Source organism: Amblyomma maculatum, chromosome 7, assembly GCF_055883805.1.
Source record: "Amblyomma maculatum isolate TAMU_Amacu chromosome 7, ASM5588380v1, whole genome shotgun sequence".
NCBI classification, from domain to species: Eukaryota; Metazoa; Arthropoda; class Arachnida; order Ixodida; family Ixodidae; genus Amblyomma; species Amblyomma maculatum.
In genome coordinates, this window is record NC_139350.1 from 31041049 (window position 1) to 31185227 (window position 144179).

General features: G+C 47.3%; 1 protein-coding gene, 3 long non-coding RNA genes and 1 pseudogene across 6 annotated transcripts; 3 read left to right on the plus strand and 2 right to left on the minus strand.

Annotated features, from left to right (window-relative positions):
* Positions 1–27550: 27550 nt before the first annotated feature.
* LOC146182893 (uncharacterized) lies at positions 27551–49055 on the minus strand. 3 transcript variants are annotated; one of them, XR_014708683.1, is made up of 7 exons: positions 48953–49022; positions 47282–47532; positions 37925–37999; positions 32253–32383; positions 31807–31937; positions 31360–31490; positions 27551–27730 (listed from the first exon to the last, which is right to left on the minus strand). It is a non-coding gene; the product is annotated as an uncharacterized LOC146182893 (long non-coding RNA). The 3 variants fall into 3 exon arrangements; XR_014708682.1 differs by lacking the exon at positions 47282–47532 and having other exon boundaries at positions 48953–49055; XR_014708681.1 differs by lacking the exons at positions 31807–31937; positions 47282–47532 and having other exon boundaries at positions 48953–49055.
* LOC146182894 (uncharacterized) lies at positions 34668–37914 on the minus strand (annotated as a pseudogene).
* A 1812-nt stretch (positions 49056–50867) lies between the features above and the next one.
* Positions 50868–56758, plus strand: LOC146182895 (uncharacterized). The gene is made up of 3 exons (XR_014708443.1): positions 50868–51155; positions 54551–54663; positions 56673–56758. It is a non-coding gene; the product is annotated as an uncharacterized LOC146182895 (long non-coding RNA).
* Position 56759: 1 nt separating this feature from the next.
* Positions 56760–93493, plus strand: LOC146182896 (uncharacterized). The gene is made up of 4 exons (XM_084608664.1): positions 56760–56909; positions 64138–64209; positions 74776–74922; positions 93143–93493. Exons 1-4 carry the CDS (start codon positions 56802–56804, stop codon positions 93470–93472), a joined length of 657 nt encoding a protein of 218 aa, XP_084464790.1. The 5' UTR covers positions 56760–56801; the 3' UTR covers positions 93473–93493.
* A 5912-nt stretch (positions 93494–99405) lies between these two features.
* Positions 99406–142109, plus strand: LOC146182897 (uncharacterized). Its single transcript, XR_014708444.1, has 3 exons — positions 99406–99525; positions 137112–137218; positions 141613–142109. It is a non-coding gene; the product is annotated as an uncharacterized LOC146182897 (long non-coding RNA).
* Positions 142110–144179: the final 2070 nt, after the last annotated feature.

Consider the following 144179-nt stretch of genomic DNA (forward strand, 5'->3'; position numbering starts at 1 on the left):
ACTGTAAATTTGAATTGGCCTTTGCTCGCACGGTTCGTAGCTGCCGCCACATTGTCTGTCTACTTTTCTGACGTTTCTAGTATGCCTTCACTGATTTATTTATATGTTTCTACACCCAGTTTAATTGAGCACTGTCAAATGAACGTGCATTTATGGTTCGATGACCGATGAGCATGATTGCTACTATTGACGACGCAGTTTTGCTTTATTGTTTTGTGGGCGCATGTCAGCCCTATAAAGAGCTATTAGTAGCATGCACGGGTCCCTTTGATGCCAAGGTATATGTGTGCAGTGAGGATAAAAGACGAGAATCTGCAATGGCAACATTCACCAGGCGTTAAAGTCATGAATGCTGAAAGAAACATTCAAAAAGGAATGATATGACGGTTCGGGCATGTATACAATATGAAAAAAGGCTAAAAAAAATCTAGTGGAGCCTGAATTAGTGTAACCCGGGAAAGATAACAATTATGGAAGAGATCTACTAATGATTAGCCTCAAATAAATGCAGGCTCTCTTTTGCCTTCCACCACATTCCCCTAAAGAAAAATTAAAATGAAATATGGGACAGATGTGTGAAAAGAAAATGGAGACTCAAGGCGTTGCCTGAAGAGAAAAACAGCTCACTCACAACCGATTGATTTCTTGGATGCAGTTCAGCGCTGTAATATGCAGCACTTTGAGGCCCATGGTTTGATTTGGTTTGTGGGGTTTGACGTCCCAAAACAATTTGGGCTATGAGAGATGCCGTAGAGGAGGACTCCGGAAATTGAGACCACCTGGGGTTCTGTAACGTGCACTGATATCGCACAGCACACGGCTGCCTTTCTTTTCGCCTCCATCCAAAAGCGGCTGCCAAGGCCAGGATTCAATCCCGCATCCTTGGGAACAGCAGTCGAGCGCCGTAACCACTGCGCCACCCCAGCGGGGACTTTGAGGCCAATGTATATGAGATGGCTAAGTATAATGTGTATTACAAGTACACATACACACTGCTTCCTGTACTTTCTCCTGTCGCGACTTTGAGTAAATTCTAAAAGGCTTGACCCCAGTGCACTGTGGGGATAGTTTGTGGGAAAAGAAAAGAGGAAACTGCATGAAAAAACAAGGAGAACAAGAATTGCTACATAGTACAATTGCATTTATCCTTTCCTACTGTTCTTGTCCTTTAGCAGTGTTTTTGCCAGCTCCACAAGACCTATTTTAATGTGTTGTGTAGAAGTTTTAAGAGCAAGTTAAGCCGACATATTTTCCGCTGAACAAATTTTTGTTCCATGAAACACAGTGTTGTAAATATCTTGCACACTTTCCAAAGAGAAATGTCCTTCTTGAGTCCCACAGTTTAAAAACACAGCCTGGCTGTTTGTGTCATTACTGTAACTAAAAAGAAATCAGTTCACATATACAGCTACACCTCATTAAAATGTATTTTTGTGACCCATGCATTTTTCATTAATAAGCACAGCAATGCTTGCAAACAAAACTGCCGCTGTGGTACCGAGGTTTATATTATAGTGTGTGAGGGCTTTTAAGGCTCTTTGTATTTGCGTAGGAAAGTAAAACAGACTGAATTAAATGGCTGTTACTCTGTGAAACTGCCATCATACTGTTCATTGCACTGTGTACAATATTTTTGTGAATTCATGAATTGTGAAGCACACTGAGACCTTCAGCTCACACACTCCACTTCCCAAATCACTTTTTCTTATGTTAAAATAGTTAGCAGTAAAGTCACCACTGCAAGGCTTGGCAGCTCATTTGCTAGTCATTGCACAAAATGAATTAGGCTGCCCGCTTAGATTGTAACCATTCTGTTATAACCTTATCCTGCAAAGCTAAGGTAACACTCTGCATAGATGCAAAGCAGAGTAGTGAATCTGTGAATACAAACAGCATATCCAATCCAAGCAGAACAGGAATGAATTCAGATTAAGTTACATGTGACCTCAGTGTCAACAAGTCAGGTGTTACATCCATGCCTCAGAGCTTTCGTAGTGGATCAACATCAGCATTATAGAACCAATACCCATGTGATAATGCTTAATACACGATGAAAAGATAAGGTAATTAATCTTTGCAAATGTGGTATGAGACCATGCACAGTGGTGGCCATACAGCAAATGTAAACTGATATGTGAGAAAACCCAGTTGATCAATTTGCAAGGTGCAAAAAAGTTTAGGCGAGCGGCAAATGTAACAAGGACTAAAAAAATCTGTAATGCATCCTACATTGTTGTAAGGTTCACACACGCACATAATTGATATCACTCAGTAGGAAAGTAATCATGGGCTTCACAGCAAAATGAAAGCAGCAAATAGGCACAGACATGAGCATCGACGACACCTGATTTTGATGTCATCGGAAATATCTCAATTGGTACCCCTTAGCAAAGAAATGCAGCTGAATAGATACTTAATACCAATGAAACTGAGTTGGCATGCAGTCTGGCGAGAGTAGAGCTGTCAAAGCAACAAGTATGGGATGTAATGTGTGCAACTCCATAACAGCATCATGTCAGTATAAAGCCTATATACATCATTTGTCTAAGCAGTTGTCCAATGAACTTAACTCACCCAAGTTATGCAGGAAGAAAGCAGAATGTAATCACAATAATTTCTTCAATTGTTTTCTTTCTTTTTAACCAAATATGTTTTCATGCTCAACATGCTTTAGGTACACCAAAGTGTCCATATCATGAGGCACAGTTGCATATGGTGTGCTTTTTTTTCATAAGCATAACCTCCCGCCATACTGTACTTTATCTTTTTTTGGCATCGCGTTTAAATGTTTCTTTAAGACCTGATTTGGTGATAAAGTGTTTAGCCCATTACATACAGAAGTGTTCAGTCGAACGATTCATCGCACAGATACTTATTGCAGACATAGGTGCACATAGCTAGCAGGAAATAAAAATAAACAGGAAGGTACTCTCAAAGTGACAGCTGCCGTGAAAGTACACGATATTTTCACAGTTTGCACAGTGCCGTCGAGCACCCATATCAGCACAAAGCGCAAACCGCGGAATAGTGGCATATTAGTAGCCCGAAAGACGTCGTCGAAGGGCTCGGCGCTCGCACGGGAAGGGCTCGGCAAGCACAGCACATACACGGACCGCGATCAACACAGGCGATCGACACATCGCGGAAACGTCGTGTGCTCGTTTCTGTTGCGGTCACTGCGACCAGCGGAACGGATGCCAAACTAGCTGTCACCAAGTTAATTTCAGCATTAGGAAAACACAGTGTGTGACGAACTTTGCAAACATGGACAGTCCTCTTCCTTGCTAGGTGGCAGTCGCTCAAGTAGTAAACACTTTCGCAACACATGCACGGGCACTTTTCGATGCGCTGAGGAGCCGATTCGTGCGCATGAAAATCACCGTGAACTACTGTTGCTGGCTGTCGGCCGTGAAGATCCTCGCGGCTAGCAAATCACAAACACATCGTGACACCGGTGCGACCTAGTACACTTCGCCGGTTGGAAGATCACTGCCTTCAGCTCAGCGCAGATAACAGTGGCGCACATGATCCGACTTGAGGGGAAATCACAGTAGATAGGAACACTAGTATTAGCAATGCGCGCTGAGTATATTGGTTTTTGCGGCAGAGCAACAACTACCATCTACGCTTCACACCGCTGGCGGCCATGTTGCCTGGCAAGATCGAGGAGGAGGAGCCAGAGACGTCGCCTACAGCGCAACCAATAGCTGCAATCCGGTCGCCTTGCTGATCAGCACGTGCGGGCAAAAAGTTGAGATTGAGTCAACTTTTCTGCGGACGAAGGATGCGGGTGTGCGCTATTGTATGCCCCTCCGAACCGGTCGTCTCGGTGCGGCCGCATGCGTGCGGAGCGGGTCTAAAAAGCAACCGTACAGCGGCCTTGAAGGAGGTGGAGGAGATGCGATCGGACCACCTGCGATTGAGTCATCCCGTCGTGTCCAAACGTGTTTGGCTCTCCATTTCCTGTGAGGGCTTTCCCTTTCCCTGTGAACTGGCAAGCCTATAAAAACCAGCGGCAGACTCCGCTGCGGCAGAGACTACTTTGACGCGCTGTTGACACGACGCTAGACACCAGCTGTGTGAGAGTGTCGATCTGTATTCTCTCCGGGTCAGCTTCTCTGCCCGTTTCTTCGTGATGTAGTAAAGGTTGTTTCGTTAGAAGACGCCTCGTCTTTGCTGGGACCTTTGATGCCGTCCACGGAGCCCCCAGGCCAACGCTACCGAGGGGCCGCGAGCCGCATGTAATAACTGCTGGCAGTGGTGCGATACCAAGGCGCGCGGCCCAGAACGTAATATTGGCCAATGGAGTTTACCGCACTTTCGAAGATGACGAAAAGCATTCACTGTAAGTTTGAACAATGGCCCTTTTCTGGTCTTGCTTGTTTCGGGGTAGTTTTGGGTTAATATCGAACCTGGGATAGTGGCCTTGGTCAGTTTGGGCATTTGCGTGCTCGTCGGGAAGGTCGAATACATCGCAAATGTCTGCTAATTCGTTCAAAAAGGCGACCGTTGCTCCCTTGTTAAGATGCCGATATTCTTCGGTGAAGTTGATGACCAGCACCTGGGCTTGTCCATTCCGCAAATGGGCAATGCATCTTGCGATGCCAAGTCCTCTATCCAGTAACAATTGGATGTTTCCTTTGACAACCCCTTCAGCGATTTTAACTTCTTTTGTACTCACAGGGACCGTGACGTTTCATCGGGACGGTATAATCAATTTTCCGTCGAGGACGTTGATAGTGACGTGAGGCGTTAAGTTGAAGCAAGCATGGCCTAGTCTGCCGATAGCTTGATGAGTTTTGAGCGAAGGTCGATGATCGTCCGATGTTCATTCAGAAGATCAATACCCAAAATCACATCGCGCAAACATTGCTGTAGGACAACGAAGCTGGTAGGGTAAGCAGGTTCATTTACCGTAACCATTGCGGTGCATCGCCCCGACGGCGTAACAAGGTTACCACCAGCGGTACGGGTTTGCGGGCCATTTCAAGTGGCCATTATTTTCTTGAGCTTGGCGGCGAACGCTCCACTGATGACAGAATAGGCGGCTCCGGTGTCCACTAAGGCGATAACCGTGCGACCGTCGACAGCAACTTCGAGGTCACTTGTTCCTGTCTTCGTATTGCATGTTGGTTTTGGTGTCCGATCTCTGCTTCGTTGTGTGCTGGGGGCTGCGGCCAGGGCACACCGTCATCACTTCGCCGGGTGGCGGTGTCAGTTTTGAGTCAGGTCGTGTCGTCGTGGATAACGGCCGTGTCACTTTCAAGTATGGCGCATCTAGGGCACCTTCATAAGCGTCGGCGTAATAGCGGTGTCGTCATAACGCCAAAGGTTGCTACCTTCCCCTACGGGGGACTTGGGAACCTTCCCCGCGTGATGTAAGCTGCATCCTAGAGATGCAAAGTGTGCCCTCTACGGCGATGGAGGGCGGTACCGAAGACTTCGCGACTCTGCCCTGCGCAAGTAATGTTCGATTTCTTCTGGTCATTCGCCAGGACGGGGTCATGGAGCGTCTGGCGAAACCGCGCAGGCCGATGCGTTTGTACGGGCAGTGGCGTAAAATGTGCTCGGCCTCACTGCAGCGGAAGCATTATGGCCGGTTGTTCGCAGTCGTCCAGGCGTCGCACTGCCTGGGGATTTGAAGTCGTTAGTAGGCATGGCGGGAAGGGGCCAAGGGGTGGCTTTCAGGAACAGGAAGATAGCGTCGAGTGCTTGGAAAGTCCTGTCGAGTCGCAGGATGACGTAACACAGTCGTTGGAAGCTTGAGGGCTACTGGGGGTGAACGAAGACAACCGGTGCAGTAACGTGGGCATTGTCGACGTTGGGACCTTCTTCCAGGGTCGAACGGGGTCCAGCAGCAGACCGTGTTCGGGTTGGATCCCTTGAAGTCGGCGGCTGGCTCGGATACCTATAGGCTGGTCCCCCAAGGTGACAGGAACGATGCCGAGGTCTTCGCTTGAAGATGTAGGCCGGATCACGAAGCGCAGCACCTCCATCAGATGTCATGTGGTGGCGAAAATGCCATAGGCCACAAATGAATAGACAGGTAGGTGAAGCACTGTAATGAGGCAGCAACACGGAACCACGGAGCTTGCTCGACGATCTGCCGAGGACTGATCGGGCGACCGTCGCCCGATGCGTTTCGTCGGCGTCGCTGGTCTGGGAACTTGTCACACTACGACGACAGGCGGTCGTTGGTCGTGCTGGCGTCGTTGTCGGCCTAGTGGGACCGACTGCTGCATCAACAAGATCGGCCGACCGACCCGCCGACCACCGGCATCGGCATCGGCCTAGTGTAAATGGGCCTATAGTCACCTAAGACCGACGTTTGCTTTTATCACGGGACGCCGGTACAGAACGCGGTAAGCGCCGGCGTAACCCGGTCTGCCGAGCAACCCACACAACCAGCAATATCCATAGGATCTTCACAAAAGGTCTCAATATCAAACATCATTTTTGTACACCCATGCGATGTCCATGCGTCCATTATTAAAAGATCATTGGTCGTGAAGATATCACACAGTGTACATAACTTCGATGTTATAATGTTCTTATTTCTGCTTTAAATTTTGATTCGGACTAAATGGAAAGGCAGACAGTGTCTTCAAGTAAAGCCCCTCAATTTCATCTTCAAGACCCTGTTATCCCTTAATTCTCTGCCCCCCCCCACCACCCCCCCCCCCCCGCGAGCGATAAGACGCGGTCCGCAGATGACTCGTGCCGTAGTGCATGATAAAAACGTGGGCAGCTCGTGTGCCGGGGAGGTTGAGGTGAACGTTGGAGAGACTCGCTGCCTACATTCGCGATCAAGAAATAGTGCATTCTTTGTGGCGAGCGAAAAATATTCAATGCTTTGCCTGCAGGCTTGTTGTATGAAACATTTGTTATGAACATGAATAATGCGTTTATTGGGCGACGCGCTGTCACTTTCATGATATCTTCGGCAACTCTACCACAAAATTAGCGCGGAGTCGCACGCCTTTTTTTCTTTGATGGCGTTCGCGGCGTTCGCCTCGTTCCCTTCCCTGCCTCCGCTGCGCAGCCACCACAACACAATAACACAATGCACGTGTTGTCCCTGCGAGCGAGAAGACGCGGTCAATTGACGTGTGTCCACAGATGACTCATGCCGTAGTACATGCCTATTTCAATACACTCAGCGGTCGAGTGGCGTCGTCGTATTTTGGGAACGTCTGCTAATCTTGGCGCTTCCGAGTATTGCAGCTTGCGCTTGGTGTAATAGTTCTGCACCCTACCAGTACATTCCTGTACAACCAGAAGTGATCCCCGGAAGCCGGAAGTGTCATTGTGCCTGGCATGCATATGATGCATAGCTGACACAAGCTCACGTCGCCTCAACCGCTCTCCGAGTTGCTGGCAGCCGCATATCGTCGCACGCGCGTCACATGGCCACATCTTCGCTGACGAAGTTGACAGCAGCAGTCATTTCAAGTTGTTAATCGCCCTGTGCATTGCCTTGTTCTTGGAGTACGTTTCTTCAAAGGTACGTACGTTTCAGCATAACCTAAGAGCACGACTTTTTCTGCTATGCCTAAAGCAAGAGCGAAGACATGGGCAGCACGCGCAGCTGCGAGGAATACTCGTGCCACGTTTTCTTCTTGGTGAACCCGACGAGTGTGCAGAAGTGCATAAACCAGAAATGGTAGTTGGAGAGCTAACCCGCAATGACAGCCCGGAGCCCACCTCTGTCATGTTTGACCCAGAGTTTATTCCCGCCGCGCAAGGATCACCTGCGTCATCAGAACCTCTAGCTTTTTCTTTAAGCGGCGAGCCATTTTGCGCGCGTCGCCTAGCAAATGTGCGAGCGACATTGCTGATATTGACATAAAGTGCATTTTGCGGGAGTGGATATAGAAGAGAACATTATGCAGAAGGCCGCGACCTCCCTGCTATATAATTTTTTTAACATCACTTTTTGCATGCCTTCATCGCGGAATGGGTTGCTGCTTTGCCATTTTTTGTGAAAAGCTAGGCTGGCTCTTATTAGATCACTTCAGAGAATAAGATTGTTGTCTTGCCATGCGTGCGGTGCCAGCTTGTTCACACTGTATATTTTTCTGGATATTATGAAGAGTGTATGAAACTCTTTTCCATTCTTGCTGTCATTACGCTCTACTTGTCCTTGTTTTCCTCTCCCTGTTCCTTTAATTCCGCTGGCTGCAGCTCAGTACTCAGGTGCTTAAGTTATTAAATAGCAACTGCAGCGGCTGGCAACAATTTTTCCTTCTTTTTGGTATTTTAATAATGAACCACAGCTACTATTCTGCTGTATTTGTTTCAGTGGCTGCAAGGTCAAACATGCGGTTTATTGCAACAGTGGATGATGGGCAAGCAGTTATAAAGAAATGGCTCCAACATGCTCCATGCAGTCTTAAACAGCAACAGGAAAGGCTTGCAAAACAAGGTATGAAAATTTAGCCACTATTTTGTACAAAACTGTGTGTGTACATACCAGTTAAATGCTTGTTTGAGCATGGCTTGAAAATTTAAATGAGCGAAAGCTCAAGCGTGATTTTGCATGGTTTACCAAGGCTGTACACGGTTTGAATTAGGGGGGTGCTCAAGCTGCTCATTAAAAGTAGATGCGAGAGTGCCTTAATACCACCTTTTCATTCCGCTATTTTTTTATTTTTTTAAGTTGGTTTTTGGGGAAAGGAAGGTACAGTATGTCCCACTTTTTAGTGGTTAATTAATGCTTAATTAGGTTGAAGTCATTCAGTCCCAGCGAGGTGAAATCTGAAGTTGCAGCCTGAATAGTGCAGCTTACACTCTAAAACAACTTCCAACCTTAACTGAAAAAGAAGTGAACACAAATTATTAACTATCCTTGTTACAGAGACAACAGGTTGCGAAATTTTTACATTCCTTTAACTAATGGCAGAGTGGAACTACGGGCATGTTAATAGGCTTATTTTCTTCGCACGTAAAGGTTTTACATCCATTTTTTTTTCAGTTATATAGCTGTAAGTACTGTTGCCAGCTTTCAGACAAGTTTGTTTTGTGCATGCGGCCTTTTTTTGTGACTATTTTCTGTTACCTGTCAATTTCTGAATGCCCCACTTTATTGTTCACTTCATCTTTCATATTTTCAAGAGGGACAAGCACGGACGCAAACTGAAACCCATGAAGAGGGGAAGGTGTTTCAAAGCTTGCAGTCTTTTTGTGAATAAAACTATAATTCACGCTATGTGTTTTGCTCAACAGCTATCCCTAGCTCTGCTAAAAGTGCATTCTTGTACATCTTGGCAATGTTCATGCAATGTCCAGAGACTGATTTGGCAACATCCTCTAGACATCATAATGAATGTCCATGTGAACGTCCAATGTGAGGCAATAGGGACATCTCTGGAATATCCACTGGACCAATTGTGGGTATTTATGGAGATCCTCTGAATATTAAATATTTTGAGGGTACATTTCATGGACATCTCCTGGATCTGATATGGTTGTCTGGGAATGTTGAGGGCGGCTGGTAGTAGTCGGCGGTACTCTTGGGACACAAATAACACCGTTTTAATTCATGCAAATGGTTACCGAGCATACTTCCGGTTATAAGGAATCAGAATCGGGCTTTGACGGTATTGAAGAAAGCAAATACAATTAGCAGGAAGCGCCGCTCTCGTGCGATGTCAACAACCAAATCCCACATTTCACATGTGGTATATCGCCTGATCGGCATTTCTTGCGGAGTTATCGCATTGTGTAAATGCATAATGTGCAGCCGTAGCGTGAGAAGAGAAAATTTCCGAGTAAAGTAGAGCCCGGCAGGCGGTTGTATTGCCATGAAAACGAGCAGCGTGTGTGTATGTACACAGGTGTAAACTGCAGCAGCGATGGCATGCACTCGTCGTCATCGGCGCATTCCCGATAAAATTTCTCACTCACACGGGAAATGGCAAAGCATTTACATTAACATGAAGTATTCATTTAGCGAATGTGTGCGCTATTTGCTGAACAAGTGGTAAAAAGCGAGAAGCAGGTATCGAAATCAGTAGCCCGGGGGTCCGCAGCAGACGAGAGACGCGGCTGTGGGCGGGGCGAGTTGAAGGCAGCGAATGCTATTTGTCGGCGCGGGCAGTGAGGCATCGCGTCGTCGTAGTGTGACTAGGAAATCGGCCGACGGCAGCCCGGTCGCTTCGCTCTGAGCGTCGGCCGACCAACATCCCCGTTGGTCGGCCATCGGCGCGCTGTCGGCGTGGGCGCCGTGTGACAAGCACGACGACCACGCACAAAACATGTCTGGCAATGGTCCGCTGACGTAGATCGGCCTAGTGTAAACGGGCCTTTATATGCTTTGTAGAACATGAGCGCAGGATGTCTTCAACAACTAGACAAAAAGTAGCGACCGCGGTCGGTGAATAATTGACGAGGACCGCCGTGATGGAGAATGACGCTGTGTAGAAGAAAGTCAGCGGCTAAAGCTCGTGTGATGGCATACCGTGTTGCATAATCGGTTGCCACTGCGATCCATTTGTGACCCGACCATGACATCGGGAAGGGGCCGAGAAGGTCAAGCCCAACACGATAAAATGGTTCCAGGGGCACGTCAGTAGGTTGGAGAAAGCCAGCTGGGGGCTGCGATGGTTTTTTCCTATGCTGACACGTGTCGCAGGCTGCGATGTAGTGCTGGATGCTGCGGTATAGTCTCGGCCCAAAAAAAAAAAAACAATGCCGTACCCGGTCGTAAGTGCGAGACACACCGAGATGGCCAGCTGTGGGCAGGTTGTGGAGTTCAATAACAGAGCAGCAGAGCTTTTTGGGAATCGCCCACAGGAGGGGAGAACCGTCATGAAAGTTACGGCGGTAGAGGACACCACCTGTACAACAAAAAGTTGCAGATAAGAATTTGTTTTTCCAGATGTCCAGCCTTCAATGATGGATCTTAAATATGGGTCGTTACGCTGCTCAGCTACAATGTTGGCGAGACTCGAGGGCGAAGACACAGGGAATTGCCTGTGTCACTGAGATCAGGGGGCTCTACAGGATAGCGAGACAAACATCATCATCATCAGCCTGACTATACCCACTGCAGGGCGAAGGCCTCTTCCATATTTCTCCACTTAACCCGGTTCTGTGCTAGCTGCATCCACTTGACCCCTGCGAACTTAATCTCATCCGCCCACCTAACTTTCTGCCGCCCCCTGCTACGCTTTCCTTCCCTTGGAATCCAGTTTGTTACCCTAAGCGACCATCGGTTATCCTCTCTTCGCACTACATGTCCTGCCCATGTCCATTTCTTCTTCTTAATGTCCACTAGAATGTCGGTAACTTCAGTTATTTCTCTGACCCACTCTGCACGCTTCCTATCTCTTAATGTTACCCCTACCATTTTTCGTTCCATAGCCCTCTGGGTTGTCCTCAACTTAAGTAGAACTCTCTTGGTTAGCCTCCACGTTTCAGCGCCATAGGTGAGTACAGGTAAGATGCAATTGTTATATACTTTCCTCTTTAGCGAGACAAACAAGCAGTGTCTTAAGTAGGTCGGTGAGAGAATGAGCGATACGGACAAAATCTGATAAAGCGGCAAAAGTAAGAACATAGGCCGACAAAGCTGCGCACATCCTTTGAAGACTGGGGACGCGGGAAGTCTTTGACGACGTGAATATTAGCCGGATCAGGTCGCACTCCGGAGGCATCAACCATGTGTCCAAAAATGGTGAGTTGGCTGCGACCAAACTGACATTTTGATGAATTGAGCTGGAGGCCAGCTGTACGAAATACATTTAGAATACTGGTGAGGCGTTCAAGATGTGCAAGGTCGGCGAGGTAGCACAGGGAGGTCGTTCATTTAAATCCGCTAAGAAGGGAGTCCATTTGTTCAAAGGTCGCCGGTGCATTGCAGACCGAACTGTATGATTTTAAAGTGGTACAATCCGTCTGGTGTGAAAAAGGCTGTTTTTTCACAGTCCTGCTCGTCAACAGTGATCTGCCAGTACCCAGATCGTAAATCGCTTGTTACCTCATAACAATATTGCTACGGGTCGACTCATCGAAGATGAGACTGACGAAGTGTGTATGCGCTAGGCGTGTGCTTGCCCTAGCAAAAAAATCCAATACAAAACTAATAGCCTATCAGATTATTGATATTGGTTTTATAGGCCTGTCAGAGTATTGGTCTTATGGGTATCCTAGCCTATTGGTTTTACAGGTCTGCTGGAGTATTGGTTTTATAGGTCAATTGTTTACTGGTCGTATAGGTTATGGTTTTATCGGTCCTATGGCATCTGATAAAACTGATAGGTCTGTAATGCTTGTACACCCATAGCTGTCAATAATCTGATAGACCTACAAAACCAGTAGGCTTCCTATTGGTTTTGTAGGCCCTATGGAATATTGGTCTCATCGAGTAGCTGCGGGTGTTTACCTCTCCGGACACCTGAAAGGAGAGGGCAGCTATGTTCCATTTTCTAGGGATGAGTTACGCAGCAGGTGCATGTATACTCATTTTAATCCACAATGACAGCGGCAACGCATACTGGCACATAATCCAAACATTGACTGCATCCAGGTAGCCCTCGATTCCAAGATTGCGGATTTCGGCCCGATGATGTAGTCTCTCGAATACTAAGGCACCTGAAAGAAATAAAAAATTGCGTTACAGCGTGAAAAATAGGCGATTTCAAGAGCGCGACACCACCACGACTTCAAAAAATCGGCCCACACATATACCGGCAACCGCGATTGCGCGCGTATTCATGCGGAGGCAGTTAAGAGAGGCGCCGCCATTATTGAACGCCGAGGTAGCTGCTGAACCAACATTCTGCCTTGCGCCTCACCACAGGTTCTGCCACTTGAACACAGTGCGCACGATATTCGAAAACAGATGAACGCTAAAACGTTCCATCAATACTTTCAAGAAATCGTGCCGACAACTTTCAAACTCGACGCTGCGTTATATCACACCGCGCGATTCAAATTCCTTTGTTGGCGCGCAGGCAACGACATTCTGCAACGCAAAGCCATATCATACACTGACAAAGTATAGCCGCCAGCCCGAAGTTGCAAGTGATGCACACGCACCTGATAAAAAGCTGAACGTGCGCTGGAACGTTGATATCCTCGAGAGGCACCCCGAAAAACGGCGAAAACTTGTAAACACAGGGCACCGACCTAACTGCGGCCAGCTCGATCAGCGATCGCGCCAGCGCTAATGCCTCTACGGAGCTGCGCATGCGCGCCCAGAGGAGAGGTGGAAAGGAGGATGAAGAGGCCAGCACAGAAACGCTTGCGCGGGAGTAGGAGTGAGAGAAAGGAAACCTACCTCTCCGTTGCGAAGCACCGCCGGCATCGCGCTACCGCGTCGGCAGCTCGAGCAGTACTCGTCGCGTGCTCGATGTCGACTCCTCTCGCTTCGGCAGCGGTTGCAGTTGCTTGGACGCGCGCCTCTCAAACCATTTCACCGCCCTGCTCTGCACATGTAGGTGATTGTGACTGAGCTGGGCCCCGACAGAACCGTGCTATATCCGCGTGTTTTCCCATCTCCATTCAGTGATCCAGTAGCAACAGCGTCGCGCGTCTTGCGTCTCCAACCGTACGTAGTTTGTTGAGACCGCGCGCAGAATTAGGTGAGAATATTTTGTGCCGCGGCGTTCTCAATTGTTATTGCGGCTAATATTGTACGTTACGGCAACACTCAATAAACGAGATGAATGCGTGAGTTTTGGGGATATGTCCGAGATGGAAAAGGAAACAATGACAAAGACCTAAAATCTCCAACGTGCTCATCCTGCATGCAAGACCATAAACAAAGGCATACTGATGTATCAGACACATGAACCAGTATGTAGTGGTCTATAAGACAAGCATGTATCAGCCTATAAGATGTATGGGCTTCTGCACTGGTCTGATACTTTTCTTATACAACCCACAGATAAACCTATGAAACCAATACTATTCCCTATTGGACAAATATGTACCAGTCTATAAGATGTATGAGTTTCTGAATAAGTCTCATAGAAATGCAGATAAAACACATAGAATACCTACAGAACCAATACCGATTCTTATAGAACCAATAGCGCTCCCTATTGGTCTTTTTTGCTAGGGTGGAGCCCGAACCCCTGGCAGTGGTCTGTGTTTTGACGACCGATATGCCTTGTGCTTCTGTCCAGTTCTGTGTGAGTGCACCAGGGGCCGTATTACAGACGGCTCACACTCACAATCACACTTACAATCTTCCTATTGGCCAGCGGCAAAACGGCGGGAGTGGCTTTTCTACACGTCATCGACGTCTGCTTTTTACGTCATGAACACACTTGAAGTGGTGACGTCGACTACGGGCCAATCGTGAGCGGGGGTTGTGAGCGACGCGAGCCGCTCACAATTCGTTTGTGAGCGCGCTCACAAAGTGAAAATGGACGCCATCCTTTATGCAGCGGCCGGCGTGGTTGTGAGGCGGTCGCGACGGCGTCGACGCGAACGACGACGAAGGAGGGTGTACGAAGACCCCTTTGACTTGGCCGACGAAGTGTTTCGACGAATGTTCCTCCTCGAGAAGGAGAGAGTGCAGTGGCTGTGCAACGAACTCGGTGATGAACTGACAAGTGTGCGGCCGGGTGCGCTGTCAGTGCGGCGGCAGGTACTGTGTGCGCTACGTTTTTTCGCCACGGGAGGCTACCAAGCTGCCGTTGGCAATGAGGCGTATATCGGCCTCGCGCAGCCGACGGTGAGCAAGTGTGTGCGACGGGTGGCGGAGGCTATTTGTAAGGTTGGCGCGCAGAGGAATAAGGTGCGGTTCCCTCTATACAACAAGGAGAAGGCGGCGGCGAAGGAAGCCTTCCTTCGCCACGGCAGCATCCCCGGCGTCGTCGGCTATGTCGACGGCCCGCTCAATGCCATCAGAGTGCCCCGGGGCAATGCTGCACACAAAGCCGCTTTCTGGAGCCGCAAGGGGTACTACGCCCTTAACACAATGATAGTGAGTACTTTTCTTGATGCACTGCTCGGGTAGAGTGCACCCCGATAGTAGAAGCTAACGAGTAGTACGCTTCTGTTGTACTTGTTTTCAGATCTGTGACGCCAACAAGAGGATCACCGCAGTAGACCCCCGCTGCCCCGGATCGTGCCACGACGCCTTCTCGTGGCGCTACTCATCGCTTCATAAAGAGGTCGAGGCAGGCCTGCTGCGTGACGGCGAGTTTCTTTTGGGTAAGCAGTAAAAGAACCTGTCGGTCTTCGGACGATGCATTGGCTAATGTGAAAAGTAACTCACTTCCTGTGAAGCTATAATAAGCAAATACATATTAAATTACGAGCAGCATATCTCACATGCAACGACGTCTTTGGATTGCTTCTATTACAGTTGAAACACAGGACATACTACATTGTAGAAATGCATGTCTAGTTTAAGAGAAAACAGTTGAAAGCGTTTGTGTGGTACTTGTTTTAGTACGAAAGTGCCGCATCACTTACAGCAAATTAAAAGTTGCAAGGTTGGCCTTGATGTGGTGTTTGCTTAAATATGACATTCATTCATTGTCTGCATATCCATGGATGTCATGTTTGGCAATTCCTTAATGTGGGGTACTTCTTGTGAACCTTGCGTTGTATACTGCAGCATGGTGCGAGACTGTTGTGGGCGTAGGGTGTACTTAACTGCATGCCATATTTCAATATGCAGGAGACAGCGGCTACCCGTTGGAGCCATGGTTGCTCACTCCAGTTCCAGGGCATCCCAGTCCGAGCTCTCCCGAGGGGTTATACAACGCGGCACACGGCTCCATGCGGTCGGTGGTGGAGCGTTGCATAGGCGTGCTTAAAAGCCGCTTCCGGTGCCTGCAAAGGTACCGAGCGCTCCACTACCAGCCAGACCGTGCAACATACATCATTGCAGCGTGTGCCGCGCTGCATAAACTCTGCTTGGATTGCCCCGTGCCCTTGGATGAGGAGGAGGCAGCTGGCTCCGACGACAATGGGCCGCCTCTACGTGCCGGCTACTTGGTGGGCTCACGGTCGCGCCATATGTACCTGCAAGGTAAAGCCGTGCGCAGTCGTGTTGTGAGCCTGTTCGCGAGAACACCTCTTCAAAGGCTTGCACACCTGTGCGCGGTACGTCAACAACTGCGGCGCCAAGTGCAGCATAGCAGCCGGCCATGACCACCTCCTGTAGCTGGCCAACTCGTCAACTTTGCCTCAACCTCGTGTGCGTGCAAGGAAGCCTGCCGTGGCGAAGAAGCACACGTCCACACCAGCTGCTTCACTGGCAATGCACGTGGCTGGACTCCTCTCATTTCATCGACGAGTTCGTTGTACAGTCAGTGGACGTGCTCCTTCTCGAGACGTAACATCTGTCGAAACACCTTGTCGGGAAAGTCAAAGGGGTCTTCGTACATCCTGCTTCAGTGTTGGTGCAAACTGTATCGGTGTGAACTGTGCCGGCTACTTGGTGGGCTCACGGTCGCGCCATACATACCTGCAAGGTTAAGTCATGCACAGTTGTGTTGTAAGCCTGTTCACGAGAACACCTCTTCAAAGGCTTGCACACCTGCGCGCGGTACGTCAACAACTGCGGCGCCAAGTGCAGCATAGCAGCCGGCCATGACCGTCTCATGTAGCTGGCCAACTCGTCAACTTTGCCTCAACCTCATGTGCGTGCAAGGAAGCCTGCCGTGGCGAAGAAGCCCACGTCCACACCAGCTGCTTCACTGCCAATTCACGTGGCTGGACTCCTCCCGTTTAATCGACGAGTTCGTTGTACAGTCGGTGGACGTCCTCCTTCTCGAGACGTAACATCCGTCGAAACACCTTGTCGGGCAAGTCAAAGGGGTCTTCGTACATCCTGCTTCGGTGTTGGTGTGGTGTTGGTGCAAACTGTATCGGCGTCAACTGTGTGTGTGATGGAATGAATAATGAATGAGAGGATGAATAAATGAACAAATCGCAAGGAGGCAGCAACTGCTTGTAATGCATGGTTGATAAGCAATCAGTATGCAGCTTTATTTAGCTGCATTTCGTAAATCTGAATATTTTGCAGTAAAACAAACTGTTTACTGTAACATTGGCAGTAAATTCTATAAACCTTAATAAATTGTACACAAAATGTATTGCACGGACACAGATATTAAAAATAGCTGTCATTATTACAACCCGTAGCAGCACTCAATAGTTTGCGCACATTCTAGATTGAGAGGAGCAAATGATGCAAGGATACCGGAAAATGACTACAAGGCCACACTAACGTGTTCGTTACACTTCTAAAGCAGGACAAGAAGCATTACACATGGAAATATGCAACGCAGAGCATAGAGTTCGCAAATTAGATGGTTACTATTACAAAAGCATTCCCTGCGCGTGGCATCACTACACTGTGTGGACAAAGTTATCACAGCACGGCCACATAAGTGACACTTTGCAAAACAAAATTGTGCAAGAAAACATTTCCCACCAACCAAAACCACATAATTCCTTGCCCAAGCCGAGCGCAGCAGGTACTAGTTGTGTGTTGTGGTACTGGCGTTCCAACTGTGTATCACACTATGGTCACCTCCTGTATTTATGTGTAGCTTGAGCATCACATTTCGCTCTACATTCGTGTAGCTCAACGTCGCCATGTAAGAAGGTACACGAAGACACTGAGTTCTCTTGGCTCTATCACATGCCTGTCTGCTCTGCTCATATCACTTACATGCTTTTGACACAATAAAACAGTTTTGCTCCACACTCCTACTGGAAAACACATGGAAAGCGAAAAAATAAAAATGAAAAAAAGACAAAACAAGATCACATAAAAAAATGCTTTCACACTACTGCACTTCGCAACACTTCAGTGGTCACGAGAATATGTGCATTGTAAGCTCGCATAATATACATCACCGGTTATACATACTTGAGAAGGAGCGGCACATATTCCAAGAGAAAAAAAAATGACTAGAGATCACAAGGACAGTTATCACAGCTTGAGCACACTCCAGGACCAGGTAAGCTGAGGTGAATAATGCAATAAGATGACCTGGCACTGTGTACAAATGCTACGCTAATCAGTGGCCACATTTCTGCACACCTGCAAAACCTGTATCATGCACAGAATGCAAGCCTTGCTTGATGCCAAACACTGTAACAAATCGAGGATAAGGCTCCACAAGTGTATACATAGTATGCAATGTGAGGTTTACAGCTCGCAGCGACTAACGAGTTTAAAATTGTCACCGTTGTACAAATCATCATAAATATCACCGATGCAACGAGGTTACATGTGCACAGGCTTTGCCAATCAAAAGAAAAGCAAACACTCAAGAAGATTGGTTGCAAACACGACATGCGCATTGCAATGCACGCAAAGAACACTACACATAAAGGCCCACCGCAATAATTCAGAAATAGGGAGCGCTCGACTACTAAACCCAAAGACGCAACAATTCCAGGCTGTGGTGGCTGCTTTTCGATGTAGGTGAAAGCAAGACGTTCATTCAGTGTGCGATGTCTGTGCACACATCAAGAATCCAGCCGGTGCAAATTTACGGAGCCCTACGCTACAGTGACCTGCACATCCTGAGTTGCTTTGAGATGTTAAACAGCACAAACCAAATCATAAAAGTGTAATCAAGTTTGAGCACCTGGCAAAAAGATGAAAACATACAAAAAAGTTGACATAAATCTTTCTGCACCTGGCAGAGGGTAACTAATGTAAAAGATACTGAACAAAAACAATTCTGCAACTGGCAGGTAATGTACAGGGTCGTCCACTTCTAGCTAGAACATGGTCACTGCTTTTAAAGCAACATTGTATCTGACGCAGGCAGATATCGATGCAAAGCGATGCAAGCACACAGAGACACGGATGTGCTGCTTCACATGGTCAGCCACTTTAGATTACTGCGTGGCCGGGTCGGATGCAATGACACCTTGAAAGCAGTGACCGTGTTATAGCTAGAAGTGGACGAGGCTGTACATAAAAATGTAAATTTAAAACCTTAAAAAAATTACCTGAAAAAAAAATTACGAAGATGTGGAAGGTGGCTGCAGCTGATTTCGAAGAAGCAGGGTGACGGCCCCCAAGAGCTGTACAAGCAGTTCATGGAAGCGGGAAGAGTCTCCCCTGGCTTCGCGAATAGCTGCCGCCACCTCCCGCATGGCAGCCTCAATGCCACGCAGGGCTTAACCTGTTTCATTCCTAGATGCAGCCGCAGCTTGATGTTCCTGCATAGAAAAAGATGCTGAAGTTAAAACCAGACCTGCCAAGTCTTGCACAAGAATTTCTTTGCTTTTATATTCTTAAGGACAGGTGCTGTGTCATCATCGTTAGCCTGAATGTACCCACCACATTACAAAGGCTCCTTACATTTCCCTCCAAATAACACTGACCCTGGTTACGGTCTTGTAACTTCATAGCTATGTTGTCCTTTCTCATAGCTTGCCATGCTGTCCTGAATTTAAGTAGATCGTTGTTTGTTAAGTGTCCATGCTTCTCTCCCTTAGGTTTACGCCGATATCATCCTTGAGCTATACTAGCAACCAACCATTCATGACATCATAGTGCAAGCCAAATGAGGTCCGTTGCAATATATAATTGTATGCAATTCCTTTCCGTGATACAGATTTGTGGTCACTACCTTTTTCAAAAACATTTTTTTTTATCATTTCCACAGCCTCGCAACTCATCCTTAATTTCAGTTCCTTGATGATGCTATTAGCCATTCCTTACTCTTCTGCATAATACAAATTACGAACATTTTGCTTTCCCTGCCTAGGTCAATATTCACCCATTGCAATGAATCCCCCGATATGCTTAGCAAGGCATTGTCATCTCAGAGTAACAGACTACAGAGCTCTTCTCTATTTACTCATAATCCTAACAGTTGAAAGCCTCAGAATAGGACAAGCAGTAAATGGTGCTTCGCAAGTCATGCCTGCTTGCAAACATACTTTCTTATGCGGATGTTTACAAGCGCCTTTAAGGAGGACAATGCTCGCTTTGGGACAGTGAGGTGTACTGGGATCACTTCTCACAAGAGACTGTTGTACAGAGGTGTAGTATGCAAGACAACCAATAGAAGTACATGCACATTTCATATGTAATGCCCTACTATATGAATTATTGGTGTGCACTGTCTGTACGTGCCTGCCTGTTCTCCATGATCACCGTCTGAAGTGCGGCCAGCACCTGCTGTTGAAAGTGAGCCTCCCGCTGGGTCCTGGCCTCTGTGAGGGAAGCCGATCGCTCGGCTTCCCTCAGCAGCTGGTCCAGTATCTCAGCGTCGTCAACAGGGCTCGGGTGCGGAGGGGCCGCAACAGTAGGCTGCTCCTCAGCTAACATAGAGGAAAGTGCACTTATCATACAATGCAATCAGCAAACTGTTTGTGGTAATATCTTTGATAATTAGTGAAGTGCGTAGGGACAGTAGCAACACACAGACACAATTAGTGACGAAAGAATAGTACAATTCTTCTAGAATGTTCATTGTGGCAATTCATTGAACCATTTAGACACAACACTAACCCTACTGCAAGAGAAAAAACTGGAACACGGTGCAAATGCCAGGGATGAATAGGTAGTTTCCTGGCCACTGTAAACTGCTTGTCACTCTACTGTCCCTCTTTGAAATGTTTTTATATTCTTTTTGCACCTTGCAAAAGAGTGAAGCGGAGCATAGGTAATCAAATGCACACTCACAGGTCGCGCCACTGGCACTCTCCTGTAGCTCCTCCTGCTCCTCACTGAAGGGGCTTCCGACAGAGGGGCTCGTCAGGGTGTCCTCTGATGAAATTATTTCACAGGACATGACTACTTAGTTAACTGCAATAAGTATGCATTACAGCAGGATTATACGTGAGAGACAATGTAAAGAGAACCATCACGCTATTACTTGGCAAGAAAAGGGGATGTACACAAGTACAGGCTGCATTGTCAGGGAGCATTCCTTCACCTTCCAAATAAAACCATAAACGAACATAACAAAGTGTACAAGTTTTAAGACACACAAATCGCCTGGTTAAATGGTCTACCTACCCGCTGCCGAGCTCGCCTCCGTTTGAATTCCGCTTGGCCCACGAACTGCTGCTGGTCCAGGCTGCTGTGACGGGCCAGCTTGCTCTAGCGGGCCAGGCTGGGACACAGTGACACAGCGCAGGGCGCTCATTATAGATCTGTTCATTATTTGCATGAAGGAATATTTTCAACTACCTACAACGTGACCACAGTTTATAAATGGCAATGTGTACCCACCTCCTGGCGGGTCCTCGGGAAGAATTCCGTGGGCCCCACGCCAGTCGCGCTGGCTGCCCCAAGCAGAGCCACGACCCTGCCAGACAGCCCGGACAGCTCGCCACCGCCGGTTCCCCTGCGACAGAATAACAAGTAGCATGAATAATTTGCACTATACGGTCACATACTGAAAGACTAACCTCGCCTCGGCTCTGAGGCGCGCCGCCTCAGCTCTTTTTCGGCTACACATCATGTGCCAAGTGTGGCGCCACTTCTCCTCAGTTTTTACAGCCGGGCCCTCTCTGTTGAGAACTGCGGCAAGCTGCTGCCACAGCTCTCGCTTCTTGGCCGCTGTCTGCTGCGGCGTCAGCTCCGTAGAGGCCCGCGCCAAGATGGGATGCTGTTCCATGAACTGGACCAGCATCTCCTCTTGGGCGCGGCACATGCGGGATGCCTTGCCAGACATTGTTTTGACCGAATAACTAAGTTGTCCGTTATTTTCCTCATATTTATAGCAGATTTGAAACTGCATCAGGGAACTACGGGGAATTAGATCTAATAACGGGGATTTATAGGAGTTGATTTCACTAGGTTGGGTTCTGGCTGGTTGGTACTCCTTAGGAGGTGCATAGGCATTCGTTGCATTGAAGGAGATTACAGTTAGGACCGAATAAGAACGATAAACACTGTTGCCAATGTGTATTTCTTTTCTGCTCGTCCTTGTTTCTTCACGCGATCGTTAGTTCCTAACTACCCAGCTGCATAGGAACTCGTACATACAAACAAGAAGTGAGCACGCGTTCACACTTCTTACACACGCTACATGCTTTACGGTCATCTTTTATTTCCTTAAGGCAAGCTAGCAAAGCCACAGCCACGCTCTAATATGAGTTCTTTTCTTTCAATAGTAAGCGGCAATGAAAAACACTCACCTCCACAAGTTGTCTTCGTCCATTTATGTGTCAAGCGCTCCATGAAATTTTATCACTGTAGGCCCTGAACTTCGGCTACTTTCTATTAGATATTTAGCACGCTTATGGCACTCGCGCAGTACTTCGATTTCAGACGACGCTAAAAAAATACAGCACCTTGCTTGGGAATCAGCTGTTTTCTGCAGGCCGCCATGTGCACGCCTCGACGCCGCCGGCGCACCCTCGCGGCAACCAAAGTTATCTAATAACAAGTATTATTGCATAAATAAGAACACTTGTACTTGAGCTCAATGATAATCAATACTAAAAATAGTATCTTGCCAAAATAAATCTTTGTTTGTTTTGTTTATTGCGTATTAGTTGCGTCGTATCAGAAAAATTTTGGAGACGGTCCCTGGGGCCGTATTACGGACTCCGCTCACAAGTCTGTGAGCGTGACGTCAAAATTACGAAGCTGTGACGCAGCCTTGAGATGTCAATCGTGACGAAATACGAAATCGTCCAATTACCAGCGACTTTTAGCGTGGCTCCGCCCTAGTAGTCCCGAATCCCCGGCAAACGTTGATGCCACAGTGTGGCACAAAACTGAGCAGGGACCGTCTCCTAACTTTTTCTAACACGACGCAACTAATACGCAATAAATAAAACAAACAAAGGTTTATTTTGGCAAGATACTATTTGTAGTATTGATTAACATTGAGCTCAAGTTGAAGCGTCCTTAGTTGTGTAGTTATACTTGCTATTAGGTAACTTTTGTTGCCGCGAGGGTGCGCCGGCGGCGTCATGGCGTGCACATGGCGGCCTGCAAGCAAACAGCTGATTCCCCGAGAAGGTGCTGCTTTTTTTAGTGTCGTCGGTAATCGAAGTACCGTGCAAGTGCCGTGAGCATGCTGAAAATCTAATAGAATGCAGTCGAAGTCCAGGGCCTGCAGCGATAAAATTTCATGGAGCGCTTGACACGGAAATGGACAAAGACAACTTGCGAAGGTGTTTTCGGTCGGCGCCTACTAGTATCGATGAGAAAAGTGCTTAAAGTGCAACATGCAGGCTCCGTGGTTCTATTTGTTTCTCTTTAGGAAATGCAAGACGCAGGTGAAGCATGTAGTGTAGGCCAAAATGAAGCTCTGTCCTTGCATTATCATCTGTTTGTATGTAGCTGGATAGTTTAGGAAAGAACATGATCATGGGAATGCTTCCACCCCTGCCGTGACTGAACCCGAAGCCTTTATTCACTGCAGTGCCACCGTGACAGGGCTTTCGATGTAGCTTTCATTTTAGTGTGCTCTGTATTTTTTTTCTTTGTTCTCATGACTGAGTTGCTTTGTTTTTGAGCGATACCTTCTGCCCACACACCATTTGCTTGATGCATATGTGATGTTTTTCTGCGTACGCTACAATCACTGTGAGCACTAAAACTCGCAATATTATGCATTCAATTTGTCAGCTTTACACTGTTTAGCATTAAGCAAATGCTTTCTATGCGTCCTAACAGTATATGCAGGCCTGTAGTCCTGGAAGGTTCACTAATGGAGACTACCTTATGCAAACATTGTACATAGCACTACTTGTGTCATGTTTCTGCGCTGTTAAGAGCCATACTTTGTTTCCTGCTTCTGAAATGTGCCAAACCTATGACAACTACTATGCAAGCCTGTAATCATTAAGCAACTATTCTTTTGTGTCATGCCTCTGAGTCACAGTTTTATGCACAATACTTTCATTTCTTGTTTCTGAAGTGTGTCAGACCTGCGATGAGTACAGTGCCAGCTTACAGGCTCTAAAAAATTATTCATGTATGTCTTCTCTGTGTAGCACAATTGTGCAGCACGTGCAAATAACTGCCTGTGCTATTGCAGGCAGTTGGTTTCGCTGCTGCATATTCAAGCGCGTGAAACGCTGCAGGAAAATAAAGGGGCACAGTTGATACACGTGCTTCTAAAAAACTTCTGTGAGACTTTCCCATTCCGATAGGCATCACAATTGCTGCCTCGTTGTGAAACACTTTAATTATGTACTCAAACACAGGCACACACACAAACACCAACATGCACGGTTGCAAGCAACAGTGAATGGGGGGGGGGGGGGTACGAAGACAAATCTGACTTGACAGATGAGGTTCGAGAAGATTCATCATTATCACAAAGGTTTCTGGCACAGACATGAAACGAGAAGGCGCTGCACTTGGCTGCCTGCGATGAGTTGGTCAGCTACGTGTGGTATATCATAGCCGATTGTTGTGCTGGCATTGACGCCGCAGCTGTTGCCGCACCATGGGCAGCTGTGCCAGCCAGCTCTGGTGGCAGGTTCTGTGGAACAGGCTAACATGATTCTGTATGGCTTTTCCCTAGAGGTATGCATGGCAATAGTGATCCCACTTCCAAGTAGCCGGTACACAGATGTGACCCTTTCTTGTCCAAGCCAGCAGCACCCTCCTCGTCTGCAGGCAGGAAGACATCCAAAGAAGTTATGCAACACGGCACATGTTACACACTCTGGCTGGTAGAGGAGCGTCTAGTATTTTTGCAAGCACTGGAAGCGGCCCTTCAGCACGCCTACGCAGTTATCCACCATTAACCTTGTGGAGGTGTATGCCTTGTTCTATAGCAGTTATGGAGAGTCCGGACCGGGATGCCATGGCACTGGCAGCCATGTCTCCAACAGGTGCCCCTTTCACCAGCATAACCGAAAATGGCACGCTGTTAAGCACATTCTTCGTCGTTGTCGACCTCAACAGCCTCATAAACTTTAACAGCCTTGCTGACACAATGGAAGAGTCGCATCAAGTAGCTCATTGCCAGGTCTTGCTGACGATGACATTCATGGGAGTGCAGACAATGAATGATTGAAAGTTTCAGCAACACTGCTGTAAGGACAGCCTTGCACTTCATATCGGTATAAATGGTGCCCCATTCCTACTCAATACAGGCATCAAACACACGCATTCCCATATTCGTTTCTTACGTAGGCATTTCAAAAATGTACGACGTGTCTTACGTTTCAGCTTTTATAAAAGCCCAAGAACGGCAATACATGTGAGGCATGTGGAGCCTACCGTAACTTATCTTGCAAAGAGCAGCACGGCTCACTGTCGTGAATTCGACGCCTCGCAGAAGGCCTTCCTCGGCCTGTGTCATGCCTGTGTGCAGCCGAGAAGGCCGCCAGAAGAAAGCATCATGCCAAGATACCACGTAGGGAGGTTCATGGCCCAAATCATGTCGGCATCTCATATCTGAAAACAGGGACATCACAAGGCTACTCGTAGACGCTCGATGGGCCGTCGACAAACCCGACGACGCCCGGTATGCTGCCGTGACGAAGGAAGCCTTTCTTTGCCGCCGCCTTGCTGCATGCCGCAAACGCTTTCGAAGTGTCGGCTGCGCGAGGCCGATGTTCGCCTCGTTGCCAGTAGCGGTTTGGAAGCCACTAGGAGCTCGGAAAAAGCGCAGTGCACACATTATCTGCCGCCACACAGACAGCGCACTCGGCCGCACACACCTATCTCAGTTCGTCGCGTCGCACAGTCACTGTCCTATATCCTTCACGAGTAGCAACATGCGTCGAAACATCTCGCCCGGCACGTCAAACAGTCTTCGTACACCGTCCTTCGCCGATGATAGTGTCGGGGCGCCGCCGCTACCGCCTCACGAGAACGCCGGCCGCCGCATAGACCGCCGCCATTTTTCCTTTGTGAGCGCGCTCACAAACGAGTTGTGAGCGGCTCGCGTCGCTCACAGCCTCCGCTCACAATTCGCCGGTAGCCAACGTCATCACTTCAAGTGTGTTCATGGTAAACAGCAGACGTCGATGACTTAAAGAAAGGCCACTCCCGCCGTGTTGCCGCTGGCCAATAGGAAGATTGTGAGTGTGATTGTGAGCCGTCTGTAACACGGCCCCAGGTGACAATGGCTATCGCTGTACGAATGTGTCAGCACCCATAATAGGTGGGACCCCACTGTAATGCCAGCCAACGTAATTTTCTATTTGTCTGGAACAGCGAGACAATGTTATGACACCCACGAAGACGAATTAACAAGTTGGGACATCTTCAAAGAAAAGCTTCATGCCCTCTTCGGACCACCAGATGCTTTGAAGCTCGCTACCAAAACACACCTTAAGTCGCGTGCGCAGTCCTCGAGTGAAAGCTATGTCACCTGCATTCAAGACGTGCTCGTCTTATGTCGCCAGTTTGGCACCGCCATGCCGGAATCTCAAAAGGTGGGCCACATCCTAAAAGGGATTGCGGACGATGCTTTCCATTTGCTTTTCTGCAAAGGCTGTCATACCGTGGATGCTGTCAAGGAGTGCCGTCTCAACGTTTACTTCTGAATATGGCCACATCTTCGTGCGTTATGCAGCAGCCAACATTTAGCTCACCTTCCCCTTCGCTTCTTAATATCACTGACACAGTCACCAGGATCGTTCTCCACAAAATGGAGGCCTGTGCACCTGATCCACCCCCTAAGTAGCAGAATTTTATTGGACCAGGCATGGTATATCATCAATGGCCAATGCTTCCATAATTGGCACAATGCTGGACATCAGTCAATATTTGTGCTTCGATGTGCTGACAAGCGTACCATTGGCCATGCTAAGAAATGCGAAGCATGGACAATAATGGTAAGGTCATACCATGCTAACACCTACCTGTGGACATGTTGAATCCAAGCAGTTTTTTTATTGTATGCCAATCATGTTGGCCAATGTTTATTTTAGCATATTCCTAGCACCTGTTTTCAGCAACAACCAGTTGCTTCCACCCTCCTGTAACCTTATCAAGCAATTTACACCTGTACTGGTTTGGGGATATATCAGATATATGTCGGATATATCAAATATATACCGATACCTTCTATGAGGTCTGAAAATGCACAATATGGCCGCTTGACAAGCTGATGTGAAAATGCAGTAATAAGCAGTTGATAGCGATGATGCAAGCTTCCTGCAAAGAAACATGCTAGGTACAGCCAACCTGATTTTTAACAATATAGCGCGAGCGTCGACCAAACTGCTACTCAGCGCCTTATAACGGCGCTAAGCGTGCAACACGGCGAGAGTTCGCGCACGCGCACGAAGAGAGAGCGTCTTCTGCTACGCTGTTAGGATCACAAAGACACACGCCCTGCCACAATATCTGTTTGCGACGTTCTACATTCTTGCGCATGCACGAACTCTCGCAGTGTTGCACGCTTATCGCCATTATAAGGTGCTGACCAGCAGTTTGGTCGATGCTCTCGCTATATTGTTAAAAATCAGGGCGGCTGTATTCTTGGAACAGGCTTCCAAAGAATTCATGCAAGTTTTCCATATATGTGATGCAAGCTAACTTGCTTGCTGGCTGCTTAATGGAAGGCATAATTAATGGCTTTGTGCAGTTTTACAATTGATAAGGTTGAATATCTGCAAGTCCAACAGGAACATTGTTTGGTATATAGCAGATGAATACTGCAAAATACACGATACTCATGTAGTACACTGATTCTGTGCATTTTTTTATTTCAGCCAACCGGTTCAATCAGCGCTAGTTGCATAGTTCATGCACTTGTTGATGGTGGGGCCCCGTCCTGATTGCGTACAAACAAATCTTTTGGCAGCATCTGCGTCGCATGCTTCGTCATATCAAAAAGCCTGCGTGCTGCACCTACAAAACAGAACACATGCAAAAGTAAAAAAATGAAGCACTATGAACACTGAAACCAATTGATAATGACTGCATCTTTTAGAAGACACTGCAAAACAAATTACTAAAGAAAAAAAGCTAACAAAACGGCCGGCGGCATAGTTGGGCATCACGTGAGCGCAGTGCACATTATTTTTGCAATCACACGAAATTTTTTTAAGGCTTTTTTTTATATTACCATTACCCATGACCTGCTAGTGCCTACCGGCGGTCAATAGTTGCAGTGCCAAATACATGGCGCCATGTGCTATATGCCTCAGTCGAACCACTCGTTTATTCGTGCTGAAATTCAGAGCACAGATAACAACCTTCAATGTCATGTTCATATGATGCACTGTATTAATTTGATCAGAACCTGGCACGCAGCTTGCAATATCGGTGACGCAAAACGTTGTAGCGGACAATGCAGGCGACGCGCAGACATTGACTAAATCTGAACTGAAAATTACAGATATCCCGTCGCACACCATGTATGTCGTCTGTAGGCCAGATTTCAACTCTAAGCTTAAAGTGAGCGGTTCAACCGAATGAGGCCTTTGTGGTGCAAAAGTGTTTATGTTCCCGCCAAAACCACGTTTTTCTTTAGAGCATCAGCAATTTCGAATGTCAATCTGTATACCAGCCAAGTGGCAATTACAAACGCTACCAGCCCAGGAATACACGAAATAAGCAAGGTTTGGCTTCGAAAACTACCCCGAAGTGTAAATGTTAGGCTTACTTTATACATATAGGCAGCTCCAGCAGGCGACACACGTGCACCAACTGACCGATGTCTGTGGTGGGGACAAAGTGACAGACTGTGTGTCGTGCCCAGGCGGATGTAACAAATTCTCAAAGCAAACTTCTTTAGGGTAACTTCACATTCACAAGTTACAATGTGTAGTCTGCATAAAACGTTTTAGTTAAATGCCATTTTAGCTTACATGAAGGTGATTTTAACCTATAACTGAATTTTTTATAAGAGCTATTTTTTTCATCGATGTTGTTCGCCGGCTTCGCTCGCACAAACCCGAGCAAGCATGGCTAGATTGGAGTGATTAGCGCCTGCGCGTCAGAAGAATGTGTGCAAAACGGTCGACTAAATAAAAAAGATTGTAGACTGGTGTACAGGCCCTGGCAGCATATATACAGCATGAGTGTGTGACCTATTCTGTGAATTGTGGCATCATGCATGGTGGCCAAACAGTTGCCATGCTAAGTGACCGGTGATTTTCCTGTATAGCTGGATTCTGCGTGGTATCCAAGCTGTTTCCTATTAAAGGTGCATAGTGTTGGCCAAGTATGATGGCCACCGAGAGGATTCCAAGACATGTCCAATGACAGGCCATCAGCCATTGCTGCCTGGGCCTCAACCGCTGTCCCCGGACACCCCTTTTCCTTATTCAGGCCATCGTGCGAGAGGAACTTGCAAACTTTGGACCTCTCTCCTGCTGTTTGTTCCATCAGAAACCCCCGTGTCCGACAACCAAGCACAAATGTTTTCCGTTGCCAAGCCCCATACTTTTGTCGCTATCGAAATACAGAATGACGGATGCCTGATGATCGCCCCAAATGTTTGAAGTGTTGCTGTGTCGGCTACTTTTCTCGTAATGCTGCAACAGATGGTCTCTGACTGCTCGTCCCGAGTTTGCCTATGACTACCGTCCAGGTATGCCCAGTCGTGTTTCGTCCCGACCACAGTCTGACCAATCATTCACCCAACAATTTCGCAAGCTCCGCACCACGTCTTTCTTCCCGCTCTCCATCTCCACAAGGCCGTCGTTTTCGATACCCGCAGCCTCATACGGCCGATCTGATTTGGAAAACTAGCTGATGCAGTTCCAGGAGGTGATGCTGCACCCACGACCAGGGCTGGAGTCCCCGTGCGTGCGCTTGTAGGCAATGGAGCGCATATCTCTGTCATGAGTGCAAACCTTCGTCGCCGTTTACATAAAGTTCTCACGCCGGCCCAGTCTCAGGTGCGTATCACGAACGGCGGAACGATTAGTGTTGACGGACTCTTCACTGCTCGTGTTAGTGTTGCTGGCCACGACCTTCCGGTGCAGTTCACTGTTTTGAACCCTTGTGCCCGCGACCTCATCCTCGGCCTCGACTTCCTATCAGAACACTGCTTTGATGAACTGCTCGCAAGACGTCCTGCACCTAGATCTCCGAATCAACGATCCTGAACCTTTACATTTTTCTGCCCAACTGTAATCGCCTGGCCAAACTTCTCTGCCCTCCCTAGCCGCCTCATTCATTACCTTGCATCCTACCTCATCTATTCCAGAGGCTGACTACTTAGTTGTGCCTAATTCTCATCTATTGCTGAGGCACAATGTTGCACTGTCCCATACCGTCGGTACAATCAAGGGGAACATGTCACTTCCATTATCAATTTCAGCTATTCGACCCAAGTGCTTCCACCTGGCATATGCGTGGCTGTTTTTACCTCTTGGCTCCTGCCAAGTTGCCCCATTGGACACTGACCATGCTCCAGCTTCTGAAGACCCTGCCTGGCCACGATCCCATTCAGACTGACGCGATCATGGCAATGATGCCCTCTGATTTGATCCCTGCCCAATCTCGTCAGCTGCGTACGCTTCTAGACTCCTATTCAGACATCTTAGACCTTTAAAACAGCACCCGCAGCCAAACTCTGTCAGGCATCGCATTGACACCGGCATGCAGCTCCTTTTGGGGCGGCAAAATTGATGAGGTGGCATGGGCAACCAACCCCGATCAAAGCTGGTTGGGCCTCCCTCAATACAGTCGAGACGCTGTTTTTTTTGCCATCATGACATGGGCATTGTCCGAAGACAATGCCAACAGGTTTTCAAGAGGCAAACTTCGGGACTTCATTTGGTCCAGAATCAGATTTCCAATTTTCTGACCCGTCGCTTCCCCTTGGATTGTACCGAGGTAAAGGAGGCGGCTTTCAACTCTACTGGTCTCTAACAAGTATGTCGCAACGATAGGGTAAAGCTGCGTATCCTTATTGTTACTTCCGTCCACAGCAATCGAAAATACCTGCTTTTTTAGGGCATCCAGCAAAGGAATCTCTGCGTTCGCGGCCATTTCACGAACAATTGCCGTCGTCTTCGTCCGTCCACAGGCGCAGCGTTTGGCTTCCTCGCACTTGGGGAACATTTTCCGGAAAAGTGGTCCAGTGTGATCACTACTGAGCAGTATGTTGTGTTCAACTAAAAATGCTGTGAAATGGCATTCTGCACGAATCACACAGAGGTCGCTGTCACTGCGAACAAAACTTGTCAGGCTCTGCTGGCTGTCCGCGGCTCGTATGTATCCTTGGTGCTTTTTCCTGAAACCCTGAAACCTAAATGTCTTCCGTGTGTGCATGTCACATGCTTCACAAGAGTTTCCTCTCAATAATCGCTAAGAAAATCTCTCCCTCATTGCGGAATTTTTACCTTGGGCTGTGGATTATGCAACACAGACAGCCTCGAATTTCCACAGCACAGATGATAATTACAGCACACCCTGCTAGCACGTGCAATAATACTGTTGTTGACCACACTTCGGCTTCTTGCAGGGAATACTGGTGTGTTTTTGACACAGTGCATGTGAAAAATTATGAAAGGCTCACTTACTGTTTGGCATGCATTTAGAACACGGAGGTTTTGATGCGTGTGATCGCCGTGCGCAAACGTGAGGCAACGTTTGATCTCACTAGCAGTTGACGCTGAACCATGAAATTTGGAGGTCTGGCTTTTAGCAGCATCTGCATGAAAATGCAGAAGTGGTGGTAAGGTGCAACCCTGAAACCTAAATGTCTTCCGTGTGTGCATGTCACATGCTTCACAAAAGTTTCCTGTCAATAATCGGCAAAAAAATCTCTCCCTCATTGCGGAATTCTTGCCTTGGGCTGTGGAATATCCAACAGACAGCCTCGAATTTCCACAGCACAGATGATAATTACAGCACACCCTGCTAGCACGTGCAATAATACTGTTGTTGACCACACTTCGGCTTCTTGCAGGGAATACTGGTGTGTTTTTGACACAGTGCATGTGACAAATTATGAAAGGCTCACTTACTGTTTGGCATGCATTTAGAACACGGATGTTTTGATGCGCGTGATCGCCGTGCGCAAACGTGAGGCAACATTTGATCTCACTAGCAGTTGACGCTGAACCATGCAATTTGGAGGTCTGGCTTTTAGCAGCATCTGCATGAAAATGCAGAAGTGGTGGAAAGGTGCAACCCTGAAACCTAAATGTCTTCCGTGTGTGCATGTCACATGCTTCACAAAAGTTTCCCGTCAATAATCGGCAAAAAAATCTCTCCCTCATTGCGGAATTCTTGCCTTGGGCTGTGGATTATCCAACACAGACAGCCTCGAATTTCCACAGCACAGATGATAATTACAACACACCCTGCTAGCACGTGCAATACAGTTGTTGACCACACTTCGGCTTCTTGCAGGGAATACTGGTGTGTTTTTGACACAGTGCATGTGAAAAATTATGAAAGGCTCACTTACTGTTTGGCATGCATTTAGAACACGGAGGTTTTGATGCGTGTGATCGCCGTGCGCAAACGTGAGGCAACGTTTGATCTCACTAGCAGTTGACGTTGAACCATGAAATTTGGAGGTCTGGCTTTTAGCAGCATCTGCATGAAAATGCAGAAGTGGTGGTAAGGTGCAACCCTGAAACCTAAATGTCTTCCGTGTGTGCATGTCACATGCTTCACAAAAGTTTCCTGTCAATAATCGGCAAAAAAATCTCTCCCTCATTGCGGAATTCTTGCCTTGGGCTGTGGATTATCCAACACAGACAGCCTCGAATTTCCACAGCACAGATGATAATTACAACACACCCTGCTAGCACGTGCAATACAGTTGTTGACCACACTTCAGCTTCTTGCAGGGAATACTGGTGTGTTTTTGACACAGTGCATGTGAAAAATTATGAAAGGCTCACTTACTGTTTGGCATGCATCCAGAACACAGATGTTTTGATGCGTGTGATCGCCGTGCGCAAATGTGAGGCAACGTTTGATCTCACTAGCTGTTGACGCTGAACCATGCTATTTGGAGGTCAGGCTTTTAGCAGCACCCGCATGAAAATGCAGAAGCGTTAGAAAGGTGCAACCCTGAAACCTAAATGTCTTCCGTGTGTGCATGTCACATGCTTCACAAGAGTTTCCTGTCAATAATCGCTAAGAAAATCTCTCCCTCGTTGTGGAATTTTTACCTTGGGCTGTGGATTATCCAACACAGACAGCCCCCAATTTCCAAAGCACAGATGATAATTACAGCGCGCACTGGATTTGCACAAATGTAAGTGTTGAAAAGGGCTTTTCTTTGTCAATGGAATCGAATGAGCCCATTTTCCGTCCAACACTGAATCGTACTTGCACCTTACTCCACCATTTGTGAACTACAGTGCAGTCCACTTATAACAATATTGAGAAAACCTGAAAATGTGATCGTTATAACCGGTTATAGTTATATCTGGACCTGCAAACAAAAAAAAACTGAGGAAGAAAAAGGCACTCCCACAAACGGCATGGCGAGATGCTGAGCTTTCGAACGATACGGTGATTTTGCGCGATTTAAAGCTGCTTTTTCGCCCTGTGCACTGACAAATTACTTTATTTCAGGCACTTTTAGTGCGTTTTCAGCCAAACCATTTTGATATAACATAGATTAGGTGTTGTAGATACCGAAACGCGTCGTTTCCAAAAATAGATTTTTTACGCGATTTTCGCGATCTGATCCCCGCGTCCCCCCTTAACTGCCAAGAGAACTCTAGATGTTGAAAAGAGTCTTAACAGACTCATCCAAGGACATGCTGTTCTACCTGTCGTCATTTGCCTCATCTCTCTTCACGCGAGATGTTCAGGCATGTAATGAAATAAAAACCCTTAAAGCGGACACTCAAGGCAGCATTGAATAAAGTGGAATGCATGAGGCAGCTTTCATGTTAATGCTAACCACAGCATTGAATATAGTGGAATGCATGCGACAGAGTTCATATGTTAATGCTGACCACATATGCATGCAACCGAACCAGTGCAAAAGAGCACAGCACAGAACAGCGCATTAGTGTCATGTAGAAGGCTCAAAACCACTTTCTATGAGAACTAATACCTTGTCATAGTGAAGACAAAGCAGATCACCCAATTTCGATGCCCTACATTGACATAGAAAACATTAAAAATGCTTGAATGCAGCTGTTCCACTTCAACTGTTCCACCATGGTCAGGCCACACAAAAAAACCATGCAACATGCATTGGTCACTGTACGCAATGTGAGTGGGACATAAAGGCTGTGTTGGATGGTACAGCAACCAGACTAAAAATCAGAGTTGGAACAGTGTCCGCATACTGTCACAACAGTGTGCGCAAAGCAATTAGGTGCTCGAATGTAACAAAAATTTGTATCTGGTCATTAATATTAGCCATGTCACTTTTAAAATTTCAGAAACATGGCTTCTCTCAGCGCTGTGTCCTGCCAATTTCATGCACCATATTTCCATTTCAACATTCCAAAAAGTGTGCACAGCAAAGTGATGTCCATCACTCCAAGTCACTCCATGGCATACCTTGCCAAGCCACACAAGACAATGCTTGTTATGCCATGCAGTGACACATTACCTGATATTGCTTTGCAACCCACTAAAAATGCATTTTTCTCACAAGGGTGCACAGCAATAATTGCTCTATTATAGCATCATGGTGTCTACCAAAGTGTTTTTTTTAAATTCCCTGACTTTTCCAGGTTTTCGTTGACTATTTCCATTAAATTCCCTGACCGAAGTCCTGAAAAATAGTTTTGACTAATGCCATTAAAACGAATATATTGCATAGATAGACATTATGCACAATGCAAAATATTTTATTCACGTGTACAAAACAACCGATCTGCTGTCAAAGAACATTTGTCAGCTATTTTAGGGACCTTGTTTTAGAGAATTAATTTCTTCCTCAAGACAAGCAGCCTGCAACTGTGCATCATCGATGACCTTTTGCCTCTTTAGTTTAAGTTCTTTTACAAGAGCAGCCACTCTGTTCATTTCGGCATCCGATGTGTCCAACCTCTCTTGCTTCTTTCTTTGCAGGTCTTCCTTCCATCGGGCATTGGCACTGCGGACCATTTGCATCATTGTGTTTGTGACCTCGACTTTGTCCACACCTCCAATAGCCGAGACTGTGTCATACACTACTCTTTGTGCAATTAGCAACTCCTCTTTCAGGTTTTCAACAAGGCACTCTTTGTTGACTGAGAACCCTCGTTCCACACTGCATTTCCATGGGACAAGCTAAGAATGATCTTGATGAAGGAAAATAGCTCCTTATGGTTGCGTGAACACAATTCAAACCAGAGCATGTCTAGCCCCTGCTCGTTTCTGTCAAAGTTAGTCAATGCCACCTGTGCAGAGCTCAATGAGCATACCTCAACATAGGAACGGTGGGTACGCTCAGCTTCCAAACCAGTCAGCCACTGGTGCTCTGTTAGCACCTCCAGGGCAATGCACAGTTGCTTTGCACCAACCTCTGGAGACAATGCGATAGCTGGATCCAAGCAACTCGCTCCTCTGGTCAACTTGTATTGTAAAGGTTACCTTTCCATCACTTTTTGTGAACACTTCTTTACGAATGCAATACAGTCTTTTTTGAAGCTGAGCACAGCCAGCTGCGATGATGTGGAGATCTTGCGAAGCTCATTTTTTGCAGCAAACCCAATGTTGAATGTAGTAGAAGCAATCATGTTATCAGGTTTCTCCAAGTCAATCCTAAGTAGCTTGGTGGACGTGTTGGCAGCTTGGACTTCCTTCTGGACGATTCTAGCGAGCAATGACCGCAACAGGCGATCCAGTGTAGGGGCTAGAAAGGGCACCTTAGGCTTGTCTGTCTGAAATTCGGCCAAAAATGGTTCCAGGTCTTCAGCAATTGATAGCATAAATGCTAATTTAACAGGCAGCATCTTGTCCCCTACTGCATTTTCAACAATGCTTTAGCTAGCACACGCTGGCGCCTTTTTCGCCTGCTTAGAGCATTCCACGAATTTCACCAAGTTCGGAATAATAGCAAGCACTCTTGAAATCACCTTGCTATTCTCAAGCCACCTTACCGGGCAGAACTTCAATGGAAACAGGGCACTTCCTGTGAAGTGGATATAGTCTGCACGACGTGCTGGCACATACTTGAATAGATTATAGCTCCCACAAAGAAACGCTACCAGATCCGAGTGCGTCGCAGAGTGGCCTGTTTTAAATGCACCATTGACAACATGGAGTCCACAGCTTCCAATGTCAAGAAGTTGGTGGGTTGAGTCCGATTGTCTAAGTTCTTGTTTGAGGGACCTCAGAAACTTCCAAGTTCACATTTGGCCCGTCCATTGAAACTTGTAGTATCTTTGTTTGATTAATACCTTCTGTGGCTTTCCTAAAAGCAACAGCCAAATCTTCTGCGGTGGTGTGCCCCAAGAAACATGAAGTTAGGTAGCGTGTTTTCACAGTGGCATAAGTTTGTTCCCAGTACCTAATCAGTACATCCATCTGTTCTTTCTGAGTGACTTTGTTGAGCGACTCAACAAATGCAACCACTAAATAAGGAAGGCTAGAAAGGTTTGTCAGCAACTTCTCTTGAAAGTATGGACCAATACCATGACAAATTGTGTATCCGACTTTGTCCTTTCCAAGCTGCATTTTAGTGGCGACCTCACATGTAGCGAACATAAACGGAAACAGCGAGGCAGAGGCTGCCGCTGATCAAAAAGATCCATGGGTCATTACAGTGTTCAAGCACCACATGATCTCGGCCTTAGTAACTTCATTCTTCAGTAGAAAGCTACTCACTGATGTCTTCACAGAGGGGCTAAGTGCTTCCGTGGTGGTGGCTGGACGCAGCTCCGGAGCGCTACAAGCACTAGCGCTACCTCCGAACGAAGCCCTAGGGGCTGCGGAAGGCGAGCCGCTATTTGTCATAGCGTCGAAAAATGAGAAGCCCCGTGTCTGGGAAGCGCTTTGCTGAGATTTTATAGCAGCTTGATGTTTCTTACTCTCAGCATGGTTAGTAACTGCCGTTTTCCCCATGTTGCTCAAGAACTTCTTGAAACGCATTGTGCAGCGAGCCCTATTTGGGTCATTTGGCACAGGCCTAATCCAATTTGCATGTGCGGAGATTTCCGGGTTTGTCCAGTCGGGGTTGAAGCAGCATTTCTTTGACAGGGACATCGTCACTTCAACAGATATGTGCACTTCAGGAGCACAACACGAACTTTCAAACTGAAGGTCGAAACGCACGTGGTAGGAAAGATTGTAGCGTGCACGCGGAACCAAGTGTGCTTGGTCGGGAAACGCAAGAGCGGCAACTACTACGAACGAATGGAGTGCTATGCAAGCGCCTCTGAGAGGAGAGATGAAAAACAAGGATTAGGTGATGATGATACTTTGAGTGGCGGCACGCGCCATCTAGTACAGTGTCACGCACCGACGCGACGGGAATCTCGGAGGCCAGTGCGAACACGCCGCCACGCCGTCACAGCCGCACTTCGCTTTTAAAGCGCCAACTTCATTGCGCTCGTAGTGTCTCATGGCTACGCCTGGCAGCACCTGCGGTTACTGGTACGTGCGGGCGAGCGGGCATTGGGAAATTTCCCCGACTCTGCAATCTTTTTAGAAATATCCCTGACAATTCCCTGACTTTTCCCGGCATCTTAAAATTCCCTGACAATTCCCGGTCGGTAGACACCCTGAGCATACAAGATAATCACATTCTTGAAATATTGAATGTGATATGGCTTCTATCAATGAGTGGCAACAAATTTTTTACAACTTCATGCCTAACTGCAAAATGTAAACAAACTATTAGAAATTTGTTGCCTAGCTTACTGTTCAGCACCTTTCTTATGCCTGCTAATATTGGCACTATAGCATCGCAGAAGCAACCAAAAACTTCATTTTGGAAAATTTCACCTTTGCTGAAACCCTGGCATAATGTTAGGCACTTATGACATGCTTAGCGCATCCTTTCCCTGTTTAAGCCTTTTAAGCTTCAGGGTTTATAGAATTTGCAATAACTTTAGCGAAAAAATTTAATCACAATTCAAGACAGAACCCTAGGTGTGTTTGGTAAGGAATGAGGATTTTGGTTCTAAAAACTGGTAATGCTGATAGCATGCAGAGCAAAAAAAAGCTACTAACCATATTCTTTCCAATTCTGTTTCAATCTTTTCTGAAAGGCGAAACATGGCATTTTCCAAGCTTCTGCTGGCCTTCCTGCAAAAATGAAGAGAAACTCCTCTGTAATACTAGACTCTAGACATACATCATAAACAGGTGCACTATCAGCTAAAAGGCCTTTTTAATTGAAAAAGATGGCTAGAGAAAACCAAACATTCCCCATATGTGCTGCACATTGACACCAATATTGAAATTACAAGTTAATTTCAGCCATCCGGGATTACCAGCCCATACATTTTGCTACTTGCATAGATGTAGCTCCTAGCAAAGGCCATAATATGCTTCCATGACCCGTCTACTTTCTCTACAAAAAGTCTGCAGCACAATGCTCTGCTGGTGCATACTACAAAGGTCATGAGCATTGCCCAAATGTAGTTTCAGTGCTAAATGCTACCTCTGGGAGCTGTATGTGGGCAAATACAGTAATACAGTGAAATATGCCTCTTGCATTGGATTTTATGGTTGTCACTTTTGAAACGAAAAGCTTCACTACGAGGGTCAGAGCCGAGCTTCGCGTATGCCGTAAGCCATGACGTCACAGCCAAGGCCAGCTGCGCAGCCCCTCGCCAAGCTGTGCTGGCGTTGCCTAACAACGCTTAAGAGGTGTGAGACTCCTCCTTATTAAAAAACAAAATTAGCCTCCATCCAAGAATCGAACCTCCATCCCTTGGAGGTTCGATTTTTCATAATTCCGCTTGTCTACCGTAAGGATGATAGCGGGATGCTGCGAGTGACAGATACTCCTATTGGCGCGCAATTTGAAAGTTCAGTTCAGTTCAGTCGTGTCCGACTCTTCGTGACCCTATGGACCATGTCACGCCACACTTTCCGGTCTCTCACTATCTTACTAACATCACATAACTTCATCTGCAGTGCCTCGAGGATGCCATCTAACCATCGCGTTCGCTGCCTACCCCTTCTCCGGCGACCCTCAACCTTTCCCAACATCAAATCTTTCTCCAGCGACTCCTCTCTTCTCATCAGATGACCAAAGTAGCTGAGCTTTAACTTTAAAATTTGACCCTCCAATGAGCAGTCAGGGTTTATGGTCGACAATATTGACTGATTTGATCTTCTGGCAGTCCAAGGAACTCTCAAGAGTCTTCGCCAGCACCACAATTCAAACGCGTCAATTCTTCGGCTGTCAGCCTTTTTCACAGTCCAACACTCGCATCCATACATCACAACTGGAAAGACCGTAGCACGAGTTATACGGATCTTGGTTGGCAGACTAATGTCCCTGCTCTTTACTAGGCGGTCAAGGCTAACCATTGCTCTCTTTCCCAGAAGCAGGCGTCTCCTAATTTCATGGCTGCAGTCTCCTTCCGAGGTAATCTTGTAGCCCAAGAACAGAAAATCTGTCACAGCTTCCACTTCTTGTCCATTGATGCTCCAGGACTTGATAGGGCAAGACGCCATGATCTTTGTCTTTTTAATGTTCAGTTTAAGCCCAAACTTCTCACTCTCTTCTTGTACGCGCATCAGAAGTCTCTTGAGTTCCACTTCACTTTCTGCCATTAAAGTGGTATCCGCATATCTAAGGTTGTTGATACGTTTTCCAGCAATCGTCACTCCAGCTGAAGACTCGTCCAGGCAGGCCTTCCTCGTGATGCACTCTGCATATATGTTAAATAGGCAGGGCGACAGTATGCAGCCTTGCCTCACTCCTTTCTCGATCGGAAACCAATCAGTAAGACCATGCCCAGTTCTGACTGTGGCCTCTTGCCCTTCATACAGGTTCCTGAGGAGACAGATGAGGTGAATTGGAATTCCCATCTCTTGGAGAGCTTGCCACAATCTGCTGAGATCTACGCAGTCAAAGGCTTTCGCATAATCAATAAAGCAGAAGTAGATGGGTTTCTGGAACTCTCTTGCTTTTTCCATGATCCAGCGAAGGTTATCAATTTGGTCTCTAGTTTCTCTGCACCTTGCGAAACCAAGCTTGCACGTCCTGAAGCTCCCGATCCATATACTGCTGCAGCCTACCTTGGAGGATTTTCAACATCACCTTGCTAGCATGCGAAATAAGCGCGATCGTGCGGTAGTTTGAACAATCTTTGACACTGGCTTTCTTTGGAATGGGGATGTAAACTGACCTCCAATCCTGTGGCCACTGCAGGGTTGTCCAAATCTTCTGACATAATGTATGCAGAATGTTAACAGCGTCATTGTTGAGGTTTTGAAGCAACTCAGCTGGAATGCCATCAATTCCGCTAGCTTTGTTCTTAGAAAGGCTGGCTAAGGCCCATTCAACTTCACTCTTCAGGATGCCCGGCTCGAGATCAGTAATCACAACCGTCTTATGTTGGGTTTGCATATTCGGGTCCTTCTTGTACAGTTCTTCTGTGTATTCCTGCCACGTCTTCTTTATCTCTGAGGCTTCAGTGAGGTCCTTGCCTTGTTTGTCCCTTATCACGCCCAGCTTAGCACAAAAGCTTCCTTTGACATCTTTAATTGTCTTATACAGAGCTCTTGTGTTCCTTAATTGGCTGTTGTCCTCAACTGCTTGGCACTGTATGTTCAGGAAGGCATTCTTATCTCTCCTTGCTATTTTCTGAAAATCCACATTGAGAACCTTGTATCTTTCTCTTTCCCCCGTAACTTTTGCCATCCTCCTTTCCTCAGCTATTTGCAAAGCCTCTTCAGATAACCAGTTTGCTTTCTTGCATTTCTTTTGCTTTGGAACTACCTTAGTAGCAACTTCTTGTATTATATCACGAACATCAGTCCACATCTCTTCGGGCTCTTTGTCTTCTAGATCTAATTCTTGAAATCGATTCCTCACTTCCACAGCATATTCTAATGGAATTTGATTCAGATCATACCTGAAAAGCCTTCTAGTTTTCTGCGTTTTCCTTAATCGAAGCTTACTTTTGGCAACAAGAAGCTGATGATCGGTGCCACAATCAGCCCCAGGCCTTGTTTTTACTGCTTGTATAGCGCTTCTCCATCTCTGCCGGCAAAGAATATAATCGATCCGATTCCTGTACAGACCATCCGGTGAAGTCCATGTGTACAGGCGCCTCTTGTGCTGTTGAAAATGAGTATTCGCTATGGTCAGGTTGTTTTCTTGACAAAACTCTACTAGCCTCTGCCCAGCTTCATTTGGCTCGCCAAGACCAATTCCGGATATTTCTTCACTCCCGACATTAGCATTCCAGTCTCCTATGAGAAAAACGACACCTGATGATGGGGTGCGGTCTAAAAGACATTGTAGGTCCGCATAAAATCTCTCAACGTCGGCTTCTTCAGCAGCAGTGGTCGGTGCATAGACTTTGATAACTGTTATGTTGAAAGGGTGACCTTCGATCCGAAGTGAAATCATTCGGTCGTTTTTGGGGTTTTACCCTAGCACTGCTTTGCCCATTCTTCTGTTTACTACGAGAGCGACCCCATTTCTTCTCTTGGATTTGTGCCCACAAAAAAAGACATAATGGTCGCCGGAGTTAAATTCTCCCATTCCGGTCCACTTGAGCTCGCTGATACCCAAGATATCAATGTTCAATCTATCCATTTCTCGCTTGACGACATCCAGTTTACGTTGCGTCATAGATCTTACATTCCATGTTGCTATGTGATATATCTCCTTGCAACATCGGACTTTCCGGTCGCTTCCCGACACATCCACAACTGAGCGTCCTTTTGGCTTTAGCCCAGCCGCTTCATTCGTCCTGGAGCTACTAGGAATCGCCCTTTGTTCATCCCCAGTAACATGCGGGACGCCTTCCAACCTGGGGGGCTCATCTTCCGGCGCCATATCATTAATGGTATTGTGACTGGCCATAGGGTTTTCTTGGCAGGAAATACTGGAGTGGGTTGCCATTACCTTCTCCAGTGAATCACATTTTGTCAGAACTCTCTGCCGTGACCTGTCTATCTTGGGTGGCCCTACACAGCAGAGCTCACGACTTCATCGAGTTTCGCAAGCCCCTCCGCCACGACAAGGCAGTGATCCATGAAGGGGAATTTGAAAGTAATTACCAAATGCTAAAATAGTTAAGTCACTCAATTAGGGTGACGTCAAGGATGTGAAGTCACTCATCTGCCGTCAGCTATGAGGACCAAGCGGGAAAGAGTGCGCTCCAACGCCGCCGGGCGGCGCTTCTTGCCTTCCGCGAGTGACAGATGCTGCGCCTTTCCTGTTCTGTAACAAATTATAGAATGCCGGTGAACTTAGACACATGGAAGCCAAGGAGAGTTCAGCTGCTGGCGAGTGGCACAGAAGACTGGAAAAATTAACTTCTGATCCTGAGGTAGTCACTGCTATTCGCTACGTATATCCAGGCATAGCAGAGCTAAGCCAACTTCAATTTTTTTTTTCCATGTTGCATACAACTGCAATAGACTTTCCAGTAATTCCACCATGCCACCGAGCGGCCAAGCAAAGCCACCTGGAAAAGCAGAGCGCCACCGTGCTCAGGTCTGTCCAATCCTGCCGGTTCTCAGGCAACTTTTCTCTGCAATCTCGGCGTCATTGCTGCGCTGCTGCTTCCCGCTGTCTGCTGTTAATTCTACTGCGCCCACCGTTCCGTTGCATCATGTTGCAGTCCGGTGTTGCGTTCTAAGTCCATGGACCAATCAACCGACACGAAGAGTCCGGTGTTCACCCACTGCAGCTCTCCATGGCGGCTCGAACATACGCAATGTGAAAACAGCCCTTCTCTTCGCGCAAACACGTGCACTAGAGGCGAGCGGCGGAACATCATGCTTCTGGCGTGTCCGCTGTAGCAATGTGTGCCACACAGACAGACCTTGGCTTTACATGGCATAGTGAAGCTTTCGCTTCAAAAGTCACAAAACCATTGCACAAAGACTAGCAGCTAACCATCAAAACAGTCTGGTGCTTGCTGCATTTTGCAAGGACGCACCAACAATGCGCACGACAGCAGAAAGCAGCGGCACAGCCCGCCAACATGTTTGCTAGCACCCGACGTGAGAGGCGATTGCTCCGTTCTCGCATCATGCTTTGCACAGATTCGCCAGAGGATGTCACGGGTCTTCAACTTCATTTAGCGCGAGTTTGTTGGCTATGGCCACTCTCGAGGCTTTGGTATATATGGCCTGATATTTATTCTTAAATATCCTAATTCTAGATAAGGAAAAATTACTTTCGAGCCCACACTTGCACATGCCTACTCTCTGAAGAGTATTGAGAACAACTCCAACAAACTTGGCTAACCACCAATGCCAGCACACAAAAAGGTGGAGCCAGAACAAGCTGACTGAAAGTTCACAGAAGGAGTGATGGTAGTTAACACTTCCCTCTCCAAGAAAGATGTGATGATTTTGCCATGGTATAGATTTTTTTTTTTTTGCAATGAACCAAAGTGTACAGTAATATATTATATTTTAGAGAAGGAAAATTGCATTCTATTGCTATTAAAGCAAGTGTTGTAAGCATCAATGCAAACAGCACATTCCAATTCTTTTTGGCCTTACCTAGTTAAGCCATTATTTTTCATAAAAACGATGCATGCCTGTTTTCTGACCTGATTAGTGCCAGCTTTTGTGGAACCTTAAATGCTCAAACTCTTCCAAGTGTTCTTCATGCACCTTTGGCTAGACCGAATGGGCACTTCTGAACAGAATGTCACTTTCCATTAAATGTGGAGGGAATGGGTAGAGGAAGCAACGAGACAGCCTGTAGATGCGTTCTGCCCGGTCTAGGAAGTAAACTGCCAGAACCATTGGAGGGGGGGGGGGGGGGGGAGCGCAAGAGCAGAGAGGAACGTACACAGCAAACAGAGGGTCAGCGTAAGAACGACCCCGAAAGGGGGGAACCAGGAGATTTCTGGGTGCAGCGGAAGTGCCGCCGCAGTCAGGAAAACAGCAACATGTGGTTGCAATAAATTCTGCTGAACGTGAACAGAGAGGCCAGTAAAAGCTTAAGAAAGAAATGACAGGAAGAAAGACAAGTGCCTACAGTGGCGGTGGGAACTGAATTTTTCTTTCCCAAAGCCCAATGTGAGTTCCATGATGCCGTTAACGCTTTTCGGTGAGAGTTAAGACACACTCACAATGTAGAGCGACAAAAGAAAGGAGACGTACAAACACGCAACCGGGACCGGGCGTCCCGTCCTGGACGTGCTTCCCTCTCATGTTCCTGGTTTTCGTCCCTGTTGCGCTGCCGAACTGCCAAACTCTGCACACTAAACGGTCCGCATGTCGGCTTCGCTTTGAGTCAACGATACGGCCTTGACAAGGTCTGAGCTCTTCGTTGTCGGCTAGCCGTCGTTCTAAACTGCACTTCAACTTGCAGTGTTTGTTTATGGGAACACATAAAATGGCGCCAAGAAGATGGGATGTTCGATAGCCCTCTGCATACCAGCTTGCCAACTCGACTCCCTTGCTTCCTTACAGAAACAGTACAAAAAGAAAGAATCAGAAGAACGGAAAGGCAGAAAGGTTAACTAGGCAAAAGCGTGCACAACATCAGGAGCCTGTAACCCTCAACTTGAGTCTGGCTTTTGGCATGGCGGGAGTTAAATGCAAAAGAACAGAGCTGAACATAGGTGCGAAGCAATTTGTGAATACAAGCGGCAAAAGCCATCTCAGTCAATCCAAGCTGCAAGGGACTAGTATCAACGGATGTTTCCTTGCCTCAGGAGAATCTCAAGCAGCTACTTAGCGGCTACTTTGCTCAGTGAAGAGGCCATTTTGGAAGTGGCGGTGAGTAGAGAATCAGACGCTGATTCATCGGCCAGTGAGGCCCAACCTCACGGGGTCATGATAAGCGAGTCGCTTTAGATTGCACTACAACTTTTCGAAGACAACAATGACAAGGATAATGCGCTCAAAATTGCCGGTGTTCTGTGAAATTTTGAGTCCAGTGCACATCGTTATGTACAAAAGCAGTCGTTAATTACAATTCTTTTTTCTCAATAAAATCCTTTTTTTATTCATGACTCGTTAATATGGATGACTCGCTTTATGGACAGCTTTGGTCGGAAACCAAAGTGTCCATATTAACGAGGCACGACTGTACATCCAATGGGAACTGAAGCGACTCCCCAAAAGGTCGCAAATGATGAATCTTTTTGCAAGCACCTCAATTCTTGTTTATGCTGGATATCCGGTTGATCATGCTTAACTGTTTTCAAGTTAAGGTCTTCCGAAGAAAAATTCAAAGAAAAGCATGAAATACAAGGTAGCACAATCATAAGAACAAATGGCAAAAGTTGCTTTCTAGCTGTTTGTTTTTTGTACACAGTTGAACAAGTGCAAGCCATACAATAGTTCTGAAATCAATACAGTTGCTTCAAACTCAAACTCTGCCCTTAATGGTCTAAGCACTTTACGCAATAAACAAACAATTTGTGACAGTTTCTATGAGTCGACTGTAATGTAATTCGGCCCGAGCTCTCAAGTGTAGCTAGGTGAGCAATGGGAAAGGGCTGCATGGCATGCAATGGATGGAAGCAGAGGACATGATATACTGCCTGCATGGAGAGATGTACATTCTGCAGGCTGAGCATAATCTCAGAAGTCCGCAAAGCTCACGTCTACTACAACCTTGCAGTGGAGCTTTGTGAGAGACGTTTGTCAAGTAAAGGCCTTGGAGAGCAGTCTCTGGTATTTAAGGTCATTATGAACTTTTGCCAGAGGGTAGCATGAAAAATGCACCTGTTCTCTTTTTCTGTGGTTAACACAGCTAATAATGTTCCCGTTGAAAAGCATTCATACAATGATATTCCAAACAAAGTGTAGTGCCACGAAAACCGGCAATAAAAAAGCCAACAGAACCTAAAAACCGCTAAAAATCCCACCTAATGCAATACGCAAATCTTGCTTGCTAAACATTGCAACAACTGGCTAAGTTTAGTATGAAAAAAGGCTAACTTAACACTGATGGAGCCTACACGAAAGTCATTTCGTTGGAAATTTCAGCTGCCAGCTACAGAACAATTTAATTCCATGTCCGACAACCAGCCCTTTTTTCCTTTGATTTACAAAAAACAAATTTCTTGGGTCTAAGTCAGAATAAATTTTACAAAGCGAAACAGCTGACAGAACATTCAAAACGGAATACAACAGCAACACATTTTGTTCACTACATGCTTCAGCTACTGCAGATGTTGATGCATCATTAGTTACATGGTCACACAGAACACCACGCCATCAATATCAAAAACAGCACACCACTAGGCTCTTTTTTTTTTTGCTGCAATGGCAGCTGGAAGAATGTTCTGTACTGCCCGCACATCACCTGCTACAAGGCGATGTGACAGCACCAGCCCATGGCAGAGGTGCACTCTACGGTGGGGAAAAAAACAATGCTGTAGGCATTTGGTTCAGGTGGCACTGGTTCGGTGCACTCCATGTGGATAATTTTATCACTCACAATATTCATTTATTTATTCCACATACCCCTAAAGGTTCTCCTTTGAGGGTTTTACATAGTGGTGAGAGGGTTAGAAACATGTATAAGCAACATCATGAATAAGCAATGGTACAAGAAACAGGGTAGATATAACATGAAATAATAATGAAGCACCACAGAATAAATAAGGAAGCAGGCGATAGAAAACAATAGAAATTACAGGTTTTCAGATCAGACAAGGCATATAAGAAATGAAAAATGCGAAGTGTAGAATAGCAAAAGTAAATGTAGTCTTAACGTTCTCAGCAAAAAAAAAAAAAAAAAAAAAAAAAAAAAAAAAGAAAAAAGAAAAAAAAAAACACATTGATTCAGGGCTAGCTTGGCAAAAATCGTTTTGCTTGAGTTCACCGGAATGTAAGGTAAAATTACATACATCAGCCTTTTTTTTTTTTTTTTCAGCGAGGCTGGGAGGCGAATTATGGCAAAAATTTTACACCCGGCTGATACAGATAAAAGTGGTGTTCTAAGTTACAAAGCGAAAACACTGCCGTGGCTAGAGTAACGACACTTTTCTGGATGATCCCGTGGACACATTAAGAGGAAGCTAATACGGATCTCTTGAGTTGGGAAACTCAAGCCAGCAAAGGTCCGAATAACTCTGCAGAGGCGCTAAGCATACAAATCAACGTGCACTCAACGGCGTCAAATATCACATTCACCACCGCGCTCTATATAATGGGAGAATTGTCGAAATGAGGCATGGAAAATCAGCGACAACGATTTCGAATGTTTGAGTGCACGTTGTTGGGCGAGTCGGTCATGCATGTTTAAGGAATAGAAATGAGTAAAAATATCATGGAAACAGCTGAGCGACTCCAATCTTTTTCAGAGGAATCTTGTGTCGCTGTATGGCCGTGTGCCCGCGGCAAACTACAAACAAAATAATAAACGACCTTTCATGATTTCAGAGTCGGGTAGATTGAATGAACAAAAAATACCTGAACACTGCATAATTCCGACAAGTGAAATGGGCTTCGGTATGCTTCAGCATCTGCTCGCATGTCCACATTCTTCATTCGATGGCATGGCAATGAAGTGTTCGTCTTCCTTTGGCCCGATGGATAATTGAGGAACTATATCGCTTTTAGAACAATCATTTGCGAAGAGTGAACGTGAAGTCGAGCGAAATGCCGCCCCGTGCACCATGAACGCCTTGGCAGCCACTGCAGCCTTGGCCTTGCCCTGGGCGCTGCCATGTTGTTGCGGTTGCTGCCAATGCTGTTTACCGCGTTCACCGTGTTTACTGCGTAACTCTCGCAATCTACGAACCTTTTTTGTCACAATGCATTGTTTAGGGCAGCATAAGAAGGCAAATTCGCCTACTATTTTATTGCTAACACTGTAGACCTCAAAATTTGCACTATTAGTAAAATACGGAACTGCCACTTGGAAAGAGACCATGGAGGAAGGAAAAATTAAGCAGACGACGGATTGCGTGCTGCGAGAAACTGCAGAGTCGAAACGTTATTCCGATCTTCAGTGAGAAGCTGCCAGAGTTCGGCAAAGAAAAGGCAACGCTTACTTCATACCGCGTCACGTGCATGCGGCATGATATGTATGCTGGCTTTAATCATGATCAGTAAAAGATGTGCGCGTTTTGCTCTATCTGCCGGAGGTGCACACGCATCGAGGTTCGTTCATCAACATTTAATTTCGATGCTTGATTTGAAAATCACCTTATTAATACGAGATGAACGAATGCGGTCGGCTTGTAACTGCTTGCAACGTAACTGCAGCGGCTGGCGCGATACGCGGCATGTTTAACTTTTAGATGTTTTGTACGTGAATTACGCGCAGCCGTTTCCTTGGCGAACTCGGGTACCGTACGTTGTCGTTGACCAGAGCCTCTTCACCGTTACTACGCGCATGCTTTTGCGTCTAAGCCATGTACGACAGGTATAGCTGGTTCATAGCAAAACTTCATTTCTCACGTGCTATTTGAAAATTCATCACGTTATTCGGGACGTTGGCGCCGTTTAGGGAGGAACACACAGCAGACCGCAGCTGCTGGCGACGCTAAGCCTAGGCTACACCTTTTAAACCTTCGAAGCGTGCTGTGACCACGGCTTCGCAAAGCGGGGGTGGGAGAAAAATATCGCGGCAATCTGATTGACCGCTTCGATATATTTGAGGGTCTGTGAAATGCGCACTACGAAAATTCTAAGTCACGAATTCAAATTCCGCTGATAACATTCCATTCAGTTTCACAGATCTAGAGGGCTCAGTTAGGCTTAGGCCTCGAGTGCTATGTGCTAGCCGGATACGGCAAATATTAGTTTGAGAGATTCTTACCTTCTGTCCGAAATACTGCAGATGTAAAATTGAGCGTCTTATTAAAATTCATTTCTGCATCAAAGAAACTACAATCGTAAAATAACTCTGGCGATGCAATTGGATTCCTTGGAGATGAAATCAGTAGTGTAAAACCAGCTCCACGTGCCCTCGTGCAAAAGGCATTCATTTTTCGAACTGTATACATTACTGTAATTTTACTTTATAAATATTTCCTGGTGCAATAAATAAATTACAACCGTCGATTAACTCTGGATGTACAGTCGCATCCATGCCTCGCGGGCCTATACTATACTACTAAAAGTCGAAGAACTTACATTATTCGGCCGCTCACACGGTACTCATGTCACCTTAACAATACTATGGCATGTCGAAACTGTTACTGAAAACGTTTTCTCTGCGGTTTACAGCGCTATTTATATGGTTTGGTCATGTGATCGTATGTGTCATGTGACCGTATAAAAAACGGTGGTTTTGATTGGTTAAATTGAGGTGTGTGTATACGGTAGTAGCGGCGGTAGCGGTGCCTGCGGCCATTAAAGGAAACTGAGTTGCAAACTTTCTGGTTGTTTACAAATGCACAATCACCGGGTAAATAAATTATGCTCAAGAGTTGCAGTAGCAAAAATTCTTAAACATAACAGCCGTAGAGGTAATTAGATGAAAAAGGAGAAAAAAAAGTGATTTCCAGAATTGGTAATGATAGAAATAGCAGAAAGCTTCTGGTGACCGCTTCTAGATGACGCGACAATTCATAGGCATCCGAAAAGTGCGTACTAATGTCGAGCTAAATGACGCGCCGTGCACCATGCATGATTTTGTTCGATAAATTTATGGACGCACTGACCGCGCTTCCAATATAGACAAAAACCAAAAAGTAGTTAGATGCAATTTGTATTTGAAGACCCAAAGAATCCAATGCCAATATGATCTTGTTCATTGACACTCCTTGCAACATAAACTACATTGTGTGCCAGTCAGTCACAAATTTTTGAAGGGGAGTTTCCAAACTGCATGGTCCCCTATTTTTGGGCGTAATAAAAAAGTTCGCTATTTTCCATCATGAATGTTAACCAACTCGCCCAACTTTCGGCATTACTTCACCACCAAATTGGCTAAAAAAACGTCCCCTTTGAGACGAAGTAATGGCAGATATGCCACAATTAATGCTCAGATTTCTTATATATATATATATATTTTGAACGTTGCGATAAATTATAGTCAACTATTTAGTGCTTTATTTCTACATGCACTGCTAATAACCATGCCACCTTTCTGCTTCTCAGCCAACAATCGACCAATCTTCAAACGCTTGGTTTGGTTTTGTTTATGGGTTTAGCGTCCCAAAGCGATTCGGGCGATGAGGGATACCGTAGTGGAGGGCTCAGGAAATTTCGGCCACCTGGAGTTTAACGCGCACTGACACAGTGCACGGGCGCAAGCTTGCTTTTCGCCTCCATCGAGAAGCGGCCACATCGCCTGAGATTCGATCTCGCATCCTCGGGAACAGTAGTGAACGCCCACTGCACCACCAAGGCAGGTTTCAGCAGGCACTGGTTTCAGACGTTTGTTTGAACTTATTCTTCCGACCACTGCCCTAGGATGCCAGCTGGGAGTTCAGGGAGAGTGACTCGATCGCGGCTGTGCCTGGTACGTCTGGCACCTTATTGATGAATACCACCGCATTCGAGTATGATCAATTGTTTCAAGGTATTTATTACCACACACTGTCATCTTCATATCGATAAATTTTTTTTTGTAACTGTGTGTTCAAAAGCATTTTGATCTAGCTTAAACATTGCTATCCAGAACGTGCTAAATGCTATCTAGAACTGCTATCTAGAGCGCGCACCATGGCGCGCACACTTGCCTGGAATGAAAACATAACGAAATTCAACACGTCATTGGCATTTTAAACGTAATCAAGTATACTGTTTATTTTAAAAAAGTAGAAGATGAACTTAATAAAATAGTTAGGCTTTTGAAAACTTAGTTTTAGTAATTGTAAGATAGTAATAGTGGTAATAGCTCTTCGCATCGGTTGGCGGTCGCGCCATCTGAGAGACGCTTGCGCCCTTGCTTGCGCGCTTGCGCCACTTGCGGCCGGTTCAATGTGCTTGGCGCGGACGAACGGTTCGCGCTGTAGCACGTTTGACATCGTAGTTACGAACTGTTTCATTAGCCTTTGCCCTTTGCTGTCGTCTTTTTTTTTTTTTTTTTTTGATGGGATACGTCTATGCACGAGTTATTGCTGTCAAAGCGCGCGTTTACTGTCTGAAGGTCTTCCTTTAAACTCGGTTAGTTTTGAAGTTCGCCCTGGCACGCAAGCATTTGGACGGTAGCCTGCGAAGACAATCGAGTTTCGGCTTGAAGTCATCGCAATGGATAAGTCTACTTCACCCAAGGACATTCTAGTTTTCCGGAGTGAGATCGCAAGTGAAGACCGTTTGGCGGAATGGGCTAGGCGCTACACGGCAGCCGCAAACACTGGCTGGACCGTGTATGACAGCCAGGACAAAGGTATGCAAAGTGCCAAAGGTATGCACGACTTGCAGTCATCGTTAAATATTCTTGACTTTCTTGTTATACCGTAATTAGCTGGCATGTAGTCAAAAGCAATCAGTGAAGGTCAACTGATTGACGGTTTCATTTTGAGTTGCATGGGGTCTGCGGATTCGCGAATATTTTTCCCCAGTTTTCTCGTATAGAGCACATCGCGAGCCGAATTTTCAGGTCGGAGCCCGGCTCATGCAGGGCCAAAGATTTCAGTCCGGGCCCGTATTCCCGTAGCTGCTGAAGAGGTAACTGAGTATCATGGCCTAATGGCTACACAACCTAAGACGTAGCCGGCAAAAGTCCTCAAAAATGAAGGCACATGCATGTTCGCCCTGTTGGCTTTCTGAACAGCCACGTTGTCAGTAAATAAAGTTCCAACACCAAGTGGAAAGTGCACACGCACAGTAATTTATGCTGCATCTGGATTTTTAATTTTTTTTTGTATGCTGCAGTGTCGAAATATTAAAAACCACGAAGGCATAGCAGTGACGCTTTTAATGATTACGATTTTGCTCATTAAATTTATGGACGCACTGGCCGCGCTTCCAATAGAGACGGAAACGGAAAAGTAGTTAGATGCAGTTTGTATTTGAAGACCCAAAGAATCCAATACCAATATGATCTTGTTCATTGACACTCCTTGCAACATAGAACTACATTTTGTGAGACAAAGGCACACAGTAAAAAAAAAAAAAAATCCTTGAACATGTGGCTGCTGGTTAGGCAATTGAATGACTGACCTTTTCCAGTTGTTCTATCAGACTTGAAATCTCTAGCCCTAGGTAACACAAAACTGAGCAAATACTGATCGTCTCCTGGTAGGTCTGATGACATGTGCTTGCTGATGGCTATAACAGCTAAATCCAGCAATGCCGTGTACTTTTGAGGTCCAATGCACTCGTGCAGATCAGCCATGTGTCGGGCATCACAGCAGTCCACCACCTGTAATGCTGCTCAATTTTGCACTTTTCTTTCAAACTAATGTATCGTTCAGCCTAGCCAGATCTGTGCATCCGAAATTGTACATAGCACTGCGAGTGATAGTAATTAAACACCGTCTACAAATGAGCTCTATCTTGTTTTCATCAACTAAAAAGTAGTAAAATTAGGACTTGGGTGCCAGATGCCATTCATTTCATGGACACTCATGGCAACAGTGTCTCACAAAATCAGTATTGTTTGTGATTTTTGTCACATGAGAAACATGCAGTTGTAGCGGGCACCAGAAATAATCAAAGTATCGCAGAGTAATTTTTTCTCGATTAACACATATCGTGGCCGTTTCACCTATGTCACTGTTAGAACAGCCTAAATAATGCACAGCCTTTCTATGTAATGGCTCAAGTCCTGCATGAGGCTGCAACTTTAGTCTAGGGCCGAGCCCACAAATGGCAAATGCCTGTGCTTTTTGAGTGGCCCGAGCCTGTGCTGCACTCTGATTCTTGCTAACTTGACGATGACTGTAATAAAACATTGCACCCAAATTGCATGTGGAATCTAATATGTATGTGCCTATAGACCTTTTCAAAATTGGCCAAAGCGCCATATTGGAGACCGGGTTGTGCTCATAACACAGGGAGAAGCTGCGTATTCTACTCCCCATGCCTGCTTCATAGCCCAGTCAAACTGGTTTCTCGCAGGGTCATGGAAAGGTCTAAGAACTGATTGTTTTATAATGCTGACCACTCTCTCCCCAGCTTATATCTGTAGGGCAAAATCAAATAACGATATATTCTTGACAGCGTTTTGATTATATTTTTTTTGCTGCAAGAACTTTGGGCTTTCGATATTTATTGCATTACATTAATATGAAGCCAGTTAAACACATGTTTAGTTATATAAGTTAGTGTTCCTTGTCTTATCAAATTTTTTTTTGTCATGTTAGGGTGTTTAGATAAATTTTGAGCTAAAGTTGTGTAGATACACTTGCATCCGGGACGAAAAATTCACTCGAACAGGATAACACAGCAGTCATTGTGTTTGTGGAGCTGCGTAGAGTTACTGTACAACTGTGTGTCTATATATGCTAGTCTCTTTGAGAAAATGAGACTAGCATATGGAAAAAGTAAGTTTTAAATGATTCTGCCACGTTTCTCAGCTCCAGAGCCAGGCATTTATTAATTTGGGGATGGAGCTTTCGAAGGAAGGAAGAAAAAAAAAATAGTCAGTAGACTAATGTGGTAATGCTCCAAAATGGACAGTAATTTTCTGTACAACTGGGCATCATTAGGGCAAGGTCACAGTGAAAGCTCATTAATTCATACTTGAACCATTTGAATTTTCAGAAAATAGAACCGAACTGCTGGGTCTGGGCCAAGTTCCATTGTATTAAAAAAGGTCATTAATGCTAGCACAAGTCAGTTTTGCCGTGGATAATTTTAACTACATGCAGCCATGGCTGGCACTGCTGGCATTGGGGGGGGGGGGGGGGGGGGGGGGGAACTGGGTGGATGCTGTTGGTGGCTGCCAAGATGAGGACACTGTATTGATGAACTCGGTGCGTATGTTTTGCTGAATTGTGCCATGCTTTGTGCATTTTGCTTTGAAGTGGTATTTTGGCAAAAAATTGTGTTGAGTGAAGTGTCATAATAAAAAAGGAAAACTCTAGGAGTTGCTGCTGCCCTGTGCACCCAGCGGTAGTTTCCTGACAGTTTGCAGAGGTGGAGTAGAAAGTGCCATGCACATTTATATGCTCCATAACCAGGATTGCAAGCCACGTTTCAGAAGCTTAGCGAGAAGCATACTGAGTTGCATTTTTTTACACCTGCCCTGCTTTGCATTTCATTCCTGTTGTTACCAACTAATATTACACTCAAACCGAGTTAGAACAAACAATGTATCGGATATAACAGTCTACTACTGTGGCACCGTCAGCTTTATAATGTTATCTGTGTTAAGATAAACCATTTATAGTGGTGCTGTCATTTTGTATCATTGTTTGTGACAGTTTAAGCCGGTCTCCGAGAGCCAGTTATGAAAGGTACAAACACATGGAAACGCAACAACCGCACGTGCCAAATGATGTTTAGAATGCAGAAGCACACGCATGTGGAGTTGGTTGCACTGACTGGTAGATTGAGCAGCATAAGTGAAAGCACCATGTGACCATGCACACATAGACGCTGGATGCACCATAGATGCTTGCATGCCACTGTGATGCTGGGGACAAGAAAGAAACTTGACAGTTTTCTCCTGTGTGAAGGCAGAGGCAATCATTAGAGGGCCCGTGAAACGATATTTGTGGGAATACATTTATGCAAGAAATCCATAGAGCTGGCCTTTGCGAGTATTTGAGCCAAATTTAGAAACCCTGCATGAAGCGTGTAATATAAAAATAATTTCTAGTGACCCTTTTGCAGTCGATTAGGGAGACACCTCCCTGCACGCCCTCGTCCCGTTGATGTCAACTTGGCTTTCTGGGTGTTGCCACTCAAAGGATGCTCACACGTTACGCGGGCGGAACAGTGCGTGGGTGAGGCGCCATCATGACTTGTTTTCATTTTTCTTGTGTCCCAGAGTGCACTGAGTTGAGCGAGAGGAGGAGCATCACATTTGATCACCCATATGTTCAGTGAAGCTAATACTTATCTCTCGTGTGTTTCCTTTTTTTAGTAAATAGCTTTCCATGTACCCTTTTTATGTTTGAGTGTGCACTGCTTGTAGAAAATGTGCCGGGATGCTGCAACCAGTGCATTGCTGGGTAGGCAATGTGTGTCATATGTGCTGTCTATCAGTTGGTGAGGCGTATAGGCTTTGTCAACATTTTATTTTTTTTTCCGTGTCTGCCATTACTATTTTCTTGTTCCTGCAAGCTCATTAGGTTTTCTATCAAGAATTGCTCCTGAAAAGAGCTCTTTGTTCAGGCTGCCAGTGATGCAAAGGTTTGCAAAACTCCCACTGATGTTATGTGATGTTGCTTTGATTTCAACGGTGATACAGTAAAAGCTCGTTAATTCGATCTTCACGGAATTCGGAAAAGAGTTCGAATTATCTAATGGCCTCGGAAAAACTGACAAGAACCATTTGCATTACAGTAAATTTATTGTATTTACTTGCGGAACGAACCCACCCACATAATGAACTCACGCACCACCGATTTTCGCTTAAGAATTTGGGAAAAAAATGTCAGCCGTTAGCGCGTCCCTTCATTTCACACCGTCACGGTCTACATCATATTTCTTGGCAATGCGCCAAGATGCTGCACAGTGCTAACATCACGGTGCGTTTACCTTTTGATGTTAGCTCTAGCAAGGGGGGAGGCGAACTGTGAAACCCTCATTTTCAGTACGCTCGCTTTATCATCCCACTGGTGATTGGGGCGGGCGCAGTCTGTTGCCACGCGCGATATCAAGAAACGCTATTTGAAGCAAACGATGCCGAAAGCCAGTGTCGTGATCGGGGTTGACCCGCATACTTTCGGACTTTCCTTGATGACTGATGGGTGGAAGAATGGATGACTCGCACAAAACAAAAACGTTTTTCCGGGTAACCCATAGCGCCCGCTTGAAGTCATAGCCTTTCATGTGTGTTGGCTGGGCCCATATCGACAGTGCTTATCCCAATTTCCAAATTAACAGGGCTCGAATTAACAATTATTGTGAGTTTCGGAGGTTGTGCGGAAGAGAGAGCAGGCAGCCGTTGCTGAGGCCGCCAACCCCTATCCTCCGGCACCACTCGCAGCCGTGTCAGTCATGGCGCCATTTAGGCTTTGCCCACGCTTGCATGGTTTTACCTGGTTTCATCTTGTCCCCGTTTTGGATGTGCTATGTCGCTCTTTCGGCGAGTTTTCTTTTTCACGTGCTGCGCGCCAAACCGCCTAGACGCGGTTCCGCGTAGTTCGAATTATCCATTGCAGAACAGACTCGTGTTCGAATTAATGGGCTTTTTTGTACACAGATCTCTATGGAGTTAGGCCGGACCAAGTAGTGTAGTTCGAAATATCCGAAAATTCGTATTATTGAGGTTCAAATTAATGAGCTTTCGCCGTACTGGCATCATGTCGGGACAAGAATTTTTGCACCTGAACGATGCAGTCATGAAAAACGAAGGTCTCCGTTTCAAGGCAATCATTGCATCATTGCAGCTGTCATTGGCGCAGATGGCAGCACACTCGTACCAGTTCATTCACTCCAACAGGCCTACGATAGTGTCCCTCTGGGACTTTATTTTTTCCAAACTTATGTTCGCTGAGATATGGGCACATGCCTTGCCAAGAGATTTGAACAAAATCGCCTTGAAGCAGACGAAGCTGACTGTTAGGGAATTTTTCTTGCTAAAAAAAAAAAATCATCTCAAGCCACTATCCTGTTAAGTGCGCTGCAGTTTATCATGCTTTTTTTTTTCTGGCCTAATCCAGTTATAACAGTGATATTTCCTTGGCACCTGAATATTGTTTAAGTGGGTTGGCGTATTATCTTTATTGGTATGGGCCTTAACTTAGCGGCATGAGAAATTTACTGTTTGCATTGCGTTCTCTTTCAGTTAAGTTCTTGGTGTTTGTCTGCATGGGATGCACCAGAACTGCTACCTCCTTCGAAAGCGTGGTGCGCCCACCAAGGAGAAATGGCTCCAGACGAGAGCAGCAGCAGCTGTAAACTGGATGGCATAGAAATGCCCAGGACCCGAACCATCATGGATCAGCACTCGATGTATGTACTGGTAGAAATGGTGGCCATCACATACAACTCGCTCGCACTACGAAAGGAGCTGACTTCTGATGTAAGTTTGGCAAGCCATAAACCTGCAGTGACCTTAGCTAGCTTGATGTCTAGGTGTCTTGTTCATTGCTCTTTCATACTATGTAGCCATCTTCTTTCTCTGGTTCTACCCTTGATTCTTTGGTGAACAATAAAAAAAGGGGGGGGGGGTACGCCCAGCGTGTTCTCGCAAGGACATTTTTTTCCTGGGCCATACTTTTTGTGGTGTACAATTACTTTGAAAACCCGGCTAATTTGAACTTCTTTTTTGTTTCAGTGAGTTTGAATTTACAGAGTTTTACTGTATTTCTGTTTCGGTGCTTTGCAACCCAAGCTCTGCACTTTGCATGCCCATATGGTTTTGTTCTTGATGTGTCTTGTCTTGGTTTGCAAGCGCAGAGCAGCAGACAAGGTTTATGCCTCGGCACGAGGTTCCCTGTCGAAATATCTGGCATGAATTTCATACAGTGGGTCCATCAATTTATTGTGCAGGATGGGCCTGCATGAATCTGGTTAGAGCTGCCGTGCAGGCTGGCCCTGTGTATTACTCGCTGGCCTTGGTTGTTAGGAGAAAAAAAGGAAGGCTGGAATAAGATTTATAAGCTTCAAAATACTGTGGGTGTCTATTACGAAAAAGTAAGAAAAAAAAAATATATAATCACCACAAAAGATTTGACCTTCAGCCATGCTGTGAGCATTTAAATGATTTGCGTTATTGTTGCTTAACTCCACTTTTACAAGTATTTTTTGCAGGTGCTGAAAATGCCATCAACATTAAAGTATTGCCCTTTAAGTGTATTGAATATTTTGGCTGGCTGTTAGGTGGTGTCACCAGTTTCGTCCCGTATCTTTAATAAGCATCAGATTTCACAAATGTATCTCATAATATTCTAACTTTGATGTTTGCTGTTCCATTGGCATCTCGATGTGTATACAATTATTGCTACACGGATCTGGTGCATCAATTTGAAGCGTAACGCTTGCTTTAGCTTCACAGGCACCTACCATGGTGTGAAGCGACTTTCGAGTGAGTCATTTAAGGTGTAAACATCCACGGCAACACTGGAGAAAGGGCAGTCCGGTTTAGGGAAAGACACAAGAATGCGGAATTGGGCGAGTTGGTGTATTTGCATTTTAGGAAACTTAGCGCAATGAAGACAAGGACAAAATGTATCCCTCATTTTGTCCTTGTCTTCTTTGCGCTACATTTCCGAAAATTTAGTGAAAGAAACTGAAGGAATTGCGCAAAATATGCCCTGTGTTCGTTTTTTCTTCATTTCTGCTGCAATGCATTGTTCGTTTGCCCCCGTGCTGCTATTAAAAACACCAGTGCAAAGCAGTATTCAATTGTCAGTTGTGATGGCGTCTCGGCATGTCAGAGGCTGCACCAGTAGTTTCGCTTACAGCCAACACTGCCGTCTTGTCAGTGCTCATTTTGTCTAGATGCAGAGCTGCCTCAGCCTATAAAGGAGGGAAATGTTTAGCATTTCTTATTCACCTCTAAATGCACTTGTTAGAGCTGGAAAAAGTATTCAGAAAGTTTTTTACAGATAACAATAATTGTATAGAGTAAGAGTAAAGGTTGATTGTGAGGATCTCCTTTGCAGTGCAGTATTTTTCCTATAATAAACTACTTCCATTTTTGAACTGTTTATCTGGCTACTGTAGTGAAAGTAAGCAGTAGTGTTGTTTGTTTTGCATGTGTGTCAGATGGTAATTTGTTTCTGGGGTCTGTTGACGCCTTGAATGATTTATAGGTGTACCATGTTGGCACATTTGGCAGGTAGCGTATGCCACCATGCCAACTCGAGTTGTCTGGTTTTCTGAGTCAAGTTGAACTTGCAAAGGGCAGTGTGCCAGCTACTAAATGAGCATTGCTACTGATCGTACTCAGCCTAGTTATTGCCCGGTTCTCAGACGTTGCGTGAGGGCGTACTGGGCTCGTTGTGCCAAAGAGCCCTTGCCATACCCCATAATTATCTGGGAAAAACGTGGCAGTGTTCCAAATGTGCCAGAAAAAGTATGCACATGGTTTTGTGTGAATATTATCACGCACCCATATTTTGTGCAGCGTTCAGGTGAAATTGGAGTCTAGTTTTTGATGGAGATTTGAACCAATGACATAATGTACCCTTAATTGTCTGCCATTGCTTATGCTAGTGTCCACCAAGAAGTGAGACCAATACTACACCTTCCTTTTCCCGACAACCAGCTAAAAAAAAAAAAAAAAAAAAATTAGCGGAACAGAAAGGTTGTGTTAAGCTATTGCATCCACTCCTAAGGCGAAGCTTGAGTGTCCCTCTAATTTTACACGAAGCGTGTACAGCTTGTTTGGTTGAAAAGGCTTCTCCGCAGCGTAGAATTGAGAAAAACACATTGGACAGGTTGCGCACTGTGAGATTGTAATGGGGGATCAATACGTTTTCCTCGCTTTGTCGCGGCTGACAGTCCCAACCACTGACCCCACCCAGTGATCGCGTGCGCTACCGAGCGCACGCCGACCACTGCGGGCCGTGCTCTTGGGAACAAAGGAACAACACGTGCTGACAACAAACAGGCATTTATTGCTGCAATAACAACAATGCTAGCTAGCAATAAAACACACTGATGAATACAGGTCGTCTGACTCACCAGCAGGGCTATGGGCGAATGTTCGCCCACGCTAGGGCAGGGGATAAACTCCGAGGCTGGACAAGACGGGCAAGCGGGATAAGTCCCGCGAGGCTTCATTTTGCCCGCGGCTGCGGAGTGCCACGAGGAGACGTTCGCTCGCGTCTAGTTCCCGATGCCGAAGAGAGTTCGCTTTGTCCACATGTGCGGTGGCCAAATCAGGGGTGGCGCTCGTGCTGCCGTGATGCTGGTGCCATCTCTCGATAGTTAAAGTAACTACCGCGGGGGGGGAGGTTAACTTTAAAGGGGACGATGGGAGATCGTTCCCCACATCCCCCAACCTTATATTGACCCACGCGCCTGAAAGTACATGCTATGGAGATGTCTTCATGACCTTACACTTGAGGCAGGAGCTTCCAGGAGAGGTAGCACCGACGACGTCCCAGTGCGCCGACGGTAGCATGAAAGTCTCCGCAGGATGGCCGGCATGTCACGTGGGCTGCAGTGTCTGCAGCTCGGTATGCAGCGGGGCCCGGCCGAAAACTGCGGCCGAGAGTCCGCAGATGCGGCGCCAGAGAGAGTATCGAGTCAGGTGCTGGTACGGCGCAACACCAGGGATCGCGGGAAGTGGACCACGTGTCCACAGGGCCCGCGAGTCCGGCTGAAAGCTGCAGGCCAGGATAGCCGCAGCCAGATATGGTTGCTGACTGGTCTCGCCACGGCTGCCCGGGTGGATGTGCCGAACAGGATACAGGCAGCTCCGTCGCAGCAGGCGGCAGCGAGACCATGTGCAGAGGCCAGTAAGCCTGGGTGGCTCGGTGAACCTACATAACCAGAATGCTCTCCACATGCCTTTAAAGAAAGTCATGGGAGGGAGCGCCGGCGTCCGCACAGGCCTCGTGGCTCCGTACAAAGCTCGCTAGCAATACGTGTCATGCAGCTGTAAAATGCAAAGTTCGAGTGAACAAAGCCCTTTCTTGAGTTTAACGAGACTGCTATGTTCGTGCGAGGATACCAAAAAAACAACAACAAAAAAGAAAAGTGGGCAGCAATGTACTCCCGCTTTACAACACCACCGTCCAGGCGGTCCTTTCTTCTGGCGTGGTGCAGGCAGCTACGAAAGCCTTAGGCCTAACGACCACTGTGACAAAGACCGTCTTCAAAAATAAGAAAACAACCCGGAAAAGGGTTACGCGCACACAGCCGCGAGGAGACATCAACACAATGGGTTGGTCCTACTCCGCTCACCGCACGAAGCAGATTTACGATCGGCGCCCACCGTCCCGGACGGTGTTGGAACGCCCGGTGCAGAGCTGCAATACCAGCAAGCTCATCGTGGCACCCGTGGCCCCAGGCCACTTGGCTCACAGAGCCCGCGACTCCCGGAGTCGCAAAAGAGACAGATGAGAAAATATGTACAGAAAACTCGGACCATCCACGTGGCTTCCGTACTCACTCGCTACAGGCTTGGCGACTATGCAGGTGCTAGGCCTCTCGCTCCCTCGATGGGGTTTTCAAACTGATGAAACTTCTACAAAGGGCACAAAAAAAAATGCGCTGAGCATGTCAAAAAGTTCGAACATGCTGCAGCAAAATTCACCTCTCACTCAAGAAAGCATGCCGCAGGGCCTAGCGATCAAAATTCACTCTAGGCCTAGCACTTGTCATGTCCGGACACAGAATGTCCCTTGCCACGAACAAGCAGTCGTCCAGTCTTCCAAGAGCGGCCCCACGTTGGGCGCCAGATGTGGGGTTGTAATAGGGGGATAAATGCGTTTTCTCCGCTGAGTCGCGGCTGTCAGTCCCAACCGCTGACCCCACTCAGTGATCGCATGCGCTACTGAGCGCACGCCGACCACTGCAGGCTATGCTCTTGGGAACAAAGGAACAACACGTGCTGACAACAAACAGGCATTTATTGCTGCAATAACAACAACGCCAGCTAGCAATAAAACACACTAATGAATACAGATCGTCTGACTCACTAGCAAGGCTACGGGCGAATGTTCGCCCACGCTAGGGCAGGGGATAAAGTTCGAGGCCGGACAAGATGGGCAAGCGGGATAAGAGGGATAAGTCCCGCAAGGCTTCACCTCGCCCGCGACTGCGGAGTGCTGCAAGGAGACGTCTGCTCGCGTCCAGTTCCCGATGCCGAAGAGAGTTCGCTTTGTCCGCGTGCACGGTGGCCAGATCAGGAGTGGCGCTTGTGCTGCCGCGATGCTGGCGCCACTTCTCGATGGTTAAAGTAACCACCGCTGGGGGAAAGCCAACTTTAAAGGGGACGATGGGAGGTCGTTTCCCACAGCACATGATTTTTTATTGAAATTGTGATGCAGCCGTTTTTTGTGCGGGGTTCAGGGGGGGCGTGTTACCATTTTGCTTCCCAATCAGTATCCATCTGCAGGTCAGGTTAGAAGCTTTTTGTGCTAGGAATTCGAAATGTTGACATATGTCTCCTCCACTTGCATGCCGTTCATTGTAATTGTAGTTGTCACAAAGAAGTGAGACAGATAGTGCGCTTTCCCTTCTCGAAGACTAACGCTGAGCAGATATTTCAAAATTTCGAATACAAATCAGATATGTTTGTTATTCAGTTCGTATTTCAAGAACTGATACAGTCGAACCAAGATATATATCAAACTCGGATAATTCGAATTTTGGTTCTATTGAACTCTCAGAATACCCCCTTGAAAGTCCCATGTAAAAGTATAGGAAAGCTGCGTCATATATCGAACAGCAATTTCACTGGTCGTTCGATATATCCAACTCCGCACCATGCACTGGAAGATGTGCCTTTCCCAGAGACGATCTCATCACCCTCGGCTGTTTGCGGCGTGACGTTTTCAAGCCATGCGCGAAAGAAATGAAAGGGAACAGTTCGGCGACAGCTGGTCTAAGGCAGCGTCGCACCCTTTTTCCAAAGGCACACGTGTCTGCGGGGATCATTTACCGTGCGCCAGCAACGTGACGTTTGCAAGCCATGTGCACGAAGAGACTAGAGGGAAATCGTTCACTCTATCACTGCTGCTTGTCGCTGAGTTCACTCAATCGCTTGCATGTGAACCGGCTTTAATGCTTTTTTTTTCAGATTCTAGGAGGCAAATGTGAAGGGTGGGTTCATTATGCGAGTGGGTTGAATGTGCGACAAATACGGTATTTTTCACGATCGTAAGCTGCGTTTCAAGTCGATTTTTGTATATCGAACAATTTTGCGATCCCCCTCGAGTTCGATATATATCCGGGTTTGACTGTGTTTGGAATTTTAGAATAGTACACCGCGAATTTTTTAATTCGACGCAGTTTCAGCGCAATGCCTGACAGCGTGGACTCTGCATTTGAGGCATCTTCAAAACGCGACAGGGTCATTTCGTGAAAAGGGACATTCTCTTTTGTGAAGGGGAGAGCCTTCCCGGCAGTGTGTGCAAAAAGAAGCACTTGACCAAACCAGGGGAAAAAAATGTCTTCCTTTCTTCATTCCTTATTCAATGCAATTGGATACAGTTTGCCTCGGCATAACAGAAGGCCCGAAAAGGGCCTTGTTGTGGCTATGCCACCTTCAGTTTATGCCTGCTGCTGCTGCTTGTGTGTACGTTTAGCATGTTTAGATGAGGACTCAATTAATACTACCGTGCCCTCCCACCTCTCCCATCTAGTGCAAGTAGTATAAAAAAAATCTTCCATTTTTGATCATCAGATTGGCAGGTATCAGGTATGTTGTAGTGGTAGTAGCCTTTTAAAGGGATAGTGAATAAAAAAGTTATTGCTGAGATTTCTAATGCAGGTGGTAGCTATCGCATTGAGAGTGACCAAAGCAACACACTTTCTGAACAGAAATGAGTGGAAAGTAAGCATTTAAATGAATATTTCTCAAATCGCTGCACCTAGCGGCCTCTTGTGAAAGCTCTGGCAAAACCGGATATCACGTCACTTTTACCTGCCTCCCTCATGCCTCCTTAGCCACCCCCATCACGAGCGATTGCACCTGCTTATTTTTCCCTTCCTCCATGGCATTCGCGAAGCATGCAGACAGACATTTGTAGTTTTAATTAAGTGCAGTGCACCCTAAAATTGTTGCTCGTGTTCCTACGGTACAGCAGACTCAGCACGCAGCTTTAAACCACGCTGCGCACAATTCATCCTTCCTTCCCACAATACGCGCCCTCTGTACGCGTCCCCCTCGACCTCCCTCGTCTGCAGCATTCCGCACTCTGCAGCATTGTGCACGGCGCGAAGTGAGGGAACCAACACTGCGCGTAGCCAGTCAACCAGCTCGAGTGCGAGGGCAGCGGCGGCGGGCCTGCGAGGCCATGATGTCGCTGAAGGTAAATGTGACGTCACATTCGGCAGCTCACATTCGGGAGCATGCTGCCTTTGACCCGGTGTCCACTCAGAAAATGACAAAAATAAAGCCATTCGCTCAAAAATAACCCGAATCATGTGTCTGTACTAGAGTAATCGTGTTTTAAGAATGCAATTGTGGTGCTTTCTCAATATTATTGGATAATTGTTCAGTATACCTTTAAGGGAAGCTTCATGTTCATGGCCAGTAGAAAGCATGTTGCCTTTGCTGTTTGATGACTTGATGGTTTTCATTTACTTTCTTCTTCCCCGCCTTTCCCCTATTTGCTTGTTGTTTGAAGGAGCTGAAGACTGACTGGAAAATACTTGTGCTTGTCATGAAGAAGACCATGTCTGAGCTCCATATCACTGATGTGAGTATTTGCTTTTTTTCATTTCTCTGTGGGAAAACACAGCTTTGCTGAAAATGCAGTCCAAATGTAATGGTGGGAATGCTGTTCTAATTGTGCCATTGCATTAAGCCTGTAACATTCTGCTGCAAATTCGTGGCCTTTGATGAAATTGCGTCAATCTATAAAAAAAAAAAAATTCCAGTAATCAAGATCCGCGGCGCATGCAGAGAGGCTTAGATGACGTCCAGGCACGCAATTCTAGTTGGTTCTCCCGATGAATGACGAGGAAGATGACAGACTAAAGCCAGCCCCATTCCATTTCGCTTTCCAGCGCTTTGTTGTACGTAATGTGTACATTTTGCAAATCTGCTTTGCACTGCTCCCAGCACTCTTCCAAAAAAGGGCACATGTTAGTGCAAGAAACAAATGGCTTTCAAGAGGCCCAAGTGGTGCAATATTGTTGTCCTGTTAAATTCTTCGGGCCTTTGCATAGCACCATCACACGTCCTACACGCTCAGTGTAAGACCGTGAAAAAGGATTACGGCGTTGATCAGAGGATAGTTCAGTCGCACTCTCTGTAACACTGTCGTCAACGTCCACCTGTTTTTTTTAACCTATTCGCTGTCACGAATGTACTGATACATTTTTGCGCTCTCCCCCCCCTCTCCACAGTCGCAGCGACGTACCGGTACATTCTCTATCATGCGTTCAAAACTTAGCACCAGAGCGCGAAGCTGGCGCTCTTGGACAGGCTATGCCATCTTTCAAATCTTTATAGAAGTTCGTATTTTCGCCCCGCATTGCATTGGTATGGAAATACAGTCGACGACCGATTTTTCGGACTCTCAATGGACCACGAAATTGTCCGAAAAATTGGCCAGTTCGAAAAAATAAATGTGCACCAAAAAAGCTCAATTTATTGCCTTTTATTCACTTTGAGGCCGGAAAAAGTCATGAATGCTTTTCTGCACCACGCTCCGCTGCCGTGCTGACAGGCCCTGAATTTCGCTTGCATTAGCTCAGCTTGCGTCGGCTGCACTGCCGCAGGTGAGTCATCGTCGTCGTTGCTCTCAGACTTCACAAGCACTTGGCAAATAATTTCTGCATCTGTGAGCCCAGCGGACAGTTCCAACTCATGGTCAACGTCTATGAACTCTGAAAACGAGATGGCCGATGGAATTTCGACACCAGCAGTGCGAAAGTCGTGAATGAGCTGTTCACTGCCTGAGAGCTGCTCGACCACACTCTCCTCGTCCAAGGCAGCCGGCAGAGTAGGTTTTCCCACTGTCGAGGCACATCACAACCACCAACCACTGGATCACGACACCGAATCCATTGAATGCCTTCTCGCTGCCAAAAAACTTATAAAATTTGGGAACAGCTTCTCGAAGAACTGAAGCCAATTCGATTAAATCCGAGCCACAGTAGCGACAGAACGTAGTTCTCGCATCAGCACGAGCACGGCTAGGCCTACTGGGTATGCTCGGCACGCACGTAAAAAGCACGCCAAACACAGAGGAAGAGGCAGTCGAAGCGATCACGCTAAAAAGAAGAAAAAAAAGCACTCCGGTGGCGAGGAGCGATGGAAGTGACGTTGTACCGAAAATGGAAGCTGCTAGAAAAATAATATAGCCTCAATCCTGCGTCACTCTAGCTGAGGAATGGCACGCAAGGCCGGCACCGGTTTCGAGGCTATCAAAGGAAAAAGTAAACAAACTAGATGGCGGCAACACCACTACAATGTGGGGCAGTTGGCCCGGCTGACGCTTGGTATGTCCGAAAAATCGAATAGCCGTTCTTAGAGTGTCCGAAATTTTGAGCAGCGTAATACATTGACTTTATAAGGTATGTCCTGGGGCCGGGAACAAGTCCGAATAACAAGCATGTCCGAAAATTTGGGTGTCCAGAAAATTGGTTGTCGACTGTACTGAAGAGTATGAAACGACCGCGCCCACCCCTGCCACCTTCTTTGCAGGGGGGCATGGTCGCCAGAGGTGGGCAAATGCCCTCATTTTGACCTATCCGCCTTCACCCTCAATTTCCAATCGGCGGTCCTCCCTCACCCTCACTTAAACAAATTTCCTGGCGCTCCCTCGCCCTCACCCTGACTTAAAAAATATTGCTGGTCCTCACTCACCCTCATTTCGTCTGCCCTCCCTCTTTTTCGTCTGCCCTCAACCTCACGTTCAGCAGTTTTAATATTCTAGTTCTTTTTCATTATTTTCGATGTATGGCAACGTTATACTGAGTTGAAGTAGGCGTAAACTATTCTCTGCGTCTGCTTTCGGTGGTGTCAAGCCGCGTTGCACATTTAGCAATCCGAATTTCTAGAAGCTAACAATAGACTTAAATAAATGACGGGGCTGCATTCATGCTGTAGCGAATCACTGTCAAGAGCCATCTGGTACTTGTTCCGACAGCTGCTGAGAATGAGATATTCACTGCGCAGGGAAACCAGGGGCTGTGAAAAGTGCAAACAACAATTCTGACAGTGCCCTAGGCATGCCAATCAAAGGCGAAACTTCGAGGAGGAAGGAAAATAGCCACTACCATAGTTTATCGGGCAAACCTGGCCACCGGTTCGCACTCCATACGTTTGAAGGAGATAAGAGTGACAAAATACTCTAAACCGCATGAGAAAGGAGGAGATTCGAACTTCTAGCCAGTCGCAGATGGAAAACATGAGGCGTATACGGCATATTGGCAACAGAACAATGTAATTCAACTTACAGCAAAACGCTATCATACAGAAGCATACATTTCGAGGGAATCAGGTTCTTGACCCTCGTTCGCTTCGCCGAGGGGATGTGGCGATGGGGGACATAGCATGCAAGCCTGGGCCGTGCGTGACAGTTTCAGGCATGTACATGTAGTGTCATTTGGGAGACGCCGCGTAAAAATGCTGTTATTTGGACACGGCGCCACAGGTGCCACTGATGATGTGCCCCGATCGCATCCAGACTTGCTCCAGGAACGAATAAAAAAAACAAAGTGAAACTCTTAACTCTTTTGCGCTTCTGATTTTCGCGAATGCCGTCTCAGTAGTGCCTAAAATCGCTTTTTTTTTCTAATTTTTAATGAAGTTATACGAGAACAGAACAAGACAGTGCCTAACTATAGCAGTGCGACGTGCAAAGTGAACAGGTTTGATAAGTGCTTAAGGTTTGATTATGCTTCCTCGATAATGTGCTTAAATCTAGGTTCGCTTGTGAAGAAAAAAAGCAGCACTTGGAACGGGGTCAGAAAAGCAACACATATGCACCAACTTGCCGGAATCAGCACTCTGCATCACTTCGCCTAAGTCCACATCTCCTAGCTGTTCTTCTTAATTCCGGACAATATGTATTTGGCCGCATATACAAAAGCCGAAAACTGGATTGCCTGCACTGAGAAGGCAAGAGCCGCAAAAGAATGAAACTCACCTCGAACCTGTATGAAGGCACCTTTCACTTGGACCGCGCATTTGCCAAAAATATCCGAGGGCACTGCCGCAATGGAAACTTATTCGCGCTCATTGTACACAGACGTCCTTGAGCATATAGAATTTTGAACAGCGCAACAAAGTGTTGTTTTCAACATAAGCATCAACAACTTGAGCGGTCTGATCGGAAGCACACAACAACACAGACTGAAGGGCTTTTCCAGCCGTTCCTGCTGCTCGGTGGTTTTTTTTTTTTGAGACTGGACTGAAGGAAGACCCTTTGGACAGAGAGAGCGGGTAAGAAACAAACGGTGGTTGACGCGTGTGTACCCTTCTGAGGGCAATGCTGCCACATGCACCCATGTCTCCACCAGGTGCCTCAGGGAGAGCTGATGAGATCTGATAAGACCAGCCACAGTTGCTGCTTGGCCCTGCCTTGGACCAGCGTGCGTGGTCTGCCCGCCGCGCAGAAGAGTTTTTTTTTGTTTTTTATGCGCTTTCTTACTGACAGTTGCCCTCACTGTGAAGGGAGTTGGGGCAGAGCTCGGTGCACACTTGTTTGATTTGTGCTTTATCTGTTGCCTTCCATGCAGCACTGACTCAGTCTTCAAACGAAGCTCCGCCACCCAAAGCTCTCATGTGTGCATGCTGAGGTGCACCCCGGCTGACAACGTTCTGGCTACAGCCTTCTAGAACACTGTAGCCCGCCGAATGGAACATCTTCCAGGCCTAGTACAAGTAGTGGCTTTCTTTGCTTCGTTTTTAGTTTGTTTCGCAACACACATATGGTGTATGCGTGCGTTTGGCACAAGGCAGAAGGAAGCGGAAAAGGCGCTGAAAAGGAAAGGGAAAAGGCGCTGTCTGAAAGCAGGCTTCTCGCTCACACGAGAAGCGAACAACTGCTTGCACAACAACACGGGGAGACCGCAGAAGAGAGGAGGCCTCTTTCCCTCCACAGAAATGGCTAAGCAGAATCAGGTGTACAAAAAGCGATGCTGTCAATTTCAACCTGCCAGCTAGAGATCCTAGGACATATACCATGACTACATGGAATTGGATTTAATTTAACTTAGCTGTCTGCTTTATTGGGTCAGCCTTAGAGTGAGTATGAGGTTGGCGCTGAAGGGTAGCATTTGAGAGTAGGTATCACGCAAACCCTCGAAGCTTTCTTCCTTGAAGTCTTCCTTTTGTTTAGACCTGGCACACGTTTTAACAATATGTGAGACAGGTGCCCTCTGGTTCGACTCTAGCCTTGGAGGCATGCATAAAGGTACATCGCCTCAGCTGGTCATCTTCATGTTAAGAAAATGTAGGGACACTTATTAAAATGATCTCATAAAGCCGTGAGCTAAAATTACAGCCCGTTTTAACCAAACCCAACGAATGTACGTGCCTTCATGGCTTTGGGGCAGCGGGTCTTATCCAAGGTCCAAGCGTCCTGGAGGGCTGGACTTCGATGTCACCCTCTCATCTCAATAAGTAAAAAACACTCCACGGCAGGTCGGGCCCAGCCTGTGCGGACCTCTATCACTGAGCTTGGAGACGCTTTGTAGCTTTCTTCGATATAAACCCTACTTTGTGTCAGTTAAAAATTCCAGTTCAGCTGTTGCATTATTTCTGCAGCATTGAACCAGCATCACTTTTTCGTTTTATATTGTGACGTACCAAGCATAGGAAGCCATGCTTTGGATAAGAAGCCGTAGAAAGCCGACATAAACATGGTCCGTTCCTAAAATGAAGCTGATCTTGGCAAAGTAAGAACAATGGCACGCTGACGTGTGGGATATTGAAACTCCTTAAGTTATCGTATAAGACGACCGTGGCCTCAATTGCTAACACAAGTGGTGAATTCCACCTTAATGCAGTATGCTTTGTACACTTTTCTGCTGTGTTTGGACGCAAACGTCTCGAAGATTGTCGTTTTACGGAATCGAGGAGCACACCTCAGTTCTGCGGCAGTGGCGACAATAGACGCCTCCCTCCCCGCAGTGCGCCTACTCCTGCATGCAGCTCCTGAAGTGTTCCGTTTGTGCAACATCCAATTTGTCCTCTGTATCTTTTGACACAGGATAATGGTAACAGTAAACGACGGCACTTTCTGTCGGGACGAACTTGCCTGCGTGCTTGACGCTGGATCCCTGCTAGTGCTTTCTTTGCACCATATTGCACACGCCAGCCAGATTTTTGGGTGCAGTAATGACTACCAGGACGGCCACCTTTCTGAGCCACGTTTTCTAAGGGGTGCGAAGTTTGATAGTAATAAGTAATGGCAAGGGGCCTTGTACTTTGCGCTTCTTCAGCTCAACGGTGCTCCTCTACATCCCTAGCATCCTTAGCAAGGTCCTCTAAATCAGGGTGACCACCTCACAGGGAAATCCTGCACTGATTATTGTTTGCAGCCAAAGATCCATGCTATGTGTCATTTCATGTAGGCAGGGTTTGTCCAGAGCGGCATGAAGGTTGTTTTCAGCAATACCCTTAAGCTTGTATTGAGCTGACTGGTGGTTTAAAATACCCTTTTTTTTTAGCGAGGCTGACACCACCAGCAGGCTTTGATTTTGCGAACAGCAACAAATGTATCTAAGAATTGCAAGCACCCTTGCGCTGGCATTTCATAGTTGAAGCCAACCCGAAAGTGCATTCGGCAAAGATTCATAGTACCCGGTTCAGCATTCTCATACCCCCTTCATGCGTGAGTCTGTCACAACATACGGCCTTATGATCGTCGGGCATTACGATGCATAAAACTAATCCTAACTAAAGAACGAATGCTAAAATAAAATAACGAATATTAAAGAACCTTGCTTTGGTACAGGACTTCAACAGGTTAACAGGAAATGCGAACACATTCTTTGGATACTGGAAATGAAACAACTCTTTCGTGAAATTGGCTATTACTTCCCCAACGTTATTAAAACCCATCTGAAGAAAACTATCTTAAGAAGATAGAAAAGGTAAAACTTAATGTTATATAGCAATTATAGAAAAAACAATGCATTGTAGTTACGTGCTGAACATAATGCACAATATGATGATTTTGCTAATTCACAACATAGCAAGAAATGGCAAAAGAAATAAGAAAATTGTGCTTGCTTCTACAAACACATGACAAAGATTGCTCTGGATATTGAACTGTGGTTTATTTTATTCGAGTTGTTATCAGCAGAAATTCACTGCTGTTTGTTTATTTTCATTGGTTTTGTTGCAAATTGTAATTTACACAATTTATGAAAGTTTTATGTAAAGCCTGGCTAACCAGACAGGCACGAAACACTGTTAAGAAACACTTCTCATGTGTCGACTACTCATGCAAGCTACTTTGAAGGAGGAAAAAAAAAAGAGTGACAGGGTCGCAGCAGATAAGATCACCCCTCCTTGGTCTTTTGTGTTAACTTTTCTACTGGGTGTCGCATCTCTTTTTGAAGCGGCTTTTTTTTTTTTTTCTGGACCTGCTTTTGCCTGAATGGCAAAAAAACCTTAGCAATTAGAAACGGCCGTCCTGTGTATTTCACTGGTCCCGTCGTGTTTCGTGAGCTGGAAACAGCAACATCGCTTTCGGTGACTCCCTGCAGCTCCCTAGGGTCGTTCTTAGACTTTTCTTTACCACCGCGCTGGGGCAATTTTGTGGCTTTTGTTCCTGTTTCTTTTAGCTGCAGTGCCTGTGCCACGCTTCATTACATCTGGTTTCTATACAACACATGCCTAGTGGAGGAGAAAGTGTGACGTCACTCGTGCCTTTCGTGTTGCCGCATGCTTTTTCTAACCACAGAAACTACGCCTTTCATGGACGGTTCGCCCTCGCCCCTCAAACTCTGTATCTTTCCCTCCCTCACTCACCTCAAAACCACTGCCCTCCCTCACCCTCGTCATCATTAATTTATCAGTGCCGATCCTCCCTCACCCTCACCTCACTAGGTCAAATCCTCACAAGGTGAGGGTGAGGACGCTTTTATGAGGGCTCACCCTCGTGAGGATGCCCATGTCTGATGGTCACTCCGTGCTTGTTACTCTACCGCGCTAAGCGATCACGCAGCGCGCACGTTTCACAGCGTGTGCATGCAGTTACGAGTTCAAGGGTTGTTCTGCCATCTGCCACAGGTTTGCAGGTTTTTATTTTTATTATGTTGGTGTGTCTGCTACGACACATCACGTTCAGGGGCTCGCGCCGTTGCCTCTTCAATAGGTCGACACATGACTCGATCGCTGCTTTCGCTCTCTCTTGCCGCGCCCTTGCTTGCGGCTAGCAGCAGCAATGGAGGTTGTTTTAGCCTCTTTCCATCTCCCTCTGTCATCTTGATTTCACAACGTGCCATTTTTCTCCGTTGTGCGGGCCACCGAAAGTGCGCCCTTGTGCATGCAAAGAGGCTTAGATGACGTCCAGGCACGCAGTTCTGGTTGGTTCTCCCGATGAGTGATGAGGAGGATAACAGACTAAATCCAGCCCCATCCCATTTTGCTTTCCAGTGCTTTGCTGTACGTAACATGTGCATTTTGCAAATCTGCTTCGCACTGCTCCCAGCGCTCTCTCAAAAAAGGGCAAATGTTTGTGCAAGAAACGAATCGCTTTCAAGAAGCCCAAGTGGTGCAATATTGTTGTCCTGCTAAATTCTTCGGGCCTTTTCACAGCATCGCCACACGTCCTACATGCTCAGTGTAAGTCCATGAAAAAAAGATCAGGGCATTGTTCAGGTGATAGCCCAGTCGCACTCACTGTAACAATGTCATCAACGTCCACCTGTTTTTTAAACACGTTACTTCAAGTCTTGAGCATGGAATGCTGAATTGTAAAACAGTTTTGAATAAAGTGAGCCATTTTCAATGATGCCGAATGGCATGTTCTATACCATGCTGTGTGATCCCATGTTCTATGCCATGCTTGTGTCATCATTGCCAGATGTTGTCCACCACGTGAATGAGCCTGTGTTATAGCTCAGATGTGTGGACATTCAAAAGGCCACGAGAGTCATAGCTATGGTATTTTGCAAGAAACCCATGCACTATGCCTGGACGCCAGCACTGTTAGTTTGCTTATAGACCATTTTTGCGGCGAGGAGGAAAATAGCCTCAAACCGGAGCGCACAGCGTCGCTCCTCCTCTCTGGTATGTGGGGACGCGGTGAAAGCTGCGGGGATGACTGGGCATTATACGAAAAAAGTGCACGTGCTGCATAGTCTTATGCACACAAAGTATCTTGAATAGCAGCAAACTTGTCTATGCTGGTTAGGTGATGCTGGCGATGCGCTATCTTTACAGCCTTATTTATATTTTTTACTCTCTTTACGGAACCAATTTCTGTTCTTTCTTCTTTTCGCCCCTTTCTTTTCTTCTTTTCCCTGCTGTTTTCATATTCTGCCGGCTGGAGTTTATCTGCTGAGAGGTTCCGCAGCTAGCAAGTCTTTTTTTTTTACTAGCCTGTTCAAATTCAAAATAAAATAGCAACCAAACGGAGATAAATAACAGAAGATAAAATATTAACTGCGGTGATAGGCACGCGTGTTGCTCTACGCCGTTTCAATTGCAACTCTTTCAATTGTGTGAAGACGAGCAGCCATTGAATTTCAAGCCCCAAGTGAAAGTGTTTCACCTTTGCAGCCTTTAGTGCGAGTTCGAACGCCGTGTTTGTAGAGAAGGGACAAGAAAAACTTAATACCAGTGCAACAACGGCAGTCTTTGGGCACCAAGGAGATGACATTACTTGCACCAAAAATTTAAGAGATGCCGCCTTAGAAAAAAACAAACATATTTCGATGCAGTCACCTGGAGAAGTATGAAAGTATGAAAGAACATGCCCCACTTGAAGACAACGATGCCTAATAAATTGGTTGCCAACTTATTATCTAGTGAAACAGCGCTTTATGTATATTTTTTTCAAAACATGCATCTCGTAAGCTTTTGCTGCCGATAATAAATAGAAATATGGTCATGAGAAAAGCAGTGATTTCTTGAAGTAAGCAAATCTTGCGGTGACAAATGGGCTATATAATTGTTAATGAAAGCAACTTTTGCTGATGTAATTATGGGACATAATTTAAGGTCACTATTTCATAAGTATCAATTGTCCATTTTCTCTTTCATCTGGATGTGAGCATGACGGCAGCATCAGACAAACGCAGCTAGCGGCCACTCAAAGAAACTGCAGGATAGTGCAGGGGAAACGAGACGTGGTTGGTTTATAACCAGCTCATGTTTGGGTTCTAGAACCATTTTGGCTGAAGCGAGTCTGGAACTCTTAAAGGTAGTGTGCCTTTGTAAACCAAGGTAACACATGAATTGTTAGATTTTTCCTTGGAAGTAAGTACATTGCGCAAGACATCTCGGAACTTGAGTGTGATGTCAAGGTGTTGGAACTCTTTGGCTGTGTATGTACTTCATAACTGGCAATGGGAACTTAATCTTCAGTAGCAGCTCATTTTGGGGGGTGTGCACATCAAGCATTGAGGCAGTCTGTATCAGCACCAGCTGGGAAAGTGCTGGAATCAAGAATGCCTCCTTGATAGCACTGGCTTTGAGACGTGTAAAACCTTTTTTTTTCTCCTCCTTACTTCTTTGTTCTTTTTTTCACACTCTGTATTGTGTTGACAAGCATTGTGGAAAGTCGGCTCACAGCTGTTGTCGCATTTTCCACTTTCAGGCGTGGTTTGTCATGTGGGCAGGGTGTGTGGAAATAACACTTGTACCAGAGACATTTATATGGTACAAAATTTGCGATCAGAATAAAGTTGTCTTGACGAATATGTAGTGTAGGCATAATAACAGGGTATTTAAGATGACACAGACCACACAAAAGGAGGACAACGTGGGTGCTTACTACTACAACTGTTTATTCGGGGGAAAGCACTCTCTCGCGCTGTTTTCCTCTTGCATGTATGTGTGCTCGTCGGCCGAGAAGGCTGTAAATGTCGGCTGCTTTCCTCTAAATAAGCAGTTTTAGTAAGTGCCCGGGGCGTTCTCTTTCTTGAGTGTATCTGTGTGTGCTGTGCTAATACCCTGTTATTATATCCGCCAACTAGCTCAACAGTTAACTCTCTTAATGTAGTGTGGGGCTGTTGAGGAAGAAGCGCCTGTGGCACAATGCCAATATCACTTCATATTCTCGAGACTGCATATCCTCTTGAGTGTGCATCGTATGGATCTACTGGAAAGAGACTTATCTTCCCACGTGCAGAACCAGGACACTGGGTTGAGTGCAGCGTGCTTGCTGCCACCAGACGAGGTCGCCAAACTGGCAATGCGCTGCTCTCGATCTTGCAAGATATCCTGGCTGATGGGCCAGGAGGGCCCGGCAACAAGCCTCAGGAGCTGTGCATGGAGGGTAAGGCCTGCACACTCTTCTTGTGCAACATACATCGTGCAGCTGATGTTCTCGGAATGGTGGTCAAGTCTGTGGAGAGGCTAAAGGCGAGTGGAACACTTTGGGAAGCTTGCACTAATTATCACTGAATTACTGCCATGTCTGCCAACCCTCCCGATTTGCCCTTCTCACGTCTGTCGCAGTATGTCATTTAATGAATGATTAAGAAAATCACTCGCAGACCAAATGAAGCAGGAGACGTCTTTCTGCGAGTGGCAGTTTAGTTGGGAAGAAAAGGTCTACTTTTGCAATTTAACCTCATGCAAGGCAGGCAGGATATACAGTAGAATCTCGGTGATACGAACTCGGCTGATACGAAATTCGGTGTGATACGAATTCATAAAATTCCCCGGCCGAATTGCATTGCGTTCAGTGGGCAAAAAATCGGATGTTCCGAACACTTTTTCTTTTCCCTACGGGTGATACGAACTTTGGTATCATGACCGGTCGAGGCCCACGCACACAGGCACAGCGAGAAAAGAGTGCGCAGCACTGATAGCACGGATCACGCACACGCGCGCGAAAGAAGAAAAAAAAACAATACAGCGGGAAAAAACCGGCTTGGCAACCCGCGGCAGCAGCGAAGTTGGCGAAGGAAGGCGGCGATATCTTGCCCCCCCCCCCCCCCCCCCCCCCCCGCTCTCTTTCTTTCTCTCCCCTCCCCCCGGAATTTGTTTTTTTGTTTTTATCTCGTTGTTGCTTTCTGCTATTGGTGTTGTGCGCACGGCCTAGTGGCCCTCTCCACATTTCTCCGCCGCCCCGCAGGCCACGCTCTTCTGCTTTCCGGAGTCTCCGCTGAAAATATGTTGCTTCGTTTTCTTGTTTGTTGAGGCTGACAACGCGTCGATAGCGTGTCGTTTGTGATCATCTCGGCAACGCGAAAAGATACATCATACTGCAATGTCACGGAAGAAAAAGGCGCTGACCTTTAAAGACAAATTGTAAATTTTAAATAAGGTGGACAAAGAGCCCAAGAAAAGGCGCACTGACATGGCCAAGGAGCTAGGCCTGCCGCTGTCAACGTTGTCAACGATCGTTGGTCAGCGCGACCAAATTATGCAGAATGTGCAGCACTTCGCGATGAATTTTAAAGAAGCCAAAACTGCCCACCATGTGAAGTTGGAAGAGGTTCTTCTAACGTGGTTCAGAGAGGTCACGGTGGCCGGCGTCAACATCGACGGAAAAGTGCTTCGTGAGAAGGCAGCGGACATCGCACTCACACTTGGAATTGATGACTTTCAGGCCTCCGGTGGATGGATTCACCGGTTCAAGGTGCGTCATAATCTTTCCTACAAGACCGTTTGTGGCGAAGGAAAAAAAGTCTACGCCTCCGCCGTGGAAGACTGGATGACAACCACACTGCCGTCTTACATAGCGGGATATGAGGCACGTGATGTTTTTAATGTAGATGAAGCAGGGCTGTTTTACAATCTCCAGCCCGAAAAAAGTTTGCGCTTTAAAGGCAATGCCTGCCGGGGCGGACAAAAGAGCAAACAGCGGATCACAGTTTTGTTTTGTTGCAACGCCGACGGATCGGAAAAGATGCCACTGACAGTCATTGGCAAATATCAAAAGCCCCGATGCTAGGCAGCCGGTCGATTGCCCTGCGTCTACAAGGCGAACAAAAAAGCATGGATGACGTTTCTTTGTTTATGGAATTCGTCACGTACTTCGACCGCAAGATGTCTTGCCACAACAGAAAAATAGTTTTGCTGCTGGACCAGTGCACCGCCCATCCAAAACAAATGCACTACAGAGTGTTAAATTGGTGTTTCTGCCCCCGAACGCAACAAGTCATTTGCAACCACTGGATGCTGGGATTATCAGGAATGTTAAGCACCATTTCAAAGCTTTGTTGGTGCGCCGCCTCCTCGCGAAGATTTAAAGGAAGGACGCGAATCTCCAGATCAATCTTCTGGACGCTGTGCATTTTCTTGCAATTGCCTGGGATCGCGTCGTTCCTACGACCATCGCCAATTGTTTCGCGAAGTGTGGGGTTTACAAATCCGCTGTGGCTACTGCCTCGCAAGTGCCAGGCCCGATTCCCATCGATGTCTGGAATCAACTTGATGTCGACTGTTGCGTCGACGATTTCGTCACCGCGGACGACGACCTCGCCACCTGTGGTCTCCGCACGGTTGAAGATATTGCGGAGGAAGCGTCATCACAGCCTGGCATTCCATGCAGTGAAGAAGATGACGATGACCAAAGCGTTGATGACCCACCGCTGACGGCAGCAGAAACGATGCACGCCATCGATGTTCTGTGGCGCGCCGTGACCTCCGAGTCTGTGCAGGAGAAGACAACGGCCAAATTTTTCAGTTTTCAAAACTCTCTGTTATCAGATCTCGCGGAAAAGAAGGTGCAGAAGGATATACGCAATTTCTTTCAACGAAAATAAATATTTCGTACCTGTTGGAAGGCTTGAAAACGGATTTTTCTTGTTTTTGGTGATACGAAATTTCGGGTGATACGAAAATTTTCGTCTCCCTTTGAATTTCGTATCACCGAGATTCTACTGTATATGGCTGAGAATTAAGTGGAGACACTGGTTTAAAACAAAAGTCCTTGTAATAAAGGGACAGAACACTGACCAAAATATGTAACGAGATTTTGGTGGAATTGAAAAAAATCTTGCCTCGTATGCTATAGATCCAGTGCTGCAATATTCAAGAAAGAAACGTTTATAATTTTAACTTGGCACTGAAAGTCGCATGGAAACGACTGGTGTCACCTTTTACAGCGAAACTCTAATTTTTGCTGTAGTAACCCACGTGACCACATCTTAAGAAAATGTCACTGGTTTTCGTAAGTTCGCATTGTTCTGTAACTTTGAAGAGTGCTCGCATTGTTTTATTATAATCTGAACTCTCTCCACTGTTCCCATTGCGAAAAACAAGCCTCCTTTCGCATCATCTATGATATGCTTTTAGCGTTTGTCACTAGTAGGCGCCACAGTGTTATGAATATTTTGGATGAAGTGGTGACTATGGCTAACTAAAACTTCCGTCGATGATGCTTATGTTACTTTGCCGTAAAACCTTGGGTGTAGAAACTAAACTTTATGCTAATGTGCACTAAACAACTCGTCAGTTTTTGTTATGGGCTTTTTGCTTTAAACGATCCATCATGGTCCAAAACAGGGACTGTGGCCCAAAAAGCCCCAAAACGTCACAATAAATAATTATCAGGGCATTTATCAGGACCAGTTTTGGTTTCAAGCTCTCCGAGCATGGGGGGGGGGGGGGGGAGTTGGCGATGACGTCACAGATGCGAGCGCGTGCCACACGAGCGCCTCTTGCTGGCAAGACTGGTAACATGTACACGCTCAATCTAATGACGCATATGGGTAGCGTTTTTTTGCCTGCTTGCAACTGCACGTACAAGAAAATATTGTCGTCGAGCAGTGTTTCAGCGTAGCATAATTAGTTCTCCGACATTGTTTCGCCCGAAGGCGCGGATGTTATGGACTTTGCTGAGCACTTTCATTTTGACCCACCCACCAGCTACTGAAGTGAAAAAGCCGGAACCAACGGCAGCCACGAAAGCTTGGCGGTTGGCGTGCAGGAAATATCCACTGGTTAGATATGTTGAACAAAGATACTGATTACTATGAAGATGCTGCTCTGTCAGCCCGGTTTGCCAGCGCTGTGAGCTCCAAGCTGGCATTCGAAAAAGAAAGTTTTATCAGTAAAAAAAAAAAAAAAAAAAAAATGGCCCGATCAGACCACCTCAGCCACCGTTACTAGCGCAACTCCCATGCTACAGTTTTCTGTACATCTGTGTACTCCAGGTTTAAGTTGCACGAGTGCAGCGTCAATGAAACGAATAAATAAATTGTGCTTCCCCTTTCGGAGTCCAATCTGTGTGTCTGTGCGCACACAATTCATTTGCGCTGGAAAAACACGCCAACCGCGAAATCTACGTACATGCAGCAATGAAGACAAGTGTGAATAGCTATCAAGTCAAGCGAGCAGAAGCAGAGAGCTTTGGAGAAGGGTCATGCATAAGTTATGCATTCGACAGCACACAACACGCTGCTACATGAGAATCGGATGCCTCAGCAACGGACAGGGGGCAGATGGAAATGGGTGGGAGAGTGGCTAGTGTGCGTGATCCCAACTATGGTTTTGCCTTTTTTGCATTTTCATTTTTGCTTTTATGATCTATATGTGTGTTAATAGATTTGTGGTATGCACTCAATGTTCACAAGTAAACAACGACGTGAGCACCTACCGTATTTACTCGCATATATGTCGACCACGAATATAGGTCGACCCCTATATACAAGGCTCGCCGAAGAATAAAAAAAAATTATTCGAATATAAGTCGACCCATATTTTTTGAAGAACCGAGACTCATGTACACGACAAACCTTTATTCATAACGAACTTTGGCCACTAGCTAGTCGCTGTCAGAAGAAGCCACATCATCGTCTGAACTGCTTTCCTCTTGGGATGCTTCACTGGCGACCTCGGCATCCCAAAGGACGTCGTCCTCGCTTCCGTCGAGTGCGTTCGAAATGCAGCATTTCTTGAATGCTGTCCTGATTATCTCCGCAGGAAGGTCTTCCCACGCATCTTTCACCCATGTCGCCACTTCGCTGAGCGAGGCCTTCTTGCGACGTCCCGTTGGCGTCATGGCTGCGCGGTCGTTTGCTAGCCACTCCTTGTAGCATTTCGAGACGCGGTCCTTGAAAGGCTTCTTGATGGCGACATCCAGCGGCTGCAGTTGAGACGTCATACCACCAGGTATGACGACCAGGTCCGTGCCTGCCTTCCGTAGGGCTTCCTTGTCGCCCGGGCAAATGTGGCCTCTAAATGAGCCCAAGACCAGCATGTTCGGAAGGCCCAAGTTGGCGCCTGGTTGCTTCATCCAAACAGTCTTAAACCATTCTTTGACCATTTCTTCGTTCATAAACCCTTTATCATTTGCGCGGATGATCACTTTTTTCGGGAACGATTCATTTTTTGGAGGAGTCTTTCGGCGAAACACGATGTATGACGGCAACTTCCAGCCATCTGCAGTGCAGCACAGCATGACAGTAAAGCGTGTATGCTCGTGGCCAGTCGTCAACAAGCGCACGTCTTTTGCTCCCTTTGTTGCTATGGTGGTACGACTGGGCCTGTCAAAGTATACTGCCGTTTGGTCGGCGTTCCCTATCTGGCCAAGACCACAGTCCTTTTCATGCCGGAGCTTCAGAACGTAGCGCTGAAATTCAATAAGCCGTTCCTCGTATTCTGCTGGCAAACGCTGGCAGATGGTTGTTCTACGACGAAGGGAGAGTCCGTTGCGCCGCATAAACTTCTGAACCCAACCCCGACTCGCTTTGAACGTCGACCGACCTATCCCCTCTCGCTGCGCCAATTGCCGAGCCTTCGTTTGTATGACCTCGCACGACACCTGAAGACCGCACGCTCCTCTTCCACATGAAGACTCAATTCCTTTTCGAGAGCATCGTACCTCCCGGTTGCTGGCCCGCGAAAAGCACGACGCCGCCCGTTGCACGCAAACAGTCGGTCGCGCTGTTTCCGCCAGCCCCTAATCAACTTTTCGTTAACATCGAACTCACGCTGAGCAGCACAGTTGTTCGAGTTCTCCGTAAAAAGAATCACTTCTCGCTTGAAGTCGGCGGTGAAGCTCTGTCGACGTGATATCGTCAATCAAGCAGCAAAAGCAAAACCAGCAAAACCACAGAGAAAGAGATTTGGCAAAACTGCGAATGCAATCACAGAATGGCGACGCAAAAAAAGACACAAAGACAACGCTTTCCGAATGCGAGCCAATGCGAGCCCCATACGAAGCCTGCAAAGTAGACAACCTGAAAGCGGACGTCAGCGCTACTGCGCTACCCTTATGAATTGGTTATACCAGTGATTCTATTAATCAGGAACTTTGTGGCGACTTATTAATTTCACTAGCACTCTTTTTGGATTTACGTACCTAATTGTCGCAAATTTTCCGTTTTTAATATTTGTATTATGCGCGACTGCGGCTGCGGCTTCGACATGCATGCCGGCGCGTTTGTTTTGGTCACAAACTCCTGGCTTGTCTAGCTTTGGTCACGAATATAGGTCGATAGCTAATTATGGATAACATTTCTGAAAAAAAAGGGTCAACCTATATGCGAATAAATACAGTACTTGTGATTGGCTTCTTCAGTTAGAGAATCTGGATCGGTGAGGAGATGGGGCATTTGGAGGGAACTCGGGCAGTAGTACAAGCCGTGCTGCTGCCCGGCTTGTACTCCCGCTTAGCGAGCGTCGTCAACCCAAAGTCGACTCTCAGTGGCTTTAGTATTTGCGGCGTATTTTTTAAGTGCGAAAGCCTTTTTTAGGCTCATGCGCTGTAGAAATATCTGCAGGAAATGTTCGCACGGACTGACGGCTAAAAAAAAACCTGCCTCACAAGGAATCAAACCACTATCCCTCTTTTCCCCAGCTTAGCATGCTAACCATTATGCCACGGTGAACTTTTTTTTCAATGTGGTATTGATTACATTAAAACAATCTTCTATGTGTATGAAGTATGTACAGATTGTTATGAAAAACAGCCTCTGATCAACACAATGCAAAATAGGACGTACCTAGTTAAGAAACCTAAATAAGAGGCAATGCAGAGCACATCATTAAGAGTGAGTGCCACTCCGATTCGAACTCTGCTTGTGCCTACAATTCCCTTATATGAACAATCATCCTACAGAAATAAGTCCTTCTCAGAAACAACAGATTCATAATGTCGGTCCACCATGTGCGTTTTCTAGAGGCTATGTAATCCAAATAAGGAGAACATGTCCAAAGGCTCATCCACAGGTGCCCCGCCGGGGTGGAGCAGCGGTTACGGCGCTCGACTACTGTGCGCAAGAAAGTAGGATCGAATTCCGACCTCGGTGGCTGCGTTTCGATGGAGGCGAAACGAAGTGACGCTCATATGCTGTGCGATGTCAGTTGCATATTAAAGAACCCCAGGTGGTCAAAATTTCCCAGAGTCCTCCAATATGGCGTCTCTCATAGCCTGAGTCACTTTGGGACGTTAAACCCCACAAATCAAATCATCCACTGGTGGTAATGCAGTAAGATATCTCATAAGAAACCGATTGTAATTCTCGTGTCTAGTGTGAGGGTAATAGTAGCAGTGGCAATGACAATCTAGTCAATAATGATGATGATCTTAGCATTTAGTGTACAATGATGAGGCTGTTAGTGAAAACACTCACGTAAAGTGGCTCTCGCTATTTCCACTCTTAAGCAGACTTAAGCATAGTCCTGTACTTTTTTTTATGTCGAGTACAGTTGAATCCCGCGAAAATGAAATTCACAGTGAGCAAAAACAATTTATCACGGAACTGCGGTGTCGCGAAAATTTGATGTGAAACGCAAAAAGAATTGCTCAAGCAGCCCCAAATACTTTGTGGGCGATTCCTCTGCCCGAGGCATGCGCACGACAAAACACACAGTGGGCCGTGTAACAAACATTCTTTATCTCACGTTAAGCGCGGGCGTCGTCGAGGCCGTCCGGGGTCGTCGTCCGGGTGTCTGCGGGTCGTTCTCGTGGAGAGAGCCAGGGGAGAAGCAGGAGCGACGAGCCAGGAACCAAGAAGGGCCAGACGGCGGCACGAGCCTTCCTTTATAGACCCCTCGCGCGGGACCGGTTATCCCCGAACGAGCGGGGAGAGGGAAACCGGCAGCGCGCAAGGAGCCTTGGGAAGGTGGCGCGGCGCGCCACGGGCGCTAGAGATATGTGGCGTAGGCCCCCACATCTTCCCCCCCCTCAGCGTCCGACCCGGAGTCCGCCAGCAGGCGATCCAATTCGTCCGGGTCCGGGCTGACGTCCGTGGAGACCGAAGGGGGCGCTGGGGACCCTGCCCGCGCCTGGGCGATGATGGCCTCCGCCGCCGGAGACAGCAGCTCAGGCCGGCTCGATTGAAGGAGGCGTAAGGCTGCCTCCTCCGGGCTGCCCCTCTGGACGGGCCGTCCGGCTGCCAAAGCGGTCGCTGCGACCACTGCCCGGTGCAGCCGCTCCGCCGCCTCTGCACGGCTCCTATGCAGCGCCCCGGCCTCGTGGACGGCGCGGCACACAAGCAGGGTGCCGCAGAGATTGCACAGGCCTGCTCGCTCCTCTTCTGTATAGTGGGCCGGGGCCTCGTTGTCCCGGTCCTCTAAGGTAAGGCCCCGGAACGGCAGGGGCACCGACTGCGCGGCCTCTCCGCGGAGAGGCCGGGCCTGGTCTCGCCACCTGGACCCCGCGCAGTAGGAGACCGCCGCCCCGTCGGCGACCGTGGTCCAGGTGGCGGTGTGCCGCACAGTCCTGTGCCGCTTGGACTGCGGCTCCAGGCCTGGGGGTGGGTCCCCCGAACGCTTTCCGTGTCCCACATCACTGGGGGGGCTTCTCCAGTGCCTCTCCGGGCCGGTAGGCCGGTGGCGATGGGCACCGCGCCCACTCGTTCCAGGCCGCTGGCGCAGCCTCTGTTGCTTGTGCACCTGGTGGGTGCCCTCGATCCGGGCGCCGGGATACCGCCTGGGTGGCATGCTGTGAGGGGCAGAGAGGGGTTAGACGAGAAGCACGGGTTTTACCTGGTCCTCAGGTTGTAGCGTCGGTTGCAAACCGTGCCACTACGTGCTCGCCTTCCCGGGGGAGAGATCGCTGAATCGCCTTGAGCTTCCATCGTTTCGCAGTTATCGTCCTTGCGAAGGTGGTAAGCTTTCAAGTCTGCGACGTGCACCGGACCAGCGGTTTCACCGCTCGCCAACAACCGCAGCTGGTAGGTGAGTGGCGTAGTCCGTGCCGTAACTTCGAACGGTCCAACCCACTTGTGCGCTAGCGACGCGGCGAAACCATGCGCTGCGTTACTAAGCGGGTGCGTTCTTTTCAGTACCAAGTCACCCGTGTTGAAAACGACGTGACGACAACCTTTGTTGTACTGATCCGCTTGCTCCATGCGCGCGACATCGAGGTTTTCACGAGCCGCGCGCTGCGCTGCCTCAAGGCGCTCGCGGAGCTTTGCCGCGTACTGCGTAAGCGGAGGGGGCGCGGGCCCCGCCACGTCAAGTAGGGCGTTCTCTAGCGGAAAAGCGATCTCTTTCCCAAAATTCAAGTAAGCAGGTGTCATACCCACCGACCTGTTCACGGTTGTTCTAGTGGCGAAAGCCAGTTCGGACAGCCGTGCGTCCCAATCTCTGTGCTGCTCGGTCGTCGCGACCAGCATACTCTTAACATTCCGATTCACTCTCTCGGTTATGTTGCTCTGAGCGTGGTAGGGACTCGTTTTCCTGTGGCGGATTTGAAGCGCCCGACAGGAATCAACAAAGACTTTGCTTGTGAAATACGAAGCATTGTCTGTAATCAAGTCGGAAGGGAAACTGAAACGAGTGAATGTCTCCAACAGTTTCTCCCAAATCCGTTCTGACACCAGCTTCCTAAGGGGGAAAACCTCAACCCACTTGGAATAGTGGTCCGTTATTACCAGGATATATTGGTGTCCGCGCGCGGAGCGAGGGAGGGGTCCCATGATATCGCACGCGACCACTTGCCACGGATAGTTGCTAACTACCGGCTTCATCATGCCAGCGGTTTTCCCCGCCCGAGGCTTGGCTACCTGGCAAACAGGACATGTACGGGCGTAACCCAGCACATCCTTTCTCATACCTGGCCAGGTCGCGACACGGCATAACTTGTCATAAGTCTTACTGCCGCTGCCATGGCCTGCCAGCGCTGAGTCATGGAAGTACTGGAGGAATCGTTTCCGCAACTTCCTCGGGACCACGACTCGGAAGGGGGATGCAATCGCCTCTTCCTCGTCAAGTTGGGGGATGTAGCGGAGCAGTAAGCCATCATCGCCCAGCAGATACGCGTCGTACTTGCCCTCAGCGTTCCCGGTGCAAGCTGCACTACTCGCAAGCTCTGTCCGCACCCGCTGGCATAGACCGTCTGCTTTCTGGGCCTCAATTAGCTCTTCCCTACTGACCGCTACTCCCCATGACAGATTTCTCTCTGCCTCGCTTCTTGGCAGGCGAGTAGTCGCCGCCACCAGCTGCTGCGCCTTATCTCTCTCGCAGCACCGCGCGGCAACTCTGTCCGCCTCCTTTCTCTCTTTAACTACGCAGGGCGCGACACTCGCGTCCGCCCTCTCCTCTCCACTAGCGGCGACGCCGCTTTCAGTAAAGCTGGTCTGCGCCTCTTCTGCGCTTCTGCCAGCCTTCAACGGTGCGCGCGATAACGCATCGGCCACCTTATTCATGCTGCCCCGGCGGTACTCAATGGCGTACGCGTAACGTTGCAACGTCAGCGCCCATCTCGCGAGTCTGCCTGCGGGGTTTTTCAGCCTCTTTAACCACGAAAGCGCCTGGTGATCTGTCTGCACGGTGAAAACCGCTCCGTCTAGGTACATGTCGAACTTTGACAATGCGAACATTATCGCCAGGCATTCCTTTTCGGTCACGGAGTAATTCCGCTCCGCCGATGTGAGCGTGCGGCTAGCGAACGCGACAGGGCGCAGCTTGCCCTCGTGTTCCTGCAACAAAACAGCTCCTACACCGGCATCACTAGCATCTGTCTGCAAGACAAACGGCTTGTTCAGGTCGGGTAGGCGCAAACTAGCGGTGTTTGCTATCGCGCGAGCCAAGGCAACAAAAGCGTCGTTCTGTTCCTTGCACCAGACCCACTTCGAGCCTTTCCGCAACAGCTGGTTCAACGGCCTAGCGAGCTCTGAACAACTAGGGATGAATTGTCTGTAGAAGGCAACCATTCCCAAAAACCTCTGCAAGCTTTTCACGTCCGTCGGGCAGGGGTAGTTCAGAATTGCCTGCAGTTTGTCATCGTTCGGTCTCAAAGTGCCATCATCAACCACAAATCCCAAGAGGTTCACTCTCTTCGATGCCAACTGCACTTTATTTGGGTTGATCGTTATACCCGCACGTCTCATTCTTTCAAGAACGGAATTCAAGTGAATGAGATGCTCTTCGAACGACTGTGAGAATATCACGACGTCGTCGAGGTACGCCATCGCGTAGTTGAACCTTGCATCGCCCAGCACGATGTCCATCAATCGCATGAACGTGCTCGATGCATTAGACAAGCCAAACGGGAGTCGAGTAAATTCGAAGAGCCCGCGGTGACAGGTGAATGCGGTTTTCTGAATGTCACCTTCCGCCACCTCAATCTGCAGGTACCCTCTGCTTGCATCCAGGACTGTGAAGAACCTTGCGTTCCCTAACGCGTACATGACAGCCTCGATCGACTGGAAAGGGTACGCAACCGTAGGCGTCAGTGAGTTGAGCTTTCGATAATCAACACACAGCCTGACCGAACCATCTTTCTTTGGCGCTAGAACCACTGGGGACGCCAAGGGACTTTGTGAGGGTCTCACCGCGCCGGTATCTATCATCTCGTCAAGGGCGCTGTCGAGAAGCTGTCTCTTATGCGCGCTTAACGGCCGCGGTTTACATCTGAAAGGACGCGCATCACCCGTTTCGATCTCGTGCTGAAGCAAGTCGGTTCTGCCTGGTTTCTCTGTGAAGCAATCCGAAAACGGGAGTAAAGTTTCCACGAGCCTTCGGCGCTGACTACCGGTTCCTGAGAAGGACGCGATAATTGCTTCTAATGGGCTACCATTCAGTGTCGCGGGGGAGCCCTCTGCGACAAAAGCGTGAACGCTCGCTCGCTCAGCGACGCATTCCTGTTTGGGTGCGCTAACAAAGGGAATGAGGGGGGAGGGGGGTGAAGGGGCTGTAGCGATAGCCGTTCTCCCCCATGTCAAGCACAATGCCTTCGCTCGAAAGAAAATCTCTTCCCAGAATAACTGGTATGGCTAAGCCGGGCAGATAGACGAAGCGATGCCTCCGCTTCCTGCCGTCAAAACGCAGGACCAGACGCACCGCTCCTTCTGCTTTTGTTGTCCCTGCTGCTAAGCTCAAAGGGGTTTCTGCTGGCCTTACACGGATGTTACATCTACGGCAGGCCTCGAAAACATCACCGACCAATGACAGAGTTGAGCCCGTGTCAACGAGTGCCGAGTAGCTTTGACCAACTAACCGCACTAGCATAAAAGGGCTCGAGCGCGACAACATTCCTTGCGCTCTACAGGCGAGGGGGACAAAAGCCTCTGCGCCCCCGGGGCGGTCGCCCGGTGACGCGGCGTGGGAGTACATTTCCCATTTTCCGCCGTGGCTACCACGAAATTCTCCCGCCGACGGCGACAGGCTGGTGTTACCAATTACGGCTGCCGGCGGTCCGCGTTTCCCTGCATAGGCCTTGCTTGACACTCTCGTGCCACGTGGCCCGGCTGGTTGCAATTCCAGTAAAGCCGATCGTTCACCTGCCGCGCGGTCGGGGGATGCCGCGTTCCACAAAGCGGCTGGGGACGTCTTTCCCCTCTCTCCGCGCCTGTGCGGACGTCGCTGGCGAGCCCAGCACGACGCCGCTGCTCGAACGCGTACGGGTCAAGAGCGCGAGGAATCGCGAAGCCTTCCGCTGGCCTTTCCTGCCCTACCGTCATTACGTCTGCGCCTCTGGCGCGCGGCACGGAGTCTTGGCCTCCGGCCCAGGCGCATCACGGCTCTAGCGATTCGGCTGGCCTGGGGGGTGGCTGGTAGCGCAATTCAGCGAGTAAATCCGCCTGTACTACCTTCGCTTCCTGTGCTAGGGCCTCGAGGTTTGCAAAACCACGTCCCCGCAAATACGGCTTGAAGCGCGGATGGCATTGCCTCATCACGCGCGTGACCTGTTCTAGATCGGTTGCCGTGGGATCTGCCCTCTTGTAGAGCTCCTGCATTGCGCGTACATACTCGAGGAGGCTCTCCTCTGGGTGCTGTGTGCGCAACGCTAGCTCCTCAAGCATCCGGCGTTCGTAATCGGGCGGCAAGAACTCGGCGCGGAAGCGATCTGTGAAGTCTGCCATCGACTGGAAGGCCGGCTGGCAGCGTCTCCACCGCGCCGCGCTCTCAACAAGTGCCACGGGGATTACCTGCGCTAGCACCACGTCGTCTGGGGAACCCAGTGCCGTCTGATAATCCTCGAGTTCTTGCAGGAACTCGTGGACTGACTTTACGTCCGTGTAACCGGAAAAGGAGGGAACCTCTACATTTATCCGCGGACGCGGGACTGCCGCCGCAGCTGTGGCTTGGTTGGCGCTAGCCACCGAACCGAGCTGAAGGGCGAACACAGACAACACCTCGTTCATCTGCCTCATCAAGGCGGCCGCATCGGTAACCTGCACAGACTCTACCGCGTCCTTTACCTCACTTTCGGACGCACTGGCGTCCGAAGCGGCGGCCCTATCTGGCACGTCTTTTCTCGGAGGCATTTCACTCAATAACTAAGGCCGGTCGGGAGCCTAAAGGCGCACGACTACCACCTAGCCCGCATCAAGAGGCTAGTCACAAAGGCTAAACACTTCATAAAACTAACATATGCACAAAAAAAAATTAAAACACAAACCGCCCGACACTAACAAACACGCACATAACCCAAAACAAAATAAAACACTGTACAAACACTACTATACTACACTCCGTGTCATCTGTACACACGATAGCCTTGAACTCAAAATGGCGTCGCGCCTAACATACAAAGGACCGGCCCGTCGTGTTGCCGTGCGCTGCCACGTTGGCAGAAAAATCGTCCACATGGGTGCTAATTCAGCCCCAGTTGGGTGCCAGTCGTGCGCATGCCTCGGGCAGAGGAATCGCCCACAACTTTTAATGCCAAAAATAGGTAATGTTGGCTTGCTTGCGCTTCACGGCGAGCAAGGCCCTCACGCGATTGTTCAGATTCAGTCAGCAAACCCATTGCAACATCGTCATCGCGGGTAGCAACAAAACTCCCGATGACATCGAAAACATCCATCACCTGTGAGGCGGTTACAGCAGTGGGCGCATCCTGCAGGTCATCTTTGTCATCGGAAGAGCCCTTCTTGTTCCGGGCGGCTTTGATGATCTGCTGATCACTAAGATCTTCGTGAACTTGCGCACAAGCATCAGCGCCAATGTACTCGTCGAGCTCGAAGTTAGGCAGCACGTTTCCCATTTTTCCTGCGTTGTCCAGGCGGCCATGATAACCGGAGCTGGTGATGCCCCTTCATCATTGTCATCGTCTGAAACGTCCGGTGCTTCCCCAGCAAAGTTTACTGGTTGAGCTTCGGCAAATCTAGCGTACCTGAAGCTGTTCTTTGTTATTGAACGCGCCAGTGTGCTCCAGGCAGCAGACATTGCAGCGCCATGTACATATCTACCTTCATTTCTCATCCGGTTTCACAGCTGAAGAGCAGCTTCTCAATTAACCTCGTGCGGTAAGCACGCTTCAGGCTAAGAAATCACAATGGTCGAGTGGTTGTAGAACAGACGTGCAATTCAGAGCGAATAACCTGAGCTCCATGTTAGTAAACTTGACTTCGTTGGAGTGATGCGCTGAACAGTTGTCCAGAAGCAAACAAACTTTCCTGCCCTGCTGCTTCATGTCACGGTCGAATGCCACTACCCATTCGATGAAAATAGCACGGGTCATCCATGACTTTTTGTTCGCGACGCACTGCACAGGTAGGCTATGGCTTCCCTTGAAACAGTGCGGCTTGGCACTTTTTCCGATAACTACTAACGGATGCCTATCCAAGCCATCCATGGTCGTGCAAAGAAGCACTGTGACACTCTTTTTACGGTGTTTGCCGCCGTGACAGCACTGTCCCTTGAAGTTGAGTGCCCTGGCTAGCAACATAGAGCAGCCCGGTCTCATCGGTGTTGTAGACGTCTGCCAGTGCGTAGTAGCTTAAAATGCCGGTACATTGCTCGCCTTCCAAGCATTTGTTTCGTCAACGTCAGCTGACATAGATTTGCCGTACAGCACATTTCCGACGATGTTATGGTGCGCCTTGAAACAATTAATCCAGCCAATGCTGAGTAGGCATGCATAGTTCACGGCTTTCTGCTGGACGATGCTTCCACTTAAAGGGAAGCTCCTGGCTCGTGCTTCAACGAACCATGCATACACTCTTTTGTCCAGCTCTTCATAGAGTGGCTGCATAACCTTTTTGTGCTTCGAGGACAAGCCTGAAGCAAGTGCCTTCTTTATCTTTCCTTTGTTTCCAAGTATTGTGGATAGTGAACTTGCAGCAGTTCCAGTCTTCAGCGATGGCCGCTTTCTTCCTTCCACTTTCTGCTTGGGCGATGATTTGCATTTTCTGCTTGAGTGAAAGGATTTTGCGCTTTTTCGCTTGCGTTGACATCGTGTCCCTCAAATGTAAGCTGGTTGTCATCGTAAACACAGGTAGTGAGTGATGCGATCATGAAACAAGGCCAAAATGGCAGAACTGGGCGAAATACCATCATGTGATTACAAGCTGACTGTGGCTTTGGATTTGACTTGGACTTCTGTCTAGCCAGTAAAAGTTGCTTTGGTTTCTATTTTGCTCGCGAAAATTTCGTTAAAGCGGTAATGCGCCGCAAAAATGGTTCGTTGTTCAGAAAATTTAGAGAATTAATTCCTACGGGATACTGACTGGGAATAAAAAATTCTTCATTGTCGCGGTATTCTTTGTGGCAGGACTCAGCTGTATCGTTAAAATACACGGTACAGTAAAAATGGGTTGTCAGAGCGGATACTCCGATACTTTCATTTTTAGCACGCGATACCTAATAGTACCGATACACAAAAATTGTGCCGAACATACATGTGTCTTCGATACTGCCCATGACTGCTCGAGCTGTATCAGAACGGCCTCTGCTACCTGGCTTGGCTCTGCATACTACCCAGGATCTCTCAGTGGGTAGTTTGCTTGCTAGTCACTTTCTGTGTGGACTTCCACGAACCTCGCAGCACTGCGTCTGTGGTAGGATATCGTGTTATTCTTCATGAGCTAGCCTTTTCAAGTAGACTTCCAGAAGAGCCCCACAATAGGTTTCGTTTTGTGGGGGTTCGTTATAGTTGGGGCCAAAAGCAGCGCCATTGTAGTCTCGAGAGAAAGAAGTGGCAGATGTTCTTCAAAGATGGAAAGGAGGGTTGCTCTTGTGGTGTCGTAGATGGCAGCCGCTTCTCTGCCACTGCTTTGAGGTTGGCCAGGAGAGCGAGGGCAGCGAGGTCTGCTTCTTCCAGGGGGCACAGGGTGGGGCATTTCCCACAACGCTCAATCAGTGCAGTGCTGAAAGTTGTCCATGCGTATGCGTAGTCTTGTCAATACATTCTCAGCTTGTGTGTTCAAGATTGAGAAAATAGAAAGTTTTGTTCGTGCAGTTGCCGGCCAGTTTTTCAGACTTGAATGGTATTTCAGACTTTAAGGAACCGTCGTGCACCTCGTAGAGATGTGGCCATATTAATGACCTGTATTTGGAACTCTGCCTAGGATGAGAATTTTATTCTTCTGCATTACTTGCAAATGAGTGTTGCCATTCTTTGCCATCATAGAAGGGGTCCCACCTGGGATTCCAAGCATTCAAGGTACAGCTTTGCTTGGGTGTGGCAGTTTTTGTGCCTCATTGTTTCCACTTGACAAAAAGGCACGCCCTGCCTTTTGTTCCTGGGTCTTATGCTCGGTGACCTTGTATAGTGGCATGGTAGCCTCACTGAATGTGGCTTACAAAGAGAATGCATTGATAATGTTTATTGCAGGCAAAGCTCTACGACTATTACCCAGGGTGTTGTCTAATTTCACTTGATCTCACACGTTTCTTTCTCACTGGCTGTAGTTACTGTGTTTACTCGCGTAACGAACCTGCTTTCTTTAAGAAGAGCTGACATCACTTTGGAGGAGGGCTCATAATGTGAAAAAAAGTATCATGATGTTTTTTGCAAGAGTAGAAACTTCATATCATCCATCCATTAACAAAACCATGTGGTCAGCCAAGATTAGGTTAGCGGGTTATAGCAATATTTGCTCCAAAGGTGTTTGTTATCATGGTGTCATTAGATTTTTTTGTGTTGGCGGATGGCGCCGGCCTGTTTCAGATAAAGCAAACTTGTTGAACACCAGGTCACACCAGAGATAGCAAGTGCTTTGATGAAAGTGGAGGGCGCTGGCAGCGGAGACTCTGGCCTGCTACTGGTAAAGGGAAGAGTTGGTTGGGGTGATTGGAGGGTGATGACGCCATAGTACAGTGAAATTTGTGCTGGTCCAGGTTTTATTGAGCAGACATCACACTTACTTGGTGACCCTCATTTCTCAAAGCATGCTGCTATGCACATCAGTGGTCACTATGTGCTCTTAGTGGGTGAGGGCCTCTGGATAGTGAGTGCAGCAATTCACAGGCTTAATGTCAGCTTAATTCTTACCACGCCTGTTCAAATCGTTGCATTTGAATGATGGCACGGAATGCCTGCAGCGTTCTGTACAAGGGATGCCATCAAGTGTGCTGCAAAAGAGTTGTATGTCAGTTTAAGAATTGATTCTTTTTTTGTCACCCACATAGAGCGTCCTTTGACTTTGCACGAACCCTTTCTACACAGAGCAATTGCAAAAAGCGAGCTATGCCCAAGGTAGTGTCCTCGTCTTGCTGTGACCTTGCTCAGCAACAGTAGTGTTCCTGATATTTCGCAGTTTAAACACTGGACCCTGTGGGCGTGTGTGATGCTTTGTGATAAAAGGCATCCAGTCATCTTATTTTACTTCTGACAGAGATGATTGCTGCGCTCAGCCTGAACTGTTGACAGGCTGTAGATTTGGTAGCTTTGGTTTCTGCTATTCCAAGCCACTTTGAAAGTACTACAGAGTGTTTTGTGAACAATTCCGTGCCACTTGCAGTGTAGAGGGCAGTTTTCTGCATGATGGTATACCGTGGCACTGCACTATGGAGTAAACCAAAGCTGTACACGCGAGAAACTGATATTATTTTATTTGCTCAACAAAAGGTTCAGATGGAAGGGTTCTGCAACTTTGTGTGCTAGTGTGTGGTATGAGAACTCATAAAACTTATAAATTTAAAGTTTTCTTATTCTAGTTTTTGACTATTGTGTCTAATATTTTTATCAGTTTTTATGTGAGGTTCGCAGGGTTTGCGAATATAGGATTTCTTTCCTTTCTTGAGGAATTTATTGCTGTTTTTTTTTGGTCGGTACAAATAGGATTGGCTACTTTATGGTGGGCTGTGATAAAAAAAAAATTTTATGCACAGCACCCTGAAGTGGCCTGTTTTTCCTGCGGTAAGGAAAGAGTTGACGCACCACTTGCTCATGTGTGCGTGTGGGTTGTGCCACTCTGCAGAGGACACAGACTCCAGTCAAGGACCGGCAGGTGCGCTTCTGTATTCATCCAAACACCTGCAATACAGAGCTGGCGCTGAAGGTTCTGCGGTACCTGCTCGAGTCTCCACAGCTGCAGATGACAGTGCTCAACGGTCACCTGGTTCTCCTTTTTAACACATGGAGGGCACTCCTGTCTATTGTGGCAAGTGGTCTACTCTCTCTCTCCACCTCTTGTTCGCTCCTCAGTTTCACTGCATTTTCCAGACTGAGTGGGGCTACCTCTGTGATGTGCACCCTGTATTTATCTGTGCCATTCTGCGGATGTTCTTCCATGCATTGGCATGCATAATTTGCTCGGCTGACCTGACATGTGCTCATAGCAGAGTTAAAACTTTGTATTCATTCAGTAGTGCACGACAAGTTTCAGAATTTGAAGTGCTCAGAAATAGTTTAGACTTGACAGCATACATGTTACAGTTCTCCAAGCTTGTAACCTTCGACTTGGGGATGCCTAAAGACGGGAGTTAATTCATACATCATTCTTAAATAGGGCAGGAATGCAAAAAGTGTTTGTGGAAGGCTCTGGATAATTTTGACCAACTGCAGTTCTTTATTGTGCACTGACATAGCGTAGTACACAGGTCCTTGATGGCTGGGATTGAACCAGAGTCCCCCAGCTCAGTGGTTGAGTGCCCTAACCACAAACTCTCAATGGCAGGGTGTGAATATTGTTATTGCATAGTACAGTTACTAGTGCTTGATGCTCTACTTTTTGGGAGGCATAAAATTCATGCTTTTCATGCACAATTTGAGTGTGTTCCTAGACAGGGTATGAGGCATAGAAGAGCAATTGCTGACTAGTGCATTGCTGGGAAGCTTGCCAAGTGTGGAATTGAGCCAAGATGGAAGTGGCAGAAGCGGCTGCTGGCTAGCGCTTGTGAAACTTGGTTCAAGGATAGTTGAACCTCTAAAATTTTTATTTTGATGGGCATTTGCAGTTAGATATTAGAGGACATGCAGTAGAAGCAGTATGAAAGGGAACCTGTAAATCCCATGGGAGAACCCCAGGTGATGGAAATCTCTGGGGCCCTCCACTACGACATCTCATAGCCTGAGTCGCTTTGGGACGTTAAACCCCATAAACCAAACCAAGCCGTGGCAGTGGTGGCAGATTGGGTGCATGTGATGCTTAATAAACGACGCAAGCGCTGTCACAAGCATGGTAATGCATGCGTGCACTTTTTAGAGCGGTAAGAATATTAAGAGCAGAGGCTTTGATTTCAGAAGCGGAATATGCACACAATGAGCAATTTGTCATGCATAGCTGTCGCACCAGGTTCAAAAGCATATGGTGCGAAAGCGATACAGGGTGTGCCTCCAGTGTTTAGAACACCCACTAGAACATGATCAGCTCACATCGGCATGGGCTCATATCTGTTTGTTTTCATATTGCTTCTACCTGTACATATATAGGGTCGACGTATAGGAGCAAGTGGGATCATGTGAAGTTTTGCGTGTTAGCAGGTGCAAGTGTTGCACATTTTGATAGTGTGTCGTCGCTGGGGTTACTGCAGTTTATTTAAGCTGTTGTCATGGTCCATTACTATTCTGTACATCAATGCCAGACGTGCGTGACAGAACATGATGTAAATTCCCTTGTAAAAAAATAAGCTCAGGAAAGCTTGGTTAATTAAGGGGGGACACGGGTCTTTCGGACCAAAAAATCACGAAAAAATCACTTTTTAGAAAATCTGATTTGCGAAATCAGTAGCTCTTTATCTACCTATCTGCTAAGTTTTTTATCTCTAGGGTCGGTATTTTAGTCATAATGCCAATTTATGTAATCGATGTCACCCAAATTTGGGCCGAAAACGACCCCCGAAACAACCATTTTCTGCGAGGCGTTCTTCCCATTTTGTGCGTGGCACCGTAGCCATCTTGGTCTCATTCGAAAGAGCCGCCTTTCGTCTTCAAATTGCCGCCTCTGCTGTTTACATTCGCCCATTGGTCGCATAAAAAATAGCAAAAAAGAAAACGTGGCATTTGCAATCCCACTGGCTTTCGGGGTGCATGTGTTGATAAGGTGTCACTGCATTGGTGGAGCTGGCTGATGACGTCTGCTCGGCGCGCCCGAGCCGCGGGGAGATGGCGGAGACGTGACGCCGGCCGCGCTTGGTTCCGAACCGTGAGGTGCGTTCACGGCAAGAATTCGTGAAAAAAGTGAAAAAAATAGTTGATTAATCATCTCAAGTGATGCCCTGCCCCGGCTGTGCACGCTCAGGCCGACGAAAGTCGTGCGTCAAACGATTGTGTGTACGAGCCTGAAGTAGGCCTAGTGCGTTCCCCAGCACGGGAAACTGCTACTGCCAGTGGTCGCACCCGCCGCGACGATGATATAGCAGACCGCAGATGAGCAGAAAGATAAGCTCAAAACAGAAAAAGCTTGAACTCGTGCCAACTCCAGCAACGAAGCGGTAGACGGATTGTTTTCGTGACGATGACGGCAGCGCGGCGGACAGTCCGCTTGACGAGGCGGAGTTCACGATTGTCAGATAACAGTTTGCCGAGATTGGCGGAGCGTAAAACATACGGTGGCGATATTGGCATTTAAAAAAGTGGACGGGGATGAGAAATCGCCGTCAAACTTATTCTCCAATGCGTAAACTGCGGGACACGTCGTCTTCGTAGAGCTTGCCACGCGTTTGCGCCGATCGGACCTCGTTCATAGTCCTTAGTGAATGCATTTGCTTCCAGTGCAATGCAGAGCACAGGAAAGCAGCGAACAGCTCCAAATTACATTTCTTTTCCGCAATAAACATTCCTCACCGTGGTCTTGATGCGAAGACGTAGCGAAACGACGTACGTAAAAAAAAAAAAAGTCGCTGCCTGCATGTGACTCGCGCAGTTGAAAAAGTGACAACTGAATGTGCTGCAACTGCAAATTAAAATGAAAGAGGCGACATTTGGACGTTGGAAAGCAAAGAGACTACATTCCTGGAGGTTTATAGGCATTTTAAACTGTAAATGTGTGCATTGCACCAGTGAATGTCTGTTAAATAATCCCCTGCTTCCTTTTGCTCTTTTCTCAAAACATGCATTGTCGACCACTTGCAGTTTTGTGGCCTTAATATCTGGACACCTATTGCAGATAGAGTAATGATTTCTTTTTCAGCATGAAGCCAAATATGTGGAGCACACAATGTTGCAAGCAGATTTTTTAATTTCTTGTTCAAAATTTTTAAAATGGCTTTTGTGTGTGACCATTATATGCTATATTTTGAACTTTGAACTTTGTTATGCAATAAAACAAAAAATAATTGCTCAATCAAAAAACTGCTTGCAACATTGTGTTCCTCATTCTTTCTAGTGTCCAGCAATGTGTTCATCTGAAGTTTTTCTTCAGTGGTCATTTTGTAATTGTTCTTGTAAGGATTAGACTAATTGGTGTAATTATCTCATAAAATAATTGGATCACAAAAGAAATATTTGCAGTTTTGGAATCTGCACAAAAAAACTACACAAACCCACTCAAGTTGCATCAATTTTGATTGGTAAATAAGGAATATAGGTTTAAGACCAGTGTCCCCCCTTAAGACGCAAATAGTCAGATGCCTGCGGTTCTTCTCATGTGTGTTGCAAGCATTTTAGCAAGCGAGATTTCGTTTATGGAGCTGGTGCTAAACAGTTCGGCGAATAGCGTCCGAAGGTCTGGTGCGTGCCTTTATGTTCTTGCACTTACTGTTTGTAAAGCTAACAGACACTGATTGCTGGTTGGATGAAAAATGTGGATTCTGCATGGAGGAGTACCTTCTGACAGCAAGGAAAGCTCATCCGAAAGCCGGGAGGTCTCAGATTTCTTCTCAATCTAGGCACTTATGCCCGAAAAGGAAACTTTCACAGAAAGTAACTAAAAGATTCTTCTGCCATGCACTGCAGTATGTGTGAGCTGTCTTAGCTTCAGCAATACTCTAGTAATTTCCAATAACCAAAAAAGAAAAACATGCACAGACATTTTGCAGTCTGTGACCTTCCAAGGTAAAAGTCAACAGAACTACCCTGCTCGGGGAAAGCAAACATCTGCCCGAATCTCAAATGAGAGTGATCGCAGTCAGTGCGCAGGAATTCGCAGTGTAGAACAAATTTCCGCACAATTGCATTAAATGATTTCTCCGCCTCGTCCTCACTGTCCAGCTTGTGTATACATGTACATTCAAGGGAGCTGTTGAATGGCGCCGCCTCCACTAGCACTGCTCGAAGGCACTACGCACCTGCTCTATGTACCACTCCTCACGCATAGAAATCTTGTGTTGTCGAGATTCAATAACTGCTTATTTCTGACCACCTGTGTAGCAAGCTCGGTTCTTGCCACAATAGCAACTAGGCTGGCCGGTGCATGTCGTTGTTGCAGTAAAAACTTGCCGGGCTGCGCTTTCGCAGCTCAGTGAATGTCTTTGTTATTGCAAAAGCAATACTGCTCGCAGTTTGAGCAGTCAGCGTGGCCCAGTGGTGACCACCAAGCTGGCAGGAGCTGCCAACGTGAGTCTCGTTTCACGTGGGACAGTTATGTCAGAATCAGCCTGCCAGGACCCTGGCATTCACGTTACTCCTAGAGCCCAATAAGGCACGTTCATACGGCTTGGTTTAAAGAGGGGCTTTATATGTGGGCCGGCAGGAGCTGTCAACTTGGGTCTCATGCTTCACATGGGACACTTATGTTAGAATCAGCCTGCCAGGACCTTGGCATTTCGTTACTCCTCTAGGCCACTAAGGCACATTCATACGGCTTGGTTAAAGCGGGGCTTTATGTGTGGGCTGGGGAAGAAGAAGAAGAAGAATTAGAAGAATTAGAAGAATGCTCAGTCACCCGCAGCTATTGCTTTCGCTCAATATTCGGTTCAGCAGCGTTGAACTCTTCTAATTTTTTTAAGGCGAAAGCCTTTAAGCTCATACTCGTTGTGAACATCCATCCATTACATCCAAAGGCTGGAACAGTGCCAGCTGTGACCCTCCGTCGCATCGGTGCACACCCTTCTTGCTCCTCAGCGACAGGTGGTGGTGCTAAAGTGCATGTGCAGCTGCGCATAGCAACAGTGGCGTCACCGGCAGGCAGAGCGAGTACGCACTGCGCGCCAGACGTGTCGTTGCTATCGAGTGAATGAGTCAGATGGCTCCCAAGCGGCTCAATGATTCCACACCAAGCGGTTTGGATAAGCGCAGGAAGACAGGAAGACAAATTCCCCAAACGGCAGCTCCAGGCTTCTCTTGGGACAAAGGCGAGAGATGCGGAACGAAGGCGTTTGGGACAGCGCAATGCTTTCTCCTGGGACGAAAGCAAGGGAGGCAGGAAGTGCCAACAGCGACTAATATGCAGTTACTGGCAGTCGAAGTGACACGGCAAAGGCTTTTCGCCTAGTGCACTTTAGGCTGCAGAAGTGTCCCCATAGTTTGTTTTTTTTTGTTTTTCTGCTGAATGAGGGGTTTTAAACTCTGCAAGCACGGGTTTTGCCAAGAGGTGGTGCCGTGGCATGTCCTCGTGCCCAGTACTATGTTCTGTGGCAGTGTGTGGATGTTTATGCCTTTGTGTGACCTTGCTGATTGTGTTGTTTCTGTGAAATAGCATTGTATATCCTCCACATTATTGCACTGCATGGCCCCTTGCAGCACTGTGTAATACCAAATTTTATCCTGTACTCCATTACTCCATTTTGAGGTAACATGCTTGCTCAGATACTCTTTCCTGTTGAAAACAAAACACAGGCTAGAAACATGGCAGCTGTGCTTCATTATGGGCTATTGTCAGTTCGGTTACACTGCTTGTTATGAGGAATAATTGGCAAAAAAATAAAGAAAAAGTGGGGGACTCATTACGAAGCGCTTGTGAAGGGAGCTAACAACCACTGACACTGAGAGAAGCAGAGGTTTTTTTTTTTTTGTTGTGGATCAATGTTAAATAATGTTGTAATCATGGAGGTAATTGATTAGAAAGTAAAAAAACAAAAACAAAACTACCGCATGCTGCCAGTGGGATCCTTACTATCTATCTCCGAATTTCGCGTCCAGTTTTGTACCCATTGAGCTACGGGGACAACTGTTGAGTCTTTTACTGTCTTAAGTGTTTTCCTTACGGGAAAACTATCCTTGACTGTATTCACCAGTGCCTTTTGATGGGTAGAAGCCTCAAGTCTGCATGTTAGGGTGTACCAAAAGTTGTTCATGTCTTGAAAAAGACACTTTGTTGGCATACTGGTTTAATGCGTTCTGTTTCAATGCTGTGCTTCTTTAGGACACTCTGCGAGATTTGCTCTTCACTTCGAAAAGCCATGTGCAGATTGAAGGAACCATGATGGCAGCCTATGCCTGTTTCTCTTGCTTACCTACTTCCTGCATGGCCAGAAGCATTCGGTACGTTGTTTCGAACCCTTCTAAGTTTGTAGCTTTGCCACTTAGTGCATAAATATCTGGCATTTGCCAACTTTACAGCACAGCTGAAAAATCCCCTCACTTGAAGCTTATGAGGAATGATTTCAGTATCTTGCGCTCCCCCCACCTCCCCCTTCCCGCTTTTCCCTGTGCCGAACGGTGCTCACGCTCCATTTTTCCATCCGATTGTGCGCTCTAGGCTACCGCGATGACAAGGCCGAAGATTACCTTTTACTGCCTCCGATGCCAACTATGCGCACAGTGCTAAGCTAGTTCATCCGAATGACTCGCTTCGCCTAAGCTTTTACGGTGCTGCAAAACCGGGCTGTTTGCGATAACGAAGTCTACTCTCTAATTTAAGACGAAAAGAAAAAAAGCCTTCAGCCAAAAAGCAATCTCCACAGTATTGCTGGCGCCAAATTTGGTCTGAAAAATCTAACTTTTGGACACCATAGGGTCCGAAATATCAGTCGTGAAAATGTACACACTCCTATGGGGCACGTGATGATTCCTGGATGAATTCCGAAATATCGCGCTTGTCCGAATTATTGGAGTTCGAAAAATTGATCGGCTACTGTAACGCATTTTCAAAAACAGTTTGCAGCAGTGTTAGTGATCAGTTGGTCCCAAGGCATGGCCAGAAAGCAAAGAGCATCTGGAAGACTAGTCCACGTGTGCTCCCAAAGATCGATCACAAAGAGAAGTTGCCTCACTGAAAGCCTCTTAAAGTGGTGTTTTACACATCCGGTGGCTGTGGGTACCTTGCCGTGTTCGCAGGCAAGAGCGTGACGGTGACATTTATTAGTGCCGCAGGACTACCGTATTTACTCGCATATAGGTCGACCACGAATATAGGTCGACCCCTGTTCACTAGGCTCGTCGAGGAATAAAACAAAAATTGTTCAAATGTAAGTCGACCAATATTTTTTGGAAAGCCGAGCAACACATACACGACAAACCTTTATTCATAATGAACTTGGCCACTAAGTTTCGCTAGGCGCTGTCAGAAGAAGCCACATCATTGTCGAAACTGTTTTTCTCTTGGGATACTTCACAGGCGACCTCTGCATCCCAAATGACGTCGTCCTCACTGCCATCGAGTGCATTCGAAATACAGCATTTTTTTAATGCTGTTCTGATTATCTCCGTTGGAAGGTCTTGCCACGCATCTTTTACCCATGTCGCCACTTCGCTGTGCGAGGCCTTCTTGCGACGTCTCGTTGGCGTTATGGCTGCACTGTCGTTCGCTAGCCACTCCTTGCAGTATTTGGAGATGCGGTCCTTAAAAGGTTTATTGATGGTCACATCCAGCAGTTGCAATTGAGACGTCATACCACCAGTTATGACGACCAAGTCTGTGCCTGCCTTCTGTAGGGCTTCCTTGACACCCGGGCAAATGTGGCCTCTGAACGAGTCCAAGACCAGTATGTTCGGAAAGCTCAAGCCAGCACCTGGTCGCTTCATCCAAACAGTCTTGAACCATTCTTTGGCCATTTCTTCGTTCATAAATCCCTTTTCATTATCGCGGATGATTACTTTTTTCAGGAACGATTCATTTTTTGGAAGAGTCTTCCGGCGAAACACGATGTATGACGGTAACTTCCAGCCATCTGCAGTGCAGCACAGCATGACAGTAAAGCGCGTTTGCTCATAAGCAGTCATCTACAAGTGCACGTCTTTTGCCCCCTTTGTTGTTATGGTGGTACGACTGTGCATGTCAAAGTATACAGGCGTTCGGTCGGCGTTCCCTCTCTGGCCAAGACCATAATCCTTTTCACGCCGGAGCTTCAGAACGTAGTGCTGAAATTCTATCAGCCGTTCCTCATACTCTGTCGGCAAACGTTGGCAGATGGTCGTTCTACGACGAAGGGAGAGTCCGTTGCACCGCATAAATTTTTGAACCCAACCCCGACTCGCTTTGAACGTCGACCGACCTATCCCCTCTCGCTGCGCCAATTGCCGAGCCTTCATTTGTATGTCCTCACATGACACCTGGAGACCGTTCGCAAGCTCCTCTTCCACATGAAGACTCAATTCCTTTTCGAGAGCTTCATACCTCCTGGTTCAGTTCAGTTTAGTCGTTCAGTCGTGTCCGACTCTTCGTGACCCTATGGACCATGTCACGCCACGCTTTCTGGTCTCTCACTATCTTCCTAACATCACATAACTTCATCTGCAGTGCCTTGAGGATGCCATCTAACCAACGCCTTCTCTGCCTACCCCTTCTCCGGCGACCCTCAACCTTTCCCAACATCAAATCTTTCTCCAGCGACTCCTCTCTTCTCATCAGATGACCAAAGTAGCTGAGCTTTAACTTTAAAATTTGACCCTCCAATGAGCAGTCAGGGTTTATGGTCGACAATATCGACTGATTTGATCTTCTGGCAGTCCAAGGAACTCTCAAGAGTCTTCGCCAGCACCACAATTCAAACGCGTCAATTCTTCAGCGGTCAGCCTTTTTCACAGTCCAACTCTCGCATCCATACATCACAACTCATACCTCATACCTCATCATCATACCTCCTGGTTGCTGGCCCACAAAAAGCACGACACCGCCCGTTGCAAGTAAACAGTCGATCGCGCTGTTTCCGCCAACCCCTAATCCACTTTTCGTTTACATCGAACTCGTGCTGAGCGGCACAGTTGTTCGAGTTCTTCGCAAAAAAAATCGCTTGTCGCTTGAAGTCGGCGGTGAAGCTCTGCCGACGTGACATCATTACTCAAGCAGCAAAAGCAGCAAAATTGTGAATGCAATCTCAGAATGGTGATGGAGATGTATAGCAGAGGGTAACAACAAAGACAGGCTTTCCGAGGTATGCGAGCTCCGTACGAAGCCTGCAAAGTCGACAACCTGAAAGCAGACGTCAGCGCCACCTTTATGAATTGGTTATACCAGTGATTCTTTTAATGAGCAACTTTGTTGCGACTTATTAATTTCACTAGCACTTTTGCTGGACTTGTAGCAAATTTTTCATTTTTAATATTTGTATTATGCGTAACTGTGGCTGCGGCTTCGACATGCATGCCAGAGCGTTTGTTTTGGTCACGACCTCCTCTATAAACTGGCTTTGGTACCTATTTAAATGTAGACTGCTTCATATGCTGTCTACCACATGATAAGACCACAGAAACAAGCGAACACAGGAACGAGCTAAAGAGCCATGCGGGTGCACACTGCAATTCGCTGTTATTTTTTACTGTGAGGTCACTGCTCTATCGTCGGCTCGCCGGCATGGCCATCTCGAATGCAGTCGGCAGCATTCAAAGTACAGTGGACTCCTCTTAAACGGAACTTGAAGGGGATTCAGAAAGTGTTCCATTTATCAGAAGTTTCATTTAAGCAAAGTACACATATTTCGTGATGCAAAACTTTATTCAAATTGTTCCAAGCCTTACTGTTGTGGATGCAAAGAAAAAAATGAATCAATCTTAGTTTGCTTAACATTCTTCAATTGCTTTTTAAAGAAGTAAGTGTGCATACTCGACAAGCTTGGCAGAAATTCAACACACCCCTCGTGTTCAAAGTAGTGTTGCAGAAGTGCAACAGCATCTTTAGCTGCACTGTCTGGCACTGCGCTTAGCTCAGGGTCCTCACACTCGTCACTGGAGGAGGAGGACTGGTCGTCGGCTTGCACCTTGGCAATCATTTCTTGAAGACTTTCCTCACGACAGGTGCGCACGTGGGCATCCACAGCCTCATAGTCCTGTCGCGAAAAAGGAGCAGAGGGCACTACCTGCCTGAATATAGCGTCGGCTTCTACAGCTTCTGTATCGGTAGCACTAGCCTCTTCATGAGGTAATGGTTCATGAGCTTTGAAGCCTGCATGGTGGAAGCACCTCTGCACTGTTGTCGCCTGCACTTCTTCCCAGGCACGGACCAAGATATGTATCGCCGACAGCAAGCCAATGCTGTAGTCCTTGCCACTGTCGGCACAAAGCAGCATGCGGTGGAGCAGCTGGCGGCGGTAATGCACTTTGATAACCCCCTGATCCATAGGTTGTACCAATGCAGTTGCATTGGCAGGCAGAAACTCGAGGCTGATGGACTTCAGTCCTTCCACTTGGCCATGGGCAGGGCAATTATCGACAATGAAAACAACTTTCCTGCCCTGCTTAGTAAACCTTGCATCTTCTTCTTGCAGCCAGTTCTCAAAAATTGCCATTGTCATCCACGCTTTACTATTGGCAGTGTACGTCACAGGAAGACTTCGCGTTCCTTTGAAGCAACGTGGGTGCTTTGCCTTCCCGACTACCAGCAGTTTCAGTTTCTCGTCCCCTGCCATGTTCGCGCCCACGAGCACCGTAATGCACTCCTTACTGCGCTTCCCACCAGTGCAGGCTTCGCCTTTGTAGGCCAGTGTCTTAAAAAGGCCCATCTCATCAATGTTGAATACGTCTCGTGGCTCATAGCTGCTTAAAATATCCTGCAGTGGCCCCTGTTGCCAGTCGGCGCACAAGTCTTTGCCCACGGAAGCACTTTCACCGGAGATTGTCTTAAAAACTAGGCCATGGCGCTTTTTAAAACGGCTGAGCCATCCATCGCTGGCACTGAAGTTGTCGGCTCCTAGTTGCAGGGCTATCTCCCGCGCCTTTTGCTCCAGAATGGGACCGCTTATAGGAAAATTAGCGCTCCGCGCACGCTTAAACCATAAAAAGAGAACCTTTTCTAATTCCTCATGCCGCGTCATCCTCATCCGCATTCGGCTTGAAGCAAAAGTCCCAGTCTTAACAGCTCCTTGTATAGCGGCCTTGTTCTTCAATATCCGCGACAGCGTTGACTTCGGGATGTCGAACTTCTTCGCAACTTCTGTTTTCGACAAGCCGCTTCGCTCAAGCTCCTGAAGAACTTGTAATTTCTTCTCAAGCGAGAGCGCTTTGTGTGGTCGTTTCTGAATGTTCTCCATCACGACCAAGCATCGACCTCGCGTAGGCCTAACGCAGAGCACCGGGACGACACGACACGATGTTCCGGCACGGCGGCAACAAAGATTGCTACTGGATTGGCTTGCCTCAGCTGTAGTTTTGGCTGTGAAGTATTTGTTCATGGTTGTGAGATTACCGTTGCCATGTGCGAGAACATATTGATACAAACTATAGTCGACGACGAAGCGGAGATAATCAGTGGCTAGTTGACGTAGACGATGAAGTGGTTGCTAGTTTGTGTAGACAACGAAGTTGGTTGCCTGGAACCACGCTCAGACCGCTGCTCGGACCGCTCTCGTACTTCGGCAGTCTTCTAGGCTCAGGGCATTGCCTGGACGTTTGGCTCAATACCCGTTACAGTCTGGTGGAGGTGCTGGGTACGTTTTCCCACGTTTACACGCTTCACAACGGATCTGACTCCGGTCCACCAGCGACTCAGTCGCCGCCTCCGCGGACAGTCGCCTGAGGTTGGGCCCCTTTCCACCCCTACAAGGATCACGCAGCCGCAACTCTCGAGCCACCTCGACATGGCCACTGATCCCAGGCTCTCAGCTCCGATCCTTTGCCACCCGCCGCGAACACCACCATCTTTTCACGGCGACGTCTTCGAAGACGCTGAGGATTGGCTGGCTACCTTCGAGCGAGTGGCTCGGTACAACGGCTGGAGTGACGAGCAAAAGCTTAATAATGTTTACTTCGCCCTAGAAGAGTCTGCGCGTACGTGGTTCGAAAACCACGAGGGCGCCCTTACCACCTGGCAAGCATTTTGCCATGAACTTCTGACCACCTTCCCCAACGCCGATTGCCGCGAGAAAGCTGAAGCTGCACTTCAGTCCAGAAACCAGCGGCCAAATGAAAGTGTACGCATGTTCTGTGAAGACATGACCCGTCTTTTCCAGCGTGCAGACCCCAATATGAAAGAGGAGAAGCTTCGCCACCTCATGCGTGGAGTTAAGCACGAGCTGTTTGCGGGCCTCGTTCGCAGTCCACCGCGTACCATTGCTGAATTCCTCGCGGAAGCAACGACCATGGAAACGACGCTCCAACAACGGGCCCGGCAGTACAACCGAGATGTCAGCAGCCTGGCCCCAGATGTTTTTTCGTCGTGCCATGGAGGCGGTGCGGACGCCTTACTCGGTTGTTCGAGAGGAACTCCAACGTTTCCGTCTGTCTCAGAGTGCGCCAGTGACCTCACTGACCGAAGTAGTCAGAGATGAAGTACGCCAGGCTGCTCGTGAATTCCCGGTCACCAACGTACTGCAGCGCGGCGATGAAATGCCCACGCACACGTCCGTTGTTCCTCAGGCAGCTGCCTACGATCCTGTTGCTACCATGCCTCCACGGGGCGACGACAAATGAATGTACGCGTTCGTTGCACGTCAAGCAGCTGCCTGTGGTCCTATTGACCCGACACCGGTGTTTAGTCACATCAGTCCGTATGACGTATCGGCTCAAGCTGTGGTGCCTGTTACACGCCCTCGCAAGTCGGACGTGTGGCGTACGCGGGACCGCAGGCCAATCTGCTACCACTGCGGGGAGGCTGGCCACCTTTACCGTGCATGCCCGTATCGCCGAGTGGGACTTCGCGGCTTCGCACCCGATGCGCCCTGTCCACGGAACGGCGAACGGCCGCTCGAAATAGAAGCTCATCTGTCGGCCAGTCAGAGGCCTGGGAGATACAGGCGCTATGACTCAGGATCGTCATCTCCGCGGCGGTACCGTTCCCCAAGCCCTCGCAGAGACGCCAGCAATACTGAGCGGCGTTCTCCAAGTCCACACTGGGAAAACTAATTCCAGCGGTCTCCGGAGGCAGGGCCGCTGCTGTCGGAAACATTGAAGATCCTCCGTCGCCGATACACCGATACGCTGATTTTTCACAGGGGCAGGGTAGCGACAGCATCCGACGCGCTACTTCTGATTTGTGCGTGACACTTGACGGAACTGACACGATCGCTCTACTTGACACTGGTGCAGACTATTCAGTGATGAGCCACGCCCTCGCCCAGGAATTGAGCAAAGTTGTGATCTATGGTTGGGCCCCAGCATTCGCACGGCTGGAGGTCACCTCATTAGCCCGGCCGGAAGATGCACAGCCCAAATTGGCATCCGCGGTTTCGTCTACGTCGGGGAATTCGTTGTCTTGCGCGAATGTTCGAGAGATTTGATTCTGGGGCTCGACTTTCTGCAGGCAAACGGGGCTGTGATCAACCTACACGAGGCACGAGTCACATTCTCGACTAAACGGGCAGTGGCACGCCTCGACACCCGCGATCCCTGTAGCCATGCTCTGCGTATTGTGGAGGATGATGTCACGGTGCCACCACGGTGCAGTGTCGTAATGCGCGTGCAGAATGACCTATTTCATGACTTTGAGGGCTCGGCGGAGGGTCATATCCCGCTGCTGCTTGAGAGGGGTCTCATTATTGCCCGAGGCCTCGTCCACCTACGGGATGGCTGCACTACCGTTCTGCTCACCAACTTTTCGAACGAATTTCAGCACCTCGTCAAAGGCACGGTAATCTCCTTCCTCCAAGACGTCGCGGAGTGTCCACATTTGTGCACCGTGGAAGAAGCCCTTCAAGAAGACACTGGACCTCGTCACGTTCTGCCACCTGTCGAAATAAACACCGAGTTATCGCCGGCTCAGAAGGATCTTCTTTCGGCTGTCTTGGCAGATTTTGCAGACTGCTTCGCAACGTCTTCCAAAGTGGGCCGAACTCCGGTTGCCAAGCACCGTATAATAACAGACGAGACCACGCGCCCCGTATGCCAACGCCCATACCGCGTTTCTCCAACGGAACGAGCAGCGATTCAGAGACAGGTCACCGAAATGCTTTCCGACGATGTCATTCAGCCGTCTACAAGCCCGTGGGCTTCGCCGGTTGTTCTCGTCAGAAAGAAGGACAATACTCTGCGGTTCTGTGTCGATTACAGAAAACTTAATCTCGTCACTAAAAAGGACGTTTACCCACTTCCCCGCATAGACGATGCACTCGATCGACTGCGAGATGCACGATACTTCTCGTCGCTAGACCTAAAAGGTGGGTACTGGCAAATAGAAGTGGATGAGAGAGACCGGGAGAAGACTGCTTTCGTGACACCCGATGGCTTGTATGAGTTTAAGGTGCTACCGTTCGGCCTATGTTCGGCACCGGCCACATTCCAACGCATGATGGACACCGTTCTGTCCGGTTTGAAGTGGCAGTCGTGTTTGGTTTACCTGGACAATGTCGTCATATTTTCGACCACCTTTGACCAACACCTAGAAAGGTTACGCCTTGTGTTAATAGCTCTCCGAGACGCCAATCTGACAATCAAACCGGAGAAATGTCACTTCGGCTTTGAGGAACTTCGCTTCCTTGGTCACGTGGTCAGCGCAAAAGGTGTTCGCCCGGGCCCTGAAAAGACAGCTGCCGTTTCTGGTTTTCCGCACCCTACTGACAAGAAAGCGGTTCGACGGTTCTTAGGTTTGTGCTCCTATTACAGACGCTTTGTACGAGACTTTTCGCACATCGCAGAACCGCTAACCACACTGACTCGAGATGACACGTCGTTCCTGTGGGGAAGTGAACAAGAGGCCGCTTTCCTTGAGCTTCGCAGCCGCCTACAGAATCCTCCGATACTAGGCCATTTTCACGAAAACGCCGCAACTGACGTTCACACTGATGCCAGCAACGTTGGGGTTGGTGCAGTACTAATTCAGTGGCAAGACGGTGCAGAACGGGTCATCGCTTACGCGAGCCGAACACTTACCCACTCCGAAACCAACTATTCAACAACTGAGAAAGAATGTCTGGCGGTAATATGGGCCCTCACTAAGTTCCGACCATACCTCTACGGCCGATCTTTCCGCGTTATAAGCGACCACCATTCATTATGCTGGCTCGCGAGCCTCAGAGACCCCTCAGGACGATTGGCTAGATGGAGCCTTAGATTACAAGAGTATGACGTAACAGTCGTATACAAATCAGGACGGAAGCATCAGGATGCTGACTGTCTGTCGCGCTTGCCCATCGCCATATGTCCAGAAGAAACGGCCGATTATTTTCCCTTTCTGGGGGCTATTAGTACAACCCAAATGGCGCAGCTGCAGAGAATGGACCCAGAGTTAGCGTCACTCATCAACTATCTGCAGGGCGTCGACGCCCGTATTCCCCGTGTTTTTCATCGTGGGCTTCAAACGTTCACTCTACGTGGTAACGTGCTCTACAAGCGAAATTTCGCTAACAGTGAAGAAACGTTTCTCCTTGTTGTGCCCTCCGAGTTGCGCCGAGATATATTGAGTGCCTGTCATGATGAACCCACCGCCGGCCACCTGGGGGTGAGCCGTACACTTGCACGAATTCGTCAAAAGTATTATTGGCCCAGGTTACTCCCATCGGTGCGGGCTTATGTACGCTCATGTCGTGACTGCCAACGTCGCAAGTCTCCGCCATTGAAACCCGCTGGATTTCTTCAGCCTATTGCTCCGCCAAAGACCCCTTTCCATCAAGTGGGCATGGATCTTCTCGGTCCTTTTCCGAAGTCCTCGTCTGGCAACCGTTGGGTAGTCGTCGCGACAGACTACCTAACACGGTACGCAGAGACCGCGTCCCTTGTTAAAGGTACTGCAGCCGAAGTTGCTCAATTTTTCGTTCATAACATTGTCCTACGTCATGGCGCCCCCGCCGTGGTAATCACTGACCGTGGAACAGCTTTTACGGCTCGCCTAATCCGGTTGGTCATGACTCTGACTCACACTAGCCATCGACGTGCGACGGCGTATCACCCTCAGACCAACGGGCTGGTGGAGCACCTCAATCGCACCCTCACCGACATGATTTCTATGTATGTGGACGCAGAACATCGCACCTGGGATGTGATTTTGCCCTATATAACTTTCGCGTACAATACCGCCACTCAAGAGACGACGCGACTGACACCGTTCCAACTTGTCTTCGGTCGCCAAGTGAGCACGCCGTTGGATGCCATGATGCTAGTTAGTCCTTCTTGCGGCTCTGACGCCGAACTTGATGCCGACATCTTTGTTCAGCGTGCTGAGGAAGCGCGGCAACTAGCACGCCTCAGAATCCACCGACAACAGGCGAATGACGCTGCTCGGTATAACCTCAGCTGAAGAATCGTCACTTACGAGCCGGGCGACCTCGTCTGGGTTTGGACACCTGTTCGTCATCGCGGCCTATCTGAAAAATTACTGCGCCGATACTTCGGCCCTTACGAGATTTTTCGCCGTATCAGTGAAGTCACCTACGCCGTTGTTCCCGTAGCTTCAGCTCCATCCCGAAGGCCACAGCGTCCTGAAGTCGTGCACGTGGTTCGGCTGAAGCCCTATCATGATTGTACATGACTGAACTTTTCGTCAACGCCGCTGGGTCCTTGTGGCACTTTGTGCACCCTTTCGCTGACTTCTTCCTAGTAGCACCGCGTCGCATCGAGTCGATGCTACAGAGGAGGGGGGCAGTGATACAAACTATAGTCGACGACGAAGCGGAGACAATCAGTGGCTAGTTGACGTAGACGATGAAGTGGTTGCTAGTTTGTGTAGACGACGAAGTTGGTTGCCTGGAACCACGCTCAGACCGCTGCTCGGACCGCTCTCGGACTTCGGCAGTCTTCTAGGCTCAGGGCGTTGCCTGGACGTTTGGCTCAATACCCGTTACAATATTCGCTGGTCAGATTCTGAATGTTCAGCTTTTGTGCCGTTTAACCGAGGGTAACAAATAAGCGGTGTTTCAATTAATCGCATAATTTTACTGTGTTGGCATAGGAATCCAACCAAATAACGCTACCTAATTCCGTTAATCCGAAATTTTCATTTAACCAAGTTTCGTTTATTGGGCGTCCACTGTAGTTCTAAACGCTTTTATTAGACTTGCCAACGCTATTTTTTATTTGTGCGTGTGTGTGTGCATTTACTGCAAACTTAAGTATTGTACCAATGTAGCCAGCACTGCTTGTATTGCGAGCGCGACCATAGAACTCCATTGTCTCGCTACTGTTGCTCGCTTTGGTCACAAATATAGTTTGAGGTTCTTTGGTCACGATAAATAATTATGGATAACATTTCTGAAAATAAAAAAAAAAAGGTCGACCTACCATATTTACTCGCAAATGCTTTCACTTTTTTTTCGTGGAAAATTGATGCCAAGTTGGGGGGTGCGATAATTAGGCGGGGAAAATTTTCGACCAAATGTTTTGGAGCGCTAAAAGCAAATTTAAATAGGTGCGAATCGGGGTTCTTAGGTCAGCTATTGTAAATATAACCAAAGCATTACTTTCAAGCAGAACTTACTCGTTTTATAAAAGTACAGGGTCACCATAAGCACAAATTGCTAAAGCACTTTATTTACCGCACGCAGCCGCATCATTACTCCCCGCGTTCCATGGTATAATGCTCACAGCAGACCATACAGTTCTACTCGCGATCAGAGACTTAATCCGAGTCCGCATCGGTACAACAATCGCTGTCTCCAGTTGCGCACTACGCAGAACTCGACGTTGAAGTGCATGCTGGCAGCGCGGTTGCCACACTGTAGCCCGTACTCGAAAGCTTTAGACGTGGGTCTTAGAACGGCCAAAAGTGGTCCAAAAAACGATTTTGAGAAACACCCTTTTTCTGAAGGTTTAGCCTTTCGAGCACCTGCACTCAAATTATTAACGCTGAAGTGGGTCAGGAAATGTGATAAAATCAGTTTTCAAAACATCACGGCAGCCGCAAAATGCCCCTCGAAAAGAGAAAATTTGTTCAAAATTTCCGCGCACGCCGCGGGCGTTCCAGCCGGCTGATTGTCGATATCTTGGGCTTGGTTTGAAGCTGTTTTCTTTGCACAATTTACGCTATCTCAAAATGGCATCGCTCAAGCGGTATGGCTGCGAGCACCGGTTTTCCGAAGGCCGTTTATGGTCTCTAATTGGCTGTCGCGCGGCGTGCTTTTCAAGCGCCATTCCGCATCTCTTATTGGCTGGCGTGACCTGCGCGTCATTTTTTTTTCTTTCTGTTTTGCGTTCGCCGCCGTGGCTGCCTGTTCGCGTGCGTCTGCGTTCGCGCTCGCATTTCTCGAAGCACCATTTTTTGCCGATCGTTCTTTCTTTTTTCCCCTTGCGATCGAAACAGGCGTGGAACAAAAGCCAGAAGGCGCCGGTCGCAAGCATGCTGTCGGGACTTACATTATGACGGCACCGCAGGTTCAAATTACAGTGCGAACTGCATCCCGGATCACGATACACTTATGCCGCCGCCGCGTACTACTCTACGGCAGAGCCGACGCACTGTGTTCAGCGGTCGGCACAAAGTCCGTTTTGTCGGGAAAGTTGGCTACCCAACGCGAGTTTCACCGCAGCCTCAGCGCGGAATGCGATTGTGGACATGAAAGCGTTAACAACTTTATTGTGCACACGAAGCGCGGAACCTGCGGCGAGATCGCAAAGATGCGAGCGGTCAATCGCACGAGCGTCACAACGGAGTTTCTTAGGGCCACCCAACTGTTTGCCACAGGCCCCCTTGGCACAGGACCGCTAGTTTCCTCAAGAAATTGTTTGCAGGGATCAAGATATTAACCTTAGAGCTGGACATTCTAGCCCTGCACTCTCGTCGGCTTTAAAAAAAAATGTAAACCCATAACTTCATTTTTTTTTTTGTTACAGTTTCGTCATGTACACATCCTCAAAATTTTTAGGAAATGTTTCGTTGGATAGAATAAGGCACTTTTTGTTTTGTTTTGCGGGAAGACAGATACGGAATACTGAAATAAAATCTGCACTTGAAGATTCGTCCAAAATTTTCTGCAGTCAGAGTCAAAGCTTCAAATGCGATTTTCTCAACTTCATATTTTTTGCTAACATGACTAGCCTTACTAAACTTTTCATTACGTTCTTGTGGTACAATTTTAATAAGTCTTACACCGTTGCATTCAGGAAGAACTGAACTGTTGAGCTTATGTTGCTTTATGTTGCTAGGTTGAACATATCAAATTTGGAGGAGAATAATGTCAGCTAACTATATTTAAAACTTATGGGGCATCAGCATTATTGGACATTTTTATATGTTAACGCACCTCAGTTATAATATAAATAGCATAGCTTCACATGGCAGGTCTTTGGCTACAGGTACATTTTAATCAGAGCCAAATAATATTGAGGGAAAGTGTCTTAATCACCCTTAAAAAATGACCTAATGAGGCATCAGTTATGTTTCCACAGTATGAGAACTAATTGAGATATAGTAAAACAAATTATATTTTTGAAAACAGCAGGAAGAAATACATTACACACCGAATTTTATTGTTATATCTCTAAAAGTAAAAAAAAAATTGTTTTAAAACCAGTGTCTCCCCTTAGCTTGGAAATAAGGATAAGACTGTCGGCGTGGTCCCAGCCAACGCCCATGAAAGGCTATGATCTGGGACAGGCATTATGGGTTAAACTTTTTTTTTTTTTTGTGATAGCCATCCATCCTTCCACCCATCAGTTGTCAACGGAAGCACGCAAGTCAGCCGCGATCTTACGGCGTCTTTCGCTTCAAAAGCCCCTTGCTGCTGTGCGCGTTTCCATGAGTGGGTGGCAGTAGACAGTGCCTGCCCCAGTCGCTCATAGCATGATAAAGCAAACGTACTTGAAAAGGAGGCTTGCACAACTGGACAAGCGCTGGCACTTTGCCAAGTTCCCTTCCCCCCTCCCCCCTGCTGGAGCAGAAGTCAAAAGATAAACAGGCCGTTATCGCTGCTGCGCAGCATCTTGGCGCACTGCCAAGAAATGTGTTGTGGGTGATGGCGCGAAACAGAGGGACCCCTAACCACAGACTTTTTTTTTTTTCAGATTCATAGGCACAAATCGGGGCTGGGTGGGTTCATTATGTGAGCGAGTTCGTTACTCGACTAAATACGCTACATTTACTGTAATACAAATGGTTCTTGTCAGTTTTTTCGAGGTCATTTGATAATTCGAACATCCGATAATTCGAACTTTTTTCCCGGTCCCATGAAGTTCGAATTAACGAGCTTTTACTGTATCTTCTATCGTTATTCGCCGCGAGATCGACCTAGAGGTGGCACTACCATCACTCCGGTAGTGTGGATCGGCAGCCGGCGGCGCTCGCAGAAACGCACGCTGCGTAGGTCTGCTTCCGAGTTTACGGCGGGTTTGTTGGCGATGAAAACGTGTCTTCTTGAGTATTTCTGCAATATTGCAGAAAAAGATCCAAGGATTTCGCCAATGCAAAAGAATAAGAGTGGATTTTAGGAAAACAAAGCACGCAACCACCAGACTTCCAGATTTACTTTGCACGTTTTTTGCGCTGTACCGCGCTCACGCGCCTAATGCTTGGGCCTGCCTAATGACAGCTTTGTTTTTCTTATCGACTTTTAAACAGTTTGCGCGTGTCTCATGCGAGTGAGACCGGCGAATTTAGTGTCAAGCCCACGCAGATACCTGCAATACTTCAGATTGAATCAAGAAAGCCTGGTTCATTATATCGTACTTGACTCGAGGATTAAGCAGTATAAATGTAGCACTGGCAGCGCACTGCATGGCGATTTGCTTTATACTGAGTGCATATCAACTCTGGTCCAAACAACCACGCACAAGTATTCCCCAAAAATGAGATCACGCCGACAATATACAGGAAACCTCGCCGCACAGGAAAGCTGATTGTTCACATGTACAGCGCTGAGTGGATTGAATTTGCCGAGATGCTTTTTGCGGCCACTGTCATAGAATGTGATAGTGCAGGAGTTCTCAAACTGGGTTCCGCGGAATCCCTGTGTTCCGCGGGCTGTCTTCTTGTGTTCCGCGAGAACCCTCACCGGCCGATCCCTGTTTCAGGTTCATTTTTAGTGTACGCGTGCGAACCAAACAGCGCTTGGTTCGTTAAAGCTAATTTTTACTCTTCGTAGCCTCAAAAAAACAATCTTGCGTGTCACGCCCACGTTAGCAGGCGTCGACAGTGGACGTCTTTTTGCATACGATCGAATTCACGCGCCTACCCGTTTTCTGTGGCCTTCGAGATCACGTCTGCGTGCGTTTTTGAAACACGCACGCGGACATAATCTCGGAGGCCATTAGTTTTTATAAGCACTTCTGTTCATCGTCGTCAGATGGCACTACCCATGCCGCCGTCGCGAAGCCAAGCCAAGCCTAGACAAGCAAAAAGAAGCTCGTATGTCGCCGAGGTAGTCGGTGGATCTCAACACGCAGTACTTTCGCCCTAGCATCATGAGCCAGAAAGCAAAAGGGAGATTGTACGATAGCAGCTATCTTGCATATGGCTTTACACAAAGTGGAGGAAATCCGCAATGTGTGATATGCTGCGAGGTTTTGGCTAACAGCTCGATGAATCCGGCCAAGCGGTCGCGTCACCTGGCTACAAAGCACCCGGCCTTCAAGGACAGGCCAGTCGAGTATTTCGAAAGAAAAAAGCTACTTCTTAGGGGTGTGCGAATATTCGAAATTTTCGAATATCGAATCGAATATCATAATATTCGATTCGTTAAACGAATCAAATAGTGGAAATTGAAAATTATTTGAAACTGTTCGAATATCTTCGCAAATTTTTGAATAATTTTCGAATACTTTTCGTCTAACTGGCACGAATTAACGTCTCGGTTACCTCCGACCATTCTCGCGAAGGCAGCGTCAGCTCCGAGCAGGCACAGCTTGCTGCCGCAATAAACCTACGCGAGAAGCAAATATCACCGTTTTAGGGAGCCTACATGCTTCAGCGTGGCCGCGACACGGTCCATTCGCATGGAAACATTCTTAAAGATTGGACATATCACGAATCGCGGAGGCAACTTCTCGTAGTCGTGTCCTAGTTCACACGTCTCTAATCTGCCGAGAAGTAACGCTACATGTTTATTCCCTGAAAATTTCATTCACTTTCATCATCAATAGTTGAGGTTAAGTTTATTATGCGAGTGGCGCATGACATGAGAGTTGCATGAATGTTGTCAGCTCATGCTCATACATCTCTCCACTATATATCTCAGGTCGCCTAGCGCCAGCTAGAGGGGAGCACGCAAGCTAATTGAGAAAGAACGAAAGCAACGAAAGTCACCGAAAAGAAGAGGACGATGAGGAGATCGCGCGCTCGGCGATAACTAGTTCGAAGAGCCAACAGCAGGGGAAGCGCAACTCTATGGCCTCGGGTTACGCGGACGCAAGTCGAACGAAAGCGTCGCTCAGCCATTCGTAATCTCTGATATATTGTATCATGCAATCTAGTTCACTAAATAAACTCGTTGAAACGTAATTGTTGTAGATAAAAACAACCAGCAACTGATAATGTGCGTAGAGATTAATAGTTGCGCCCCCTAGAAGAGATCAGCGTTTTCCCGTCAGATCTATTACTCCACGAGTTATAGCGCTCTACCGCAGCGCTATAACAGCGCTATAATGAATAGTAGAGCGCTATAGAGCGCTCTACTATTCGATTCGTATTCGATTCGCTGCTTTCACTATTCGATTTGTATTCGATTCGCTTTTTAGCTACATTATTCGTATTCGATTCGATAGCAAGAGTGCACTATTTGTATTCGATTCGGTTTGGAAAAGTACTATTCGCACACCCCTACTACTTCTCGATGCGCAAAAACTGGACTCTCACCACCAGGTAAAAAAAATTTGTTAACTACGATAGAGAAGTTGCGTTTCTGACATTAGCGTATCTTGTTGCAGAAATCGGCACCATCTCTTGGCAAAACAAAGGCGTCGTACCTCCTCAGCTACAGAATCGCCAAGCAACTGAAACCGCACACTATCGGCGAAGACCTCATCATGCCTTGTATTCAGGATGTGGTGAAGACTGTGCTTGGAGAAGAACAATCGAAAAAAGTTGTGCAAATTCCATGCTCAAACGACACCGTTGGCCAGAGGATCCGCGAAATGGCGTCGGATGTGGAAGAGCAAGTGATTAATAGTGTCAAAAGCTCTTCAAAATTTGCAATTGCCGTGGACGAGAGTTGCGACGTTTCTGGGCACCCGCAGCTTGTGGCATTTTCAAGGTTTATTTCCAACGGCGCCATTGTGCAGGAGTTTCTGTGTTGCCTTGAATTGGAGACAACTACCACAGGAAAGGACTTATTTGATGCGCTAAACGAATTTTTTGGTATAACGGGGCTCCTATGGGGCAAATGCATAGCCGTGTGCACGGATGGTGCGAAGTCGATGACGGGGCACGTGAAAGGGCTAATAGCTTTAATTAAGCAAGTAAATGCCAACACTGTTTTCACACACTGTATGATTCGCAGAGAAGCCCTTGCCTCGAAGGAACTGAGCCCCGATCTCATGGCTGTCATGAGCCATGTTGTGAAAACTGTGAACTGCATCAAAGCAAAGCCGAAAGCCATTCGTCTTTTCAAGGCACTTTGCAATGAAATGGGCGCAGTTCATGAACACCTGCTACTACACAGTGAAGTGCGTTGGCTGTCGCGTGGCAATGTGTTGAGCCGAGTATTCGACCTGCGAGGTGAGCTGGCCACATTTCTCTCAGAAAATGCACTAGTTGAGCCGTTCATGCAGAGCTTTTTTATGGCAAGGTTGGCCTATCTTGCAGACATGTTCGAGCATCTCAACACATTGAACCAGAGCTTGCAAGGCCAACAAACCACCTTAGTTAGTGCTTCTGAGCAAATCAAAGGATTTTGCAGCAAACTGCAGGGCTGGATGAGCCGCGTGAGCAGAGGTGACTTTAGTCTGTTCAAAAGGCTTAGTGGCTGTGAAGTCTCATCTGCTGATATGTCTGTGTTCACAGCACACTTGAGCACTCTCAGGGCTCACCTAGCTGGGTACTTCCCAGAAGTTGAAACAGTCAAATGGCTGGTATCTCCTTTTCATGTTGATGTGGCAATTTTCAATACTGACAGTGTTGAAATTGAGAATGAGCTTCTAGAGCTCAGGGCAAGCACTGCTCTCAAAGAGAAATTTAATGGTGAAGGTTTAGTGACATTTTGGATGGGGACTGCTCCACTGTTTCCATGCCTCTTTGAAAGGGCAGTGGACATTTTGCTTCCCTTTGCCACTACATATGCATGTGAACAGGAATTTTCAGCCCTTGCTTATCTGAAAAACAAGCACAGGAGCTGTCTTGACCCGGCAGTTGATATGAGACTGGCTCTGAGTGCTACTGAGCCACGCTTTGACTTGCTGTTAAAAGGGAAGCAGTACCACCCATCACATTAGTATTTGTATTAATCTGTGCAATAAACATTTAACCTTTGCAACTCTCTCTTTGCAAAAATGCACTCGACAACATTGCTGGTAAGTGAAAACGAGGGGGGGGGGTTCCCTGAAACTTATTGAAGGCTTTTGGGGTTCCTCCAAGCAAAAAAGTTTGAGAACCCCTGTGATAGTGTATTACTGCATGCGCCACTAACTGTAAATAATTTCCTGAAACCGAGGAAAGTATAAGGGATTTCTGATGTGTGTGATGTTAATATATAACGGTAAATTAGTAGTGTAATTATTTTGTTTTGCAATGCCAATAAATTTCCCCGTGTGAGAGAACTTTTACACACTTGACAGAACTTACAATAATCAGCGATTAATTTTCAGTAACGTTAAAGTGCAAGCTACGAATTACTCCCTGCGAAGACATCGTTGTAAACTGTTGCATGGGCACTGTCATGTTCTGGGAAGCAATTTTACAGGCTGAAAATTTCTTTATCACTAATTATTTAGCAGTGACTAAATCTTATGCGAAGTAAAATAGGATTGCTTCCAAAACAGATGCCGGATATAAAACTATTCCGAAAGAAATGGAGGTCATCTTATCATGCGACTATAAAGGTGTATTTATTCCCGAACTAAACACTGATATTTAAGCCCGCATGAAGCTGTTTTACTCCCCTCGTCAGTAACGACGAGTTTGCTCGGAAGACAGCACTTGGACAAAAAGGGATTATAATGATTATAATAGGCTACCAGTAAAGTACATTAATCTAGGTGTATTATGTAATATTTAGGGTAACAATTACATGCAGGGAATATGTTTCTCAAACATTCTAGCATTTCTCTAAAGCAAAATGTGCTCATTAAAACTTTTACGGATGCACAGAAGCCTTCAACAACAAAAAAAAAAAGAAAAGAAATGCATACTGGCCCGGGTTTAACGCATGAAAGCGGCATCGGTTATGACGGATGATTGTAGAGGCTGGTTTTGGTGTCTTTTTTTTTTTTTCATTATTAACACCACATTTACCACGTGGGATTGTTTATTGTGCAGCCAAATCCCACAGCAGAGGAGCGCCTTTCGAAACGGTTTTGATTGAATTCCCCGTTCTCGAAACCAGCAGTCGAGCGCCCTTACCATTGAGACACCGCGACAGAGGTTTAAAAGAAAAAAACAAAAACTCACACAACTCTATCATGAATACAGAAGGCATACAGTAGGCATAGAGTGGTCTGTTCAAACTGCATTCTGCTATATGAAGCAGTCCGCGGTGGCATATGTTTCAGTAGCTGCGGTATTCCAAACAGAAACGGGAATATGCGATTTCTGGGCGTTTGCATTAACTTTTACTGACGGCAGCGACCTGTTTTGCTTTGACACGGCGGTAACGACAGTACCACTTCGTTTGAGACATTGCATGTCAAAGGATCTCAAGCGCCGAAGACCGCGATGGATGATGTCCTTATCCAAGCATGACATGCTCGATACGGACAAGTATTTTTTTTTAATGAAGCGTGGGGTGATAGACTGTTCATATTTATTTTGCAAGAGGCATATAGGTAAGCAAAAGCTCACAGGAACCGCGAAACAAACAAAAACACTCCTGTACACGCTGCACGCGCGCGTAAATCACTGCGAACTGGCATGCGACGTGAAAACGCATCCACACTGAGTAGGTTTCGCCGCTGAGCCGCAAGGTGGCGACTCTGCTCGATCTCGAGGCCAATACCAGGACTACACTGCATCACCGTCAAGCTTCCAATGATAGGAGGCTCTGTCTAGCCACTTCATCATGCTATTCTCACAAAGACTGTGTCTTGTGAAGTTCAATGTTGAGAATGTGAAAGAGGTGTTAGGTTGCTCTTAATAAAAGATAATTGTAGCCGCTAAAAGCATCGGCACAGTGTCGAACACTGCTGCATTTTTTTGGATTAGCGGTCTGCAGTTACTGCACCTAGGCGACTGCAATGGGGCTTTCCAGCTATGCTCTATTTATTATTTATTTATTATGCCATTCTCTAGCCGGGACATTACATGAGGGGTGGGCAAGCGTGGCAGAAGATATTTTTGAGGGAAGGCTTGTAAGATGGGCTTCGATTGATGAAGCTTGGCAGATCACTGATGGTGGCAATATGGTCAGGCAGGTGATTCCAATCTTTGGCAGTGTGAACGAAAATGAGTTTTTGTATGTGACAGTGTGCGTGCTTGGGAGATACACAGCGTTGGGGTGGGTATCGCGGGAGTAGCGGTAGTGTGGTCTGTTAAGATTGTTGTCAGAAGGGAATGAGTGATAAAATCTATGAAAAAGAATGAGATGGGCAGTTTTACGATGAGATGACAGAGGGGTAAGGCTAAGCCGTGCTTTTAATGCTGTAATACTGCTGCTGTAAGATTAACCTGATAAAATAAATCTAGCGGAGCGGTTCTGAATGGATATAAGGATTGTTATTAGGTTACTTTGATGAGGGTCGAAAATAGCACTAGCATATTCTAATTTCGGATGAATTAGGATCTTGTAGGCAAGTGATTTAAGAAAAGAAGGTGCAAGTGCCAGATTACGCCGTAAATATCTTAGCAACCTGTTAGCTGAGTTAGTGATGCTGTTAACATGACATGTCCAGGTTAAATCATTAGAGATATGGATACCTAATTACAGTAGACGACTGATTTTTCGGATGCCCAATTTTTTTAACATGCTTGATTATTTTGACTTTTTCCCGTATTACGCTGCTCAAAATTTCGGACACTCTAGGAAGGCTATTCGATTTTTCGGACATTCCAAGTGTTAGCCAGGCCAACTGCCACACATTCTGAGCGGTGTCGCCGCCATCTTGTTTGTTTGCTTTTTCCTTCGATAGCCTTGAAACCGGTACCGGCCTTGCGTGCCGCTCCTCAGCTAAACTGAAGCTGGATCAAGGCTATATTACTTGCCTAGCAGCTTCCGTTTCCGAGACATCTCTGCTTGCTGCCAGAGTGCTTTTTTTTTTCTTTTAGCGTGAGTGCTTCGACTGCCTGCCTGTTCCTCTGTGTGTTTGCCGTGCATTTCACATGCGTTGCCGAGCGTAGCAAGTAGGCCTAGCTCTGGTCGTGCTGATGCGAGAACTACGTTCTGTCGCTACTGTGGTTGGCATTTCATTGAATCGGCTTCAGTTCTTCAAGAAGCTGTTTCCTGATTTTATAAGGAGTTTTTTTTTTTGTGTGCAACGCGGCAGCGAGAAGGCACTCAATGGAGTCGGTATTGTGATTCAGTGGTTGATGGTTGTGGTGTGCCTAGACAGTGGGAAAACCTACTCTGTCGATTTGCTTGGAGCACTTAGTACGCTCGCCGATGTGTGGAAGTCTGTAGCACCCACAACGCTGCGCAATTGCTTCCGCCATGCGGGATTTGTGCTGAATGACGAGTCGGCTGCCTTGGACGAGGAGAGTGTGGTCAAGCAGCTCTCAGGCAGTGAGCAGCTCATTCACGACCTTCGCACTGCTGGTGTCGAAATTCCATCGGCCGTCTCGTTTTCAGAGTTCATAGGCGTTGATCATGAGTTGGAACTGTCCGCTGGGCTCACAGATGCAGAAATTATTTGCCAAGTGCTTGTGGAGTCTGAGAGCAACGATGACGATGACTCACCTGCAGCAGCACAGCCGACGCAAGCTGAGCTGATGCAAGCAAAGTTCAGGCGGACCTGTTAGCACAGAAGCGGAGCGACTCGTCATTCAGCAGAAAGAGCTACAGGGCTGTTAATGTAATAAGTAGGAGCGACATAGTTACGGCGGCAGTGGAATAATATCTGGAAAGCCTTACTTACATTCAGCGTCATGAGCCATTGGTCACAGCATGCCAGCACTTTGTTATATCTTCTTGCAGGCCTGAAGTATCTATGTGGTTAGTTATTGGTTGGTATGTGACACAGTTGTCAGTGAATAGGCGAATTTCGGACGAAATGTTGTTAGGTAGGTCGTTGATATATATTAGAAAGAAAAGAGGCCTAAGGACAGATCCTTGGGGTACTCCGGAGAGGACGGGAGACATCGGAGAGGAATGAAAGTTTACGTACACAAATTGTTGTCGATTAGCCCGGAATCCTCGAATCCATTCCACCACAGCGGATAGAGATTAAGATTAGAAAGTTTACGTATTAGGCGCTTATGGGGAACCTTATCAAATGCCTTTTCAAAATCCAATAACAAGGCTTCAACAGGAATGTTCTGGTCAAAGGAAGAATGCAGGTCATGAAGGAAACGAGCAAACTGAGTCACATGAGCGTCCTTTGCGAAAACCATGCTGATTAGGGTGAAATAAACTAACAGATCACAAAAAGGTAGCCACGCTCAAATAAATAACATGTTCCGTGATTTTGGAGCAGACGCAAGTGATGGAAATGGGCCGATAATTATTTGGAGAAAATCTGGGTTGCCTTTGTTAAATACGGAAATTATTTTGCCAATCTGCCAGTCTTCTGGAACATAACCAGTGGTTAGTTATTGCTGAAACAGGAGAGAAGATTAAACTGCCAATGTATTTAGTGTTCTTTAATACCTTAGTATTGATGTCAACCCCAAGAGATGTACTTTTTAATTGAGTCAATAATTTTAGTGATACCGCTAGGATTGAAGATTATTTCTGCCATCTGAGGATGATTGTAAGTAGGTGCATCAGGGGGATTTTGAAGAGGCTCATGGGTGAATATGGAACAAAACACGTTTAATACATTAACTACTTCAGAGTCGGGAATAGGAGAGCCGTCGAGGTCAGAAAGGGATATGGTATTAGACTGATTGGGACAAATACATTTCCAAAAGCTTTTGGGGTCATTTTGTAGCATAGGAAGGTAAGGTATAGGAGTAAAATTTTCGCTTTTCTTTTAATACAACTGAATCCTAGTTGTTAGCAGCAGAGTAATATTTGTCCCATGTGAGTTGAGAGTTATTGATTCTAGCACCGCAGAAGAGATGTTTTTTCTTATTATTGAGACTCTTTAGGTTCGTGTTAAACCAGGGGATCTGCACTCGTTCGGTTACTGTAATAGTTGGAGTGTATAGCCTAATTAGCTTTTGCATCTCCAATTTAAAAAGGAGCCAGTTGGATTCGGTTGAGTGAGACTGATAATTGGAATTGAAGCTCTCGTAAAAATTGGATAATACTGTGACATATATGCCCTGCATCGCTGGACGTTAAAGAAGACAACGATCAGCAACAGTGACACAGAAGACGACAAAGTGGTAGCAACGTTTAGTGCTAGAAGAAGGTTGACGCTGCTGTGCTTCTTGACGAAATTCTTTGGTACTGCGCCATGAAGCACTATTTTACCACCGCTTACCATCCACAAACTAACGGCCAGTCACTGCTGTGACATACGAGGTCGCCCCTGTACATTCGCCGCGACAGTCCTCTATGCCATGCACCGAGATTGTTCATGTTGCCAGAATGAAGCTGTACTACCCCTGCAGTAGTTTGTCCTAGTGTGCACCGGGACTGTGCTTTTCGTGGGGGGGTAATGTGACATATATGCCCTGCATCGCTGGACGTTAAAGAAGACAATGATCAGCGACAGTGGCACAGAAGGCGACAAAGTGGTAGCAACATTTAGTGCTAGAAGAAGGTTGACGCTGCTGTGCTTCTGCGCTTTGTGTGCTGTGTCATCCTGGACTAACCTTCGTGCACTAACCTTGCCACGTATCAATACGTTAGTTATGTTGGAGTAATCACTGCGATCGTAAAGTGTTTCTTTTTGACTTTTTTACTTCCGATTAGATTACAGGTGTATGAAGCGTGGATTACTTCATGATCACTTAGGCCTTGCAGGTGTGTAACTGCGTCAAAGCTTTCAAGGTGAGAAGTTAATATACGGTCAAAAATGTTAGAAGAGGGATCAGTGGTACGCGTTGGCTGAGTAACAAGTTGTGTTAATCCAAAAGTGAGGCACGTGTTAGCAAATTGGGTAGCCATCTTATTTTTCGATAATGTGGAAGCAATGTCAGACCAGCTGATGAAGGGCAGATTTAAATCACCGAAAAGTAGGACCGGATTATTTGGATATGTCTTTGCAAGCGTGTTCAAAGCGTCATGAAAGTGAGATACAAAGGATGCGTCAGCATTCAGTGCATGATAACAGACTCCAATGAGGGTGGCCGTTGGCGATTTGTTACAGCATAACCAAATCATTTCTAATGGGGATTATAAGTTCACTAGTTTACAGTGCAGAAGACGATTCGTGGCAATTAATACACCATCTCCTCGTGAGTTATCATTCCTGGCTTTACGAAAGATGTCAGTTAACTCTGGAAGGATCTCGGAATCGACAAAGGATGGATTGAGCCATGTTTCAGTTAAGAGGATAATATTGCAACAGTGGTTACACAGAAACAACTACTGTGGCCACTGAGCGAGAGCACTGAGACAGCTGAACCAGCGAACGAGGGCACCAGGAACGGGGCCCACACTTCAACGTCGTCTACTTCGTCCCATTTTGCTCCTTCTTCTTCTAGTTCTAATGCACGTGTCACTGCCCCTCCTCTTGGAGCATCGTCCCGATGCGGTGTTACCGTCAGACAGAAAAGCCGGGGAGAAAAAGCGTTCAAGAGTTACACCAATAGTCTGGCAATCACGAGATAGACTACATGCAGCCTGCAAATCAGTCGGAGGTTCGCTTGTAGTAGGGCTTCATTCGCACCACATACACGTCACTGCGCTTGCCGTTGTGCAATGAATGAGCCGGCGAGGCTGGTACAACTTCATACATTACATCGCTGAGACAGCGGACAACAAGGTAAGGGCCGAAGTAGCGGCGCAGTAACTTTTCGGACAGCCCGCGGCGACGAACGGGCATCCAGATCCACACATAGTCTCTCGGGTTGTAACGTAGCGGCGTCCAAGGTTGTAGTGGTCAGCATCGATCTACTGCTGGCGGTGAATACGCTGTCTGGCCAGTTGCCGCGCTTCTTCCACGCGCTGAACATAAGTGGCGACATCGATGTCAACTTCAGTCTTACTGTCAGGGAGGTCCACGGGTAGCATAGCATCCAGGGGAGTGGTTACGTGGCGACCGAAGACTAATTCAAACGGAGTGGACCGCGTCGTTTCTTGTTGCATGGTATTATACGCGAATGTTGCGTATGGAAGAACTTGGTCCCATGTTTTGTGCTCGACATCAACTTGCATGGAAAGCGTATCGGTCAAGGTCCTGTTGAGGCGTTCCACCAAGCCATTTATCTCTGGGTGGTAGGCTGTTGTATGTCTATGGCTGCTGTGCGTGAGCTTCAATACAGCCTGAGTTAAGCGAGCCATAAATGCAGCTTTACGGTCGGTAACGATAGCTGCAGGAGCCCCATGACGCAGGACTATGTCGTGGACAAAGAATTCGGCGACTTCAGCAGCAGTACTGCTTGCAAATGACGCAGCTTCAGCGTACCGCGTCAAGTAATCCGTCGCGACCACAATCCACCGTTTTCCAGTGAACGACTTCAGAAAAGGGCCGAGGAGGTCTATGCCAATTTGCTGAAAAGGTGTCTTTGGGGGTGCTATAGGCTGCAGAAAGCCAGCTGGTCTCAGAGGAAGAGATTTGCGCCGTTGGTAATCACGGCATGTTGCTTACATACGCACTGATGGTAGCAAATTGGGCCAGTAGTGCATCAGCCGAATCTTTGTCAGTGTGCGACTAATCCCAAAGTGGCCGGCGGATGGTTCATGACAAGCGCTCAAGATTTCGGGCCGTAACTGGGATGGCACAACAAGCAGAAACGTCTCCTTGGTGCTGTCAAAGTTGCGCTTGTAGAGCACTCCACGCCGCGGAGTGAAGGACCGCAGCCCACGGCGAAACAAACGGGGTACACTAGCATTAACACCCTCCAGGTACTCAATGAGTGGTGACAACTCAGAGTCGGTCCGTTGAAGTTGTGCCATACGGGAGATGCTGACGGCACAAAGGATAGGGCAATCTTTGGTGATGTCTTGCGTAGCCGGTTCCACGGGTGCTCGTGATAAACAGTCTGTGTCTTGGTGCTGTTGGCCCGACTTATAGAGGACTCTCATGTCGTACTCCTGTAACCGGAGGCTCCACCTGGCCAACAGCCCAGAAGGATCTTTAATGCTTGCTAGTCAGCATAGCGAGTAGTGATCACTGACAACACGAAACGTTCGCCCGTAGATGTACGGTCGGAACTTACTCAGAGCCCAGATGACGGCAAGACTTTTGCTGTCATCGAATAGTTCCTTTCCGGACGAGAAAGTGTACGGCTCGCGTAGGCGACAACTCGTTCTGCACCATCCTGCCACTGTATGAGGACCACTGCGAGGCTGACATTGCTGGCATCAATGTGGGTATCTGGGTCTGCATTCTCATCAAAATGAGCTAGTATCGGTGGACTTTGCAGGCAGTGACGGAGTTCCTTGAAGGCTTCGTCTTGGGCACTCCCCCATAAAAAGGGTGTGTCACCTCGAGTCAAAGCTGTCAATGGCTCAGTTAGGCGAGAAAAATGTTTGACAAAGTGGCGGTAATAGGAACAGAGGCCCAGAAAATGTCGAGGGCCTTCTTGTCGGTTGGGCGTGGGAAACTGGAGACGGCGGAAGTCTTGTCGGGATCTGCGAGAACACCTTGTGCGCTGACCACATGTCCCAAGAAACGGAGCTCCTCGAAGGCGAAATGACATTTCTCTGGCTTGATTGTCAATTGCGCAGACTGGAGAGCTTGAAGGACAATGCGCAATCGCTGCAAGTGTTCGAAACTAGACGAAAAGGTGACCACGTCGTCCAGGTGCACAAGGCATGACTGCCACTTCAGACCAGCTAAAACAGTGTCCATCATGCGTTGAAACGTGGCCGGCACAGAGCAGGGCCCAAACGGAAGCACCTTAAATTCGTACAGATCGTTGGGCGTCACAAAAGCTGTATTCTCGCGGTCTCGCTCGTCCACCTCGATCTGCCGACATCCGCTTTTCAGGTCTAAGGAAGAGAAGAACCTGGTGTCTTGGAGTCGGTCAAGCGCATCATCGATCCTGGGTAGTGGGTACACGTCCTTGTTAGTAACCTGATTCAGTTTCCTGTAATCAACGCAGAATCGTAACATGTCTGTTTTTCACCAGGACAACCGGCGACGCCCACAGACTTGTTGACGGCTGTATAACATCGTCTGCAAGCATTTCATTGACTTGCACTCTAATGGCCTCCCGCTCTTTAGGCGACACATGGTATGGATGCTGACAAACTGGTGGCGTGGCTGGATCGATGACGATGCAGTGCTTGGCTACCGGCATATATCCGACCTTGGAGCTCGTCGCGAAGCAATCTTTAAAATCAAGTAGCAGGGACGACAGGTTTTTTTGATGAGGTGACAAACGCGAGTTGATTTTACCCTTCCGAAGGGCGTTGTGAGCTACGGCATCGTCATGAAGATTCATCTCCACAAGGCACAGATTCGGTAACCCGTCTACATCGTGGAGGAAGGCGACAGTCATTCTCTTCGCGAGGTGCTGAATTTTATTGGTGAAATTCGTCAGGAAAACTGTCGCACAGCCGTCATTCAGATCGACAAGACCGCGCGCAATAGCCACTCCCTTCTTGAGCAACAGCGAAGGGTTACTGTCCGCAATACCTTCGTAGTCGTGATACCAGTCGTTCCTAACTAACACCAGTACACTGGACTGTGGTGGCAGCATCACGTCGTCTTCGACAATATGCAGAGTGTTGATTCCTGGGTCTTCTGTGTCTCTGTGCGCCACGGCTTGCTTTGTTGAAACTGTGACTAGCGCCTCGTGTAAGGATCAAATCCCTCGAACACTCGCTTAAGACGACGAATTCACCGACGTAGACGAAACCGCAGATGCTGATTCGGGCTTTGCACCTTCCGGCCGGGCTAATGAGGTGAACTCCAGCCGTGCAAATGCTAGGACCCAACCATGGCGTCAAAACTTTGCTCAAGTCCTGGGCGAGGACATGGCTCATCACCGAATAATCTTCACCGGTATCAAGTAAAGCGACAGCGTCAGTACCGTCAGTTGTCACACACAAATCAGAGGTAGCACGTCGGATGCTGTCGCTACTATACCCCTGTGAGAAATCAGCCTTTCGGCATATCGGCAACGGAGGATCTTCGGTTTTCCCGACAGCAGCGGCCTTGCCTTCAGAAACCGCTGGAATGAATTTTCCCGACGTGGACTGGTAGAATGCCGCTCAGGATAGCCGGCGTCTCGGCGAGGACTTGGGGAACGGTAACGCTGAGGAGACGACGATCTAGAGTCATAACGACCATATGTTCCAGGCCTCTAATGAGCCGACGAGTGAGCTTCGATTTCGAATGGTCGTTCACCGTTCCGTGGGCAAGGATCGTCGGGTGCGAAACCACGCAGGCCCACTCGGCGATATGGGCAGGACCTGTAAAGAAGACCCGCCTCACCACAGTGGTAGCAGAGGGGCCGCCAGTCTTGTGCACGCCACACTTCACATTTCCATGGCCGCTGATAGGTTGGTTGAGCAGGCACTCGGGCAAAACCAGACTGCTGCACTGCTTGAGTCGTGGTATTGATGTCGTAGCCAAGTGCTGGCGCCCGGCAGAGGACAGATGCATAGGTAGGTCTGACCTCATTCTGGCTAGGACCCTCAGGGAGTTGTTGCTGCGCTGCTAGGCGCACCTCGTCCCGGACGACTTCCGACAGCGATGTAATAGAAGGCGCGCTGGAAGGCAGCTGGAGGGCTTGTAGTTCCTCCCTGCTGATCGACTTGATTAGGTCACGTAAAGCGGCCACATCGCTCCCAAGCGACACTGAAGCAACAGCGGGGCCAAGTGTGCTCTCAAGCCGATTGTATTGCCTGGCTCGTTGCAAGAGCGTTGTTTTCAGGGTGGTCACCTCAGTGAGGAATTCAGCTACAGTACGCGGTGGACTGCGCACAAGACCGGCAAATAGCTCCTGCTTGACCCCACGCATGAGATGGCGTAGCTTCGTCTCCTCCGCCATGGAGGGGTCGGCACGTTTGAAGAGGCGCGTCATGTCCTCCACATACATGCGGATGCTTTCGTTGGGGCGCTGGTTGCGGGAGTGAAGCGCAGCTTCCACTTTCTCCCGGCGGTCTGCGTTGGGAAATGTAGCTAGGAGATTTAGGCAAAATGTCTCCCATGTGGACATGTTGTTCTCGTTGTTCTCGAACCATGTCCTAGCGGAGTCTTCAAGCGCAAAAGACACGTTATGGAGCTTACGGTCGTCGCTCCAGCCGGTGTAGCGGGCGACCCGCTCAAAGGTGTCCAACCAGTCCTCCGCATCTTCGTATACATCGTCGTGAAAAGATGGCGGTGTTCACAGCGAGTGGTAGAGGATGGGCGCCGAGGACCTACTATCTGTGGCCATTTCCGGTGGAACCGTCGGTCGAGGCTGCGTCATCCTCGTCAGGGTGGTAAGAGGTCTGAATTCAAGTGACTGGCTGCGGAGGCGGCGGCTAGGGCGCTGATGAACCGGTGTGAGCTCCGTGTTGTTATCTCTTAGGCGTACGCAGGTCGGGAAGCATATGCCCGGCCATAACCTCCTTTATACACTGTGCCTGTCAACTCCGCGCTCCGCGGCCGTCGCCGCCGCTCCTCCTCCGTTGACAAGTTACGCCGCTGGCTGCCGAGAGATGGCAACAGCGACGTAGGGTCACCTTCGCCAGGCGAGTGCCGGGTGCACCGTGTTGCAAAGCGGTCTGGATAGCCACGTGCTGCCGCTGTCTCGCTATTTTGTGGACTGTTCTGTGAGGGCAAGGTCATGCTTCTACTTTTCTCTGCCTTCGGGTGCTGCAGGAATACAGCATTGCACCAACTGGTAAGTGCCAGCTTTGCTTTGTCCTTCCTGTGATCGCTGCATAGTATTCAGCTGCTTTGAGGCTTGTAAAAAATACTGACAGCACCAATGCTTTTATTAAGCGTCAATACTGCAATAGTAATGTTAGATGCGCACCTGTGCTTTTTGGACTGCAATGCTAATTGCTTCCCTGCCTAGCTCGTCTGCGTAGTGTGTTGGTGTGCTCCTGCGAAGCTTTTTTTTTTGCAGTATACGCTAATTACGAATATTTGTGATAAAATTGAAACAAAAGATTTACCTATTGTGAAGATGACTACTTTAAAGTGAGTTAAACTGAATCTTGCAAAGCCTATATTATTTTCCCTTCTCGCACTCAACCGCATTAAGGCCTGTGAGAAATAATGACAGCACCAAAAGTGTGTTTATTATGCGTCAGTAAGTTAATAATAATATTAAATGTGCACGTGTATTTTCTGGGCTGTGATGCGAACTTCCTCCCTGGTTAGCTCGTCTCTGTAGTATGTTACATGTGCTCCAGCGCAGTATTTTTTGTTTCGCTAACTGTGCAATTCTCTGAAAAAATAAAAACATGAGCTTTGCCTATTGTGACGATTATTTTGGAGTGATCGAAACAGAAAGATGCAACACGTATATTTGTCTTTCCTTGTTTTTCTAGTTAAAAAAAAAAACGTTTGTACGACGCGCTGAATCATTGAAAGTAACAGCTGATACCAAAATTGTTCTCCTTACAGATCTCAATGACATACTGCGATGCAGTTGTTCTAATCATCTGTAAATCAAGCTGCCTTCTGAAGTGCTATCAGTGACAGCAGTCACCGTGAACTTTTTTCCCTACTTGTGGCAGCTATTGATCACACCACTTCTACATGGTACTCTTGAAGCACCATATCTGTTGTGAAATGTGTAAATAAATGCTGGTGCCTTTCTTCTTAAATTTTGTTTTATTGCAGCGTAGACTAGCATTGTAATTTTTCTATTACCATTGGTGCTAGCGGAGCAGTCATGCAGTTTTTCGAGCCGTGCGCAATTTCTTGAAACTGCCTGACATAAAATGTCATATAGCGTTGGTGTTATTGCCTAACAAGTATCATGATCACTTGTTATGCTTAGTTGATGTCTGCCTTACAAGTAAATATGCTGAATATGCACGACTCATGCTTAGGAACAGTTATCCCGCTAGCGAATAACAGCGCTCCCGCCCCGCACCGACATTCGTACCCGTGTGATCCGTGCGCCTCGACCTCTACGTCAGCGGCGCCCTCAGCGAGGGGACCGCGCAACTTTACTCATCGGCGCCACTCTGTTGTTCGCGCGGCGCGTTGACAGGCACAGAGTATAAAGGGGGCTATGGCCCAGCATGACTCCACCAGATGTGTCTTGAAACTGCCTGACATAAAATGTCATATAGCGTTGGTGTTATTGCCTAACAAGTATCATGATCACTTGTTATGCTTAGTTGATGTCTGCCTTACAAGTAAATATGCTGAATATGCACGACTCATGCTTAGGAACAGTTATCCCGCTAGCGAATAACAGCGCTCCCGCCCCGCACCGACATTCGTACCCGTGTGATCCGTGCGCCTCGACCCCTACGTCAGCGGCGCCCTCAGCGAGGGGACCGCGCAACTTTACTCATCGGCGCCACTCTATTGTTCGCGCGGCGCGTTGACAGGCACAGAGTATAAAGGGGGCTATGGCCCAGCATGACTCCACCAGATGTGTAACAGTGGTTACACAGAAACAACTACTGTGGCCGCTGAGCGAGAGCACTGAGACAGCTGAACGAGCGAACGAGGGCACCAGGAACGGGCCCACACTTCAACGTCGTCTACTTCGTCCCATTTCGCTCCTTCTTCTAGTTCTAATGCACGTGTCAATATTGCATGAACTCAAAGAAACAAGATTACACAAGAGTCTTTCCTGGAATAACGCTGCATATATTAGTATAAAAAAAAGATAAAGAAGGACTTATCGATGAAGTAATTTTTGCAGGAGGCACTAATGATAGCTAGGAGGCGCGTTCAATGACTATGCCAGAATTGGCATCAAATACATATGTTTTCCTGCCACAGACCAGTTTGTCAAAGGGAAGTTTCAATTTTAGATCATGAGCCTTTCCAAATTCAATAATATGCTTTCGAGCTGCTCGAACATCAGATGAAAAGTCCTCAGCAATAGCATAGTCGGTGTCTTTAAGCTTCCTGGCCTCAGATAGTATCTTGTCTTTGTCTTTGAAGTAGGTGAATCTGGCAATAATTGGACGCGTCTTATTTACTGCAAAGGTACCCAGCCTATGTGCATGGTCAATATCTCATGGCTGTATGTCTATTCCCAAGTTTTCCTTACAGAGGTTGACTTAGGTTTTCAGATTCGCTCCACGATTTATTATAGGCATCTCGTAACCCATAGAAGACAAGATTGTTTCGGCGCAGCCTGTTTTCTGTGTCATCAACACGGACAGTCAAAGCTGATACTTGTGCCACGCAATCCCGTGTGGTGGATTGGATTCCTTTAATTTGAGACTTCATTTCAGCCAAAGGAGCACAGTCCTGTTCAATCTTAACTAGCCTGGCTTTTAAGTCAATGAAACTTTTTTCGTGGTTAGCCAGAGTGGACTGAATAGATTTCATTTGGCCAAGAATTTCTGACTGTGCTTTGCAACTGCTTCACAGCGTTAACCAGTTCATCACACTCTATAGGAGGGCCAGGATTACTTTCAGTGTCACCGGCCAATAGCAGTAACTTGTGCAAGATACAAACACTCACAAGCAATGTACCAAGTGCGTCATGGGCTCGGCAGCACTAGAAGGGCACGATAACAAGATGGTTTAGCGTAAAGGCAATGGTAATTTGTTACCTGCATGGCGAAAAGATGACCACCGTTAGTAGGTCCCATCGCTTGCATGCTGCCAAGCCTACTGAAACGCTGCTGATGTTGTAGTGGCGCTATATCCCAGGATAGCAATGTAGATAAAACACGAGCGGTGCTAGATGTCGGAACAGTCCAGGACAGGTCACACACACGCTCGTACAGTGGATGATAACATGGCTGTGTGGAACGATATGCGTGACTGATAGGTGCTGAGAGGCATGTGAAAGTAGGCTCGTTGAGGGGGCAGATTGCTGTTTCCAGAGGCCTATCGCTTGGGTCAGGAAAACAATGACCCGTGCATCCGCCGCATGTATCCAGATTGAAGAAAGGCCAGGTAGAAGAACTGCATGGCGAAAAGATGACCACCGTTAGTAGGTCCCATCGCTTGCATGCTGCCAAGCCTACTGAAACGCTGCTGATGTTGTAGTGGCGCTATATCCCAGGATAGCAATGTAGATAAAACACGAGCGGTGCTAGATGTCGGAACAGTCCAGGACAGGTCACACACACGCTCGTACAGTGGATGATAACATGGCTGTGTGGAACGATATGCGTGACTGATAGGTGCTGAGAGGCATGTGAAAGTAGGCTCGTTGAGGGGGCAGATTGCTGTTTCCAGAGGCCTATCGCTTGGGTCAGGAAAACAATGACCCGTGCATCCGCCGCATGTATCCAGATTGAAGAAAGGCCAGGTAGAAGAACTGCATGGCGAAAAGATGAGTGCCGTTAGTAGGTTCCATCACTTGCATGCTGCCAAGCCCACTGATTGCAGACATGGGCCAGAAGTCTCGATGAAGCCCATTGCACTTTCAAGAAATGTAGGAGGGCTAATGTACCACACAGTTTTGAAGGACGGCTTCTGTGGGAAGATTTCTGTGATGACTTTCTGAAGACAGTGCAGCCTATGATGGGAAGCTTTCCCTACTTGCATTATGCGTGAATGAAAACAATTGCTCTTAGTTTGGTGTGTTATAGGCGTGTCTGTATTGCACGTAGGTTTTTATCAACTGATTTGTCCAGATGTCACTGACAGTAGGAACCACCTTCCCTTTCATTTGCTTGGTGCCCTTCAGATCCTTATGCTGTGATGTGGTTACCCTCCAAGCCTCATAACCAGCAAAGGTATTGAATCACTTCAGTGGTGCTCTAATGCATGGTTTCAGACTTGCTATTGCTATGCAGGCCGCATTGGAAAAATTTTGTCCCTTGTAGGCCAGAAGATGTAACATACAGTAAAAGCTCGTTAATTTGAACTTCAGTAATTCGAATTTTCGGGTAATTTGAACTACAATACTTGATTCGGCCAAGCTCCATTGAGATCTGTGGCAAAAAAGCCTGCTATTTCGAACACGTGTTGGTTCTGCTACGGATAATCAGCACTATGCATCGCATCGCCGCATCTGGGTGGCTTGGCGCGCTGCAAGTGGCCAAAAACACAACTCTGTGAAAGAGTGGTATAGTTAGAGGCTGCATACGTCCAAAATGGGGACAAAAGATGAAACCAGGTAAAACCATGGGAGAGGGTAGAGCTTAAATGGCACCATGACCGGTGCGGTGGCTGGCGGCACTGGAGGGTAGGGGTTGGTGGCCACGGCGGCGGCTGCCTGCTCTCTTTCGCGGAACCTCCGAAACTCCGAACTAAATACTCGTTAATTTGAGCCCTGTTAATTTGGAAATGCAGATAAATACAGTTGGTGCAGTCCCAGCCAACACCTATGAAAGGCTATGGGTTGGGACGGCTGCTACAAGTTACACGAGAATTTTTTTGGGAGTTCATCTTTTCTCTCGGCAGTCAACGCAAGCACACACGATCAGCCGTAATCATGACGCTGGCTTTTAGCATCATTCTCTTCAAAAGGCGCTTGCTGCTATCGCACGTTCCAATGATTGAGTGGCAGTAGATGGTACCCACCCCAATCGCCCGTAACAAGATAACCTAAACGTACTGAAAAACGAGGCTTGCACAGCCGGACATGCACTGGCAGTCTTCCAAGCTCGCTTCCGCTTTTGCTTAAGCTATCAAAAGGTAAACACCCGATGATGTTACCGCTGCACAGCATCTTGGCGCACTGCAAGAAATATGTTGTGGACTGTGACGGCGCAAAACGGGACGCCTTAACGAGTGATGGCTTTTTTTTTTAATTCTTGAGCAAAAATCGGAGGTGAGTGGGTTCATTATGGTGAGTGGGTTTTTTATGCGAGTAAATAGGCGAATTTGCCATAATGCAAATGGTTATTGTCAGTGTTTTTAGGCCATTTGATAATTTGAACATCGAATAATCTAAACTTTTTTCCCAGTCCCGTGAAGTTCGAACTAATCATCTTTTACTGGAACAGCAGAAGAAACGAAATAGGAACAATAAGCAGAGATAAGAAAATAACGAAGTATCAATAAAATATAACTTGATAACAAAATTCTAAGAGGCACGACTCCTCAGGAGTGAAAAGGTGAAAATCTTTGGGGCTAGTTCTACTGTAGTGTTCATTTGACAGAACCGTGTCGATGAAACACGGCAGGAAAGTGGCTTCTTCTGCGCTAGATTTGAGGTCAAAAGCTCCACTCAGCATCAATGATGTGTGCGTGTTGCACCACTTGGTCTTCAGAGCTGCCAGCAGATGATGCATGGGGGTGTTTGACACATGGCTGCAGCCGGCCACGCTCCCTCCTGGAGAAGTATGTGAAGCTTTCGTTGCCACTAGAGACTACAGGAAAGCTAGACAAGGAGAATTAAGATACGTTTCTTTCTTGCCTGGCGTGGTGTAGTTAGTAGCTCGACTGGTGCTAGGAGGGGTAGGAATTAATTCCCAGTGGAAGACTAGTTTTTTCTTGAAGGTTAAAGGGGGTAGGAAACGGCTAGAAAAGTTGTTGATAAAAGTTTGCAATGTGTAGAACAAATGCTTCAGAGCATTCGTCCAAACTAAAACTCCTCGGAAAAAATCCAGCGATTTATTATTAATTTTAAAAACTATTCTGCCATGATTACCTAAGTCACAAGTGCCGAGTGACAGGCCATGACAGGCTGCCATTGGCTGCAGCTGCGACGGCCACTACATCGCGGACACACTTCTGGTAGCTGCGAAAGTCGCTTGCTCGAGTACTGCATGCATGCACTGCGTGCATGAACCTGAGCTTGGCGCTTCGGTTTGCGACGTTAACCAAAAAGGTGGTGGCGTCCGACTGAAAGTGCGCGTCAGTGCAGGAGTGCAAAAAGAGCACCAGCTGGCCCGATTCAACACCGTACCGATAAAATAGGCAGCATCAACCTTCATGTACCGACTGATGGCGCAGCAGCGTACTGTAGTCCAGTGTCCCGTATCGTCTTTGCTGCATCGACCATTTGTGCGGCGTGCTGATAATTAAATGGAACATGCGTCAAAAAAGGACTACCCTCAGCTTCATCGCTAAAGTACACAAATTTGCACCGCTTAAGTGCAGCACCGGATGCCGTCAGGTTACCACAGAGATGCTGTCCGCGGGCGCTGCGGCCGACGGCACTCCGGTCGTGTGCTGCTCCTTTGCTCGTCATTAGGCCTTGTTTCTTTTGCATCCAAGCCACGGCAGATGGCATTTTGGAATCGCCCGCTTTGCTCCGTCTCTAGCGCAATTGCTCACGTGCTCCTGTGCGCAATTCTTGCGTGTAGCTGCGGAAATCGGTGACAACCTGCGCGGACAAATAATTCGTGCTCACCTGTCATATCCGATATCCAAACTTTGTAGCGATCATTAGTCCGTGCTCTCATCAGTGATACACGTATACATTCCATCTGTTATGCACAAGAGATGCCTCTCGCCGACCATAATGAAAGTGCTCCTGGCTAAAAACGATGACATGTTTGCACGCGGGCAACTCGCACGCTCGATCATCTGCCAGCATCCATGCAGAGTCGATGCTATCGCATCAACTCCGCGAGAGGTCACCGGCCGCCGCTGGTGAAACCGCAGAAGACGGTACCAAAGCTATTGACACCGGAGACTGACCCCGGCAGCGCGAGAGAAGAAAGGGGTCCTGTTGAAAGCCGTGCTTGGCAGGAGTGTACGCTAATTTGCGCTGAATGGGACAGGGATATGAAGGAAAGTGTTCCTCAGCGGCGGCCGCTGGTGTGTGTGGATAGCAGCCTGCCCACCTGCAGGTATGTGCTTGCGAACGACCCGAGTCGTTTGGGCTGCTGTCGCACACAATTCCGAGAGGTCATGAAACTGAAGAAACCGGCGGCTGAGGAAGACACCAGACGAAGTTGAAAGCTATGCAAACGCAGACGGGATGGGAAAAGCAGAGACCGTAAAGGCATGGGCGACGCTCAGGAAAACAGGCGCGGCAACTGGAAGTTTTAGAACCGAGCGTCGAGGCTTTGTGGGCGGGGCTAGCGGGGCGGAGTTCCCGAGCTGTTCTCTTCGTTTTTTTTCTGGTGTCTCTGAGTGCTGAGTTGAGGGGAGAGAAGAGGGGCGTCATTTTTAATCGCCAATATCTCCGGTGTTAATGAAGCTAGCTGAAAAATTCTTGCGGTGAATTGACTTGTGAGGGAGTACCTATCTTCCTACCGATTTGCTTTACCTCATTTTAGGCATTGCATGACCCCTTTAGATTAAAGTTTGATGAATTTCCATGATTTGCTTGAATTTGACAATGGACTGTTTTCTGAATTGGCTTCTAGATTGGATTGGGGACTGTTTGGTTATGGACTGGGTTCTGCTCTGGCTAGTTTTGTGGATTGCGTTGGATTGGCTTTGGATCTATCTTGTCAGACGTACGCCACTGATGAGCTAGTAAAGGCTTTCGCCTTAAACTGTCTCATCCCCACGTCTTTAATAGGTTTACTGTTTTCACCTTCCAGATGTACCTGAAGGTGGCGGCGGCGGTGCGTGGTGTGGTGATGACAGTATGGGCCAGCTTCGAGTGTGAAAAAGCTCCTCAACTTCTTGGTTCTGTGCAAACAGACAAGTAAGGGCTTGCTTTTCCTTAACCTTTTTTCTTCATCTGTAATATGTTTTTGTTTTGGTTAGACTGAAAGTACAATAAGGTAGATTTTTGTTTTTCAAGATAGAAAAGAAACAAATGTGAGTGGGAAAACAGGGTAGTAATGTTGATGCGTGGTGCAAATGCTAAGCACAAAGGCTGCACATTTTTTTGCAGCTAGTATGACAGCTTATAATTAATGATAAGCTACAGTGACCAGAAAGTGCTGTCTGCTGATCCTATGTAAAGCTAATAAGCAATAGGTGTTCCATCTCTTGTCACTTCACCCCAAAGTTTTGAGCTAACTTTGTTAGCATCATAGGTATCAGCAACTAACGATGCTCCTCCTCTCTCTCCTCAACTGATACACTCTAAGCCAGCAGAAAGATAATTTTCACTAAAAAGTAAGAAGCAGACATTCAGAGGATTTCGTTTTCAGAAAGTTCATTGTTATTGTATAGAGTATTCTAGACATTGTAGCGACAGTTTATGCACCATGACATTACATCATAAAACAGCATTCATACACTCCTGCAGCGGAACAAAGCACGCGTTGCAAGGTCTAGAAATCTAATATTTTAAGACAAACTTTAGTCACTGCAAAGTTCCTTGCCTATACACAGAAGGAACAAAAAGTGTTTGCATCCTATAGTTCGCAAAAAATTGAGATGATTTTGTACCCTACCATTTCAAAATTATCTGAATAACATTGAACATCATCATCATCTTTATTTTCACTGTGAGGTACATGTGCATGGATTATCAGTATTACAGAAGGAGGTCCCGAAGTATAAACTGTCCGGGGGACCTCCTGACCTCCATTCACCACACTGAGAATTATCCCTAATAAATACTTGGGGCCATGAATCTCTAGCCTAAAATCTCGTGTGGACTGACTTAATAAATATTGATAGTGACGATATAGGGAAAGGGTCAGGGACTGTGCCTTCCCATGGGCACGTCATCGGTTGTTTTGTTGGTCAATTTCTGGTTGTCACGTCTGTTTGCTTGGGTGTGGGCTTCTTCCCGAACTGCACATTTAAAACTCACTGCCATCCTGTTTCTTATCTGCATTGTCTGCAATAGCAGACACAGAGCTTGAAAGGTAGCAGCCACCAACAGAAAGATGCGAAATTGGTAAATGAGAGCCATGTGTGCAACAACATTGGCTTTGCTTGCGTGTGCCCAAAGGGGTTGCGTGGCAACATGAATAGACGGCTTTTGCAGATGTTGGATATGTGGCTGTTATGGCTTCAGTAAAAGGCAGCTTCGAGTGGCACGTCACTCGCTATTATAGTTGCTATACTTGTGAAGTATATACCTTGATTGCCAAGAGTCAGGTCGAGGAAAGGCGTTCTTATGAATCGAGAACCGCCTGCACAGTTCAGCCGTTGTAAACATCTTTTCGCCACACTGATGAACAGGGTCTTATAAATAGGGTTATTCATTTTCGGGTTTTATATTTTTTCAAATCCAGGGATAAAAAATCGGGCGTTATTTTTCGGTTTGATAATAGGGGAGAAATCGGGTTTTTTGTGGAAACACTCCGAAATTTGGGTTTTATCACATCAAATTTAGAAAATAATAATTTATTTGATTTATCCCACTCCGTGGGTAAAAATTAGGGTTAGTTGTGGGCTACTTTCAAAAAAGTATTTCATAATTCTGTATTTATGTTTTTCGAACGTACTCCACTGAGTCTGTGCCTACAGCTATAATATTCTTACACGTCTTTCCCAGTCAGGAGAGCCTTGCCGACTGCCCTGGGCACTGTGTAGCTGTTTGAAGTATTAACTCTGTCGACATCGACCAGTCAAACCTTCTTGTTTTGCTTTTTGACTACAGTAGCACAGGAGAGTGTTAATGATAGGCAATCTGGTAATGTCAGAGGATTCGTTGACGATAACAATATCACTTTAGTGGCTTGCAGATCATCACGGATTTTTGCCATGTCCTTGTCAAAAGCTTTTCAGGTATTTAATCATGTATGTGGATCAGGAGCTTCCGGACGTGCAAGCTGGGCTTCGCAAGGGCAGAGGAACTAGAGACCAGATTGCCAACCTTCGCTGCATCATGGAAAAAGCAAGAGAGTTCCAGAAACCCATCTATTGCTGCTTTATTGATTATGCGAAAGTTTTTGATTGCATAAATCACAGCAGATTGTGGCAAGCTCTCCAAGAGATGGGAGTTCCAATCCACCCCATCTGTCTCCTCAGGAACCTGTATGTAGGGCAAGAGGCCACAGTCAGAACTGGGAATGTTCTTACTGATTGGTTTCCGATTGAGAAAGGAGTGAGACAAGGCTGCATACTGTCGCCTTGCCTATTTAACCTATATGCTGAGTGCATCATGAGGAAGGCCGGTCTTGACGAGTCTTCAGCTGGAGTGAAGATTGCTGGAAAACGTATCAACAACCTCAGATATGCGGACGATACCACTTTAATGGCAGAAAGTGAAGTGGAACTCAAGAGACTTCTGATGCGTGTATATGAAGAGAGAGAAGTTTGGGCTTAAACTGAACATTGAAAAGTCAAAGATCATGGCATCTGGCCCTATCAAGTCCTGGAGCATCAAGGGACAAGAAGTGGAAGCTGTGACAGATGTTCTGTTCTTGGGCTCCAAGATTACCTCGGAAGGAGACTGCAGCCATGAAATTAGGAGACGTTTGCTTCTGGGAAAGAGAGCCATGGCTAGCCTTGACCGCCTAGTAAAGAGCAGAGACATTAGTCTGTCAACCAAGATCCGTATAACTTGTGCTACGATCTTTCCAGTTGTGATGTATGGATGCGAGAGTTGGACTGTGAAGAAGGCTGACCGCCGAAGAATTGACGCGTTTGAATTGTTGTGCTGGCGGAGACTTGAGAGTTCCTTGGACTGCCACAAGATCAAATCAGTCGATATTGTCGACCATAAACCCTGACTGCTCACTGGAGGGTCGAATTCTAAAGTTAAAGCTCAGCTACTTTGGTCATCTGATGAGAAGAGAGGAGTCGCTGGAGAAAGATTTATGTTGGGAAAGGTTGAGGGTCGCCGGAGAAGGGGTAGGCAGCGAACGTGATGGTTAGATGGCATCCTCGAGGCGCTCCAGAGGAAGTTATGTGATGTTAAGATAGTGAGAGACCGGAAAGCGTGGCGTGATATGGTCCATAGGGTCTCGAAGAGTCGGACACGACTGAACGACTCACTGAGCTGAACTGAATCCGAAGTTATTTTGCTGTGGACATGGATTTATTGGCCTTGCAGTATTTGCATACGAAACCCCCCATAGGTCCGTCCACGCGGTGCATGCTGATTCTACTGCACACCAGGGCCCAAACAAACTCATTAATCACGCCATTCACTTCATTTTCTTTCGCACGCTGCCTACAATAACATCGAAGAGCATCGGCCAAGATGTTCCCGCTTTTTAAGCTTCCTGGACCACCCTCTTCAACTTCTTATGATGGAATGATGCAAGATGTTCACGAATTTGGCCATGGGGGCTTCTTTCTTCACTGGATCAGTGGCCATCTCGGTGTTGCACATTATCGTGTGGCTGCCTTCAGAGTCCGCTGCCATCACTAAATCCTCGTGTTCATTGCACCAGTCATCCAGTGTCTCATTTTCTTGCAGTCTGGAATACTTGTTAGCAGCACTGCGAATGCACGTGTACATATCGCTCCTGCGTGTGTGCGAGCTATTCACGGCTTTGTTCGGGATTTCGAGGTTAGGTGGCGCCACGGGTCCTGCAGTCGACAATTGTCTCTGTCGGCTACCTAGGCCGTTTCTTGCAGGCGCACCACCCGTGAGGACAGCAGTTCTGTCGGCACAGTTGTTGCGAAAGCCCGATTTTTTAGGAACATGCTCAGTGGGCAAAAACTGGATAAAATTGGGTTTTACCCGAAAACGAACAACCCTACTTATACACCACCAGTGCAGCACATATAAAAGTTTTTTTTCTCAAGTTTTGTTGACAGGAGGTGTGGCTTAAACCTAGTGCGAGGTGTACACCAGCAAATATGGTATAAGAAAGTCCGCTAATTAAGGGGGGACCCTGATCTTAAAGGGGTCGTGAAACGAAAATGTAGCTGCCCAGTTGCAATTTTCCTTGCTTCAGTAAACATTAGGCATGCCGATTCCAAAATATCTCGTTGAAATATTGCTTCTGCATTTAATAATACCATTCTGAAATCACAGCATTTTTGCGTTCCTGAAGCGACCATGCGACCCTGTAGGCCGGAATTAGAAGTACTCGCCTACGTCATGTTTAGCCTTTTGGAAACGCAGATATAATCGCTATTTCCCATAAAATAATAGGTTCCTGTAAAAGTTAGCAAATAATAATACAGTATATCAATTATTCGCTCACGCAAACGCATTTCTTCAACAATCTGTACCAGGGCAACCAGGGCAATCCTCGTTACTGTCACGTGACGTGCTGTCGGCGGCGGCGGCGGAGGAGAACGGGTGGTGTCTGCTTCTCGCTACGCTCTGGAACAGAGCGAGAGGTGACGCTCAAGTTCAGGTTTTCGGTAACGACGACTATACCTCGCTCCGCCGGGTACTCCAAATGACAATGGTTCCAATCTTATTTGTTGTTATTGTTTTCTTTTTTTGTGTGTGTGAACATTCGTGATGGAGCACAACGTCTTGAGCAGTCTCATACCACCGGTACAACTTGGTTGTGCGGCCGCTGCTGTAATTATTTTTTTATTCTTGGCGTCATTAAAGATACGATGTAAATACGGTTTCAAGTCAAAGAAATCGACAAGTGTGTTCAATCCGAGTGGTGGGTGGAGTGTTTCAGGAGCGGGCGCCGCGGTGCGTACACGTGCATTAATTGCTCGCCTCGGCGCTGCATCATTGAGAATAGCATGTCGAGCTTTGCTTCCTTTATTTCGGCTGGATGACCTGAACTATGACACTACACGGAAAGCCGGAAACAGAAAAAAAAAAAAGGTTGGTACAATGTACCTGGGTGGCCATTTCACCCAACGCGTTGTCGCAGTTTTGCTCCCCCACCTTCCCGTTGCCTCGATCTTTCGTAACCTTTCTAAAAAAAAAAAAAAATAATAAATAAAAAAATAAGAAGGAAGCATACTTCCTACAACGTCTACAGTGCTCAGACTGCGACTATTTTTCCTGACAACGTTAGGTTCTGGGTTTAGGCGTGTTGTGCTGGTTCGAGTGCTCGCTATGCCAACCGTGTGCGTCGCGAGATTGCAGCACGGCTTCTCTGAGTGGAAGCAACGTTCGCTTTCACAAGTTTTGGCATACCGATTGGGTCATGTGTTCGTACTACTTTCTACTGGAAGTCCTAAATGAACCTCGGCGTCATTCGAAGCCTCGGCATGGACCGGAAACGAAGAAAGCTCACCTCAAACGATGCGTCGTACCGACGCAAAACCGCTGGCCCAGTGCATTGGTAAAAAAAGTGTAGGTCGTGTGATAAAGGCAGTAAAAGTAGTTGCGATTTGTAGCCTTACAGATATGCCTATTTGAGAACTACTCGACTCGCAGAAGCCACCAGTTCTATTTGAGTGTTTCTTGCCAGACTGCCCTCGTAGCACTAATATGCGCATTTTGGACTTTTTTTTTTTTATTTTGAACGATACCGTGAGGCCAGCAGAACAGGTGCCCCTACCAGCATATCGTACCACCCAGAACAGGCCCCTTGGTTCCACTTTGATCACATTCTTTCCACAGCACTCATCTAGTTCCATAGAACCTGATGAAGACTCCAAAGAGGAGGATCATGTTGAGCAGAGATCAGAATCCTTCACATCATTTAAATGACATTTCTAGGGTATAAATTGTTCACCTCAAAAAGCTCATACTCCCCATGTCCTTGCATCACAATGGTGTGATTACCAGATCAACCATGCAGGAGAAATGCATTCACGCAAGTGTTTTGATTGGAAAGGCGAATAGATTGGCTTAAAAGTTTAATATCTGACCTGCTACTCTGTACAGGGAAAGAGAAAGAGAAGAACAAAGAGGGTCGTGACTTGATTAAAATATATACAGGAATAGTAACTTGCACAACAGTCACGAGTCAAGTCCTGTGTCATGCAAGAAGCAGCAGAAAGCCTGCACTGCCAGTAGAGCTTTCCATTTCTGGCCAACCGGCCAATAAGTCCTCTGAGAGAGGCCTGTTGCCAAAACAATTCAAAGAAGTAACTCGAGTTATTGTTTTGCACGCATATACTGGGACACACCACTAGTACACGCTCCACAGTCTCCGTAATGTCACATGTGGAACATTCTGGGCAGTCTGCCTGTCCAATTAAGTATAAATATTTGTGTGTGAGACCACATTTAGATGCAGTCTATGGAGAAAGCATGTATAATGGCATATAATTGGCAAGTGGGTATGGATCCACTAAAGCACTACCTTGTGTCCTTGAGCACAAGTAGATATAAGGAACTAAGTGATGTGTAGTGCCAAAGGCCAAAGGCTGGTAAGGGTGTGGTGTTGAAAACTTCCAAAAATTTGTAATGCAGGCTTTGAAACTGTGAATGCACACCACTTCTGAAGTGGTTTCCCACAGATGTGGAAAGCCTCTTACCAAGGGGTCACAAGCTCAGCAGCGGTTTGTGGAGAATTATGCCCTAAAAAAAAATAAAAAAATGAGTCATGTTCTGAGCGGCATCACCACAATTGTAGGTGACGCTTGTGGTGATACAGATCTGTGTATACATGGATAGAGTTGTAATATTCTCACCAGATGTATGTCAGATTAAGTTGCTTGAACCTTCTAATTGGTACCATGGATTACTTCAGTATCCCGAGAACATGCAAACACACCAAAGGTTGAGGCATTACACGTAGAGGTTGGGTGGGGTGGTATGGGAAGTCGTAGCGTGATAGCATTTGTAATTAATGACAGCGGAGTGTACGTGGAAAACTGCTGTTCAGCTGCTCATCATCAGTGGGTGGCAACGGTGTTGTGCAAGCAGTTGTAAA

Bases quoted from the DNA above. Each gene is read 5' to 3' on its own strand.
- LOC146182896 (XM_084608664.1), top strand. From the start codon at position 56,802: ATGCCCAGGACCCGAACCATCATGGATCAGCACTCGATGTATGTACTG. The intron at 64,210-74,775 runs GTGAGTATTTGC...TCCCACGTGCAG, and splicing joins CTGAGCTCCATATCACTGAT to AACCAGGACACTGGGTTGAG. The intron at 74,923-93,142 runs GTAAGGCCTGCA...GCCACTCTGCAG, and splicing joins TCAGGAGCTGTGCATGGAGG to AGGACACAGACTCCAGTCAA.